The sequence below is a fragment of the Erinaceus europaeus genome, chromosome 8 (genome assembly GCF_950295315.1).
Source record: "Erinaceus europaeus chromosome 8, mEriEur2.1, whole genome shotgun sequence".
In the NCBI taxonomy this organism is placed as follows: Eukaryota; Metazoa; Chordata; class Mammalia; order Eulipotyphla; family Erinaceidae; genus Erinaceus; species Erinaceus europaeus.
The window spans coordinates 88,801,966-88,946,144 of NC_080169.1; positions in this window are offsets into that span (position 1 = coordinate 88,801,966).

The following is a 144,179-nucleotide window of genomic DNA, read 5'->3' on the forward strand; positions in this document are numbered from 1 at the left end:
GAAAGTTAATGTCTGCCTGCTAGAATTAAGTTTGTCAGGTACCATAGAGGAATCAGAAAATTGCGAGAAAGAATTTGAAGGTTTCTTAGAGTAATTTTTTTTCCTCAGCACAAGTGGTGAAGGTTTTACTGTATTATTCTATTTTTTTAAAATTTTTTTTCCTCCAGGGTTATTGCTGGCCTCTGTGCCAGCACCATGAATCCACCACTCCTGGAGGCCATTTTTCCCCCTTTTGTTGCCCTTGTTGTTGTAGCCTCGTTGTGATTATTATCATTGCCATTGTTGATGTTGTTCATTGTTGGATAGGACAGAGAGAAATGGAGAGAGGAGAGGAAGACAGAGAGGGGGAGAGAAAGACACCTGCAGACTTGCTTCACCGCCTGTGAAGCGACTCCCCTGCAGGTGGGGAGGCAGGGGCTCCAACAGGATCCTTTGGCCGGTCCTTGCACGCTTAACCCCCGCCCGACCACCTATTTTTTAAATTTTATTTTATGTTTTTTTCATATTTATTTATTCCCTTTTTGTTGCCCTTGTTGTTTTATTGTTGTAGTTATTGACGTCATTGTTGGATAAGACAGAGAGAAATGGAGAGAGGAGGGGAAGACAGAGGCAGGAGATAAAGATAGACACCAGCATACCTTCTTCACCACCCGTGAAGTGACTTCCCTGCAGGTGGGGATCCAGGGGCTCAAACCAGGATCCTTTGAGCCACATGTGCTTAACCCGCTGTGCTACCGCCCGATTCCCTAGTTTATGTTTTTATACTTGCTCAGAGTCTGGCAACATAAACTGGTATGCTGTTTTCAGGGGGTAATAGAATTATTCTCTTCTCACAATAGCTGCCAACCATTGTTCTGTCTCAAGAGTATTGTCTGTTGGTTCATTCCATCTGGAGGTCTCCCATACACTAGTAAACTTCCTTGATCTTATACGGCTATCATTACCCAGTGATAAATGAGTATCCGAGATGACCAATGTCTTCTTACTGGGTGATGAGTTTCCTAAGGTTCAGTACTCACTGTTTGGAAGTCAATATTCAAGAAAACAAATATTGATGAAAGGAAAGTATGCTTATTCATTTCCTAACAATCACAGAAGATAGCAGCCTCATGCCTTCATAAACCATCGTTCTTTTCATTTTTAAATTATATGTATTTATTTACTTATTGGATAGAGACAGCCAAAAATTGAGAGGAAAGGAGATGATAGAAAGAAAAGCAGAGGGAAACCTGTATTACCACTCCCAAAGCTTTCCCTATGCAGGTTGGGACCAGAGGCTTGGACACAGGTCCTTGCATGTGGTAACATGTGCGCTCAACCAGATGCAACACCCCCTGGCCCCAAACCATCTCAAAAGAAGCAATCAACAAAATGTTGTTCGGCCTTACAGTGCTCTGAATGGTTCTGGTGGGGCTTGGTTTCTAAGCAGAGGCATCTCTGGCTTTCTCAGAAAAACCTCTTAAATTCTTAAAACAAGGTTCTACTAGACAGGAGAAGCCTTAGGGGAAACTTCAGTTTAACTAGTAGGAGCTGCTACAGTAGAATGGCTTGCATAACCTCAGGGCCAGTCTGTCCCACACTAATGTTCCACAATAAATCAGTTAATTTTTCAAGGTTAGCTCCTGGAATTTTTAAACAAGCAAGATTTTCCCTGAAGGTAAAACTTTATCTGGTCACTGGTTACAAGCCAGTATTATATTATAAAGTTTAAAGCTCTGCTACAAAACTGGAATCCCCCCCAATACCCACACACTCACTAATAGCATCTTCATGTATTATTCTCTAAATAAATGAGAATAAGCTTGTGCTTGTTTTGTCTTTTTTTTTCTTTTCTAAGTTAGCAAGGACCAAAGATAAGTTTGGGGAAAGGGAAAATAATTTTATAAAAATTATGTTAGCTAATGTTGTGTGTACACTGTGTTCAGAATCATACAATACACACACACACACACACACACACACACACACAGAGCCTACTTTGTCGTTCAAAGACAAATGTGAGCATTGGGATTTGTGCTTAGTAACAAAGAAAAGAAAATCAGGCCAGGTGGTGTCACACCTGGTTGAGCACACATGTTACAATGTTCAAGGACCCAGGTTCCAGCCCCACTCCTCACCTGCAGGGGTAAAGCTTCACAGATGGTGAAGCAGTGCTGCAGGTGTCCTGTCTCTCACCCTCTCTATCCCTCTCTTCCCTCTTGACTTCTGATTGTTTCTATCCAATAAATAAATAGATAATTAAAAAATTAAAAAGTAAACAAACAAAAAAGAGAATCACCGTGTTCACAGCTGCTTTTTCATGAAAAGAAATCCTGATTTATGGCCCTTAAGGTCACAATGAAAGATGCTTAAATCAACATCTTTTTGCTTTAGAAACTATTTATATAGGTAGAAATGTTGAGGGGGAATTCAGGACATAGAGGATGCTGGAGAGAACATTTTGTTTTCACTAGGTTTACACACATGGAACTCAGATGCACATTAGCATATTTTGTTTTCACTGAGTTTGCACAGGTGCAACAGAAATTCACTTGGTGAAGGGTTTCTCCTTTTCCTTTTTGAACTATCTGAAGGGGGAGTAGTTTTTTCCATTGAGGCAATGGAAAGTGGGCACCAGAATGATATAAGAAGAGTTATAAGAGGGAGGACGTCTTGGACAAAGGGGGGTCTTGGACTTGGTCATTGACCTGTGGTATTTAGCCTGAGTTTTTTTTTTAATCCAAAGACCCTCTGAAAATCAACCCCCCAGGTCGTTCTCTTAAATTTACTTTGCACATCTAATAACGAATTTACAAACCATACACCTAATCGCATGTCCTTTGAAATTATTTTCATCTGAACAACAACGAACCCAAAGGGAGCTTTCTTGACCCCGTCATTCCCTCCAACAGAAAAGTTGGCAGAAAACCAAAAGGTTGAGTTCTGGGCAAACAAGCTGAGGTTTTGAAGTAATCTAGTCATTCCATCTCATGGACCAAGGTCTTCTGAATCTAAATGGGCTTTGGGTGAATTTCATACAAATAAGAAAAAAAAGTTCTTAACAGGTTTCATTTTTTAAAAAAATTTATTATTTCATTGTTCTAAATATCAGGAAAAGAAATAAGAGGGTAGGGGTGTAAGCTACTGAGAGATTCCTTTTTTTCTCCCCAAATTTAGTTTAACATAGTAACTATATCTTACAATAAAGTTCCTGAGAGTGATTATCTTTGTCTCACCCAGTCTATCAAATCCAGGTCACCTCCTCCCTCTAGGGTCTTCTCAGACAGCTCAGTCAGTCTCATTAGGACCACAGTTTCTAATGTACTTCAAAGCAAAACAGATTCATCAGTGTTACAATCTTCTGCAGATAGTACTTCACCTGAATTACCTTCTTTAATAATTCAGTTAATATCACTACAGAAGTGAGATTTGCTGAGGTCGATTCTCCAACAACAAGTTTTGTTTTGCTGAGCTTTTGTCTTTCTTTTAACCCTTCGTATCTGGAGCTTTTGCTTATTTTTACTATCTTTAAATGCAATATGCTTTTCCGTTTTTGTTTTTTTTTTGTCTTTGTGGAATGGTAAGAAAAACTAGAATGATTAGCTTATTAGGACTGCTCACTAGTTATCTGCAACATAGAAGGCTATGTTTGGAATCTCATTTCACATTCACATTAAGCAAATAAATATCAATCTATAATCCTCCCAGTATCTTATTTGTACAGGATCATAATGAATATTCATTCCCTGTTTTGACATCTATGGAGGAAATGGAGCAAACATTTTTAACTGCCCATTGTAAATTGTATATGCAATGTAAATCTAAAATATACAAGGAAAGACAAAATTATATTAGTGTGACTATCTGATTAAAAAAAAAGATTGTAACTTTTTACTCACCCACGCCCACACACAAGCACACACTCCTCCACCCCCACCCCAGCCCAGTAACATTAAAGTAACATTCTGGGCCTAACAAAAGCACAACCTGGCCAGAGGCTTATTGTTTGGAAGGTGTGACAACCCCTCTCTTGGAGCAGGCATATTGCTCCATTCTTTAGTCTTTGGCCCAAGGCAGAGCCTTCTTGAAAGAATCTGGGATCCTGAGTTGAGTTTAACTGGTCAGTAGATGTTGTGTAATAGAGCCTTTCAATATATGTCCCTGTTAAAATGTTTCTGCTATTATAACAATGAAGGAATAAAGAAGTAGGTGCTTTACTGCTGATATCAGTGAATGAGATTTGTAATTTAGCTGCTAAACTCAGAAATATGATTCTCATCTTTGATTCCTTTAGTTTCCTTAGATTTCACTCCATATTAGCTGAGATGCCTGTCTTGCATTTCTTCACTTTTCCAAAGCAAACTCTTCTGTTTTCCCCTCCCTGTTGATTATGGTGTCAGATCCCTCTAATTGTTCTGAAAAACGAGATGAGCTCTTACAGCTTTCAATTTGTCTTTGTAAGTTTCAGTTCCACTAAAGAAACAAACTTTTCTGAGAAATTGGAGTATCTCTGAGAGAATAGCTATATTAGACTAATATTTTCAAGGTGTTAGATAGTAAAATTAGGTTGTCAGAAAAGTCATCATGCATAGAAAAACAAAATATGTCATGTCTTTTCCAACAGCCCAATAATAGTGGGTATTAGGCACCATTAATATTATATTTATTCTAAGATTTAAAAAATCTTCTGCCCCAAAACAAAGGAAACTGTTTGAAGTGGGGATAAGGATATTGAATGACCACGAGATATTTAAAGATGCCATACCTGATTTAAAAATAAACCATGTTATGGCTGTCTGTCTCATCTCAGTACCCCTTCAGTTATGATTCGTATGTAAAATGTTTAGATGTTTTAGGGGATTAGAAAGATATCTCCAATAATATCTTGTTTTCTAAATATACATCACTCCCTCTGCTAGCTTGGTCATATTTAGTCTTATAGTGTGGTATGCAGCTTATAAATTAGTCTGTTTTCTGCCTGTGTAACAGAAATTTAGCTCTGTTTATGATGACGGCCCTTCAGAAATTGGGAATAGAAGAAAAATTCCTCCATGTAATAGAGGTCATATATGACAAACCCTACAGCTAACATCACTCTCAATGGGAAAAAACTGAAAGCTTAGCCCCTAAAATCTGGAACTAGACAAGGCTATCACTTCTATTGTTCTACATAGTTCTGGGCATTATTGGCATTCCAATCAGGCTAGAAAAGTACACTGAGTGAATACATATCAGAAAGGAAAAATATCAAATGATCACTATTTCTTAATAATATGATAACATACATATAGAACTTCAAAGATTACACACAAAAAACTGTTGTAAATAATTTAGTAAAGTAGCTGTATACATAATCAATATACAAAAATCTTTGACATTTTTATATACAAATGAGGAGTCAGAGGAAAAAGAATCAAAAGGCTCAGTCATATTTACAAAAAAAACAAAACAAACAACAAAAAAAAACTCCTTTGGGTGAATCTTCCAAAGGAGGTGAAAGACTGTTGGTAATGTGTGACTTGTCAGAGTCAATCAACAAAGAGGAAGGAGGGACCAAGTGGATGTGACCAGTAGTTATCATCTTAGCACAGGTTATAACAACTTGAGAAGTGAAGTGAGAACAGGGGATTTAAGTGAATGTTTAGTGGAAACCTGCTTTCTTGCTCCCTCAGCTCTATACTCCTTTGCCTCCTTCTCCTGGTATCTACACATTTTTTTGGAAGATGATGGCTTTTGGAAGATGAATGCACTTATGGCAGAAAGTTCATGCCTGCTTATGTTTTACCTCTTTCACCTACATCCAGTGTACCTGACAGTTAATTCTTTACTGTGGTTTCCATAATCTAATAAAACTTCTGGTTTTAAATACCCACAAACACCAAGAGCCTCTTCTCTCTTTTTTCTATAAAGAACATTTACAGAGTATCGCGAGCAAGGAATTAGAACAAGGACTCACTCGGAGAGTGTTTTGGGGGTAAGCAATAATTCTTTACTTATTTTAGATGCCAGAGAAGGGTCACACAATTCACACAACACACAGTCAACCTTGATACCTCTCTTTACTAGTAGCTGTTCGCAGGTAAGGCTCATGACATAGTCACTAGCCTCCGTGTTGCAAGAATGGAGGTCCTTCGTCTGTTGGTGCTATCAGATGAGTGAGGGTCTCTAGAAGCTGGGGAAGTGGTTACTTGGCCTAGCCTCATGTGCTTAAGTCTTTAGCAGCAACGGTGAAGGTGCTTCATGCAGCTAGTTTTTGAGCCTCTACTTATTATACTAGATTGCCTCTGGTTTCAAAGTTACATCTCCATTGGCCAATCAGGTTCAGGTTGACATCTTATCCTATGTATACATATGTCTCTGTCTTTATCACACTATGCAGGCACACTATGGTCGCTATAGTTACTAGGGTTACATGTTCACTACACAGAGAAAACCATAGGGCATTGCTAAAAGAAATAGAGAGCAGCGCAAAGAAATGGAAGAACAAAGACCCTTGAAGTGGAAGAATTAATATTATCAAAATGAACTTCCTATCAAAACCAATTTAACTCTCAATTGGCTAATTCCTAAGGGGCCAAAGGGAAGTATGTGAAATAGTTTAAACTCCCATCAAAAATCTAAAACAGGTGTGAAGGCATGAGATTTAATTAGGAATCTTTAGAGAAGAGAAAGAACCACAGAGATAGATATAGTAAATGTCGAGGCTCTAAGAAATTGAGACCTAAGGAGTCGGGTGGTAGTGCAGCAGGTTAAGCTCATATGGCACAAAGTGCAAGGACTAGCTCAAGGATCCTGGTTCGAGACCCTGGCTCCCCACCTGCAGGAGGGGTCACTTCACAAGCGGTGAAGCAGGTCTGCAGGTGTCTTTCTCCCTCTCTGTCTTCCCCTCCTCTCTCCATTTCTCTGTGTCCTATCTAACAACGATGACATCACTAACAACAACAATAACTACAACAACAAAAAACAACATGGACAACAAAAGGGAAATAAATAAATATACACATATACATATATATATACACAAATTGAGACCTATAATGATAGGTAGCTGGACTGGTATTATATTCTTGATTTGAACATGAGTAAGTAATTATGTTAAATTTGTGTAAATTAGCAGTGATACTACAATTAAGACTGAAAAAATACTATACCAAATTAGAGTATATCAAGCCAATATTTCTTTTCAATCTAAAGTAAAAATAATAGCAATGGTTTACAAAGAATAGACTTTAGCTTTACATTTTTATATCTTTAAAAAGGAATAGAGGGTTGGGTGGTAGCGCAGTGGGTTTAAGCACACCTGCAGGGGGCCTCACTTCACAAGCTGTGAAGCAGGTCTGCAGGTGTTTATCTTTCTCTCCCCCTCTCTGTTTTTCTTTCCTCTCTTCATTTCTCTCTGTCCTATCCAACAATGATGACATGAATAACAACAATAATAATAACCACAACAAAGATAAAATAACAAGGGCAACAAAAGGAAAGAAAAGTGCCTCCACTTTTTTTTTATATGTAGTCATATAAATCACTAGTTAATTAATACGAGAGGGGGAAAATTAATTGTATGTCTCGAAGTTTTTCAAAATACAAACTGAATCTTTTCAATATATAGGCTGTGTAATTGAGATGCAGACTCTCTCAAAAGCCTAGACCAAGTAGATCAGAAGCAACCAATAGCACAGCTATATACAAGATACTGGTTACTGTACAGCAAACCCTAACAAAAGGACTTTTCAAAGTTAACCCAATTACCAAACAATGTGATGATAACATTAACTATCGATTGTCTTTTTGAACCCTAAGACAGCAGGAACCTCACATCTCCACTATAGAGCCTCTACTTCCCCCAGTCCTGGAACCCTTGGATAAGGCCCACTTTCCCATATGCCTCTCCCAATCCATATCAAATAATATTGCATCTGCCAATCACAACCTAATCAACACAACGATTGCCACCTCAACATGCTTCACTTCAGACTGTGTCCAGAGACTTCACGTGTGGAATGACAACCCTTCAACTTCATTACTCGGGTGAGACCTTTCCTTTCATAGTATACTCTAATTCCATCTCAGGTGGTTCACTTTCTAACAAAGTCCCAAAACCTAGATATACACCAGTTTCTGTGAGAGAGAGCATATGTTCACAAGTATCCGTAAACTACTGCAAAATATATGCTGGAAAGCAGAAGTGCACTAGAGTTTGCAGTGAGTACCCCCCTAACATTTCCTCTCCACTATTCCAAGCTTTGGGTCCATGATTGCTCAACAATTTGTTTGGCTTCGTATGTTAACTCTCTTTTCAGTTACCAGGTTCCAGATGTCACCAGGATGCCGGCCAGGCTTCCCTGGACTGAAGACCCCACCAATGTGTCCTGGAGCTCAGCTTCCCCAGAGACCCACCCTACTAGGGAAAGAGAGAGGCAGACTGGGAGTGTGGACCGACCAGTCAATGCCCATTTTCAGCGGGGAAGCAATTACAGAAGCCAGACCTTCTACCTTCTGCAACCCACAATGACCCTGGGTCCATGCTCCCAGAGGGATAGAGAATGGGAAACCTATCAGGAGAGGGGGTGGGAAATGGAGATTGGGTGGTGGGAATTGTATGGAATTGTACCCCTCCTACCCTATGGTTTTGTTAATTAATCCTTTCTTAAATTAAAAAAAAAAAAAAGTGCCTCCAGGAGCAGTGGATTTGTGGTGCCAGCACTGAGACCCAACAATAACCTGGGAGGCAAAAAAGGAAAAAGAAAGAAAGAAAAAGAAAGAAAGGAATGAAGGAAGGGAGGAAGGAAGGAAGGAAGGAAGGAAGAAAGAAAGAAAGAAAGAAAGAAAGAAAGAAAGAAAGAAAGAAAGAAAAGAAGAAAGAAAGAAGAACAGTAATGATAGAACTCTTAGTTTACTTTTAGAGTATGGGAAGAATATCACTGTTGGTGTTTACATAAACAGGTCATAAACACAAAATATTGGAACTTTGGATTAGCTTGCAAGAAAGCAAGTTATTGTCACATAAATTTTTCAGGAGTGGGGTAGATAATTAACTAAAGAAGTGCTACTGGTATATTGACTAAACTTAAGATAGTCACTACATTATTTTATTCCTATTTGTTTTAACAGAAATAGCAAAATTATTATTGGTAATTTCTGTTACCATAACCAACTGAGGATTCTCCTTTAACAGATATGATGATGTAGAATTCTAGGATAAATTACTCTAGTTAAGACACTATGTTGTTTATATATTTATTTATATGTATTAAATATTAATTACTAGTACATTAACTATATAAGCTATATTAATTTGGCACTTATTATATATACATTAAATGCTATTTTATCATCATCATCATACATATTATTCATTGCATTCTACTTGAAATTTCATTGACACATTTCTTAAATGAAATTAAAGAGTTTGATCTTAGTACCTGGTGGAAAATATTCTCTCCGTTCCACTGAAGAGAATAAGGAATCATGCTTCTTCAAACACCTCATCAAGCACAAGGACCCAGGTTCAAGTTCCTGCTCCCCATCTGCAGGGCAGAAGCTTTAAAAGTTTTGAAACAGCTCAGCAGGTGTGTCTCTCTTCCTCCCTCTCAATTTCTTTCTGTCCTGTCAAATAAATAAGTGATAAAATTAAAACAAAAAAGGAAAGTGTCTAGGTTTTTATGACACTGTTGGATTGCTGAATTAATCAAATATTAACTTTCTGAATCTCCCCAGAAAACCTTTTGATATGTGGTAGATTATGTTCCAACATATTAAAGACAGTCAGATATTGTGGTAGTTGCACATAACCGGTACTGAGACCAAAATTTAAGTACAAGATTTGCCTCTCACAATTCTCATGATCTCAGGAAAATAATTATTTCTATATGAAACTTAGTTTACTCAACTGTAAGATTATTTCATTGGTCTATTAACATACAAAGTAATGTGATGCTTCCTGTATACTTAATGATCAAATTTTACTGTAAAACTATCAAGTGTGACAAATCATTAACAATCTGAATGTGTAAGAGCTTTTGGTGAACCACTTAAGCAATTTATTACATAACATACACTTGATTCTATTTGCAGACTCAAATGTATTATTATTTCCTTATAGTACCTCATATTTCTAATGATGGAGACACTATTCTGAAATGACATGATTTTAGTTATGTTAGATATTTCTTTTTGATTGAAGCAGCTGTGAATTAAGAGACCATTATACTCAAATACAAATAAATATTTCTGCTAAAGCCCCACTTTAGTATTCAAAGTAGTTAATGAGCTTGCTGGGCAAAAAAATTGTTACAAAGTCATATTTTTCTTTGTTTTCAGATATCAAAGAATAGATTGCATAGTGACTCCCTGGTAAAATAAAAATCTGAGTAGGTATGTATTATACCTGCCTCTTTTTGCCTTCTGAAGTATTTGTTCTCAATAGGTAGAGAATGCTGTCTACAAACATAATGCCATTTGATTATATTGGTTATTTGATCACCTGCCCCGATATTTCTAAACTAAGTAGAAATCTCATAGAGGATTTATATGTGAGTTTATTTAATATTGAATACATTTCAAAAATAAAAGGGAAATAATCAACCTGCCTATTTTCATCTTTTTTAATCTTATAGAAACAGCCTCTTTTTTCCACATTTGCCAGCTTTTCATCTTAGCTTTGCAAAGACTATAAAACAGTGTGTGTTAACATGTGTTTCTCTTATCAAAGATACTAAGATATATCAACTTCTGAAGACTAAATATTCATATTAAAATTTATTCAAAAGTGCTAAAGTTATAGAATGTATACATTAGCTAAAAAAGAGATATCTCACTTGACATAATTTCTTTAAGCTCCATCCAAAATCATGTAAAGATCAAATCATAATTGTTAATAACTGAGTAGTAATATTATATATATATATATATATATATATATATATATATATATATATATATATGTCATAACTTTCTCAGCCACTCACTTGCTGTTGGACACTTTATTTGCTTCCTGATTTTGGCTACTACAATCGTGCTGTTGTGAACATAGATAAACACAAATCTTTTTAATTCCTTAAGCTATATCCTTAGAAGAGAAGCTGCAGGGTCATGGTATAAGTCCATTTCTAGCCTTCTTAGACTTCTCCAGATTGTTTTCCACAGGAGTTGGACCACTTTACATTTTTACCAGCAGTGCAGGAGGGTTCCTTTGCCCATAACCTTTCTAACATTTGTTAATTTACATCAAATCAAAAGATGCTGGGGTTGGGGAATTTTCAGGTCCTGGAGCACAATGGTATAGGAGGACCTTGCCTGGGAGTTAATGTTTTACAGAAAACTTTTTTGCAGAAATTTTACACATGTACCAGCAACTTTATTTACTGTTGGCTGTAAACCATTAACTTGTCTCCAAAACTACAATTCAATCAAAACCAATGGAGGAAAAAAAAAGATACTTAATATTCATGAGGACAATATGCATATAAAGTCTCTGTACCCCATAATGATCCTGAGTCCATACTCCTAGAGAGATAAAGAATAGGAAAGCTTTCAATGGAGGGGATGGTAAATGGAGAATTGTGTGGAATTACACCCTTCTTATCCTATGGTCTTGTCACTATTTCCATTTTATAAATAATTTTAAAAAATCTGTTTTTTATGTGCTCAGAGGAGGAACAAATAAAATGGTCTGTCATTGATTTCAGGAGCATCACAACTGATTAAATTAGCAAATAGTTATTTTATGCCATGTAATTGATATTAATTAGTAGCAGCAATAAGTAAATGTTTTTACATTTGAAGTAGAAAACTAGTTATAAGACACTCTTTAACAAAATATACCCCTTACGATTTCTTAGTCACTGTAGAAGGGCTATTATAAAATTAAATGAAATATTGACTTCCTTTTTAAAAAATATTTATTCCTTTCTGTTGCTCTTGTTTTTTTATTGTTGTAGTTATTGTTGTTATTAATGTCGTCATTGTTGGATAGGACAGAGAGAAATGGAGAGAGGAGGGGAAGACAGAGAGAGGGAGAGAAAGATAGACACCTGCAGACCTGCTTCACCGCCTGTGAAGTGACTCCCCTGCTGGTGGGGAGCCAGGGGCTCTAACCGGGATCCTTATGCGGTTCCTTGCACTTTACGCCACATGCGCTTAACGTGCTGCGCTACCGCCTGACTCCTGAAATATTGACTTCTAATACTTCAGTCTTGCTTAAATAATGTTCTACTCTTCTTTTGTCATTGTTTTGATAACCGTGTCTCCACTAAAGCCCAACTTTTCCGTAATGTATAAACACATAACATTATCAGGAAATGCTTTATATATCTTCTCTCTGTGTCGATTTTTCACAATTTTTTAACTATCTTTACTATCCAAGGAAATATTTTGATTCTCTTTCAATATTTAAAATTATTGTAATTCTTAAGTAAACATTTAATTTAAATTTCTGTGTATATCCATGTCACATAAATACATTGAAAATTAAAGAGTATATTTGATTTATGATTAAGTCATCTGAATTTTTTTAAATTTCTGTATTGGGGGATTAATGTTTTACAGTGGACAGTAAAATGAAATAGTTTGTACGTGAGTAACATTTCTCAACTTTCCGTATAAAAGTCAGCTCCCAGTAGATCCTCCTCTGCCATCATGTTCCAGGACCACCCTAGCCCAGAATCCTTTACTGGCAATCTACCAACTTCAGTGCAAGTTAGCTTAGTGTTTTCATTTTTGGTCTTGTTTTTTTTATCTCTCTATGAGTGAGATCATCCCACATTCATCCTTTTATTTCTGAATTATCTCATTTAACATGATTCCTTCAAGCTCCATCCAAGAAGGGATGAAAAAGGTGAATTCACAATTTTTAATAGATGAGTAGTATTCCATTGTGTATATATACCACAACATACTCAGCTATCCATCTGAAACTTTTAAAAATAAGCATTTGAACATATTTAAAAAATAAGCATTTGAACATATTTATAACAATAAATTAATTATTCAGAAACTTATACTGATCTAACTTGTTGGAACGTTTATTTTTATTGTCTGGAAATATTTCACTACTTAAGTTGTATTACAGAAAAATAACTCAACATATCTAGTATCTGATTTGACAGAACTGTATGAAATTCTAGAAAACATGTCTTTCTTGAACCAGAAATTAACTGACCTGGCATGGCACATGCCTTTCCAACTGTGTGACTCAGGTTCAAACTCTGGCACCACAAATAAGTGCAACAGCAATAGGGAATTTTGGTCCTATTGTGTCTTTGTCTCTCTATCTATGCTTCTGGCTGCAAATAAAATAATGTAATATTTCATAATGTCTATGGCATAGATATTTCCATCATTTTCCATTTCAAGCTATCAGGATGAACTCCTTGAAAATGAACTTAGGGAGTCGGGCTGTAGTGCAGTGGGCTAAGCGCAGGTGGCACAAAGCACAAGGACCGGCATAAGGATCCTGGTTCGAACCCCGGCTCCCCACCTGCAGGGGAGTCGCTTAACAGGCGGTGAAGCAGGTCTGCAGGTGTCTGTCTTTCTCTCCTCCTCTCTGTCTTCCCCTCCTCTCTCCATTTCTCTCTGTCCTATCCAACAACAACAACAACAATAATAACTACAACAATAAAAAAACAACAAGGGCAACAAAAAGGGAATAAATAAATAAATAAAAATTAAAAAAAAAAGAAAATGAACTTGGGCTGAGGCATGTGCAGGAACTCTTGAGAATCTTAAGTGACAAGAAATGAATAATTTGCAGTTGTATGCAAATCTCATACTACCCCACAGTAGTTCTTGCTCTTGTTACTTTCTTAATTTCTATATTGCCATTATCACTGAGGAGCAAGGATAGCTTTGACAAATGCAAATCGTATGTGGCAAACCATGTAAATAAAATGAAATATTAAAATTATATGATCATATTAATAGGTAGAAGTGGTTTAAGTGATTTAAATGGAGTAAATGGTAAAACCTCTCAGTTACAAAATTTTAAAAAATCATGTACAGCATATTGGATATTCTTAATAATTTCATATTACATATTTTGAAAGTCACTAGGAGAAAAGGTCTTAAAAAGTTTTTTTTTTTTCCTCCAGGGTTATTGCTGGGGCTTGGTGCCTGCACTACGAATCCACTGCTCCTGTGGCCATTTTTTTTTCTTGTACAGGAAAGAGAGAGGGGGAGAGAGAAGATAGACAGCTGTAGACCTGCTTCACCGCTTTTGAAGTGACCCTCCTGCAGTTGGGGAGCCAGAGCCTCTAACCAGGATCCTTGCTCTTTGCAGTATGTGTGTTTTAACCCGGTGCACTACTGCCTGACCCCCAGTCTTAAAATCTTCATCACTTGCTTCTGTAATTGCTTCTCCCCTGAACATAGTAGTTGGCAGGTCGATCCATACTTAATCCTATCACTATCTTTCTCTAGTGGGGCAGGGCTCATGAGAGGTGGGGGTTCAGGGTACATTGGCAAGGTTCTCTGTCTGGGGAAGTCAGGTTGGCATCATGGTAGCATCTGCAATTTGGTGGCTAGAAAAGCATTAAGATATAAAGCAGAACAAATTGTTCAGTAGTCAGGAACCTAAAGGCAAGAATATAGCAGATTAGTTCTGTTACCTCCATTTTGGAAAAAGTTAGCAGGTTTATTTTAGGTATATTCCAGGGGGTCCATGACTTTACTAATTTTTGCCTGAATATGCAGCTAATATACAGGTGGACCAGAGGCATTTTCTGGGAGAGATGACATCAGCAATGGAAACAGAAATAAAAATAAAGCTGGATGAGGGCAGGGGACAGGTACCAAACACAGGAAAGGTATATAAATACCATTTTATGGTCTTTATTTTTTTCAAGTCTTTCTACTTGCCTGATGTTTTGGGTCACTGCAAATTATTGTACACTTCTGCTTAAAGGTCTATATTTCCCCCTAACTTATGAGTACATGTTCACATGTGTTCTATATCATGGACCCTGGTCTATATCTAGGTTCTGTGGCTTTGTTAGGAGGTGCACCACCTGATATGGAATCGAGGAGTCCTATGAGCTAGGAACAGTTTCACCAGAGAGCTGGAACTGAAGGGTTGACTCCATGCCCAGTGTTTCTAGACACAATCAAAGCGAAATATGTAGAGATGGTAATGGCTGCATTGATTTGGCAGAGCTCAGCCGCTACAGTATCAAATAGTATGGAACGAGTGAAGCATGCAAGAAGATAAGCCAAGTCCCAGAGTTTCCAAGACTGGGACAAATATGGGTTTTATAGAGAATGGAGAGGGTTACCACTGTCTTGGAGTTTGAGAAGCTAATAGATAGTTACTAGGGAATTTGGTTTACTTGTCCATGTTCCCAGGGAGATAAAGAATAGGAAAGCTTTCAGGGGAGGGAAGAGTAAATGGAGTTCTGGTGGGGAATTGTGTGTTATTATACCCCTTCTATCCTATGGTCTTTCTACTTTCTTGCTGTTTTGGGTCACTGAAAATTATTGTACACTTTTGCTTAAAGGCATATATTTTTATTTTATAAATACATTAATAAAAATAATAATACATAAAATGAATAATAAAATTATAATAGTGAATAAAATAATAAATTAATACAAAAATCTGCATGACAATAAATACATTTGCAACCATAAGGTGGATGTTAATGAAGTTATAAGCAGAATGAAGAGAATCTCTTTTATAAAAAATTCTATGAAAATTGGATAATCACATATAAAAAGTATTAAACACTATGATTCAAATAACCTTGAACTTCCTGGGCACCTATAAGAAGTATATTACATAGTACAATTTGACATTGTACAGAACAATTTATATCTTACTTATTGAAATAAAGAAAAAAAGCCTATCAGGGGACTTTGGTTTTGATTTACTCTGACTTTTGCCATATAAATCTTATTATAAATGAAACACTCTTCACAAAGTCACTGTTTAATCCTCAGTTACTGGAAACATTCCTCATTGCTAATTATTTAAAGACTATATGTATTGCATATTTATATATTTTGACTTCTAAATACAATACCGTCTTTGATCGTTCAAGTAACAATGAATCATTGATTTTTGATGCTTCATGTAACAAAATATATTTGTTTTATAGATTATTCTTCATATATCATTGACTTTTTAGAAAATAATAAACTTCATTATGTGATATTCAAGCTAATGAAGAGTAGATACATTAAACAATTCAAATATAGGCTCATTCTTTTCTCCAAGTTAAGCAAAGAATGCCATTTAGTTGAAGTTCTATTTTTAATCATTTTGAGGACATAATTAATTTTCTTGACTCTATCCCTTAAGAAGATAAATAGCCTCAATCACAAATATTGTTCTTTTCAAATCACACCTATTTCATTCATGCACATATGTAGATAATATAGGTTCTCTCAAAGTCATTCGCACATACATTAATCAAGTTCTGTATGAGTTACAGAGCATTACAAAGTAATGAGCTTGTTGCATCTCTTATCAAAACAATGGTTTGCTTATGCATATTTGAATGAAAAGCTTGTTTACCACTTAAGTTCCCTCTGTTTAAAATGTAACTTAAGAGAAAAAATTTAAAATGTTTAATAAACAAATCAAGACTTCTAAAGTTCATTGCATATTAAGAATTGAAATTGGGATCCTGGTGTATCTCCTATATGTCAGTCATGAGAAAATGAGAGGCTGTGCCTATCTGTTAAAAACTATACTGTAAATCATTAACCCTAAAAGAAATAAAATTTAATTTAAATGTATTATATATGGTACACTCTCTTACAAAACACATAGTATTTTTATAGCTTCAATCACTAATAGTCTCTTTTACTTCATTAAAACATTGCAAGTATAAAAATAATTTAGGAAAAGTAAATAATCTGATACAATAGTGCATATCAGTAAACAATGAGGGTACCACTCCACTTCACTAATTTAGATGTCATCTCCCTTTTTCCATCATTACTGAAATTAACATATTTTGATAGGTGGTTAGAATTGTCTTGTGAAATCAAGCATTTCAATCATGTACTGGATCAATAGTCCACATATACTAATGTTACTTATCTGTGAAGGGAACATTGGTTGCTTTCACTTTATATTTCCAAAAGTTCAAGCTGTAAAGATATATTGATTTATCAAATATTACAATGTCAATATAGTCAGCTATGAGATTAAAATTTAGACTCATTACCCCTAATCTATATGTAACTCAGAATAGTGATATAGTTCCTGTTTTAAAATAAAGTTCATTAGTAAGTAAAACAACACTGTAGGAATTATCCATTCTATTTATATTTAATTGACACTATTTCAGTTGGGTATCTATACAAATGAAAAAGAGTGTGTATACAGAAATATATATTTTCAACTTCTTATCTTTTTTTCTCATTAAAGATTTATCCTAGAGCCACACCCATAAGCAGTTTTTAACATGTATCTAATTCCCCTACACCCTCACTCAGTCAGCCTTACTGCTCTGGCTTCAACTTTGCAGATTTATTTCCTTTACATGATGAATAATAGGTATAAATACAATCTTTCTCTTTAGATAATAACTATTTTCACACTGGACCTCCAACAACATGAGCAGTTAAAGAATCTCATGAGTATGAAAATGTTTCATTAATAGGAAAGCAACAAACTTCTTCAGTCTTAACATAGAGGGGCCAGACAGTGGTGCACACGTTAAGCAAGAACATGACCATTCCCAATAATCTGGGTTGGAGTCCCTGCTCCCCATCTTCAGGGGAAAAGCTTCAAGACGGGTGAAGCAAGTACTGCAGGTGTCTCTGTATCTCTTCCAACCTACCCCCTTTTCTCAATTTCCTCTTGTCTTATCAAATAATACCAAAAAAAAAAAAAAGGAAAAATTTATCACTGGTAGTGGTGGATTCCTCTTGCAGGTACCAAACTCTAATCATGACTCTGGTAGCAGTAAACAAACAGCAAAATAAACAAACAAAAATGGAGTCAAAATACATACCAGCAACCCCTATTACTGTATAAAAATTACCTTCTAAGCTTTATCTTAATATGTTAACTCCACCTTTAATGAACGAATGGCTAAGAAAATTGTGGTATAGATGCATAATGGAATGCTATACAGGTGTTAGAAATGATGAAGTCTTTTTTTTTTTTCTCCTCATCTTGGCTGGAACTTGAATAAATAATGCTAAGTGAGATAAGCCAAAATGTCAGTGATGAATACAAGATGCTCTGAATTATAGAAAGAACTTAAGAAACAAAGATAGAGAAAACACAAAGTGAAACGTGGATTCCATTGAGTTTATTGTACAAAGCAAAGGAATCAGAAAGGTTCCCAGATAAGGAGCTGTGGTGGATATGGAGTTGAGGTGCCTGATGGTGAAAAAGAACTTAATTTGCAGGTGAAAGTGTATTGTGAGGTGAGAAATTGTAATTATATGTCAACAACCATACTATAAACCATTAATGCCCTCCCAATAAAACGATAAAAAAAAAACTACAGAAAAAAGGGGATCTAATTTCATAGTTCCATCACACAATCACATTGGTTCACACAAAATCAAGAATGCTATCATCTAGCCTCCTTCCCTGAAACCCCTAGTAATCTCTTTATTCTGCTAGTTCTAGTCTTTTCATAATACCACAGTTTTCTTCCCTCAATCATGAATCTATCTTCAACATATGTATTTAAAAATATTTTTATTTTTTTATTATCAGATAGAGACAGAAAGAAATTGGGAGGGGAGGAGAAGATAGGCAAAGAAACAGAAAGACACCTGCAGTCCTCCTTCACCACTCATGAAGTTTTCTTCCTGCAGGTGGAGACCAGGGCCTTGCTTACTGTAATATATGTGATTAACCATGTGTGCACCCACCTGGTCTCTTTACACTTTATTTTTTAAAGACTTTATTTATATTCATGAAGAAGACAGGAGAGAGAGAGAGAGAGAGAGAGAGAGAGAGAGAGAGAGAGAGAGAGAAGGAACCAGACATCACACTGGCACATGTGCTGCCAGGGATTGTGCTCAGGACCTCACACTTGAGAGTCCAGTGCTTTATCCACTGTGCCAGCACTCAAACCACATATTTACAACTCAATGGGAAAATATTATTAGCATATTTTATGTGCAGAATTCTATACCAAATATTTCATTGCTTGAGTTTTGATTCAGGCTTAGAGCCTAGTCACTTTGACAAATATGTCAGCACTAATCAGTTTTGTTAAGTAAGAAATCAGTCAATATAATTCAGTTAAGCTTCACCGAAATGAAAGAAAATGACTTCATCATTCTTAGAACAATAGTTTTCTTAGCCACTCATATTTGATACCTAAGTTGCTCCCAAGTTTGAGATATTATAAATTGTGCTGTGTTGACATAGGTATATACAAATCTCTGTGGATGAATGTATTTGTTTCATCAGAATATACCACTAGGATTAGGATGTATCAATAGAATACGGTTCCCCACAAGTAGTTTTGAATATAAACATTATTTTTATTACCTATATAGAAATCAACATTAGGAATATTTTTCATAAATAGAAAAATAACTTCATTAATTCATCTACTCCTAGATTTATTCAAATATAACATAGAAAAACATTTCAGGCAAAATTTGAGTTATTTTTTTCCATCAAGAAAGCTAATAGAATGTGCCTAGCATAACCATTTTATTATATTTATATGGTTACATATATTTTAGTAGAATTATAAAGCAATCATAACTTTCTTTTATAAAAAGAAAACTGTAAACAAATGCTCCTACTCCAGGCAAGAAATGAATATCTAAGTGTGTGTCTGAGTGTAGGTGCAGATTGTTTAAAGTAAGGAAGCAGGGATGTACAACCAGTATAGCAATGATTACAAAAAAGTAGCTGATTTGCAATTTTCAGAGATCAAGTCAAGAAGAAATGATAAAAAAGTATAATTATTATAAATAAAATAGAAACATTTGATATGGTCTGTTTATGAAAGTGAGGAAACAAGCTATCAAAATATTTGGAATTTTAAAAGCAAGCAGCATACTTATTATTGGAATTTATAATTATGATAGTTCATAAGAAAGCAAGACATAGCTATTTGGAGTTGATTCTTAAACACCAAAAATAAAAAACAGTTCCTGAATAAAATAAGTTTAATGTCACAGAGACGCTGTTTCATCTCAAACTCAAAGATGGTTAAAGAGGTTAAGATTTCTATTATAAATATGATCATTATTAAAATTCACCTTGATTATAATCTTCAAGGAGAAATGCCATTATAAATATACTCTGTTAAACTCTGCAATATATAGTTTTCAGGAAATAGAAATTTAATACAGCTTGAATACTAGTGCCTTTTATGTCATCAAATACAAAGAATTTAAATATAAGAAGAAGCTAATTATTGAAAGAGCTAAAACATAAACAGAAATATGAATAAAATGAGATTAGCAACAATTCTTTCACTTAGAGTAGAAGGGGTTACAGAAAGAAATGATCACCATGTAGGAAGAAGAGTTTGAAGGGGTCCGGGAAATCACAGAATTGATTTGATTCAACAGGTAGCTGTCTATGCTCAGACTTCTCATACACATGGCAAAAATGACTGGTAGGTGACTAAATAATGTTATATATGGTTGTAACATATGTGGATATTATAAACTAATGCAATAGTCATGTGCTGAGAGAATACAGATTAATTATTTCATGGTGGAATTAATATTCAAGTATAAAATTAACACAGTGTGTAGAAATACACGTTTTTAATTTTCCATTGAGAAAACATTTTAGTCAACTGAATCTAACTGGTTTGGATTTTAAAATGCACCATTTTGAATTTGCATTTCAGTTTCACAACGTCAGTTTAACAATGTGAGTAGTAGCTTCAATCTTACATCAAATTCAGCAAGGAAAATAATTTCAGAAAACTTCCTCTCTGACCATATAATCCCCCCAACTTTCTGAGGTTTACTTTTGCTTTTACATTTTCACATTTGATAGTCTTTTCAAGTTTAGCCTTACTTTTATCTGAAAATTTGAAAAAAGCTCAATTGTAGATTAAAAATACAGCATCAACCATTTTTCATGATGAAATGTATTATCTAAGCTTAAATATTTTTGAATAATTTTATTGGAGAAGTAATGGAATATACTAGAGTTGTTGATACAGAGTATAAATTTCTTATCTCCCTATGATCAGTACCTGCACAGAAATCTTACTACAATTCAAGCTTCTCTTCCCCCTCATGTCAATTTATGTTTGTACATTATCATTCATTTAAACATTTATTGCTTCATTTGTCACCACGTTTGTTTATATTTTGAATGTTGACATAGAAGAAAGGAGAGGTTGTTTAGAAAGACAAAGAATTTGTATTGTGAAGCAGGTATTCATATGTTTGATTGATTTTATTCAGGACAATCAAATTATCTTGTTTTGCCTTTTGAGAACTACTGCATTTTCTTTTAAGAGGAGAGAATGAGGAGTACTTTATTTTCCCTTTATTAGATCTTTATCAGAGGATTGCCCATTTCAGAGTTCAAACAGCTTCTAAGTTTTCCTCACATTACATAATTACTTCTTCAAATAAGCAATGCCAGTTAATTTTCTTCAGGACTGAACTTGTTCACTTGACATTCACTGTACCTGGAAAGTAAATTTTTTGTGTGTCTTGACATCCATTTCACTTGTAAATTCTGATGGGGAATGTAGACAACCTTTGCCAAGAGCTAGTAACTTGCTCAAATTTCTCCAACTGGCAATATCACTTTTTAATGAAATGGAATGTGTTTTTCCCAATATTTACTTGTCTTATAAATTACTACACTAACCTTTGCTGAGCACTTTGGTTTAATCAATCCCTTTATAATAGTAGTGTGCACTTAAATTTTTTCTCCATTTTTTTCTGTAAACTTTCCCTGCCCCTATTGTTTGTGTGATGTTATTTCTAGAATTTCTCAGGGTTTTGGAAATGTAAAGGTAAAAAAAAAAAAGACTATACATGTTTATAAATGCAAACTAGGAATAATAGTAGCCCCTCTAGTAAAAATAAAATATAACATTAATGTTAACTAAGAAATGCTGTTATTAAATTTTGTCTGCTTTTTATATTTTTAACCTTGAGAGGAGAGGGAAAATTTAGGTTTGAGGTTATGAAAATACTCAGTATTAGAACACATGACATTCAAGCCCATGGTTCCAGAGCTTACTGACTCAGTCACTGAACCTACCATATGCCAGATCTGAACTGAGTGGTATATTGATCTCCCTCTCATTCCCTCTGAAAAATAAATAGATAAATTTTAAAAAGTAGCTATTAAAGAAATATTTACTTTAATGTTGTGAATAAACACAATTCTAATTTCTCATATTGATTTCCTAATTTGTCGTACTAGTTTTTAAAGGTGTGAAAGCTAGCACTGGAAATTAGCATAAAGATTTACATGGCAAACTTTCTTGGCTAAGAATTGGAAATCCCAGGGTCAATACCCAGAACCATAAATCAGAGCTAAGCTTTGCTTTAGAAAAAGAAGAGGAAAGGAGAGGAAAGGAGAGAAGAACAGGAGGGGAGGGGAGGAAAAAATAAGAAATACAGAACACGTGAAAGATAAAATATTTAAGGTCATCTCTGAACATTTTTTATAGTTTGTCAGCCATCTAGATCCTCTTTTCAATGAAGACTTTGTCCATGTTCCCACCCTCCACTCAGTTATTTCTCAGCTTCTGTCTATATGTGATCATACCACATTCATTCTTTCTTTACGGTTCATCTCATTTAATATGATTTCTTCAAGCTCTATCCAAGATGAGGTGAAGGATGTGAATTCATCATTTAAAAAAATTTATTTATAAAAAGGAAATATTGACAAAACCATAGGATAAGAGGGTCACAACTTTGCACAATTCCCACCACCAGAACTCCATATCCCAGCCCCTCCCTTGACAGCTTTCCTATTCTTTAACCCTCTGGGAGTTATGAACCGAAGATCATTGTGGGATGCAGAAGGTGGAAGGTCTGGCTTCTGTAATTGCTTCCCCACTGAACATGGGTATTCACAGGTCGATCCATATTCCCAGACTCTCTCTCTCTTTCCCTAGTGGGGAAGGGATCTCGGGAAGCGGAACTCCAAGACACATTGGGGGGTTGTTTGTCCAGGGAAGTCTGGTTGCATCCTGCTAGCATCAAGAACCTGGTGGCTGAAAAGAGAGTTAATATATAAAGCAAAACAAATTGTTGAAAAATCATGGGCCTAAAGTCTGGAATAGTGCAGATGAAGTGTTGGGGGGCCTCCATTTTGTAGATAGCTAGTAGGCATATTTTAGTTATATTTTAAAGGGCCTGTAGCTATACAATTTTTGTTTTTTGCCTGAGCCTGAAATCTGATATGCAGGTATATTCTAATTATTGTCTGGGGAGATGATGTCATGGCTGGGAAAAGGACCAGAAAGCTAGATCAGGGAAGAGAGTAGCTCCCTAATATGAGGAAGGGTTATAAATATTATTGACTGTAAACTCCATCAATTTGATGTGGTCTGGGGCCCATAATTAGCTTAGGAGCCTGTGTGACCTCTATATCCCTCTAGATCTGAGCTCACATTCTGTGGTCATGAGTAAGAACATTCCATCCTGCCCCAGTATTGACCCATCTTCCTCAGGTGTAGCATAGAGTATGTTGTCCATCCTTCCTTCAGAGGATGTAATATTCTCTACCATTGTTGATCCAAGTTGTGGGCAACATCCTATAGGAGGCCCATAAAGGGGTCTATTTTGTTGTTCCTGATAGAAATGACCGGTAACAATGGAGAGAAGGATTTGAGTTCCAGGCCCAGAAAGTCTGTTTGGGGATCTCAGGACTCTCCAATTAGGGCCTCAACTGGTGGAATGGCCTGATAGTGACTAAAGAGTCATCATTAAAGTATGCCAATCTCCTACCCTTATTCAGCTTTTACAGTCCTTGCTTTGATAAGGTTAGCTTTGGAGTGAGTGAGAGAGCTGTAAAAAGAAGTAGGTGAGGAGGGTCTCTAAGTCTAAGTGAACACTATTTCATTATGGACTTGATATTGACTCACTACAGACTATTGAGTATTTTTGCTTTCAGGTATATATTTTGCCCTAATTTATGGATACTTGTGAATATATGCTTTATCTTATGGGATCTGGCTTATATCCAGGTTTTGGGACTTTGTTAGGAAGTGAACCTCCTAGAATGGAATTAGAGAATCCTATGAAAGGAAAGGTCTCACCTGAGTGATGAGGGTGAAGGGTTGGCAATTCATGCCTGAAGTCTCTGTACACAGTCTGAGGTAAAGCATGCTGAGATGTTACTTATGGCATTGATTAGGTTGGAATTGGCAGATGCATTATCATTTGGCCTGACTTGAGAGAAGCATGCAGGGAAGTGAGCCCCACCCCAAGAGGTTTCAAGATTGGGAGAAACATAGGCTCTATAGAGGAAGCTGGAGATTCCTGTTGTCTTAAGGTTTAAGAAGACAATAGACAGTTATTGCAATAATCACATTGTTTGGCAGTTGGGTTAACTTTGAAAAATCCTTTTGTTAGGATTTGCTGTATCATACACACCATCACCATATTTTATGTCCATTGACATTATTTGCCTATAGCTATGCTATAGGTTGCTTTTGTTCTCCCTTGACTAAGCTTTTAAGAGAGTCAACATATCAAAGACTCAACCTATACATTAAAAAGACTCAGTCCGTGCTTTAAAAAGTTTGAGGCATTGAATCAATTATTCCCCTCTCATATTAATTAGTTTTTTTTAAATGACTACAAATTGATAGGAGTATACATAAACACCATTAATCATTCTTAATAGATGAGTAGTATTTTATTGTGTATATATAACCCAGATTTTTTTAGCTACTCATCTTTTGTTATCTGTAGTTGGAAATTTGGGTTGCTTCTACATTTTGCCTTTTATAGAGTGTGCTGCTATGAACACAGGCATTCACAGATAACTGTGGATGGGTGTGTTTGGTTCCTTAGAATATATCTCCAGAAGTGGAATTCTCATGCCATAGGTTAAGTCCATTTCTAGTCTTCTGAGAGTTCTCTAGACTGCTCTCCACAAGGGTTTGACCAATTTAAATTCCTACAAGCAGTGTAGGAGAGTTTCTTTTCTCTCTAAACCTCTCCAGCATTTCCTGTTACTATCTTTTCTGATGTATAACATTCTCACAGGGGTGATGTGGCATCTTACTGTTTCCATGTTGTCTTTATTTACACATCTCTGACAATCAATGACTTGGATCATTATTTTTCATATCTATTGGCCTTTTGAATCTCTTTGGTAGCATTTTCTAGGAAAAAAAAGAAATTAATATGTAACTCTGGATTTCATATTCTAAAAATAATCTTCTTGATGCTTATTTTAAAGATTGAATCCAATAATACAAATACTTTTTATAAACATATTCATGCCAATAAAAGCAATAGTAATCATACTGCACAACTTTTGTCCTTGAGCCAAGTCCTCCTTGAAACAAAGATTCGTATAAAATGAGACATGCTAGGAAAAAAAAAGACCAATAATGAAGTGTTTAGAATTTCATTATATTTTCAAGAGGTCAGAAAAAAATCAAAAGTGAACTAATACATCCTAATACACTATATATGTATGATTTTATATATATATATATATATATATATAATTTCAATGTTAATAAATAAATTTTTGAGAATACAAAGTGTACTTTAAAATATATTCCAAAGGAATACTTTTCAGGATGCATTTACAAATACTGTCATTGACTTATAATTGTTGTTAATTTGATGATTAGTTTAATTAAAAATACAATGTATAACTCCTTAAAGAATATATGCAGATGGGAAAAAAAGCATATGAAAAGATGATTCATAATATTGCATGTCATTAGAGATTTGAAAATTGAAACAAAAATGGATATTACTAAACAAATTCTGGTGGCCAATTTTCTCCCCCCCCCCGCCCTGTCCCAGAGAGATGAACATTTATTAGACCAAATTGAGGACAGAAAAGAAAAGAAGAAAGTACAAGCTGTATAGGCATGCAGACACCCAAGAAAGAGAGAGATGAGGCCATGACCCAGACCCAAATTCTTTTTTTTCTCATTTTTAAATGTTTTTTTTTTTATTAGAGGATTTATGATTTACAGTTGTTGATACATGTGTTGAGTTTCTCAGTTTTCTGCAAAACACTAGCCTCCTGCCTAGGTCTTCCTCCACCATTATGCACTAGGATCTTAATGCCCCCACTCCCAACCCTTCACGCCGAGGCCTTTATTTTGGTGTAATAAACCAGATCCAGTCCAAGTTCTACTTCGTGTTTCCCTTTCTGTTCTTATTTCTCTACTTCTGACAAATACTCTCCAAGCAATATATCCTCTACCACTGAGTGAACACCATGGCTCTCTGGGGATATATCCTAAGGGATCACACACACCCATCAAAAAAGATCTGTGAATTATTCATTTTTTAAAAGATGCATCTATTATTTGAGAGAGAATGAAAGAGGAGAGAGAAAGAGAGAGAGAACCAAGGTGAAGCCATCAATTGAACATGGGTCTCAGGGATGTTAATGCTCTAATAATCTGATATATTTACTTAACCGTGTGTGTGTGTGTGTGTGTGTGTGTGTGTGTGTGTCCCAGATACTTTTTTTAATTTTAATATGTATTCCCTTTTGTTTCCCTTGTTGTTTTATTGTTGTTGTTAGATTGGACAGAGAGAAATGGAGCAAGGAAGGGAAGACAGTGAGGGGGAGATAAAAATAGAGGCCTTCAGACCTGCTTCACCTCGTGTGAAGCGACTCCCCTGTGGGTGGGGAGCCAGGGTTTCAAACCGGGATCTTTATGCTGGTCCTTATGCTATGTGCCACGTGGGCTTAACCCCCTGTGCTACCGCCTGACTCCCTGTGACCCAAATTCTAAATGACACCATAAACTTCTTCAAAAGCGTAAGAAAGAGGAACTTTCTTTTTTTCTTCTTTCTTTCTTTCTTTCTCTCTTTCTTTTCTAATTTATTTAAAGTGGAACTTTCAATTACTGTTGGTAATTTGGCAGTAAGTGGAAAGATTTCATGAAAGTATGATATTGTCATACACTTCTTAGTATTTACCTGAATTGAAATTTAAATACACATAAAAGCCTTCATACAGGTGTTAATATCAGATTTATATATAATTAACAAACTTTAAAACATCCAATTCAATAATAAAAACGAAGGACCAGGCAAGGTGGTGCTGCACCTGGGCGTCTAGTTAAGCACTGGCTTTATAACAAGGACCCAGGTTCAAGCTCCTGGTCTCCACCTGCAGGGGGAAAGTGCTGCAGCTCTCTCTCCATCTCTCTCTCTCTCTCTCTCTCTCTCTCTCTCTCTCTCTCTTTCCCTCCCTCCCTTCCTATCTCCTCTCAATTTCTCTCTGTCTCTATTTAATAATAAATGAATGAATTTTTGAAATGAAGGAGATACCCAGCTATGAAGCGATCTGGAAGAAACTTAAATGAGTACTGTTCAATCTAAAAACCTTTTATACAGTATGATTTCAACTACATGGAATTCTGGAAAAAATAGAAGCTACTAGAGCAGAAAAATCACTCTGTATAATACCTCAATGGCTAATAAATGCCTTTATATATTTGTCCAAAACCTTAGAATGTACAGCATCTAGGCTGAACCTTAATGTGAACAATGAATTTTAGAAGATAATGATGTGTTAGTATAGGTTCATTAATTGCAAGAGTCAGGAGGGACGGTGACTGCAGGAAATGTTTTACATGGAAAAAGATATTATGTATGTGAGTTTTCTGTACAAATTTCAATTTCTCTGTACATCTAAAACTAGTCATAAATTTGTTAGTAATACTTAAACTCCATGCTGCAGTGCTACCTTTTTGCCAGTGGCCTGGTTGTTCTTTTTAAGGGTCATATATAGCAGATAGCCTCCAGGTTCTGTGCAAACATGTTGGATATAACCAAAAATTGCAATCATTATCTAGTTTTCCTGCTGATTTGTTACTATATTGACCATTTCTGTAAAGCAGTTCTTTTGGAGTTTAAAATGTCTTATGACTTTCATCCAGATGATCTTTCTGAATTGACAGATCTTTTCATATCAAATAACTTTGGCTGCTAAATATAGTCTTTCTCCAGATCACAGAAAAATTTTGTTTCCTGAATTGAATCATAAAGATAATGGACCCCTCTGTGATAAATTTTACTTATACCAGATAGTAGAGACCTTGTATAATACAGTCGGGACTTTGCTAAATTTAAAGTTCTTCAGCTGTAACACAGATCTTTATGTGCACAGTATCATACCCCCCACACACACAGGACTTGGAAGTAAAAGGAGATTAATGAAAAACTGAAGCTGTGTGACTTGCTGTTATATGAGTAGTGAGTGATCTAGTTAATTCCATTCAGACTGTTGTTATTTTACCTGACTGAACCTATCAATGCGTGGAGAGCTGATCTTCAAGAAATTGCTTGAAAATTAAAAATTGCTTGACAACAATATCTGCAAGCATCTCCTTTGTGCCCTCACAGCAATACACATAGGGACAAACCCATACACACACAAACATCAATGTGAAAATTCCATATGTCCCTACAAATGGTTTCATTTGAAAACTGTCAATGGCATGTTTGCACAATAATACTGGTATATATTTATAATAAACAACCTTAGCTTATTTGATTCTTTGTATGTCATGAGAAGTTAAATAGTTAATTTTATGACTAAGAATCCTGAAAATAATTTTAAATAATTTTATTATAATGTTAAATGCTTATCAAATTCTCAGTTACAGAATTGAAACAGTAATAAAAACTAAATATCTTGTGTATCTGCTTATTACTATCTAGAGTAAGTAAATGGAATTTATTTTTTTAGTTAAAGGTAGGAAGACTGGTCCAGTTGGTAGAGAACACAATTTGTCCTGCATGATGGTGGAACTGGTTTGGGTGAGTCTTCATGAATGGTGGATTGATACTGTGTTCTCTCTCTTTTTTTATTTTTCTCTCTCTCTGTGTGTTGCTCATTAAAAATTAAAAGAGCAAAAAAGATTCTTCCTAGAGCTATGGAACCCTGTCATTAAAAAATTATATATATATATATATATATATATATATATATATATATATATATATATATGTCAGTAAGACACACTGGCACAGGCATACACACACACACACATACACACACACACAGGAGACAACTATTTTGTAGTACATTTAACATGATTCCCAAATGTTGGTAAATGTGAAGATCATGATTGCAGTATCTGGTGCAATTAAGTAGATAACCAAATTCAAGTGTTATTATAATACAATAATTTCAATAGAACAGAAATATGATAATTGACTTCTTTGGAAAATGGTTATTTCTTAAATATCAAACTGTAAAAATAGCCACAGTGATTCTGATGGTGATTTTCTCTTTTCTTTGCCACCAGGTTTTGGATCTACATGATTACACTGTTCCAGGAGGCTTTTTTCTTTTTCTTCTTTTCCTTTTCTTTTCTTTTCTTTTCTTTTCTTTTCTTTTCTTTTCTTTTCTTTTCTTTCCTTTCCTTTCCTTTCCTTTCCTTTCCTTTTCTTTTCTTTTCTTTTCTTATTATTAGAAGTTAAAAGGCAGGGAGGAAGGAGGAGAAAGAGAACTAAGGAGGAGAAGGAGGAGAAGGAGGAGCAAGAGGGGGAGAATAGAGAGTAGGAGGAGAGAAGTAAGAGAAGAAAAGCCATAGCACTATTTGTGAAGGTTCCCTCTTTTGTGCTGCTCGCATGAGGTGGCCAGGAGCTTGAAATATTATGAAAGAGTGTTAACACTATTGAACGAATTATCTCTTGTCCCTATAATGGCTAACTTCATATCCTTATTTGACCAGAGGAAGAGATGCCTAGATTTCACAGTACAATATTCATTTTTAAAAAATATATTTATTGAGGAATTAATGGTTTACAGTAAACAGTAAAATATAATACAATAGCTTGTAAGTATGTAACAGGTAAAATATTCTTTGGGTGTTTAAGTATATATCTGAGAAGAACTGGAATTTGAAACTATAGACTGAGTAAAAAGTGACTTTATCAATGCTAGTGCTAAAGCTAATATTTAGATCTGAATGGAAAAAATATTAAAATGAGTATTAATTTGTTTTCACTTGATATAAAAGGCATATTCATATGTTCCTGCCTTGGGACAGAGAATTTCTTGGCTCTTAAACCTTTTGACTTATACTAAAACTTACTCCATAAGCTACTTAATGTTCAGATATTTGGACTCAAAGTGAATTTACAACTAGCATTCCTGTTTGTTTGTTTTTCACATTACAGAGGGCAGATAATGGACTTTAAAAAATTATTGATAAAATGAACACTGGGAAGTCCATAGGATAAGAGGGGTACAACTCCACACAATTTCCACCACCAGAACTCCATATCCCATACCCTCCCCTGATAGCTTTCCTATTCTTTAACCCTCCTGGAGTATTGACTCAGGGATATTATGGGGTGCAGAAGTGTTGGGAAATTGTGCAGATGCGGTCACATCCACCATGTTGTCCCCTCAGGGTATTGTCAATTCCTGTGATGTTGGGTAGTATGCCACCTCCCCCTGGCTTCTGCTTAACCATATGCCTATATAGGGATTTACTGATCCAAAGCTTTGGTCTATTTACATAAATCACTTTTACATAAAGCACTCCAGGGCATTGGTGGTTCAGTGATAGGATTCTCGCCTGTTCCACCCCCTCTTGTCACACTCTGATTTTCACCAGTCACTTTTCTCTCCACCCTCTCTATATCACATCCTGTTTCCACCCTACTTGGAGAGTATAAAAGCGGCTGCTCTTCTGATTAAAGACACCTGAAAATTGCTTTCCGGCTCCGAGAGTTCCAGAGTGTATCTCCTGCGGAAGTTAGTGCGGCACGAGTTCCTGATCCCTCTCCCACGCAGCAGCCTAGATCGGCTCCAGTTGAGTTCTCTCCAAGCCAGAGAGCACTAGCTCGGGAAGAAGTACCCTCAGGCTATCCCGGCACTGTGAGAGTTGAAATTTATTCCAGAGTGCCTTGTTCCACCATGTTATCCCCTCAGGGTAATCAATTCCTGTGAGAAACTCTATTCCCAGAGTGCCTAGCCAATCCTGTCCTGACTTGTCACTTCCAGAATTTCTCCCACAAAAGCCTTTCTGCTTCTGCCCCTCTCTCTCTTTTTGCCCCTTTTCACCTCAGTTACTGGATGTAGAGAAGGGTGGTTGTGTGTAGCAAGAGGCAGACATTTTGCTAGCTCCACGTGGCCCGAACCACTGCGCTTTCACCCAACTCTGAAGTGCCTGAGTGAATAAAGATTTGTGTTCCCTCTCTGCTCCAATCCCTTCTCTCTCCCCTGAGACGCAGCCCAACACAGAAGATGGAAGGTCTGGCTTTTGTAATTGCTTCCCCGCTGAACATAGACATTGACAGGTTGATCCATATGCCTAGCCTGTCTCTCTTTCTCTAGTGGGGCAGAGCTCTGGGAAAGTGGGGCTCCAGGAGACATTGGTGGGGTCATCTGCCCAGGAAGTCTGTTTGGCATCATGTTAGCATCTGGAACCTGGTGGCTGAAAAAAGAGTTCACATATATAAGTCAAACAAATTGTTGATTAATCATGAACCTAAAGCCAAGAATATTGTAGATGAATATTTGGGGTCTCCCTTTTAGAAATAGCTAGTGGTTCTATTTTAGTTATATTCCAAATGACCCATGACTTTATTAGTTTTTGCCTGAGCCTGACATTTGATTTGCAGGTGGACCCAGGTTATTGTCTGGGGAGATGATGTCATGGCTGGAAAAGGGCTAGATCTGGATCAGGGAAGAGAGTAGCTCCCAAATATGGGAAAGGTGTATAAATATTATGCACTGTAAACTCCATGGATTTGTTCTGGGGCTCATATTCAGCATATGACCCTATGTAACCTCTGTATCCCTACAGGCCCAAATTCGCATTCTGTGGTCATGAATAGGAACATTCCAAGCTGCTCCAATTCAGGATCCATCTTTCACAGGTGGTATAAAGATTATGTTATCCAATCCCCCTTCAGAGGATGAAACATTCTCTACTATTGTTGATTCACTTTGAAGGCAAGTTCCTATGGAGGCCTACAAAGCAGTTCATTATGTTGCTCCTGATGGAGATGACCCATGATAATGGAGACAGAGATTTACTCAAGGTGTAAACAGATGACCAGGGACTCACAGCTGAGTGGTACGCAGATCAGTCTTTATTCGTGTGGAACACAGCACAATCTAAGTTAAGCTATCTAAACTATCCATAATCTCAATCCTGTCCATATATATATATATACTCACCAAGTATGGTGGAAACAGGATGTGATGTAGAGAGGGTGGAGCGAAAAAGAACTGGTGGAGATCAGGGTGTACTAGGAGAGGGGGCGGAGCAAAAAGACATTTTGAACCAGTGGGGATTAAACCAATGCCCTGAAGGGAAGGTGGTGCTTAGTTAACAATGGTTTATGTAAAAATACCGCAGCTTTAAGTGGCATCAAACCAATGCCCTGCAGGCATGCCAGTGCTTAGTTAAGCGGGATTAGAGACAGAAGCTTTAAGCCAGGGGAGCTGGCATACTACCCAACAGGAGTTGACTGAGTTTGGAGTAGAGCACCAAAGTAAAATTATCTGGGTGGAGGGTGAGAGTAGGTATTCAGCTTCACTGTGTGTGTGTGTGGGGGGCACAATTCTGTGGTGGCACTGGAAATTTTCAATCCCAATAATTGTGTTTTACATTACTGTATAGACAAACACAGAGAGATATATCTTGAGAACTATGACTAGTACAATGTTGGTATTAAAAAGTATCTTTTAGTTTACTTTTGCTTATTATAATATATTTCTACATTTTGGGGCTGGGTAGTGGCACACCTGGTTGAGCAAACATGTTGCAATTAATTTCTACATTTTTCCATTACAAAATAAGATATAAGTTCAAGTCTCATCCTTTCATCCTTTTTCTGAGAAATTTATCATATTTTGTAAACATTTACAGGATCATATAGATATTTTCAAAGTTTTGTTTAGGTTCATTTCTAATATTAGTTATGAATAACCTATGTCATATTTATTTCATTTTTCACATTGGTAATTGAGTGCTAATAAAACCCAGTTTCTTTACTAAATACCTCTGTAGAAAATACATGATATCAATAATAAATCTTAAATAAACATAAATTGACAAAAACTTAAAGTATCTTCACACAAATGTTAAACATTGAAGAATGACAACTCATCTATTTTCTTTAGCAATAAACACCTAGAATGCAGTTTATGCACATCAATCTGCTATTAATTTTGTAAAAACAGTGTTATTGACATAAGTGAGCAAACATAGCAAGAATAATAGCATTAGTGCTAGCAAAATACCTTTTATCCTACTTAATATCTGACTGTTGAAAATCTTCTCAATAAATTTTACAAAAGACATTGATGTTATTTCTTTAATTAAATTGAATAACTGAAAGATATTGAGCCTAATGCAATCAACTATCTCAAATATAATCATATTTTATTTATCTAATTCTATTTTCCTTGAAGTTTTATTTGGGAAAGCATGTGTTTTGAAAATAAGCAAAAGATCTATGAGTGATTAAAATTTAGAAATAATTTAAACATATAAAATAGGTGGTGATTATTATCTACTTAATTTTATTTATTTAATTATATTAATGAGAGAAAGAGACAGAAACAAAAACAGAGACAAAGAGGGAAAGATACATGCACACACATACACACACACACACAGAAAAAGAGAGAGAGAGAATCCCAAACACTACTCAGCTCTGGGTTATGTTGGTGCTGGGAATTGAACCTGGGACCTCAGAACCTCAGACATAAATGTCATTTGCATAATTATTATTCTATCTTCCCAGTCCTCTACCTGGTTTTTATAATAACTATTATCCCATGATTTCAAATATATCAATTTCTGCATTGGTTATAGCCTTCCAGACCCATACCCACTGGGACTCTACCTGGTTTTTATAATTATTATCCCATGATTTCATATTAGTCAATTTTCAAAGACATAAAATCCTCAATGTCAGAAGATAGATAGATAGAATGCTTACACTGATATTTATGGGTGCTCAGAGTCCAGCACAAAAACATAACTAATCTTACCTTTGTCTAACTAATAGGATGTTACTGTGCCATAAAATGAATGGTTTCTTAAAAAAAGTCAAATATATCAATTTCTGCATTGGTTATAGCCTTCCAGACCAATACCCACTGGGATTCTTTAGAGAATTCTCTGTCTCTTCTCCAATATAAATCCAGTCCGTCACTTATTTAAGTATCATGGTCATTTTTATATGTTCAAATAATTTAAACACTTTTTAAAATTGAAAGGAGTAGATACTTTGATGACAGGGCTTAAACTCATATTTTAAAAAAGATTCATTTACTCATTGAAGAAAGAGAGAGACTATTTGATATTATCCTTTTTTGGAATTGTCTTTTTATTAGTGATTAAATACTGATTTAAAAAATTGTAAATTAACAGAGGTATAATTCCATACAGTTCCCACCAGAGTTGTGTATCCCATCCCCTCTACTGGAGACTGCAGTAGTTCTCCCAAGGTCACTGATATTAACTGATTCTATATCTATCTTTTCCCTTCTTTTTTCGGCAGTTCTGCCTTCATTCCCTTTCTGGTTCACCTCTACACTATTACTACTTCCAGGTTTTTTTCCTTTTTTCCCCCCCTCTCTTTTATATAAGTGAAATCATGCCTGACTTCCTCTGGTGTTTTCCAGATTTGTTCCCCTTTTATTGGTGAATATATATTCCTAGTTAAAACTGGTTCAGGTACTGGCGGAAAGGTGGTACAGAGCCCTCTGGTTTATTTCCTCTATAATTTACCCATCTGAGAGGATGAACAACAAAAATTCTATTTGGGTTGCAGAAGATGAAAATTCTTGTTTCTGTAACTACTTCTCTATTGGACATGGGTGTTGACAGGTTGATTCATACCCACAAACTGTCTCTATCTTTCCCTAGTCAGATAGGAGTCTGGAGAGGTGAGGTTGTAGGATGCATTGTAAGGTCGTCTCCCCAGGGAAGTTAAGACACAATCATAGTAGTACCTGCAACTTGGTGGCTGAAAGGCAGTAAAATAGAAAATAGGACAAAATGTTTAATAAACAGGAACCTTAAAGTAAGAAAAGAACAGATGAAAGTTGGGACCACAGGATATAACACAACTGAGAATTCTATTTTATGAATGTCTCTAGGATCCTATGTTTTTGTAATATTTGCTTGAGCTTAATAGGTAACATGAGAATGGGATAGAAATACTGTCTGAGAAGATTGTGTCAGAGTTGAGAGTAGAAATAAGAAGCAGGATTAGGGTAGAGAGTTGTTCACAAACTTGGAAAAGATATACAAAGATAACTAAGTGTACTTTATACATCCGTCTAACCTAGGAACCATATTTATTCATATTTAACATAGGAGCCTGTAAAATCTAAGAGTCCTTGTCAGATTGAGCTCATGGTCTATAAACATAGTTGAGAACATTCTAGGCTGAACTCATTTAAGAATCAGTTTTCCTTGAGTGACAGAGTAGGATGACCCAACCTCCCTTTGGAGAGTGAGGCAGTCCCTTCTGTTGCTAGTTCATAGTGAGGGTATGGTCCTAAAGAAACTTCTAAAATGGATTATGATGATGTTCCCAATGGATTTGACCAGTGATGCTAGAGAGTGATCTATTAGAAGTGTAGGCCCTTATTATCTATGAAGAAATCCAAAGATTTCCTGTCTAGGACTTTAGGTAAAAGGATGGTCTGATTGTGACCAGAAAGGCTATTGTTTACTGAACAAGTCTCTTGCCCTTATCCAGGTTTTGTAGTCACTTTATCTGATGAGGTTGGATTTTCTTCAGTTGTGAAAACACTGAGGTCATTTTTTGTATCAAAATCAGTATTAGTTTTATGAAATCTGGCCTCATGTTAGGGAGGAAATAAACCTAGGATTATAATAGGGTCTTATTTAGTCTCAAGTTTTTCTGCATTAACTTATTTTATGAACCGAAGTTGTCATAGAAACTACTCAACCCCCATTTTATTAGATAGGACAGAGAAATTGAGAGGAGTGGAGAAATAGAGTGAGAGAAAGATAGACATCTGCAGACCTGATACACCACTTGTGAAGCTTCCCCCTAAAGTTGGTGATCCAGGGGCCTGAACCCAAATCCTTGTGTGGGTCCTTGCACTTAGTACTATTGGCACTTACCAAGGTATGTCACTTCCCAGTCTTCTTTAGATATCACTTTTAAATGCAGTGCCATAGATTTAACTTAGAACTTTGTACTTAAACATTCTACATTCTTCTGATGCACCATCACTCTGGCTTCCTGAGTTTAATTTCTACTTTTTTTGTTCATTTAAATTTTGGTTAGGAACAGAGAAGCATAGAAAGTATGAGAATATATTCATTCTGAATACATTTTCCAGGACTAGAATAGTATAGGTTCAAGGACTCACTGAGCTAATAAAAAGACTTTAGTCAAAAGTCTACCTTGATTTCCTGGAAATAGGCTTTCTTTCTCTTTTATGTCTCTTATTTTTATATTTATTTAATTTCCCTTTTGTTGCCCTTGTTTTTCATTGTTTTGTAGTAGTTATTGTTGGTTTGATGTCATTGTTGGATAGGACAGAGAGAAATTGAGAGAAGAGAGGAAGACAGAGGGGGAGAAAAAGATAGACAAGTGCAGACCTGCTTCACTGCCTGTGAAGTGACTTTATTTCTATAAATCCCTACTCTACGTGTTGGATAACAATAATATTTTGGTTTTCCAAGAATTTTGAGTCAGTACAAAATAGATTTCAGTAATGATCCAAAATGTTATGTGCAATGTCCCTGGCAAATGGCCACGGGTGCCTCTGAGGAAGATTGGCAAAAAAGATTAAAAATATTTTGGCTTTATAGCAGAATAGACAATCAAGGGAATCCAGTTTATGTTTTATTCAATAGGTTCTGTGTATGAAAATTGACCTAGGTCTAGGGATTGGTGGAAGGTTATGAAAATTCTGTAACTTTGTTATGAAATTCAAGTCAGACCTCTGTTCAACTGACAAGAAGTTACTTGCTTATACAGATCAAATATTAAATTAATGATCTTCCCATTTCCTTTATGTTTAGAAACACCATGATCAAATAGCCAAGGACACAGTTTTCTTTGATTCAGTTTCAGTTCTATTGCTTATTTTGGTAAAAATGACACACATTTGTTTGCCCTTTGCTATTTAAGTACCTTCACTCAGCTCTTGTTAGTTTATCATTTTGTCATCCAGTTTTATATTTGCATAGTTCACTTTTATAGAAATTCTCCCTGTAATTTCTTATTTACAAAACTGAGAAAATAAATATAATACCTTTCAAGAATGCTGTGGTTCATATCATTGCTGTGGTAGAAGTTGTGCCCTGTATTTCCTATTCCATGGATGCACAGTTAATATTTGATAAGTTTTAACAGTCCAGCCTGTCTGGGTCTTATGATGCATGATACATCCTACAGTTTGGGTACATGAAAAAGTTGATGTGCCTTTTCTTGGTCCTCTGTAATAAATATATTAAATTGAATTGCCATGTTAACTGAGAAATTAGAAAGGCTCACCTATTTTTTAAATTTTTATTTATAAAAAGAAAACACTGACAAAAACCATAGAACAAGAGGGGTACAACTCACACAATTCCCACCAGCAGCATTCCATATCCCATGCCCTCCCCTGATAGCTTTCCTTTTCTTTATTCCTCTGGGAGTACGGACAAGGGACATTATGGACTTCAGAAAGTGAATGGTCCTGCTTCTGTAATTGCCTGCCGGTTGAGTGTGGGCATTGGCAGGTTGATCATACTCCCAACCAGTCTCTTTCTTTCTCTAGTGAGGCTGGGCTCTGGGGAAGCATGGCTCCAGGAGACATTGGTAAGGTCATTTGCCCAGGTAAGTCTGGTTGACATCACAATAGCATCTGGAACCTGGTGACTAAAAGAAGAGTCAACAGTTCAAGCCAAACAAATTGTTGCCTAATCATAAACATAAAGGCTGGTATAGTGCAGATGAGGATTTGAGGGGTCTCCGTCTTGTATATAACTATTTTATTTGTAGGCCTATTTTAGTTATATTCCAAAGGGCCCATGACTATACTAGTTTTTGTTGTTGTTATTATTTATTTTGTGTGTGTGTGTGTGTGTGTTTCTGAGCTTAACTTCTGATATGCAGGTAGATCCAAGTTATTGTCTGGGGAGATGATGTCATGTCTGGAAAAAAGACCAGAAAGCTGTATCAGGGAAGAGAGTAGCTCCCAAATATGGGAAAAGTGTATAAATATTGTTGACTGTAAACCCCATCAATTTGATCTGTTCTAGGACTCATATTCAGCTTAGGAGCCATGTGACCTGGAGATGTGCATCCCTGGAGATCTGAGCTCACATTCTGTGTTCATAAGGAGAAACATTTCAAGCTACCCCATTTTCAGAACCCAGGATGAAACATTCTCTACCATTGTTGATCCAAGTTGAGAGCTAGGTCCTATGGGGGGCCCACAAAGGGGTCTATTTTGTTGTTCCTGATAGAGATGACCAGTAACAGTGGAGAGAGGGATTTATTTGAGGTCTAGTCCCATCATGTCTGTTTGGGAATCTCAGGATTCCCCGAATAGGGCCCCAGCTGATGGGGTGGCCTGATAGTGACTAGAGAGTCATCATTAAAGTACGCCAGTCTCTTGCCCTTATTCAGATTTTATAGTCCTTATTTTGATAAGGTTAGCTTTAGAGTGACTGAGGGAAGTGTAATAGGAAGTAAGTGGGGAGGGTATCTAATTCTAAGTAGAAACTATTTCATTGGGAACTTTAAGGTGTCTATTTAGGTCTTTCTATTTGCTTACTGCATATAATAACTCACTGCAGACTATTGTGCACCTTTGCTTTCAGGTATATATTTTGCCCTAATTTATGGATATATGTGAACATATGCCCTATCTCCTGGGACCTGGTCTATACCTAGGTTTTTCAACTTTGTTAGAAAGTGAACCAGCTGAAATGGAATTAAAGAATCCTATGAGAAAGGAAAGGTCTCACCTGAGTAATGAGGCTGAAGGGTTGACATTCCACACCTGATGTCTCTGTATACAGTCTGAAGTGAAGCATGCTGAGGTGGTACTCCTTGTGTTGATTAGGTTGAGGTCAGCAGATGCAATATCATTTGGTATAAATTGAGAAATTCATGTAAGAAAGTGAGACCCACGGTAGAGGTTCCAGGACTGGGGTGGGGGTTGGTGGTAAAGGCTCTATAGAGGAAGCAGGAGGTTCCTGCTGTCTTAGAGTTTAAGAAGGCAGTAGATAGTTATTGCTATAATCAAATTATTTGTCTTGAGTTAAATTTGAAAACTTATTGTTTGGGTTTACTGTATCATATACAACATCACCATAATTTATGTGCTTTGGCAATATTTATATATAGTTTTGTCTTATAGAATAACACCACCAGTTGCTTCTGTTCTCCCTGGTCTAAGCTTTTAGGAGAGTCAGCATTTTAAAGACTTAGCCTATGACTTGTGCATTCAAAAGCTTGAGGAATTCAAGCAATTTTTCCCCTCTCATATTAATTAAATACTGGCTTATATAACTAGAAGTTAATAGGAGTGTACCTAAACACCATTCCCACCACTAAAAGACTGTGTCCCATCCCATACTTACCCCCCCACATTGATGCTGACTATCCACCCTCCCCCTCCCCCCCAGAGATTTTCACTTAGGTGCCTTACTCCTAACTCAGTAAGATCCTGTTTTGAGTTTCCCTTTCTGTTCTTTTTCATAAGAATCACTTCTGTGCAATCAGGCAGGAGCAAGGAATTAAAGGCATACAGATTGGAAGAGAAGAAGTCAAAGTCTCCTTATTTGCAGATGACATGATAGTGTACATGGAAAAGCCTAAGGAATCCAGCAAGAAGCTTATGGAAATCATCAGGCAATACAGTAATGTGTCAGGCTATAAAATTAACATTCAAAAGTCAGTGGCATTCCTCTATGCAAATACTAAGTTAGAAGAAATTGAAATCCAGAAATCAGTTCCTTTTTCTATAGCAACAAAAACAATAAAATATCTAGGAGTAAACCTAACCAAAGAAGTGAAAGACTTGTATACTGAAAATTATGAGTCACTACTCAAAGAAATTGAAAATGACACAAAGAAGTGGAAAGATATTCCATGTTCATGGGTTGGAAGAATTAACATCATAAAAATGAATATATTACCCAGAGCCATCTACAAATTTAATGCTATCCCCATCAAGATCCCAAGAAAATTTTTTAGGAGAATAGAAAAAATGCTACAAATGTTTATCTGGAACCAGAAAAGACCTAGAATTGCCAAAACAATCTTGAGAAAAAAGAACAGAACCGGAGGCATCACACTCCCAGATCTCAAACTGTATGATAGGGCCATTGTCATCAAAACTGCTTGGCACTGGAACATGAACAGAGACACTGCCAGTGGAATAGAATTGAGAGCCCAGAAATGAGGTCCCACACGTATGGACATCTAATCTTTGACAAAGGGGCCCAGACTATTACATGGGGAAAGCAGAGTCTCTTCAACAAATGGTGTTGGAAACAATGGGTTGAAACATGTAGAAGAATGAAACTGAACCACTGTATTTAACCAAATACAAAAGCAAATTCCAAGTGGATCAAGGACTTGGATGTTAGACCAGAAACTATCAGATACTTAGAGGAAAATATTGGCAGAACTTTTTTCCGCATAAATTTTAAAGACATTTTCAATGAAACGAATCCAATTACAAGGAAGACTAAGGCAAGTATAAACCTATGGGACTACATCAAATTAAAAAGCTTCTTCACAGCAAAAGAAACCACTACCCAAACCAAGAGACCCCTCACAGAATGGGAGAAGATCTTTACATGACATACATCAGATAAGAGTTTAATAACCAACATATATAAAGAGCTTGCCAGACTCAACAACAAGACAACAAATAACCCCATCCAAAAATGGGGGGAGGACTTGGACAGAATATTCACCACAGAAGAGATCCAAAAGGCCGAGAAACACATGAAAAAATGCTCCAAGTCTCTGATTGTCAGAGAAATGCGAATAAAGACAACAATGAGATATCACTTCACTCCTGTGAGAATGTCATACATCAGAAAAGGTAACAGCAGAAAATGCTGGAGAGGGTGTGGGGTCGAAGGAACCCTCCTGCACTGCTGGTGGGAATGTCAATTGGTCCAACCTCTGTGGAAAACAGTCTGGAGAACTCTCCGAAGGCTAGAAATGGACCTACCCTATGATCCTGCAATTCCCCTCCTGGGGATATATCCTAAGGAACCCAACACATCCATCCAAAAAGATCTGTGTACACATATGTTCTTGGCAGCACAATTTGTAATAGCCAAAACCTGGAAGCAACCCAGGTGTCCAACAACAGATGAGTGGCTGAGCAAGTTGTGGTATATATACACAATGGAATACTACTCAGCTATAAAAAATGTTGACTTCACCGTTTTCAGCCGATCTTGGATGGACCTTGAAAAAATCATGTTGAGTGAAATAAGTCAGAAACAGAAGGATGAATATGGGATGATCTCACTCTCAGGCCGAAGTTGAAAAGCAAGATTTGAAAAGAAAACACAAGTCGAACCTGAAATGGAATTGGAGTATTACACCAAAGTAAAAGACTCTGGGGTGGGTGGGTGGGTGGGGAGAATACAGGTCCATGAAAGATGATGAATGACATAGTGGGGGTTGTATTGTTAAATGGGAATCTGGGGAATGTTATGCATGTACAAACTTGTATTTACTGTTGAATGTAAAACATTAATTCCCCAATAAAGAAATAAATTATTAAAAAAAAAACAGAATCACTTCTGTTTATGAGTGGGATCATACCATACTCATCTTTGTCTTTCTGACTTATCTCACTTAACATAATTCTTTCTAGCTCCATCCAAGATGGATCGTAGAAGGTGTATTCATTGTTCTTAATAGCTTCAAAGTATTCCATTGTGTATATGTATACCACAGCTTTCTCAGCCACTCATCTGTTGTTGGGCACCTGATATGCCTTTTCTTGGTTCACTGTAACAAATTGATTAAATTGAATTGCCATATTAACTGAGTAATTAGAAAGGCTCATGTATTTTTTAAAGATTTTTGTTAACTTTATTTAAAAATACTCATTTATTTTATTTCAGAAGATGAAGAAGAATTGAGAGGGAAGGAGAAAATAGGAAAGCAGCACTGCTTGACATTTGTGAAGCTTCCCCTCTGCAAGTGGAGAACAGGGACTTGAACCTGAGTTTATAGTAACATGTGGGATCAACTGGGTACTCCACTGTCTGCTCCCAAAGAGTTTAATTTTTGTTCATATAGTTTTATTTTTAATTTTTTATACTTATTTTCCCTTTTGTTCCCCTTCTTTTTATTATTGTTGTAGTTATTATTGTTTTTATTACTTATGTCATTGTTGTTGGATAGGACAGAGAGAAATGGAGAGAGGAGGGGAAGACAGAGGGAGAGAGAAAGGCAGATACCTGTAGACCTGCTTAACCGCCTGTGAAGTGACTCCCCTGCAGGTGAGGGGCCAGGGGTTCTAACTTGGATCCTTACTCAGGTCCTTGTGCTTTGCACCACCTGCGCTTAACCTGCTGCGTTACCACCCAACTCCCCATATAGTTCTTTATGCTGACAGTGACTTACTTTCCCTCTCTGTATAATTTTCATTGGTTCTTTGACCTGATACTAGGGTGATTTGAACTTGGATGACATATGGCAAACCTAGTATTCCATCTAAGTGATCTATTTCACTGGTCCAATCTACTTTTCAAGAGAAATAAAATAATTGACATTTGATTTTCTTTTTTAATCTCTAATCTATGCTATTTCCTTCTGAGAAATATTCGACACACAAAATAATGTTGTCATTGGGAATACTCAGCACTGTCATTCTCTGGGGCACATCAAGATGACTCACTATATAGATGACCAATTATTAATTGGATGTAAAGAACAGAGTCAGCTAGATAAATTTCAACTATCTAAAAGATTTTGAAAATCATACTTAGAGTCCCATTACTGTCTAGGGACTTTACAGATGAGTAAACAGTTTTTTTTAACCAGTAAAAATTTTCCTCTTCTGGGATAATCTCTAACATCGCATCTCATTGTAAAGTATTAGGCATAGCAACATAGATTTCCTAATATATGATTTATACACAGTAACTGTTGTATGGATATATTATGGTTGTATCACAGACCACTATTTGGAACACTTGTTTCACAATTTATTAAATGTCTCAAGAATTCAAAATTATTAGTGCAACTTAGTATGAGAGGGGCTGCAAGGCGAGTAGTACATATTCAAATCTGTTATTTGTACCATACAACAATAAAAGATTTGATTCTAGAGTAACCTCAAATGAATAAGAGCTTTGTGTGTAAGCTCTAATAAGTCCTACAAAGAAATTTTTAGCACAAACTCTTAGAGCTTTGTAATAAAGTTGTACCGGGAGTCAGACAGTAGTGCAGTGGGTTAAGCACAGGTGGCACAAAGTGCAAGAACCTGAGTAAAGATCCTGGTTCCAGCCCCCAGCTCCCCACCTGCAGGGGAGTCGCTTCACAGGTGGTGAAGCAGGTCTGCAGGTGCCTGTCTTTCTGTCCCCCTCTGTCTTCCCCTCCTCGCTCCATTTCTCTCTGTCCTATCCAACAACAACAACATTAATAACAACAGCAACAATAAAAACAATAAAAGTAACAAAAGGGAAAATAAATAAATATAATAAAATAAAAAAGTTAAAAAAAAAGTTGTACCATCCATAGTTGAGAATATCTCACCATTAGACAAGGACACAACACTTTCAAAAACTCGAACACACACATATATATATATATAATTATTTAAGAAAATAGATGCTGATAAATTTTCAGAATTATACTTTTATAAATATAACAAAATCAAAATCATAATATGTATTCTAAAATTATTAATTCTGTCACGTACAGTTGGTGTCCTTCTGTTTGTCATTCTAGTGAAATACAACATGCTATGTTGAATATAATAAATTTTATAACAAAATGATGAGTCACTATTCAAGGAAAATAATAAGACACGAAGGAGTGGAAAGATATTCCATGTTTAAGGGTTGGGAGAATGAACATCGTTAAAATGAATATTCTACCCAGAACCATGTACAAATTTAATGCCACCCCATCAAGATCCCAACCACATTTTTATGGAGAATAGAACAAAAGCTACAAATGTTTATGTGGAACCAGAAAAGACCTAGAATTTCCAAAGCAACTTGAGAAGAAAGAACAGAACTGGAGGCATCACACTACTAGATCTCAAATTGTATTATAGAGCCACTGTAATCAAACTGCCTTTTACTGGAACATGAATAGATACACTGACCAGTAGAGTAGAATTGAGAGTACAGAAGTAAGCCCCCATCCCTATGAACATCTTATCTTTGACAAAGGTGCCTAGACTATTAAATGGGGAAATTGACAGGAGTCTCTTCAACAAATGATGTTGGAAAAACTGGGTTGAAACATGAAGAAGAATGAAACTGAACCACTATATTTCATCAAACACAAAAGTAAATTCAAAGTGGATCATGGACTTGGATGTTAGACCAGAAACTATCAGATACTTAGAAGAAAATTTTGGAAGAACTCTTCCATATAAATTTTAAAGACATCTTCAATGAAATGAATCCAATGGCAAAGGAGATTAAAACAAAAATAAACCAATGATACTACATCAAATAAAAAGCTTCTGAGTAGAAAAAAAAACACTGCTCAAACCAAGAGACCCCTCACAGAGTGGGAGAAAATCTTTACATGCCATACATCACACAATAGGCTAATAACCAAAATATATAAAGAACTTGTCAAACTCAGTAACAAGAAAACAAATGAAGCCATCCAAAAATGAGGAAAGGACATGGACAGAATATTCACCACAGAAGGGACTGGAAGGTTGAGAAACATATGAATAAATGTTCCGAGTCACTGATTGTCAGAGAAATGCAAATAAAGACAACAGTGAGATACCAACCACTTTACTCTTGTCAGAACGTCTTACACCAGAAAAGATAGCAGCAACAAATGCTGAAGAAGTTGTGGGGACAAAGGAACTCTCCTGCACTGCTGGGGGAATGTCAATTGGTACAGCCTCTGTGGAGGGCAGTTTGGAGAACTCTCAGAAGGCTAGAAATGGACCTACTATGTGAACCTGAAATTCCTCTTCTGGGGTTATATCCTAAGGAACTAAACACACCCATCCAAAAAGATCTGTATACACCTATGGTCATAGCAGCTCAATTTGTAAGAGTTAAAACCTGGAAGCAACCCAGGTGTCCAACAATGGATAAGTAGCTGAGGAAGTTGTGGTATATATACACAATGGAATACTACTCACCTATTAAGAATTGTGATTTCACCATTTTCAACCCATGTTGTTTGGAGCTTGAGGAAATCATGTTAAGTGAAATAAGTCAGAAAGATGAATATGAGATGATCTCACTTATAGGCAGAAGTTGAAAAATAGATCAGAAGAGAAAACACTAAACAGAACTTGGACTGGAGTGGTGTATTACACCAAAGTAAAAGAGTCTGGAGTAGGTAGGTGGAAGTTCCAGTCCTGAAACATTATGGCAAATGACCTAGTGGGAATTGTGTAGAAAACTGAGAAATTTTATGCATGTACAAACTATTATATTTACTGTCAACTTTAAAACATTATTATCTCAATAAATAAATAAATTATGTAAATGCTGAAAGTGGAAGCAACCTTCCCAGCATGCCTTCTTCCTCGCTCCACCCCCTTTCCCCGGCCAATCCTCTCCCGACTTGCCACTTCCGGAATTTCTCCCATAAAATCCCTCCTGCTTCTGCTTTCTCCTCTTGCTCCCCTTTTCTCCCCTGCCACCTGACCCAGAGAAGGGCTGCTGAGCATAGCAGTCGGTGGCCATTTTGCTAGATCCATGTGGCCCAAGCCATTGTGCTCTCACCCAACTCTGAGGCAGACACCTGAATAAAGATTTGTGTTCCCAAACCACCACAAAGTCCTGGTCTTGTGACACAACCTGACATATATTGGCTGATCAAAAAAACTGTAGCTTGATGGGGGTCCAGAGATAGTGCAATGCAGCAGGTTTTGTTCACATGGCACAAAAGGCAGGACCAGAGTAAGGATTTCAGTTAGAGCCCCTACCCCCAGGCTCCCTACCTGTAGTGGGGTCATTTCACAAGCAGGGAAGAAAGTATGCAGGCCTGCAGGTGTCAATCTTTCTCTCCTCTTCTCTGTCTTCCCTTCTTCTCTTGATTTCTCTCTGTCCTATCCAACAACAATAGAAATAACAATAATAACAACAAGGGTAATGGAAATGGGAAAAATGGCCTCCAGGAGCAGTGGATTTGTAGTACAGGCACTGAGCCCGAGAAATAACTCTAGAGGCATAATAATAATAATAATAATAACAATAATGATGATGATGATAATGATGATGTAGCTTGCTTAAATTTCAGTGTTTGTGTCCTAAGAAACACGTATTTAAGGGATTCAGGCTGCAGCTGAGGGTTAAGCACATGTGGCTCAAAGCACAAGGACCAGCATAAGGATACCAGGTTGAGTACCTGGCTCCCCACCTGCATGGGAGTCGCTTCACAAGCGGTTAAGCAGGTCTGTAGGTGTCTATCTTTGTCTCTCCCTCTCTATCTTCCCCTCCTCTCTCCATTTTTCCCTATCCTATCCAACAAAAATTACATCAATAACAATACCTACTACAACAATAGAACAAGGACAACAAAAGGGAATTAATATTTTTAAAGAGAGCACAAACAGAACTATTCCTATTGAAGATGTGTGGTATGATAAAGGTATAACATATCTATATTTTTCCATTTTGATATACCTGTATAAGATAATCTTGAATAATATACCATAGACCGAGAAGGCATTATTTAAATGTTTATTAAATTATAGTTTTTAAAATCACTAGATTTAGCAGTCTGATCATATTCATTTTTTCAGTAAGACACATTTTCTCTATTCTGTGTTAACCCCACAATATTTTGTAGTCAGAAATACTAAGATGTGAGGGGTTTGGTCAGTAGCAGCAGTGGGTTAAGCGCACAGGGCACAAAAAAGTAAGGACCAGCTAAGGATCCCTGTTTAAGCCTCTGGCTCCCCACCTGCATGGGAGATGATTCACAGGCTGTGAAGCAGCTTTGCAGGTGCCTGTCTTTCTCTCCTCTTCTCAGTTTCCCCTTCTCTCTCCATTTCTCTCTGTCTTATCCAAAAAAAAATGATAATAATAATAATAACCACACCAATAAAACAACAACAAAGGAAAAAAAGGGGGGGGGGAAGTGTCCAGGAGCAGTGGATTGTGGTGCAGGCACCAAGACCCAGAAATAACCCTGGAGGCCCAAAACAAACAAGCAAAAAAGACTAAATTGGGGATAACAAGTATATTACTTTGTTTCTGGAAAGAATAATTAATCTACTTATAGGAATACTATATCTTAAAAAAACTGTAATATCTATAATATTTACCTAAACACCAAAAGTAACTAAGGGTAGTGGTGGTGAATTCTTCACAATTAATGGATATTGTCGTCAGAGTTCGGGGAGCCAGTATGCCGGGCTACCTTTGTGGGCAGGAGACAGAGACCAGAAACTCATGGCTGAGCTAGGAACGCAGTTTAATCTTTATTCAACAGTGGGCAAACAGTCCAACAACCTAATCACCACACAATGTGCTCCTCCATCTTTCTCCTTGGGCAGCCACATCAGGAACTCAGGAGGTACTTAGGGTAGGGGGCAGGAAGAAGGAAGAAGCAGGAAACTAGCAAGGGCTAAACCAAATCTCCCAGAAGTGGGGGGAGTGAGACCAAACCAATGTAACAGAAAAGACCATGTAAATAGATCACAATGTCAAGCAATGAAACAGAAGCAGAACTAGATCCCAGAAGCAGAACTAGAAGCATACCAACAGGATATGACCAATTCAAAGGACATATGTATCTAAAAAACATATCAGGAAGATATTTTTTGAATAATAAAGTTTCAATTATTTGGGTTTATTGATGGAGATCCTAGTAGAATGTGCATGCAACTGTGATTCATGACATGAGTTCAGATCCTCATTCTTCACCTGCAGAGGAAAAGCTTCATAAACAACAATTTTTTTCCCTTTCTGTCACTCTTTCCAGTTTACTCTGTCTTTCAATCTCTATCAATAGAAGAAAGACAACGTAAAAACTAAATAACATAACATAAAATAAACAATGGCCACCAGTGGTAGTGGTGGTGTGCAGACACTGAGCTCTAATAATAACTCTGGTGACAGAAAAAAATAAATCACTGTATATGAAAATTAATACTGGTCTATGATTCATAATATCTCCAGTTACAATGTTTGGGAAGCACTAGTAGGAAGTAAGATTTTTTTTTCAAATGCTATTAATAGAATATTACAAGATTGTAAGAATATAATACATATGTTTACACCACAACCACCATCAATGTTCTATCCCTACCCTCTCACCTCCTAAAGATAATCACCATCACAAGTCTTAGAAATGATTTTCTTGGGAAGATGGCAGACTGAGAAGCTGCTAGTGGCTTGAACTCTGATCACATCTTCTGGAGACAGTAGGATTTTCTGCCTTTAGCAGGCCAGTCAATAAGGGGTCCTAGCAGTGACACCAGGGAAGTGACTATAACTTAATTTGGGTTAAGAATTAGAGTAGAGGTGGTGCAGACTAGCGGGCAGGCTGCTCCAGACTTCCCAGGCGGCGGCAGGCAAGGCGGGTGCGCCGGGCACTTTCCTCCGCCAGGGAAGGCGGCTCCTCTGCCGGTTGCAGAGCACTGCTAGACAGCTGGCAGAGGACCGGGAGGGAGCACTGTAGCTCGGGGGCTTTCTCTTGGGAGTCTCCGGGGACCACCACGACCCTGAGGACAGATCCGAGGACATCTTTGAGTACAGCTCTCATTGGATCAAAAGGACTTGGAGCTAGCTTTCATTTTTTAGAAATCCTTTAAAAAAGATTCGGGGGGGTGGTTTCCCAGAAGATGGCGGACTGAGAAGCAGCTAGTGGCTGAGCTCTGACCACATCTCCTGGAAACGGTAGGATTTTCTGCCTTTAGCAGGCCAGCCAATAAGGGATCCTAGCGGTAACACCAAGGAGGTGACTATAACTTAATTTGGGTTAAGAATTAGAGTAGGGTAAAAAGGGGAAAAAATTTTTTTTCTTCCTTTTAATTTTCAAGCATACCTCCTTCCCACCCCCCGCCCCCCCATAACCCCATAACCAGTCCCTGGTTACCAGCTCCTAGCAGGGGAGGGGAGCTCCTTTTCTTTACCAAATTCCTGTCCCACCAGGGAGTATCATTAATTCTATGTCTATACCCTTCTGAAACCTCTGGCCTTTTTTCTTTCTAAGTAGCCAAACCCCCCCACCTCACCATGCATAGCTAATTTAATTAAAAATAAATACAAAAAATAAAAACCTTTCCTTTCACTGCCCTTTTATGACTGTTCTTTTTCTTATCTTTTATTTTCTCTCTCTCTCTCTCTCTCTCTCTCTCTCTCTCTCTCTCTTTTTCTTTTTCTCATTCTTGTCATCCCTTCTTCCTTAATCCAACAGCTTCCAAAGTCACAACCCCCAGGCCCCACACCACAGTGTGCTTTTTTGAATTCACTGATACACATTTGGGAATTTCCTTTCACTGCTCTTAAATTACAACTCTTTTTCTTATCTTTTCCCTTTTCTCTCTCTCATCTCTTTCTTCTTTTTTTTTTAATCTTGTCATACACTTCTTCCTTCTTCTTTGCCTTTCTGAATTTGTGAATTATTTTGGGGAAGAAATCTGACTCAGAGTGGACTCTCTATGTGTGTATCTCTGCTCTAGTTCCCTTTCCTCTCTTGTTACCCCTAGAATATACAGTGGATAGTAGATTTGAATAACTGTCTATTCTTGCTATCCTCTCTTTCTTTTCTCTTTCTTCACTGGGATTTGGTTACTATATTTTCACGGATTGGAAAAATTGTTTGGCTAACTGGTAACGATTAAACTACTTCAATACTTGCTTCAGATGCTACTGTAATTCCTGAGGTTGGTGAGTGCAGTTGTCATAAAGGTATTTAGTACAGTGTTACTTGTACTCAAGACACAACAACTGAGGAACAACAGGGCATAAAAAAAAGAAGAAAGAAACACATAAATAAAAAAAATTGTAGATCAAAAACAAATAAAACTGCTACTCCAATGAATCCCAGACAAGATCCCAGAAGAAACTATAAATCAGCCACAAGTAACCATAGATAAGAAAAGTATGCTAGCAATAATAAACTTATTAATCACAGAAATGAAAACAACATTGGAGGAAAGGAATGGCAGTATTAGGGGAACAACAGTTGAGACCCCCAAGGAAAATACTGATTATCTTGAGTCAATTAGAGAACTGAAAGCTGAAATAGCTGTAATGACGAAAGAAGCTGAGGCAAGGGAAATCTGACTAACAGAAGCAAAAAGCAGAATTAGTAAGACAGAGGATGAGTTAGAACAAACTAAGAAAGAGGTGAAAGAGCTTTAAAAAAAGATTGAGAAACAGTGAAAACAACAACAGAGACATATGGGATGATCTCAAAAGAAGTAACATTCGTGTAATTGGCTTGCCAGAGGAAGAAAGAGAGGAAGGGGAGGCAAACATTCTAGAGGAAATAATAGAAGAAAACAGCCCAGACTTGAATAACAGAAAGGACCTCAAGATTCAAAAGGCCCAGAGAGTACCAAACAGAATCAACCCAGACCTGAAGACACCAAGACACATCATAGTCACAATGAGAAGAAGTAAGGATAAAGAAAGGATCCTAAGGGCTGCAAGAGAGAAACAAAAAGTCACATACAAGGGAAAACCCATAAGATTATCTGCAGACTTCTCCACTCAAACTCTAAAAGCCAGAAGGGAGTGGCAAGATATCTATCGCACCCTGAATGAAAAAGGGTTTCAATCAAGGATAATATATCCTGATAGACTTTCATTCAAACTAGACTGAGGGATCAAAACCTTCTTAAATAAACAACAGTTAAAGGAGACAACCATCACCAAGCCGGCCCTGAAAGAGGTTCTGAAAGACCTCTTATAAACAAGAACATCACTATAATACTTGCAATATATCATTGCAAACAAAATTTTTTTTGAACAATGGCACTACAATACATTAAATCCATAATATCAATAAATGTCAATGGCTTAAACTCATGCATCAAAAGGCACAGGGTGGAGGAATGGATCAGAAAACATAACCCAACCATATGCTGCTTGCAAGAATCCCATCTGTCACAACAAGATAAACACAGACTTAAAGAGAAAGGATGGAAAACTATCATACAAGCTAACGGTCCACAAGCCATTTTTCATCTCAGACAAGATAGATTTTAAATTAAATAAAGTAATAAAAGATAGGCAAGGACATTACATAATGATTAGAGGATCAATAAGCCAATAAGACTTGACAATTATTAACATCTATGTACCCAATGAGGGACCATCTAAATACATTAAGAACATACTGAAAGAATTTCAAAAATACATCAATAGTAGTACAATAATAGTTGGAGACTTCAATACCCCACTCTCACACTTAGACAGATCAACAAAGCAGAGAACCAATAAAGATACAAGAGAATTGAATGAAGAGATCGACAGAGTAGAAATCTTGGACATTTTAAGACTACTCCACCCCAAAAAACTGGAATACACCTTCTTTTCAAATCCACATTACACATACTCAAGGATAGACCACATGTTAGGCCACAAATACAGTATCAATAAATTCAAGAGCATTGAAATCATCCCAAGTATCTTCTCAGACCACAGTGGAGTAAAACTAACATTAAACAACAAACAGAAAATTATTAAAAGTCACAGAATTTGGAAACTAAAAAACATCCTCCTTAAGAACCACTGGGTCAGAGATTCACTCAAGCAGGAAATTCAAATGATCCTGGAAACTGTGAAAATGAAGACACAACCTATCAATATATCTGGGACACAGCTAAAGCAGTACTGAGAGGGAAACTTATAGCCATACAATCACATATTAAACACCAAGAGGAAACAAAAAATGAACGAGCTTACTACACACCTCAAGGACTTAGAGGAAGAGGAACAAAGGGACCCTAATGCTACCAGAAGGACAGAAATCACTAAAATTAGAGCAGAAATAAACAACATCGAAAATAAAAGAACCATACAAAAGATCAATGAAGCCAAATGTTGGTTCTTTGAAAGATTAAACAAAATTGACAAACCCCTAGCCAGACAAACCAAACAAAAAAGAGAGAAGATTCAAATTAATAGAATTGTAAACGATGGAGGAGATATCACAACTGACACCACAGAAATCCAGAGAATCCTGAGAAACTTCTATAAAGAACTATATGCCACCATGCTAGAGAATCTGGAAGAAATGGAACAATTCCTAGAAGCATATGCCCTTCCAAAACTGAACCAAGAAGAACTACAAAATCTAAATGCACCAATCACAGACAAAGATATTGAAACTGTTATTAAGAATCTTCCCAACAACAAAAGTCCTGGACCAGATGGCTTCACAAATGAATTCTACAAAACTTTCAGGAAGCAGTACCGTTACTTCTTAAGCTTTTCCATAAGATTGAAGAAACAGAAATACTCCCTTCCACCTTCTATGAAGCCAACATCACCCTGATACCAAAAGCTGATAGGAACAGAACAAAAAAGGAAAACTACAGACCAACATAGATGCCAAAATATTAAACAAGATCTTGGCCAACCCGATACAGCAACATATCAAAAAGATTGTTCATCATGACCAAGTGGGATTCATCCAGGAATGCAAGGTTGGTTCAACATCCATAAGTCAGTAAATGTCATTCACCACATCAATAAAATCAAAGCCAAAAATGACATGATTATCTCAATAGATGCAGAGAAAGCCTTTGACAAAATCCTATACCCATTCATGCTCAAAACTCTACAAAAAATGGGAATAGATGGGAAATTCCTCAAGATAGTGGAGTCTATATATAGCAAACCTACAGCCAACATCATACTCAATGGACAGAAGTTGAAAGTATTCCCCCTCAGATCAGGGACTAGACAGGGCTGTCCACTGTCACTGTTACTCTTCAACATAGTATTGGAAGTTCTTGCCATAGCAATCAGGCAAGAGAAAAAAATCAAAGGAATACAGATTGGAAGGGAGGAAGTCAAGATCTCACTATTTGCAGATGATGTGATAGTATACATAGAAAGACGTAAAGATTCCAGCAGAAAATTACTGGAAGTTATAAGGCAATATACCAAGGTATCAGGCTACAAAATGAATGTACAAAAATCAGTTGCATTTCTTTATGCAAACACTAAATCTGAAGAAGAAGACATCCAGAAATCACTCCCATTTACTGTTTCAGCAAAATCAATCAAATACCTAGGAATAAAGTTGACCAAAGAAGTGAAAGACTTGTATGCTGAAAACTATGAGTCGCTACTCTAGGAAATAGAAACTGATACCAAGAAATGGAAAGATATCCCATGCTCATGGGTTGGAAGAATAAATATCATCAAAATGAATATTCTTCCTGGAGCCATATACAAGTTTAATGCAATACCCATCAAAGTTCCACCAAGCTTCTTTAAGAGAATAGAACAAACACTACACTCATTTATCTAGAACCTGAAAACACCTACAATTGCCAAAACCATTTTGAGGAAAAGAAACAGAAATGGAGGCATCACACTCCCAGACCTTAACCTATATTATAAAGCCATCATCATCAAAACAGCATGGTACTGGAACAAAAATAGGCACACAGACCAGTGGAACAGAATCGAAAGTCCAGAAATAAATCCCCACTCCTATGGGCATCTAATATTTGATAAGGGGGCACAAAGGATTAAATGGAAAAACGAGTCTCTCTTCAATAAATGGTGCTGGGAAAACTGTTTTGTAACATGCAGAAGAATGAAATTGAACCACTTTATCTCACCATAAACAAAAATCAACTCCAAATGGATCAAAAACCTAGATGTCAGACCAGAAACAATCAAATACTTAGAGGAAACCATTAGTAAAACACTTTCCCACCTACACCTCAAGGACATCTTTGATGAAACAAACCCAATTGCAAGGAAGACTAAAGCAGAAACAAACCAATGGGACTACATCAAATTGAAAAGCTTCTGCACATCCAAAGAAACTATTAAACAAACAGAGAGACCCCTCACAGAATGGGAGAAGATCTTCACATGCCAGACATCAGACAAGAAACTAATCACCAAAATATATAAAGAGCTCAGCAAACTTAGCACCAAAAAAGCAAATGACCCCATCCAAAAATGGGCAGAGGATATGAACAAAACATTCACTACAGAGGAGATCCAAAAGGCTAACAAGCATATGAAAAACTGCTCTAGGTCACTGATTGTCAGAGATATGCAAATTAAGACAACACTAAGATACCACCTCACTCCTGTAAGAATGGCATACATCAAAAAGGACAGCAGCAACAAATGCTGGAGAGGATATGGGGACAGAGGAATCCTTTTACATTGCTGGTGGGAATGTAAATTGGTACAGCCTCTGTGGAGAGCAGTCTGGAAAACTCTCAGAAGGCTAGACATGGACCTTCCATATGATCCAGTAATTCCTCTCCTGGGGTTATACCCCAAGGACTCCATAACACCCAGTCAAAAAGAGGTATGTACTCCTATGTTCATAGCAGCACAATTCATAATAGCTAAAACCTGGAAGCAACCCAGGTGCCCAACAACAGATGAGTGGCTGAGAAAGCTGTGGTATATATACACAATGGAATACTATTCAGCAATCAAGAACAATGAACCCACCTTCTCTGACCCATCTTGGACAGAGCTAGAAGGAATTATGTTAAGTGAACTAAGTCAGAAAGATAAAGATGAGTATGGGATGATCCCATTCATCAACAGAAGTTGAGTAAGAAGATCTGAAAGGGAAACTAAAAGCAGGACCTGACCAAATTGTAAGTAGGGCAGCAAAGTAAAAACCCAGTGGTGATGGGTAGACATGTAGCTTCCTGGGCCAGTGGGGGGTGGGAGTGGGTGGGAGCAATGGGTCACAGTCTTTTGGTGGTGTGAATGGTGTTTATGTACATTCCTAGCAAAATGTAGACATATAAATCACCATTTGATTAATATGAGAGGGGGAAAATCAATTGTATGTCTCAAAGTTTTTCAAAACACAAACTGAATCTTTTTAATATATAGGCTGTGTATTTGATATGCGGGCTCTCTCAAAAGCCTAGACCAAGTAGATTAGAAGCATCCAATAGCACAGCTATATACAAGATACTGGATACTGTACAGCAAACCATAACAAAAGGACTTTTCAAAGTTAACCCAATTACCAGATAATGTGATGATAACATTAACTATCTATTGTCTTTTTGAACCCTAAGACAGCAGAAACCTCACATCTCCACTATAGAGGCCCTACTTCCCCCAGTACTGGAACCCTTGGATAGGGCCCACTTTCCTGTATGCCTCTCCCAATCCATACCAAATAATATTGCATCCGCAGATCACAACCTAAGCATAGCAACGATTGCCACCTCAACATGTGGCACCTCAGACTGTGTCCAGAGACTTCACGAGTGGAGTGACAACCCTTCAGCTTCATTACTCGGGTGAGACCTTTCCTTTTATAGTACACTCAAATTTAATCTCAGGTGGTTCACTTTCTAACAAAGTCCCATAACCTAGATATACACCAGTTTCTGTGAGAGAGAGCTTATGGTCACACGTATCCATAAACTACTGCAAAATATATACCTGAAAGCAGAAGTACACTAGAGTTTGCAGTGAGTACCCCCCTAACACTTCCTCTCCACTATTCCAAGCTTTGGGTCCATGATTGCTCAACAATTTGTTTGGCTTCGTATGTTAACTCTCTTTTCAATCACCAGGTTCCAGATGCCACTAGGATGCTGGCTAGGCTTCCCTGTATTGAAGACCCCACCAATGTGTCCTGGAGCTCAGCTTCCCCAGAGACACACCCTACTAGGGAAAGAGAGAGGTAGACTGGGAGTATGGACCGACCAGTCAACGCCCATGTTCAGCGGGGAAGCAATTACAGAAGCCAGACCTTCTACCTTCTGTAACTCTCAATGACCCTGAGTCCATACTCCCAGAGGGATAGAGAATGGGAAAGCTATCAGGGGAGGGGCTGGGATATGGAGATTGGGTAGTGGGAATTGTGTGGAGTTGTACCCCTCCTACCTTATGGTTTTGTTAATTAATCCTTTCTTAAATAAAAAATAAATAAATAATTAAATAAAAAGAAATGATTTTCTTGCTTTGATTTTTTTTTTTGGTTAGTTTTTGTGAATCAGTTCTCTAGATTCCAGGTACAAGTGAAACCATCTGGTCATTCTCCTTCATCTCTTTATGTATTTTGCTAAGCATCATCATCTCCAGTTCCATTAATTTTTCCCAAAAGACACAATATCACCTTTTTTTGATTGCAGAGTAGTAGAAATTTTTAATGCAAATTTTATTGAAGTATGGTAAGGTATATTTGGACAAATAGTCTTTAAATAAATTTGAAAACTCAATTTGGTCTTTATCTATTTCTCCATCTTCAAACTTTATTTTTCTTCTTCCCCCATTGGACATAGTCTATCAACATTATGATTGATATCTCTTTGCTTGAATAACTTTTATATGTATTTTGAGTTTTACTGAAGAATCAGTTTCTTAGAAGGAGTCAATCTAAACCCATAGGCAAAATTATTATGCTGATAGGAATTGTAATAGCATTTTATAATTTCCCATACCCAGCCATAAAAGGTAATTTTTCTTATAGCACTCTATTTTGCAGTAATTTTTTATAATATCTTGTCAACATATTCTTATAAGAAGTAAATTTATAACAACTATTCCTTTTTCATATGAAAAAGGTCATTTATATGTAATAAACAACTATTCACTTTGACACTTGTCACATAGACTCAAACTACAGTATCAGAATATTTTATTTAGAAGAACACTCTGAAGAAGGGTTCATTCTTCTAAATCCATGTATTTTATGTCATAATAATTATAATGTTCCCTATGATTTTCTAGACTCAGTTCTATTTATAAGTAATTTGCATCATTTTATATTGCATTTATTTAAATTATGTCCCAATTATTTTCTAAAGTTTTATAGTGTCAGTAATTTAAAAAAAGAACTAAGCTGAAGACTTGTTATGTTTTACCATTTCTAATATAATAGATTATAATTACATCTATTATTAATGCTTATGAGGGGATGTTTTTTAGGCATGAAAGTGAATGTTACTAATTGAGAGGACCTGTTGATTTATTTTTTTAAATAATTCATTCTTCATCAAATTCTATTCCTGTGAATCTGCATCTGAATTGCAAAGCTCAGAATTTGTTAATAAGTATATACCATGATGTAGCATAGATTCAAGGTGACTTATTAAATTTTAGAGATTCCTGGACCCTAAAAAAAAAAAGATGAAATGAAGTGCAGAATGTCTAGTGCTATAGGCACACATGCTTATAATTTTGTGTGGTTGTTTTTCTTGAGCTCTCATATTTTTCATGTTCTCTAATGTTTATGTTACTATAAATTTGACTTCCACCTGTACATTGTTAGCCCAGCAGTTTTGCTACAATTAGAAACAGAATAGTCAATTAAAAATTAGCTTTCCAGGACTGGGGGAAGTAGGGGCTCTATAGTGAAGATGTGAGGTTCCTGCTGTCTTAGGGTTCCCTCTGTCCTGGAACCCTTGGATAGGGCCCACTTTCCCGTATGCATCTCCCAATCCAAACCAAATAATATTGCATCCGCCGATCACAACCTAACCAAAGCAACGATTGCCACCTCAACATGCTTCACCTCAGACTGTATCCAGAGACTTCACGTGTGGAATGACAACCCTTCAACTTCATTACTCGGGTGAGACCTTTCCTTTTACAGTACACTCTAATTTCATCTCAGGTAGTTCACTTTCTAACAAAGTCCCATAATCTAGATATACACCAGTTTCTGTGAGAGAGAGCTTATGTGCACACGTATCCATAAACTAGTGCAAAATATATACCTGAAAGCAGAAGTACACTGCAAACTAGAGTTTGCAGTGAGTACCTCCCTAACACTTCCTCTCCACTATTCCAAGCTTGGGATCCATGATTGCTCAACAAATTGTTTGGCTTCATATGTTAACTCTCTTTTCAATCACCAGGTTCCAGATGCCACCAGGATGCTGGCTAGGCTCCCCTGGATTGAAGACCCCACCAATGTGTCCTGGAGCTCAGCTTCCCCAGAGACACACCTTACTATGGAAAGAGAGAGGCAGACTGGGAGTATGGACCGACCAGTCAAAGCCCATGTTCAGCGGGGAAGCAATTACAGAAGCCAGACCTTCTACCTTTTGCAACCCTCAACGACCCTGGGTCCATGCTCCCAGAGGGCTAGAGAATGGGAAAGCTACCATGGGAGGGGGTGGGTTATGGGGATTGGGTGGTGGGAATTGTGTGGAGTTGTACCCCTCCTACCTTATGTTTTTGTTCACTAATCCTTTCTTAAATAAAAAATTTAAAAAAAAAAAAAGAAAAGAAAATAACACACCCATCTTACAAAATAAGTATACTTTAAAAAAAAATTGTGCTGTGATATAAGGAGAGCTGTCAGAGTGCACTTGACCCCACCCACTTTGCTATCAAAATAGAAAAGGCAGTCACCAACAGCCCAAGGAAACTTCTCATTAGAAAATAACAACATCAGCACCCTGATCTATAGAAACATCTAGTTTCTATAGAGTTGTTCAAAAAATAAAATGTACATACTGGAAAGTGGGCTCTACCCTAAGGTCCCAGGACTGAGGGAAGTTTAGGCTGTATAGTGGAAAAGTGAGGTTCCTGATGTCTTAGGGTTCAAGAGATAATGGATAGTTACTGTTATCATCACATTATTTGGTAATTGGGTAGGGCCCACTTTCCTTTATGCTTCTCCCAATTCTTATCAAATAATATTGCATCCGCTGATTGTAACCTAATCAATGCAACAAGTTCCACCCAAGCATGCTTCACAGGTATGGAACAACAACCCTTCAGCTTCATCACTCAGGTGAGACCTTTCCTTTCATAGTATTCTCTAATTCCATCCCAGGCGGTTCCTTTCATAGTATTCTCTAATTCCATCCCAGGCGGTTCACTTCCAAAACCTAGATATAGACCAGGTTCCAGGAGATAGAGGATATGTTCACAGGTATCGATAAACTAGGGCAAATATATACCTGAAAGTAGTAGTACAGTAGAGTTTGCAGTGAGTACCCCCCAATACTTCCTCTCCACTATTCCAACATTTGGGTTCATGATTCTTGAACAATTTGTTTGGCTTTGTATGTTAACTCTCTTTTCAGCCACCAGGTTCCAGATGCCATGAGGATGCCGGCCAGGCTTCCCTGGACTGAAGACCCCACCAATGCGTCCAGGAGCTCTGCTTCCCCAGAGACTCACCCTACTAGGGAAAGAGAGAGGCAGACTGGGAGTATGGACCAACCAGTCAACGCCCATGTTCAGCGGGGAAGCAATTACAGAAGCCAGACCTTCTACCTTCTGCAACCCACAATGACCCTGGGTCCATGCTCCCAGAGGGATAGAGAATGGGAAAGCTATTGGGGAGGGGATGGGATATGGAGATTGGGTGGCGGGAATTGTGTGGAGTTGTACCCCCCTATCCTATGATTTTTTTAATGTCTCCTTTCTTAAATAAAATAATAATGATAATAAAATGTGTCTTTTTAAAATCAAAAACAAAAAACAAAAAAAAATTAGCTTTCCCTTAAGACCTGGAATTAGAATTTAGTTCTTCTAGTACTGGGTTATATGTCAATTTCAAGAACAGTTTTTCTCTTTTTCTATTTAAATTACTTAAGCTTAATTTAACTATGTTCACTCACACATAAATTCATAAATAGTAAATATTTAGTGCTTCTTTCCAAGTTTCCTTAAGTTTTCTGCATCTCAGATGTGAGGGTGATCTGGCTGTGACATGTATCACCCCATTGATTTCCAGGGTTGATTAGGCTGATCTGGCTGGCTAGGGGGTGTCCCCTTACTGCCTCACTGCTCCATGTGAGTCCCTCTGGAAGCTGCATGCTTGGTCAAAGAGGATGGCCTTCCCTGAATAGAGATGGTTGAGGGTACACAAGTAGCTGCGCTCCCCTGCTAGAACCTCCAAACAAGCTCTCAAGATTTCTGCATCTCAAAGTTCTCTAAAACACAGTTAATAGTTTGTTAATTCTGAAAAATACATAAGTAAAAAAAAAAAAAAAGCAGTGTGAATCCCCTAACAACTAGAACAGTTTGAATAAATTATTCAGTAATTTACATAGGAGAGAAGAGACCCTCACTCCCCAAGCACACATAAAGTGATACCGGATGTAGGAATCTGTTCTTCTCATTCTACCCTATCCTTGACCTCTTCTTCAGGGCAAATAGATGATAAAAATTGATAGATGACAGAAGATAGCTAGATGATAGATAAATAGATAGATAGATGTTGGAGAATAGGGTCCACTGTCCCAGGAAGTCCAGGCCATTGTTTCAATGAGGTTCAAGTGGTTTAACCCCCACCTCTCCCTTTAGGTCCAGAGAAGGCCAGGTTCCCCTGAACTCTTGAACTAATGCTGGATGGCTTCTCCGGAATAAGGGCTACCTTTCTGCACATGCCTCTCCTCTCCCCTTAAAACAATGTACATTCTACCTGGTCTAGAGTTATGAGAGAGTCAACATATCAAAGACTCAGCCTATGTATTAAGAAGACTTAGTCTGTGTTTTAAAAAGTTCCAGATATATTATCAATTTCCCTCCTCTAATATTAGTTAAATAGTGGTTTATGTGACTACACTTTAATAGGAGTGTACATAAACACTATTCCCACCACCAAAAGACTGTGGCCCATTCCACCACCACCCCCCCAGCTGCCCCGGGGAAGCTGAATGTCCACTCTCTCCCTCACCACAGGGTTTTTACTTTGGTACCCTACTCTCGATTTAATCAGATCCTGTTTTTACTTTCCCTTTCTGTTCTTCTTTTTCAACTTCTGTTTATAAGTGGGATCATCCCATACTCATCTTTGTCTTTCTGACTTAGCTCATTTAACATAATTCCTTCTAGCTCTGGCAAAGATGGGTCAGATAAGGTGGGTTCACCGTTCTTAATAGCTGTGTAGTATTCTATTGTGTATATATACCACAGCTTTCTTAGCCATTCATCTGTTGTTGGGCTCCTGGGTTCCTTCCAGGTTTTAGCTATTTGAATTGTGCTGCTATGAACATAGGTGTACACATATCTTTTTGATCGGGTATTATGGAATCCTTGGGGTATATCCCCAGGAGAGGAATTACTGGGTCATATGGAAGGTCTATGTCTAGCCTTGTGAGAGTTTTCCAGACAGCTCTCCACAATGCAAAAGGGTTCCTCTGTCCCCACAGCTTCTCCAGCATTTGTTGCTGCTCTCCTTTTTGATGTATGCCATGCTCACAGGAGTGAGGTGGTATTTCATTGTTGTCTTAATTTGCATTTCTCTGACAATCATCGACCTGGAACAGTTTTTCATATGTTCATTAGCCTTTTGGATATCCTCTGAAGTGAATGTTTTGTTCACATCCTCTGCCCACTTTTGGATGGGGTCATTTGCTTTTTTGTTGCTAAGTTTGCTGAGCTTTTTATTTTATTTTATTATTATTATTTTTATTTATTATTATTTTATTTTATATTTATTTTTTTATTTTATTATTTTATTTTTTTATTTTATATTTTGCTGAATAGTCTCTTGTATGATGTATGGCATGTGAAGATCTTCTCCCATTCTGTGAGGGGTCTCTTTGTTTGTTTAATAGTTTCTTTGGCTGTGCAGAAGCTTTTCAATTTGCTGTAGTCCCATTGGTTTGTTTCTGCTTTAGTTTTCCTTGCCTGGACTGATGACCCCACCAATGTGTCCTGGAGCCCCGCTTCCCCAGAGACCCACCCTACTAGGGAAAGAGAGAGGCAGGCTGGGAGTATGGATCTACCAGTCAATGTCCATGTTCAGTGGGGAAGCAGTTACAGAAGCCATACCTTCCACCTTCTGCAACCCACAACTCCCAGAGGGCTAGAGAATGGGAAATACCTGGGCAATGTGTATATGTACTTGTTTTCTCTCCCAAATAAACAAATTGCCCTCTGAGGCTTTTCTCAGGGCTGACTGTCTCCCTGTGCATGTTGCCCTCAACACACTGAGCTGCTCTGGGACTCACGGGGGCCACTCTTCACCTCTGTCTCCCAAAGGATCCAGGGAAATGGGCAGAACCAGGGGGAGGCCTGCAGAGAGATAGGTAGGTAGATAGATAGATAGATAGATAGATAGATAGATAGATAGATAGATAATGATAGATAGGTTGATAGATGATAGATAATAGATAATAGATTGATGATAGATAGATGATAGATAGATTTATGATAAATAGATGATAGATAGATAGACAGATAAAGATTTACCACAACTTCATAGCTTCTTTCAAAGTTGTTAAGGATGGATTTGAACCTTGAACCTGGGTTGCACCCATGGTAAAGTAATACACTACAATGCAGCAATTTCACAGATCAAGAAATAATCTCTTTTACAAGTAGTGAAAACTTATTTTTTCACTGAGCCCACAATGACTACATGGGAGCTGTAAAATGGATTAGGATCCTGAGGAGTCAGCTAAAAACACTTGGCAAGTCAACATCTGCTCATCAATTCTTTCTCACAGGCCTTCAACAAAAGTCTAAGATTAATACATCTAAAGCTGGGGCAGGGCAAGAGAGTTGAGATAAATCTTTACAAAGACCTCCAGGTCTTTACTAAATACCCTAAAAGGACCCTTCAAAAGTAGGTGATAGGGCAAAAGAACTATGAAAAATCTCTGCAAAATACCCCCAAATTTTCACAAGCACAGAGCAGTGAATAATAAATCCCGAGGCCAGGGCAGGTTTGAGAAATTCCTCTATGGCATGGCAGTCAGCTAGCCTATTACAGATGTCCTACCAAAGAAAATATCTCTCTGAAGATGCTTGAGGGAGTACTAAAATGCACAGACAATTCTGGACTAGTCTCCTAAGAGTTTAGCAATGAAAAATAATGCAAATGAATTTGTTCCATGGATTATAGTACTGGTGCTTATAGCTGGAAAAAATAAATCCTGGAACTTTTGAGGGTTTAGATGTAAATTCTATTTGTCTATGTATTTGACAGCACTGAAAAAACAAATCCAACTAAATTGGTAGCAAAATATACTTCACTACATATCAGATTAATATAACATTGTTCTCTGTCATTAATATTCTGACAATAGTTGCTATGTACTAAATATCTGTGCCCTGAAAGAAATTCATAGGTGGAAGTAATTAATCTATGGAATGATGGAGATTAGCCTCCTCTTATAAAGAGAAGCTAGAGATTGCTGATTTACTAACCCCCTAACCCCACCATATACACAGGCACTAAAGAAAGACAATAAGGACATAACAAGAAAGTCACCAAAAAGTTATTCATTTAAATCTTGATTTATATCCATTTAGATTTTAATTAACCTTCTGAACTATGCCTTATATTCAAGAGAAAAACAGTTCTAGGAACCAGAAGCTACTCTAGTATTAAAGTGCATGCCTTGAGCATGTGTACTCCCAGCTTAGAATTTGGGTAATGTATAAAAACAAGAAAGACAAAATAAAAATATTATCATAAATAAGACTTATCTTTGTGTATGTATCAATACATACAACTATATATCTACATTAAATGAATAGAATAAAATTCAGTTCTTCAGATTCTCAGTCCATGATATTTTGTTATAGTCCAAGCTGACTAATATAGAAAGAATTGTTTTCCTCTATGGTAAAAAATTAAGATGGTAACACAGAGAATATGAAAGCAAAAGGAAAGAGAAAACTAGAGACAAATCATACAATTCTGAACATTTTAGAAGTAGGCTTGGCTAGTGGCACTTTTTTTTTTGTCTCTTTTCATAAGGGCTTACATCCCCAAAGGGTTCCCTTTCCTTTTCATTTGAGTCAATTTTTTCTTTCACTTCAATGTACGTTTATGTTTTTCTCGAGATGCCTATGAATAGACTTGCTTTATATTGCCTAGTTTCCCCCCCACACATATATGCTACTTTTTCTTCCAATTTGTTTTCTGTGTAGAAAGTTCAGATCTCATCAATATTTACAAGCTCAATTCTTTAAAGTAATAAGCTGTCTGCACTTAAGTCTTTCACAAAAGAAATACCAAAGTTTATGTATGTGAGAATCTCTCATTTATATACACAAGTAGACTAACATCAATAACCTGGTACTCCAATCTCATGGCTAGATTGAATTTTGTAATGTCTCTCCTCTCTCTCACTCTCTAAAAAGGGGAAACATGAAAAGAGAGAGAAAATTCAATCATAAAAAGAAATTCACATCACTTGTAGCAAACTTGTTAAAAATACTAGAAAGGGGTGATGGAGATAGCATAATGGCTATGCAAAGAGACTCTCATGCCTGAGGCTCCAAAGTCCCAAGTTCACACCACAGCACCACTATGAGCCAGAGCTGAACAGTGCTCTGGTAAAAAGGAAAAAAAAAAAAAAAAAACTAAAAAGTTATAGTTGGGGAGGTAGATATCTATACAAATTGTCATAAACAAAAGACACATTTACTGATAAATAATACACATTCATATTAATTATTGGAAGAGGATTACATGGCAACACTATCATATGCAACTGACTCTACTTCCTCTGTAGAGGGGAAGTTTTGTTAGTATGTTTGTATTATTCTTCTGGTAAAATTTGACTGGCTTAGTTATCTCACAAAACCAAATTTCAGAGTGTGATCTTTCCAGGATATAATCACAATCTCATATCAATCACATAAAGTACTGTCTTCTCTAGTCTATTATCTTGCTTTCTGCGAATCTTTAAATTTAGTCAACACTTTATATGTTGACTAAATTTACATATTCAATCCATCTTCTTTCTACTATTTTATTTAAAAATGAGTAAACGAATGAGCATGTAGTTGGCAGTACACTATAGAATTAAACATTTGTAATGTTACATTGTGGATTTTAGTGTGTATCACTCACAAAAAGGGGGCATAGAGAAAATTGGTTATAAAGAGACAGAAAAAAAAACGGATGACGAATTGAGATGGAAAGAAATAGAGATTAAAGTTGACTATATGTCTTTAGTGAAAAATAAAATTTAGCATATTATTTCACGCTTCTGTTTGTACTAACAGAGGACCTGGTAATATTAATAACATAACATTTTGCTATATTTCCAGATATATGATACCTCAGGTCTCTCTGCCTTCATTAGTCAGCTTAATTTAAATTGTTTTCTTGCATCAAAAAACCTGAGTTAAAAAAGAAACTGTGTTTCCAATTTTGTTTAAGATTAATTTGTTGGGAGTCGGGCTGTAGCGCAGCGGGTTAAGTGCAGGTGGTGCAAAGCACAAGGACCGGCATAAGGATCCTGGTTCAAACCCCGGCTCCCCACCTGCAGGGGAGTCGCTTCACAGGCGGTGAAGCAAGTCTGCAGGTGTCTATCTTTTTCTCCTCCTCTCTGTCTTCCCCTCCTCTCTCCATTTCTCTCTGTCCTATACAACAATGACAACAACAATAATAACTACAACAATAAAAAAACAACAAGGACAACAAAAGGGAATAAATAAATAAAATGAATATTTTAAAAAAAGAAGTAAAAAAAAAAGATTAATTTGTTTATTTGTCTATCATATTCATGAAAGAAAGATACCAGGTATCTAACTTGGGATTTCATGCCTTGAGGTTTCAGCATTTCTTCACTGCATCACCAATGAGGCTATAAGTATACAGTCATACCAATGAGTACATGGTGCTTGATCTATATTTTCAAATGGTGGTGGTAAGGGGAAGGAAGGGTCAAGAGGAGAGGTTTAGCCAGACACAACACAGCACTTAAGTTCCCCTCTGTGTCAAGGCAATGGAGGCTAAAACCCACAAACTATCTTTCTAGCTCTATCATCACATTAAAAAAAATTTAAGTCAAATGTTATATTTCAAATTTCTTGATAATTTTTACAAGATTTTTTTATTCATCCTAAAATTATTTTACCTTCATTTTCAAGGAAATATGATAAAGAGAATATTCTAAACCAAATTTTTTATCTCTCATTCTCCTTTCCAAAAGTCATGCATTTTTTCTGTTGTTGTTGTTGTTGTTACATTTTTGTAAATGAAAATAGTGGGACTGGGAAAACTTGATTTTTATTTTACATGAAGTGAAATACATCTGTGTGTCCAAATGCATTCTGGAGCCTTTAATATTTATATCTTATTCTAGCCAAACATTTAAAAAATAATTCAAGGCATGATTGTAGAAGGAAGATTAAGATGAAATGTAATTTCAATTAAATTGAACCCTTTAATAGAATCAGACATATTGCTTTTACTAAAAATATTTAATAATCATGTATGCAATCTATGATCCTATGTGTACTGTCATGGACATAGTCTATCAAATAGAAGTTTTAACGTGAATTTTCACTCATCTATATGATGTTTTAAGTATCTGAAAAATGTATACATAAAATATTTGGTGCAAAAGAAACACTTTTGAAAGAATATTAATATACCATTGCACTTCCAAAGAAGCAACTATGTCATAAAAGTTGTAAATTGAAAGTGAGATGACAAACTCAAGTTTCAGAAAATTGTATTTACTTACACTTAGTACTTCCATTCTAAAATGTGCATTTTTGTAGTTATGTTCTTAAAATTTACTATTTTAAATGGATAAGTCAATGACTTTGACAAATCTCCACATCCCTATAACTATTACCCCAATCCAATTTAAAGCATTTCTGTTTTCTTAGGGTGTTCCCTTGGGCCTCTACTAAGTCAATAACCTTTATTCATTCACAGCAAACTTCAGGCCACAGATAACCTTATTTTTTAAATTTATTTTTTATTTAAGAAAGGATAATTAACAAATTCATAGGGTAGGATGGGTACAACTCCACACAATTCCCACCACCAAATCTCCATTTCCCATCCCCTCCCCTGACAGCTTTCCCATTCTCTATACCTCTGGGACCATGGACCCAGGATCATTGTGGGTTGCAGAATGTGGAAGGTCTGGCTTCTGTAATTGCTTCCCCACTGAACATGGACATTGACTGGTTGATCCATACTCCCACTATGCCTCTCTCTTTCCCTAGTAGGGTGGGTCTCTGGGGAAGCGGAGCTCCAGGACATATTGATGGGGTCTTCAGACCAGGGAAGCCTGGTTGGCATCCTGATGGCATCTGGAACCTGGTGGCTGAAAAGAGAGTTAACATACAAAGCCAAACAAATTGTTGAGCAATCATGGACCCAAAGGTTGGAATAGTGGAGAGGAAGTGTTGGGGGATACTAATGGCAAACTCTAGTGTACTTCTGCTTTCAGGTATATATTTTGCACTTGTTTATGGATACGTGTGAATATAGGCTCTCTCACAGAACCTGGTGTATATCTAGGTTTTGGGACTTTGTTAGAAAGTGATCTACCTGGGATGGAATTAGAGAATACTGTGAAAGGAAAGGTCTCACCTGAGTAATGAAGCTGAAGGGTTGTCATTACACACCTGAAGTTTCGACACAGTCTGAGTTGAAGCATGTTGAGGTGGCAATCCTTCTGATGATTAGTTTGTGATCGGCTTATGCAATATCATTTGATACGGATTGGGAGAGGCATGCAGGAAAGTGGGCCCTATCCTAAGGTTCCAGGACTGGGGGAAATATAGGCTCTATAGTGGAGATGTGAGGTTCCTGCTGTCTTAGGGTTCAAAAAGACAATGGATAGTTAATGCTATCATCTCATTATTTGATAATTGGGTTAACTTTGAAAAGCCCTTTTGTTAGAGTTTGCTGTATAGTACCCAGTATCTTGTAAATAGCTGTGCCACTGGTTGCTTCTGATCTACTTGATCTAGGCTTTTGAGAGAGATAACCTTATTTTTATCATTACTGTGTAGCTAGTTGTGTTCTTATATTATAACTAAATAAAGGCAGGTAAAATATACCATGTTGGTTCTATTTTGATATTTTCTTTGAAAACTTTTGTATCATTTATATAGTTTTCTCTATGATATTTGTCCTTTTATTTCTGCATAGTGTTGATTTTTATAATTGTAGCATTATTTGATTTATCTTTCTTGGTAATGGACATGTCCATAGTTTTCAATTTGGAGACATTATCAGTTTTAAATGTGGTTTTAAAACACTGATAGGGAACACTCCTATGGCAATATAATCTCATCTCATTCTGGGTCACATGATAAAGTTAACCTTTGATTTGATAAGATTTCCAAATGGTATTTACAAAGTGGTTGCATTCTTAACCCTGATACTAACTATTCTGAATAGTAACTAGAACATACATATTGTTAAGTTCTCACATTTTAACTATTGTTCAGTTTTAGTTTTTTTTTTTCAAAAGACTAGTGATACTGAAAATACCTAAAATAAACATATCACTTTAGAATAATTTCATCCTAACAGAACTTGTGAAGATAGTATTACAGAGTTCCATAATATATATCTAGCAATTACATCTGTCATTTTTTTCTAATAAAAGAGACTTTTTAAAATTAACAAATATGTACTGGACATTTGTTAATTATTATTAAATTGACACATTATTTTTATATTTTTAATTTATGCCTGGCATGCTTTTTCTGTTCTAGTAGCTTAACCAAGATACTATATTATGTTTAGTTGTTATATCTCAGTCTTTCTTTATCACTGATAATCTTTATTGCAAAGATTTCTTTGTGTGAACTTGATGTAAGTACTACAGCATCTTAATTTTTATTTTATTTTACATATATATGTATATATATTTAAACTAGAACAGAGATAAATTGGGAGGGGATGTGAGACAGAGAGGGAGAGAGAAAGACAGAGATCTCCATACTTGCTTCAACACTAATGAAGTGTACCTCCTGTAGGTAGGGCAGAGGGGCTTGAACTAGGGTCCTTGAACATGGTGATAAGTGGCTTAACAGGGTGTGCCACCACCTGGCACCCAGGTAAACCATGTTTTAATGTGAATATTTATGTTAGTATGATTAGGAAAACTTATTTCATTCTATTTTGTTATTCTTTTTTGTTGGCAGTGTCACCAGGATTTCACTACTCCAGGCAGATGCTTCAAATAGGAGAGAGCTGGAGAGAGGATCCCACATCAAGATCCCAACTTCTTCCATGTGATGAGAGGAGGTTGGACACTGGATTGTTCAAGACAGAACAGAAGTGCTAATCGTGTGAGTTATTCTATCAATAAATGAAAAATTAATTTATAAGTATAGCCTGGGTCGTGAATGCCTTTCCACAATATACTGTCATTATTATATTGAAGCTCTGTTGATATGATGATAACATAGGAATGGAGGGAAAATAGTATTCTGTAATTTATTTATTTATTTTAGTTTTTTATCTTTATTTATTTGATAAAGACAACCAGAACTCGAGAGGAAAGGGGGAGATAGAAAGGGAGAAAGACAGAGAAACTGCATCACCACCCGCTCTACATTCTGTAACTTTATGACCAAACTTGCTCATTTGTTCTTTGGATCATTACTTGGGCTTCACTACTCCAGGTTAACTTTTTCTCAAGTAGACAGAGTCAGATATATATATATATATATATATATATATAGAGAGAGAGAGAGAGAGAGAGAGAGAGAGAGAGAGGGAGAAAGAGAGAGGGAGAGAGAGAGAGAGAGGGAGAAAAGGATACCTTAGCACCAAAATTTCCTTCAGTGCTGTGGGTACTAGTCCTGAACCTTAGTGATATCTAGGACAAAACCAGACTATATAAGTGATCTATCTTGCTGACACCTAAGCCTTAAGCTTTTAATGGATCTGAATCCATTCTCTATGATATCTAATAGTCTATCCAGGATTTTTTCGCTTTTTACATGAGGAAGGCAGGAAGCGGTTGAGTTGAATAATTTCTAATCTGTCATGTTAGATTAGGATGTGGTACAGGCTTTTCAAGTCCTCTGAAAATTTTATTATGAAGAATGCTTGGGATATAAAGTACTTAATTTAAGCCTCCCTGTTACAAAAACAACAATAAAAAAATCTTTTACTTTTCTTTTCAACATAAGATTCTGTTGTATTTTCCAAGTTGTACTTTTTCTATGAAATAGACCTCTGAAAGACATCTATACTTTCAAAGCATGGACTCTATAGTAGCTGACCAATTACCATATATTTATGACTCTAGAGGTTGTAAAGAAGTAGATTTTCGGAGGTTCCCAGAAGATGGAGGACTGAGAAGCTGCTAGTAGCTTGAGCTCTGACCACATCTCCTGGAAATGGTAGGAATTTCTGCCTTTAGTAGGCCAGTCAATAAGGAGTCCTAGAGGTGACACTAAGGAGGAGACTATAACTTAATTTGGGTTAAGAATTAGAGTAGGAAAAAAGGGAAAAAAATTTTCCCTTTAATTTTTAAGCATACGTCCTCCCCCTTGTTCCCCCCCCCCCCAGAAACCAGTCCCTGGAGACCAGCTCCTAGCAGGCTCCCCTGCTGAGCTTCTGTATTTACAAAATTCCTAACCCACCAGGGAGTATCATTCATTCTAAGTCTATACCCTTCTGAAACCTCTGGCCTTATTTCTTTCTAAGTAGTTAACCCCCCCACCTCACCCCTCATACCTAATTAAAAAATTAAGAATAAATAAATTTTAAAAAACCTTTCCTTTCACTGCTCTTTTATGACTGTTCTTTTTCTTATCTTTTTCTTTTTTTTCTCTCTCTTTTTTTCTCTTTTTCTCATTCTTGTCATCCTTTCTTCCTTAATCCTACAGCTTCCAAAGCCAAAGCCCCCAGCCCCCACACCACCAAACAGTGTGCTTCTTTTAATACACTGATACACATTTGGGAATTATTTTGGGGAAGAATTCTGACTCAGTGTGGACTCTCACTGCAAGTGTCTCTGCTCAACTTTCCTTCACCCTTTAGCCACCCCTAGAATATACAGTGGATAGCAGATTTTCATAACTGTCTATTTCAGCTATCCTTGTCTAGTCCTGAGGTTTTTTTCTTTTGTTTTTGTTTCTCATTATTAACAATCAGCTGCCTCTGATCACAAGGTTTGAGGTAATCTTGGACAGGGTTTTTATTTAATTTTTTTTTACCCTGCTCTATTTTACTATTAATATTATATAAAGGCATATATCTTCCCCCCTTAGGTTGATCAGAATTAACTCTTAGCATATATTTCAGTGCTAGGGTAGTGGGCATCTTATCTATTGTGGGAGGAACTTGTCTCCTTAATCCTACCTCCTTTACCCTCCCTCCCCATCCTAGCTAATGAAAAAAACTAAATTATATTAAATTAAATTAAAAATAAAGTAATAAAAAAACCTTTCCTTTCACTGCTCTTTAATTACAGCTCTTTTTCTTATCTTTTCCCTTTTCTCTCTCTTGTCTCTTCTTTCTTTTTCTTTTTTCTTTTCTTTTTTAATCTTGTCATACACTTCTTCCTTCCTTCTTCTTTGCCTTTATGAATTACTGAATTATTTTGGGGAAGAAATCTGACTCAGAGTGGACTCCCTATGTGTGTATCTCTGCTCTAGTTCCCTTTCCCCTCTTGTTACCCCTAGAATATACAGTGGATAGTAGATTTGCATAATTGTCTATGCTTGCTATCCCTTCTTTCTATTCTCTTTCTTATTCACTGGGATTTGGTTACTATTCTTTCACGGACTGGAGAAATTGTTTGGCTAACTGGTAACGATTAAACTGCTTCAATACTTGCTTAAGTTGTCATAAAGTGCAGTTGTCATAAAGGTATTTAGTACAGTGTTACTTGTACTCAAGATACAACAACTGAGGAACAACAGAGCATATAAAAAAAAAGAAACACATAAAACAAAAAAATGGGTAGATCAAAAACAAATAAAACTGCTACTCCAATGAATGAAGACAAGAGCCCTGAAGAAACTACAAGTCAGACAGAAGTAACCATAGATAAGAAAAGTATGCAAGCAATAATAAACTTATTAACCACAGAAATGAAAACAACATTGGAGGAAAGGAATGACAGTATTAGGGAAACAACAGTTGCGACCCCTAAGGAAAATACTGATTATCTTGAGGCAATTAGAGAACTGAAAGCTGAAATAGCTGTAATGAAGAAAGAAGCTGAGGCAAGGGAAAGTTGACTAACAGAAGTAGAAAACAGAATTAGTCAGACAGAGAATGAGTTAGAGAAAACTAAGAAAGAGGTGAAAGAGCTTAAAAAGAGATTGAGAGACACTGAAAACAACAACAGAGACATATGGGATGATCTCAAAAGAAGTAACATTCGTATAATTGGCCTGCCAGAGGAAGAAAGAGAGTCAGGGGGAGAAAACATTCTAGAGGAAATAATAGAAGAACACAGCCCAGACCTGAATAACAGAAAGGACATCAATATTCAAGAGGCCCAGAGAGTACCAAACAGAATCAACCCAGACGTGAAGACACCAAACACATCATAGTCACAATGAAAAGAAGTAAGGATAAAGAAGGGATCCTAAAGGTTGCAAGAGATAAACAAAAGTCGCATACAAGGGAAAACCCATAAGATTATCTGCAGACTTCTCCAACAAACTCTAAAAGCCAGAGGGGAATGGCAAGATATCTATCGAACCCTGAATGAAAAAGGGGTTCAAAAAAGGATAATATATCCTGCTAGACTTTCATTCAAACTAGATGGAGGGATCAAAACCTTCTTAGACAAACAACAGTTAAAGGAAGCAACCATCACCAAGCCGGCCCTGAAAGAGGTTCTAAAAGACCTCTTATAAACAAGAACATCACTATAATACTTGCAATATATCAGAGCAAACAATTTTTTTAGAACAATGGCACTACAATACGATAAATCCATAATATCAATAAATGTCAATGGCTTAAACTCACCCATCAAAAGGCACAGGGTGGGGGATGGATCAGAAAACATAACCCAAACATATGCTGCTTGCAAGAATCCCATCTGTCAAAACAAGATAAACACAGACTTAAAGTGAAAGGATGGAAAACTATCATACAGGTTAATGGTCCACAAAAAAGGGCAGGAACAGCCATTCTCATCTCAGACACGATAGATTTTAAATTAAATTAAAAGATAGGAAAGGACATTACATAATGATTACAGGATCAATCAACCAAGAAGACTTAGCAATTATTAACATCTATGCACCCAATGAGGGACCATCTAAATACATTAAGAACATACTGAAAGAATTTCAAAAATACATCAATAGTAATACAATAATAGTGGGAGACTTCAATACCCCACTCTCACACTTAGACAGATCAACAAAGTAGAGATCCAATAAAGATACAAAAGAATTGAATGAAGAGATTGACAGACTAGACCTCTTGGACATTTTCAGACTCCTCCATCCCAAAAAACTGGAATACACTTTCTTTTCAAATCCACATAACACATACTCAAGGATAGAACACATGTTAGGTCACAAAGACAGCATCAATAAATTCAAGAGCATTGAAATCATCTCAAGTATCTTCCAGATCACAGTGGAGTAAAACTAACATTTAACAACAAACAGACAATTATTAAAAGTCACAGAATTTGGAAACTAAACAACATACTCATTAAGAACCACTGGTTCAGAGATTCACTCAAGCAGGAAAGTCAAATGTTCCTGGAAACAAATGAAAATGAAGACACAACCTATCAAAATATTTGGGACACAGTTAAAGCAGTACTGAGAGGGAAACTTATAGCCATACAATCACATATTAAACAAGAAGAAGAAGCTCAAATGAACTACCTTACTGCACACGTCAAGGACTTAGAGGAAGAGGAACAAAGGAACCCTAAAGCAATCAGGAGGATAGAAATCACTAAAGTTAGAGCAGAAATAAACAACATCTAAAATAAAAGAACCATACAAAAGATCAATGAAGCCAAATGTTGGTTCTTTGAAAAATTAAACAAAATTGACTAGCCAGACTCACCAAACAAAAAAGAGAGGACTCAAATTAATAGAATTGTAAAAGATGGAGGAGATATCACAACTGACACCACAGAAATCCAGAGAATCATGCGAAACTTCTATAAAGAACTATATGTGACCAAGCTAGAGAATCTGGAAGAAATGCAACAATTCCTAGAAGCATATGCCCTTCCAAAACTGAACCAAGAAGAACTACAAAATCTAAATGCACCAATCACAAACAATGAAATTGAAACCGTTATTAAGAACCTCCCCAACAACAGAAGTCCTGGACCAGATGGCTTCACAAATGAATTCTACAAAACATTCAGGAAACAATACCGTTACTTCTGAAGCTTTTCCATAAGATTGAAGAAACATGAATACTCCCTTTCACCTTCTATGAAGCAAACATCACCCTGATACCAAAATCTGATAGGGACAGAACAAAAAAGGAAAACGAGAGACCAATATCGCTGATGAACATAGATGCAAAAATATCAAACAAGATCTTGGCCAATGAGATACAGCTACATATCAAAAAGTTTGTTCATCATGACCAAGTGGAATTTATCCCAGGAATGCAAGGCTGGTTCAACATCCATAAGCCAATGTCATTCACCACATCAATAAAAGCAAAGCCAAAAATGACATGATTATCTCAATAGATGCAGAGAAAGCCTTTGACAAAATCCAACACCCATTCATGCTCAAAACTCTACAAAAAATGGGAATAGATGGGAAATTCCTCAAGATAGTGGAGTCTATATTTAGCAAACCTACTGCCAACATCATATTCAATGGACAGAAGTTGAAAGCATTCCCCCTCAGATCGGGGACTAGACAGGCCTGTCCACTGTCACCATTACTCTTCAACATAGTATTGGAAGTTCTTCCATAGCTATCAGGCAAGAGAAAGAAATCATAGGAATACAGATTGGAAGGGAAGAAGTCAAGCTCTCACTATTTGCAGATGATATGATAGTCTACATAGAAAAAGAATCCAGCAGAAAACTACTAGAAGTTATTAGGCAATATAGCAAGGTATCAGGCTACAAAATAAATGTACAAAAATCAGTGGCATTTCTTTATGCAAACACTAAATCTGAAGAAGAAGACATCCAGAAATCACTCCCATTTACTGTTTCAGCAAAATCAATCAAATACCTAGGAATAAAGTTGACCAAAGAAGTGAAAGACTTGTATACTGAAAACTATGAGTCGCTACTCTAGGAAATAGAAACTGACACCAAGAAATGGAAAGATATCCCATGCTTATGATTGGAAGAATAAATATCATCAAAATGAATATTCTCCCCAGAGCCATATACAAATTTAATGCAATACCCATCAAAGTTCCACCAAGCTTCTTTAAGAGAATAGAAAAAACACTACAATCATTTATCTGGAACCTGAAAACAACTAGAATTGCCAAAACTGTCTTGAGGAAAAAAAACAGAAATGGAGGCATCACACTCACAGACATTAAACTATATTATAAATACATCATCATCAAAACAGCATGGTACTGGAACAAAAATAGGCACACAGACCAGTGGAACAGAATTGAAAGCCCAGAAATAAATCCCCACACCTATGGACATCTATTCTTTGATAAGGGAGCCCAAAGGATTAAATGGAAAAACGAGTCTCTCTTCAATAAATGGTGCTGGGAAAACTGTTTTGTAACATGCAGAAGAATGAAATTGAACCACTTTATCTGACCAGAAAGAAAAATCAACTCCAAATGGATCAAAAACCTAGATGTCATATCAGAAACAATCAAATACTTAGAGGAAAACATTGGTAAAACACTTTCCCACCTACACCTCAAGGATATCTTTGATGAATCAAACCCAATTGCAAGGAAGACTAAAGCAGAAACAAACCAATGGAACTACATCAAATTGAAAAGCTTCTGCACATCCAAAGAAACTATTAAACAAACAGAGAGACCCCTCACAGAATGGGAGAAGATCTTCACATGCCATACGTCAGACAAGAAACTAATCACCAAAATATATAAAGAGCTCAGCAAACTTAGCACCAAAAAAGCAAATGACCCCATCCAAAAATGGGCAGAGGATATGAACAAAACATTCACTACAGAGGAGATCCAAAAGGCTAACAAGCATATGAAAAACTGCACTAGGTCACTGATTGTCAGAGAAATGCAAATTAAGAAAACACTAAAATACCACCTCACTCCTGTTAGAATGGCATAAATCAAAAAGGACAGCAGCAACAAATGCTGGAGAGGATATGGGGACAGAGGAATCCTTTTACATTGCTGGTGGGAATGTAAATTGGTACAGCCTCTGTGGAGAGCAGTCTGGAAAATTATCAAAAGGCTAGACATGGACATTCCATATGATCCAGTAATTCCTCTCCTGGGGTTATACCCCAAGGACTCCATAACACCCAACCAAAAAGAGGTGTGTACTCCTATATTCATAGCAGCATAATTCATAGTAGCTAAAACCTGGAAGCAGCCCAGGTGCCCAACAACAGATGAGTGGCTGAGAAAGCTTTGGTATATATACACAATGGAATACTATTCAGCTATCAAGCACAATGAACCCACCTTCTCTGACCCATCTTGGATAGAGCTAGAAGGAATTATGTTAAGTGAACTAAGTCAGAAAGATAAAGATGAGTATGGGATGATTCCACTCATCATCAGAAATTCAGGAAGAAGATCTGAAAAAGAAACTAAAATCAGGACCTGACCAAATTTTAAGTAGGGCAGCAAAGTAAAAACCCTGTGGTGAGGGGTAGACATGTAGCTTCCTGGGCCAGTGGTCGGGTGGAGTGAGTGGGAGGTATGGGTCACAGTCTTTTGGTGGTGGGAATGGTGTTTATGTACACTCCTAGCAAAATGTAGACATATAAATCACTAGTTGATTAATATGAGAGGGGGAAAATCAATTGTATGTTTCAAAGTTTTTCAAAACACAAACTGAATCTTTTTAATATATAGGCTGTGTATTTGATATGCGGGCTCTCTCAAAAGCCTAGACCAAGTATATTAGAAGCATCCAATAGCAAAGCTATATACAAGATACTGGGTACTGTACAGCAAACCATAACAAAAGGACTTTTCAAAGTTAACCCAATTACCAAATAATGTGATGATAACATTAATTATTGATTGCCTTTTTGAACCCTAAGACAGCAGGAACCTCACATCTCCACTAGAGATCCCCTACTTCCCCCAGTACTGGAACCCTTGGATACAGCCCACTTTCCCCTATGCCTCTCCCAATCCATATCAAATAATATTGCATCCGCTGATCACAACCTAAGCATTGCAACGATTGCCACCTCAACACGCTTCACTTCAGACTGTGTCCAGAGACTTCACATGTGGAATGACAACCCTTAGCTTCATTACTTGGGTGAGACCTTTCCTTTCATAGTATACTCTAATTTCATCTCAGGTTGTTCACTTTCTATCAAAGTCCCAAAACCTAGATATACACCAGTTTCTGTGAGAGAGAGCATATGTTTATATCCATAAACTACTGCAAAATATATACCTGAAAGCAGAAGTACACTAGAGTTTGCAGTTAGTATCCCCCTAACACTTCCTCTCCACTATTCCAAGCTTTGGGTCCATGATTGCTCAACAATTTTTTTGGCTTTGTATGTTAATTCTCTTTTCAGTCACCAGGTTCCAGATGCCATCAGGATGCTGGCCAGGCTTCCCTGGATTTAAGACCCCACCAATGTGTCCTGGAGCTCAGCTCCCCAGAGACCCACCCTACTAGGGAAAGAGAGAGGCAGACTGGGAATATGGAGCAACCAGTCAAAGCCCATGTTCATCGGGGAAGCAATTACAGAAGCCAGACCTTCTACCTTCTGCAACCTACAATGACCCTGGGTCCATGCTCCCAGAGGGATAGAGAATGGGAAAGCTATCAGGGGTGGGGCTGGGATATGGAGATTGGGTGGTGGGAATTGTGTGGAGTTGTACCTCCCCTACCCTATGGGTTTGTTAATTAATCCTTTCTTAAATAAAAAAATAAAAAAATAAAGAAAAAAAAGAAATTTAAAAGTTAAAAAAAAAAGTAGATTTTCCCTGTACTCACTTATCCTTCTACACTGGATTTAAAGTGAGGAGATATAATAGAAGAGTTAGGATCCAAACTATTTACAGAGAATGGTGATATATAATATGGACATGTTTTTATGAACTTATGTTTATTCCCACATCTTATTTTATGTCCATCTGACATTACTGACTATGAAATATTTTACATGATTTATGGTCTTTGTAATTTTCATCTGTGCTTTTAAATCCTTCCTTTTAAGGACTATGTGTGAAAATTAAAGAACTTTCTCCATTCTCTATAAAATTCATATTTCTCCCAGTCCTGGAATCTTTAGGACTTTGCTTATATTTCTTGATGCCTCTCCTCTCAGTCCCTTTCCTCATTACACTGCCTCTGCTTACCTCAACTATATCAGTGCACCCAGTGCCACCATGCCACATTATATTACCACTATTGTTTTGCTTTGGATTGTATGCAGAGATGCCTAGGTGATGTCAACCTTCCAACTTCATTAATCTGGTGAGCCCTTTCCTAACACATGGGGCTACCTAGTTCTATTTCATATGATGTACTCTCTATCAAAGTTATAAACCCTTAATATAAACTGGGGCCTAGGGGGCTGGAAACATGTATACACATATCCATAAGTCACAGTAAACTATATACCCCAAAGTAAATGTGCTTAATAATTGGCTAGGATTGCAATTATAACCAATAACTTGGCCACCCTACAGAAAGGTGTAAAGAAGGCACCATAAATGGTCTAATCTAATATTCATTATTTAGGCCTACAAACTCTCCTCTCCTTCCTAATCCTTCACTTCCCTCAATCACTCTACCTACTCAACTAACAACATAAAAAATAGTAAGATATATGCCTTATTCTCTTTTGACACCATTATTATTGTCACCTACCTCTTGATGTTCTTTAGAAGAAAAACTGTATACAATTGAACAAGAGATACATTGGAAAAAAAAATAGTAACAACTATAGGCAACCATTGTCCCTATGACAACCTTTATTAGAGTAATCAAACAAGGGAATGCAATAAAACTCAAGTTTAACTTAGGCCCCACTAAAATCATAGGTGTATTTTCTCCCTAACTTGAGGTCAAACCCCATAAATGTAATATTGGATACAACAAATGACACTCAGTATTTTAACAACTGGGGGAAAGTCAAAAAGGAAGATGGTGCAAGAGTGGTGAATAACATTATAAAGCTGAATCAGGGCATAGAGTAGCTCCCAAATATGTGGGAAGTATATAAATACTACTAACTTTAAATTCCACTGATCTTCCCTAGGGCCTATGCCTATTAATATTTAACACAGGACCCTGTGTAACCTCTGAATCCCTGTCTGAGCTTGCATTCCATGGTCATCACTAGGAACATTCTAGGCTGCACTCATTTCAGAACCTGCCTTCCTCAAGTGGCAGATTATGTTGACCCAGACTTTCTTTGGAGAGTGGGGAAGTTTCTACCATTGTTGTTCCACATTGAAGGCCAAGGTCCTACAGAGTTCTGTAAGAGAGTTTATGATGTTTTCTCCTGATAGAGATGACTAGTGACAGTGGAGAGAAGGATCTGTTAATCATATCTATGTGGGAATTCCAGTATTCTTTGAGTAGGGCCCCAAATGATGGGGTTTGTCCTGCTTTTTGTCTTACCATCTTTTATCTCCAACTTGAAGATGCTGCTATGATTTTATCCTGAAATCCTTGAGCAGACAACTTCATCATTGTTTCCTGGAACTTCAATTCTCCAAAGCCCTATCCCACTAGGAAAAGATAGAAACAGGCTGGGGTATGGGTTGACCTTATAGAAGCCAGAACTTCCACCTTCTGCACCCCATAAAGAATTTTGGTCCATAATCCCAGAGGGGTAAATGTTAGCAGAAATTAATCAAAGTACTTTGAATTCTATTCCATTGGGATATAAATATAGTTAGATAGTTATAAACATAATAGGCAACCCATGTTTGTGATCTTGGAAAAACTTCTGCAATTTCTGGTATAGGGAATGAAGACACAGAAAACTGGTGGTAGGAATGGTGTAAAATAATAGTAACTGATTAATATAATCTTAAAGGTTCAACAACTGATATAATAGTGTATATCTTCTAGATTATGAATATTAAAATTTACCATAACAAATATAATACATCTGTTAATAGTTTGAATTTAATCTTATTTTCTTAGCTAGAGATCCAAGAATATGAAACTGTATCTTTTTATTAGCTACCTTTTTCAATTACTAATATAACTTTGTTCTTTGCAAGCTATATTTACATATCTTAATTCAACTATTATTATTAATGCACCCATGTATATAATACCTATTTTAATGCATATACCTAAAGTGTTAAATCTCATGTATAATACTTGACTAATGCATATGTCTAGAACATATATTCCTGTCATGGTATGGAATGCATTAATTGCCTTGAAAATTTCCATATATCATTTTATCCTAGAGTCTTTCTTAGCTCTGGCATATGGTGGGGCTAGTGGTAGAATGTGGAAACTCAGAACAAGAGACATGGCTTTCATTTACACAACCATTATACCATTTCCCTACCCCTGAAAAATCTTTATTCAACTCTAGACTACTCTGGAAATCCAATACTCTGCTTCTCTTTTTAATATCACATTTAATATCAAATGGTTTAATATCTAAACCATCACATAAATTTTAAAATATGTATTCTAATAATTTAAAAAAAATATTCAAAGTATTTAGGTGCCTTGACCTTCCTTATAATAATGTTAAATTATTCTTAATATGTTTCATAGTAATTTAGTAGTTTATGGTTAATAAGTTAGTTCAAACAGTAGAGTCCATTATTGTTGGTAATTGTTCCATTAAATATTACAATATATTGTTATAAAGCTCTCATGACAAGTGTTTAATATGAAAACTTCAAATAGAGCAAAAGATGATCAAATTTTCTATAGAAGTCTTATTTTATCCTTCTGCAGTTGGGGGCAGAATAATACAACAAAATTGTCTGTATTTATAGTCTAGAATCAAAAATCATCAGCAGATTCTCTCTTTTCCTCACCAACAAATGTGCTATATTTCTGGTATAATAGTTTGAATTCTATAAAATACAGAAAATCTTATGAATCAAAAAGTGTATGCCAAACTGCTACTGAATCAATGTCTTATATCACTGGTGTCTCTGTTTTCTTACTAAGACTTTTATGCTATTGCCATCTATATTTTTTAGGGTATTATATAACTGATTTTCCATTCATGCTTTAAATCTTCCTCAAAAGACTATTTGAAATTAATGGACAGTTTTATATTTCCCAATATATTCACAAGTTGTTTTTGACTTGAATTGTGCTTTTTGTCTTAAACAGAAGTTCATAGCTATTCCATTCACATGATATCAGTATCTAGAATACTAACCTATTTTGCTAATGACATAGTTTTCAGGCTATGTCTGTCCTTCATTTATTGATGATTTGACACTGTCTTCTAGATATCACTTTCTATTCAACTATTTTGGCATTACCATTCTCTTTATATTCATTGATCACGTCTGTGATTTGTCCAAAGAAGCAGTCTCTTTTTTAATCTATCCATTCTGTTATCATTCTGTTTCCCTAAGACATATTAACACTAAAAGTACAACCCCACTGAGCTGTAAAACTATGCATTTCCAAATATGAAATTGCCTATTGGCCTTCATTCTTCTCACAACTTACTTATTCACAATGTTCTTATTTTAAGTTACCATTTTAATACAACTTCTTTTTATTTGGTAGCTCTATTGTATATTTCTTTACTACTCAACCTTCCTTTCCATGTTATGGTATTTAAATCACTATATTCTCAATAAATCTGTCTTTCAATATCAACTCTGTTTAATCCAAATGCCTGTAGTACTGTAGTAAGATCTGCATTACTAAACTTTATAATAAGAGTCAACACTTCTAGTTTGTGCCACTAAAGATCCATAATATTCAAAGGAAACTAATATCTGGTGATTGTCAGGCAGGAATTTTTCACTGTCATTAACATTCTTCAATGTATTCAACTTCTAACAAATCATTTGTATTCTTATATTGAGACTGGATCTTGTTTTTATTTTAATGAAATAAATGGGAGTTTTCAAATGGAAAATTCCTTTCCACATCAATATCACCAAAATATCTATCTAAACTCTTTTGGGGCATAGATTGTTGCTTTGTTATTTGTTTGAAAGCAGTGGAATCACACATAAGCAGGGACTTTGTGTTGCAAAAACTGAAGAAAACAATGTTGGTGAGCATATAGAGAAAAAGGAGTCACTATGTGCTATTGAAGGAAAAGTAGGTTAGTTGCTGTCAATTTAACTTGATAGTATGGACATTGGTCAAAAAATACCATGCATTTAACCCAATAATTTTATTTGGGGGTACTTATGAAAATAATAATGCAAAGCCTTATTATACATTCCTATGTTTTTACAACACTATTTATAATAGTTAAAATATGGAAATGACAGACATATGCATAATGAGATGATTGAATAAAATTGTGAAGACTATATAAGTTATTTGAGACAACTTCATTGTACCTGAAAGGGATTATGCTAGGTAACATATGTCAGAAATAGATTTGAGTGTCAGGTGGTAGTAGCCAGTTAAGCGCATGTGACAAAGTGAAAGGACTGGCATAAGGTTCTGGGTTCCAGCCACTGGCTCTCCACCTGCAGGGTAGTCACTTCACAGGTGGTGAAGCAGGTCTGCAGGTGTCTATTCTTTCCTCCTCCTCTCTGTTTTCCCCTTCTCTCTCCATTACTCTCTGTCCTATCCAACGATGACATCAATAACAACAGCAATAATAATATTTACAATAATAATGACACAAGAGCAACAAAAGTGCTGGGAAATTCTGCAAACCCAGTCACATCTACCATGTTGTCCCCTTTCCCCGCTGCCCCCGGAGACATGTGTTTGGTTTCTCCTGCAGCGGCTTCTGCTTCCATTACCCCTCCCCCCTCTGATACCTCATCATTAAGAGACCTTGTGGCTGAAATACAAGAGTTAAAGGATATTTTTTCAGCGTTTAGAGACCTTAAACCTTTTGCAGTCTGCCCCGAGAGCTCCGTCCCCTTAGATACGTGTTCACTATCCCCTGCAGCCACTATGGCAGCTTCCACTTCTGTGACTCTGCTGCATCATCAAACCAAGTCCACACCTTCCTGGTAAATGTGGCCCCCAATAGAAAAAAGCCTCAGGTGTGGCATTCATACTCCTCCAAAGATTTCAGAGGACTCAGGCAGGCAGTGAAGGAGGACGGGTTTCATGTCACAGGGACCAAGTCCATTTTAAGAAACTTTTTCCAGCACCTTAACACCCCCCAAGACTGGAAAGATTTAGCTTGTGCTGCACTCCCAGACCCCCTCTACCTGAAATGGAAGGCATGCTTTCATGATGAATGCTCTAGACAATCCCAGGAAAATAGTCACAAACAGATAGAATGGAATTTTGATGCATTGTTTGGAGCAGAAGAGTTTGAAACTGGAACTCAGCCGGTAGAAGCCAAGTTTCCAACAGGTTCTTTTGAACAGGTATGCATCTGCGCAACACAAGCATGGGAAAGGTTAACCCCATCCACAGTAGAGGCCTCCATCCCTATTAACTTTCTTCTTAGCCAAAACACTGATGAATCCTTAGCGAACTTCATCTCCAGGGTGCGGTCAACCTTAGACAGAAAGATTTATAATCCTGAAGTCTGCTCTCTCCTGCATTCTATTGTCTGGGTTGGCATGATTCCACAATTCCGTCAGGCATGCCTTAGTCTTAAACACCTACACCCAGATAGTTGTATTTTAGAGACACAGGAACTTACATCAGGCTCTTATGAGGCACCCATTACAACATGGGTTTATGCAGTTACCCCACGTAATAAAAACGGGGCCTGCTTTCAGTGTGGCTGCCAAGGGCATTGACGTAACCAATGTCCAGATAAGCTCCAGTCAGGGCAACCACACCTCCAGTCAGGGCAACCACGCCTCCAGTCAGGGCAAACCCGCATTCAGTCAGGGAGCCAGAAGCCACAAACACTTTGCCCTAGATGTCGGAAAGCTTTCATTGGAAGAGAGATTGTTGGTACAAATTTCATAAAGATGGCATGCCCCTGAGTGGTACAAATTTGGGGCCTGAGATTTTGTGGACCACTCCTGTTTTAGAACGAGGTCACCCTACTATGACAGTAATGATTGGCAATATTCCTTTTAAATTTTTGATTGAGACGGGGGCAGAAAAGACGACTTTAAGGCAAGCAGAGGTTCCCCAAAATTGGGAACTCCTCCTGTGACCCCATATACACGGAGTTGGACAGGTGACCCAATCCTATCTCACACAAGATTTGCTCATGTGGGATGACCTGGAAAGTTCTACTGGACACTTCCACCCATTGGTAGCAGATATTAGCACCAACCTAATGGGCAGGGATCTTCTAGAATGTCTTGATGTTAGGATATCCACAGATGCCTCTGCAGAGCATAACACCAGCTCCTGCGAGACCAGATCTAATCAGCACCCCCAATACTAACTGCCACTGTTCGTAACCAAACTCCCTTCTTAGACTGGCTTTCTAAGGAGCCTGTCTGGGTGGAACAGTGGCCTTTGCCTAGGGAGAAATTAGAAATTTTAAAAGAGCTTGCCCGAGAGCAGTTGTCCTTGGGACACATTCATCATTGCCAGAGCCCATGGAATACTCCTGCCTTTGTAATTAAAAAGCACTCAGGAAAATGGGGCCTCCTCCAAGATCTTCATGTGGTTAATAAAACCATGCAGGTATGGGGCTCCCCCCAAAGCGGTTTGCCTCTCACTTCTGCAATTCCCATGGGAATTCCAAACATAGCTATTGATATACAGGATTATTTTTTCTCTATTCCCTTGCACCCACAAGATTGTAAGTGTTTTGCCTTCTCTGTTCGTTCTATTAATAATGCCAGCCCTGCCGATAGATTTTAATGGGTAGTACTGCCCCAGGGCATGGCCAATAGTTACAATTTGTCAAGAGGCTGTTAAATCTGCCCTTTTTCCATATATTCATAAGGGCCTTAATGTTTTTCACTACATGGATGATGTATTAATATGGGGAAAATTAGATACAGATCTCTGTGCCCTATGTGATTCTCTCATTCCTGCATTAAAGAAAAGTAGCCTTAATGTAGCTCCTGAGAAGATACAGCTAATTCCTCCAATATCTTTCTTAGGTTCAGAGATTTCTCTAACACAAATTCATCCCTTAAAACCTAGTGTTACTTTTCATTCTAACCTTACTCTTGATTCTTTACAAAGTTTTCTTGGAAATTGAAATTGGCTTAGGCAGTATCTCTATCTGCCTACAAGCTGCCTCCTACCACTGTTTGACCTGTTAAAAGGAAACAAACAGCCCTCCTCAAAAGGTAGGTTAACTCCTGAGGCCTCCTTGGCACTGGAAAGCCTTAACCAGGCCCTCCAGGACATGCATCTTGTTCAACCCTCCCCCTCCTCTCTGGTAAACCTTCTAATCTTTAACTCCACCCCCACGGAAGTAGGGCCATTGTGGCAGAACCATGGAGTTCTCAAGTGGCTTCACACACTAGTAGGCAGAGCTCCAAGACTCCTCACTGAGATAGATGCAATAGCATTCATGGTTCTCCATGGAAGAAATAGGTCTGTGCAGGTCTTAGGGAAAGAACTGGATTTAATTATTCTTCCCTTTTCTCTCACAGATACAGAGTGGCTCATATGCCATCATTCCCGCTTTGCCATAAGCTTCATGGGATTTTCAGACAAATAGATAACCATTTTTCTTCTTATAAATTGATAGCTTCTTACCTCTTTTTCCTCTACTAGTACCTAAACTTTTCTCTCAGGATCACATTCCCTCTGCTCCTACAGTCTTCACTGATGGTGGAAAAAAGGGAGCTGCTGCCCTTATATATTACCCAGACAAACAATCCCCTAAACCTCTCTTTACTGAGCTTCCTGGTAATTCCCCTCAGTACAAAGAACTTTATGCTGTTTACCTTGCATTAAAAGCTGTAGCAGAATCCTTACCATTTTTTTCTGACAGTGTGTATACTTCCATGGCTTGCTCGTTCTTACGTGAGAATTGATGACAACCCACTTTCCCCTCTCTTGATTCAAATCGCCTCTATGCTCTATTCTTGAACCCAACCACTGTATATTCAACACCTTCTTTCCCACAGCCCTCTTCCTGGTTCCCTGTCTGAAGGGAATGCTGCAGCTGACCGCCTTGCCTCCACAGGAACTCTCCTAGTCTCTGTCTCTGATCCTGCTGACTTTCATTCCCTAACCCATGTTAATCTTAAAGGCCTTCAAGCTCTATTTCCTGATGTTCCTTTACCACAGTTGAAACATCCTTGCTACATGCTCTTCCTGTGCAAGTTTCATAAAAACACCTGCTATTCAAATTCTTGGGGTTAACCCCCAAGGCTTAAAAGCTAATGCTCTTTGGCAAATCTATGTCACCCACATACCAAACTTTGGCAAAAAAAAATGTCTTTGTCTCAATTGATACCTTTTCTAAATTTATGTGGGCAACAGCTCAGACGGGAGAAAGCTCTAAAAAGCTTATAAGCCATATGCTTTCCTGTTTTGCTGTGATGGGCTTACATCTTCAACTGAAAACTGACAATGGGTCTGTGTTTACCAGCAAACAATTTAAAGACTTTTGTTCCCTCTGGAACATTACTCATACCACAGGCATTCCCTATAATCCACAGGGACAAGGCATTGTCGAGAGGGCCCATCAAACCCTTAAGGCTCAATTAAATAAAGATAAAGGAGGAATGTACCCACCCAAAATCCAGCTAGCAAAAGCCTTAACTATATTAAATCTCTTTAATATTTACAATAACTCTGACTTACCTACTATTAATCTTCACTGGAAAACACCATCTACTCTTCCAGCTATTAAGGTCAAGAGGAAAGACCCACTCGATAAAATTTGGAAAGGGCCTGACCCTCTATTGACCATGGTAAGGGGTTTTGCATTCGTTTTCCCACATAATCACTCTAAACCTGTCGGGGTTCCTGCCCGCCATGTCCGACAATACCCTCATGATGGCACTGCTATCCCTGAAGAACAAGAAATACAACAAGAAGACTAGATGCAGGATACATCTCAGGATCCATAATATGACATGGCAGAATCTGGAAAATCTTGCTCACAGAGCCCTTTCTCCTACCCCTTGGATGTCTTATATTATGACTGGCCAGTTGTGTTTTGTGAGTGTGTTGAATGACCAAAAATTTTTGTATGACCAATATACTCAGAGTACTGTAAATGTTAAAAACATTGTCACTAACATGTGTTAACTCTCTAAGTAACCTGAGTCTGTTTATAGTCCAAAGTAAAAATAGTTAAAAAACAAAAATATATATTTTAACCAAAATTGGTCTGAAGATCCTGCTGTAGAGACTGATCCAAGAGGTAACATTAGATGACCTTCAAACAAAATCATAAAGATATTTAAACCAATTATAATCACCGAGGTATCAATTATAGTAAACCTCTAACTTGTTACAAGTTTTATTTTTTTTCACAAGTAAGTGATTACAGCTATCAAGCCTTCATATGAAGAATCATCTGTTCCTTTGGTAAGGTATTAAACTGTTAGAAGTTCCTCCGTATTCAACCTATGTGAATTAACAATATTCACATATTCTTGTACACTTAACTGGTGTATCTAGTCTTGTCACCATAGGCCTGCCTTTGTCAGCCAACAATTTAAAGATGTTTCCCTTTATAACACCACCCATGCCACAGGCATCCTTTAATACTCCCAAAGACAAATGGCTGTTCCCCTGGACATCACATCCACTGACTGCTTCCTTTAGACTTGAGATATGATCCCACCTCTTCATACCAATGGATACATTCCCCCTTCCTTACCTGGCTACCCTTAGTTGTGGGGCCCTTGCTTATTTTACTTCTTCTGCTCGCAGTAGGTCCTGTAATTCTTAACAAGCTCATGGCCTTTTTGCAACAACAGATAGATGCCATAAAGATGCAACCTATACAAGCTCACTATCATAGGCTGGACATGGCAGAATATGGAGTTGCTGCAGAGGATTTGCCCCCCTCCATCAGAACATCCACCAAGTAGAGGGCTGGCTAGCCAATGACGGGTAAAGGGGAAACTAGTGCTATCCAGTCAACCTAAGACAGGGCACCTGGTACTACTGGGCAAAAATGATCAGGTGTTCCAATGACGGGTAAGACGGAAGGCTGATCTCCAACCTAAGACAGGCACAGTCCACCCTGCCACAAAACAAAGTCCACCAAACATTAAAACATGCATATATATATGTATATGTATATGTATATGTATATGTATATGTATATGTATATGTATATGTATATGTATATGTATATGTATATGTATATGTATATGTATATGTATATGTATATGTATATGTATGTATATATGAAAGGGGGACATGTGGGGAACCACATGTGCCCTCAAGGTTGCTATTGGCATGGCCATAGAGTCTTTGTTAAAAGATAAGTTCCTGGGAGTCGGGCGGTAGCACGGCAGGTTAAGCACACATGGTGCAAAGTGTAAGGACTGGCATAAAGATCCCAGTTCAGGTCCCTGGCTCCCCACCTGCAGGGGGTTTCTTCACAATCAGTGAAACAGGTCTGCAGGTGTCTCTCTTTCTCTCCTCCTCTCTGTCTTCCCCTCCTCTCTCCATTTCTCTCTGTCCTATCCAACAATGACAACAACAATAATAACTACAACAATAAAACAACAAGGGCAACAAAAGGGAATAAATAAATAAAATAAATATTTAAAAAAAAAAGATACATGAATAAAAGATAAGTTCTTTCCCCCATGAATCACCCAGGACCTTCCAGATAACAGCTGATTACCATGACAAATAATAATAATAAATAAATAGGAAAGATACATCCCCCAATACTCAGTTGGCTAAGGCACCAAACCTCTTTTTCTATAAAAAATTCAAATCAGATGTCCTGCTAACCACGAGAAGCAGATCGTTTGTGTTTCTTCCACAGGAATCCCGGAAAAAAACATCTGGACCCCTGCAAACCCCGATATCACCCACTAGATGGCACGACTACAGTGGCACACCCTCCCTAGATGTCACCTGATGCAATCTGAAGAACCTGGTCCAGACACTCCAAGGACAGAACTTTTTTACTGCCTGTCTGCCTTTTCTGCTTCTGCTTTGTCTGTCATATTTTGGTGGTTCCAGCTCACTCTCTACAGAAAAGCAGAATTCCAGAGGCTGACCTTCCTCATGCAGCATTTCATCCCCTGCCATTTCTCCCCCTAGTCGCCTACTTTGGACTGAGACTTCTATCAGACTTGCTGGTATACCCTTTGGACACTTTAGACAATTTTACAGCAGCTTCCTTCCCTTCACTTTGCTGGTTTTTCATAGACTGACCCTGAGTAGTTCATAGACTTTACACACTGTTGCCCTGGGCATTAGATAAAAGGAAAGGTGGAGAAGCTGGGAAATTGTGCAGATGCAGTCACATCTGCCATGTTGTCCCCTCGGGCTATTGATAGTTCCCACAAGAGGTGGGACATTCTCAGAGTGCCTGTTCCACCATGTTGTGCCCTCAGGACATTGTCTATTTCCCCGCCATAGTTGAAGTGCTTTGGTTACTCCTCTCCCTTCCCATTCTCACGGGAGTTATTATCCTATCCTGGAGTGCTATGGTTACTCCTCCCCCTTCCCATTCTCACGAAAGCTACTCCTATAAAACCCCTTCTCCTTCCACACCTCTCTCTCTTGCCGGCTCTTCACTTTGGTGTTTAGACACAGGAAAGTTTACTGCGTGAGGCGGCCATTTTCACTACCTCCACGTGGCCCAACCTGTTTCTCTCTCACCCAACTCTGAGGTACCAGCACAAATAAAGATTTGTGTTTTCTCTTTGCTCTGAATCTCCTCTCTCTCTTCTCTGTGGTGCAGCCCAACACAAGAGGGAAAAAATCAATTAAAAAAAGAAATAGAAAATACCTTGTATTTTTTCATGCATTTGTATTATATGATATCACAAAACAAGCACTAACAGAAAGAAAAAACCCCAGAGACTCCAATCACAGAACCTTACTATTCAAAAGAGAAGAAATGAATCGGACTTAGGATCAGATGGGATACGTTTATTCTTAGTGCCTATCGCCATTGGTAGTGGGCGTGGCAAATTATATAATTGTTGAGGTGAGAACTGTACACCTGAAACATACATGATGTTGTAAAATGCTACATAAATAACAGCTGAACAGTATCACATTGTGCACAACTTTCTTAAATATCCATCTACTCTTCAACATTCTGAGTTTTTTCCAGGTTTGACTAATAAAAAACTGTTCCTCTATGTACATAGGTTTACATAGATCTCTTTGGATAAGATTTTTTGTCTTCTTTACATATACCCCTACGGGTGGAAATGATGGATCATAGATGAGTACATTTCTAATGTTCTGAGCATCCTCCAGACTATTTGCCACAGTGCTTGAACCCATTTACATTTCTACTAAACCATGTGTATGTGTTCTCTCTGCATCCTTTCCAGCACTTTTTTCTGTCTTTTCTAATGTATGACATTTGCACTGGTGTAAGTATCTCACTGTCTTCATGTCCATTTCTCTAATAATCTGTGACTTTGAGCATTTTTTCATATTTGTGTTGGCCATCTGGATCTTTTCATCTGTAAAAATTCTATTCATGTACCCTTTCTATTTTTAATCGGGTTGTTTGCTGTTATTGTTGATATCTTTTGTGAGTTCTTTATGGTTTTGATTATTAACTCCTTATTCAATGCATGATATAAAAAGAACTTCTTCGTTTCTGTTTTGGTGATGGTATCTTCAGCTGTACTGAAGCAACACTTTGACCCAGCTACTCTTCTAGGGATTTATAACACACACACATACAGACACAGACACGCGCGCGTGCACACACTCACACACACACACACACACACACACACACACACACACACACACACACACACACATCACCTATCTGAAGAGATACACTTCTATGTTATAGCAACACTATTTGAAGTAGCTCAGACTCAGAAACAACCCAAACATTCAATGATAGATAAGCAGCTAAGAGAGTTCTGGAGACATTTTGGCATTGCATTATTTCTAAGTTTGAAATGTTGTGAAAATCACAAAAATATAAGAGAGATATGAAGTGAATACACAGTTTTGGAAAAATAATATTAACAGATTTGATGGATTGCCACTAACTTCCAATGTATAAATTATGCACTAGCTTTAAAAAATAATAAAATTAATTACAATAAAATGAGCTGTAACTGTATTCATAATTAGAAAAATTTCAGGAGATAGTAGTGGTGTGTTGTTATCAATGCACTTAGAATTTTAAAAACAGGATGTAATGCATAAAAACTGAAAGAATATGTGTTTAATGATTGAGTAAGCATATCCAAAGAAAGATAACAATATAATATAGTATTAACATAAAGATATGCTGTGTAACAACATCTAATTATTTACTGGAATTTTAATGTCTTTCTCTTCCATATGCTTCCCAAGACAGTTTTACATGTTTATAGTCAACTAAAAATATAGAACACTTATCCTTGTGCATTAGCTTATCACTTATATAAATTATTACTAATATTTGCTCTGTATTACATTTCTCCTAGATAGCCTTGACACTTTTAATCAAGTATATATGAAAATTATTTTCTGTAACCATGTCATGTATGCCCTCAAGCCAGGATACAATTGCTTTTTTCAAGAGCACAACTTTTCTTCAAATGAATTGCAGATAAAAGTACTAATATTTTATCTGGTTTAAATATTACATATTCAATAGGAAAATGATTTTCTAGTAAGTATAAAATTATATCATTCATAGAGTCAATGGTATGTATAATAAATCACTGTTATTTATTACAGTATTACAATAAAATATATTTATTTTCTGGATGGCAATAGAGGGATTCTCCCACCCCCAGCCCAGGAAATGAGTTTCTTCAGATAATTAACTGAACAACTATAAACCTCATTTAAAAATTTTTTTTTTATATTTTATATCACAGAATTACATGTTCATGGGGGTTTGAATCCACACCACTCCCACCATCAGACTTCTGAATCTTCACCCTCCCAACTGCAATACACCACTGTTCCCCTAAAGTTTTAGATATGGGCCAACCATCTTCTCTACAACTACCTATCCACATTTATGCATAGTTGGGGCACCATCTTTTTCTGATTCGTTCCTCTCTTTCCTTCTAAGCCATTCATGACATCATAACTACCTCCATGTGTCCCTCTCCTTTTCCTTCTCTCTCTCTGGGTGTTGATGGAGCTGGAGTGCAGAGTCCTCTTATCTTCATCCTATCACTTCTCCACTGGTAGTATAAATCAAGCAGAAGGTAGGAGTTCTGGCTTCTGTAGCTGCTTCTCTGCTGAGCATGGGGATTGACAGGTCAATTCATATTAAGCATGTTCCTGGAGGCATATAACAGTAGTAGTTTTGCTTGAGTTTGGTACCTAGTGTGAGGTTAGATGAGAATATTTTGTGAGAGAATGGTGTCAGAGTGGAGAAAGGGGATACAAAGTTGGATTAGGGAAGGGAGTAGCTCCCATTTTTATAAAAAGAATTTTGTGGCTAACATTAACTATTTACTTCCATCCACCTGCTCCAGGGCCCATATGTAAATGCATATTTATATTTAGTGCCAGAGAATGTGTAACCTCTAAGTCCTTATAGGTTTGAGCTTATAGCTCATGGTCACATCTGAGGAACATTGCAGACTGCACTCATTTCAGAACCAATTTTTTTTCAAATGGCAGGGTAGGAAACCTCCAGCCTCCTTTTTGAGGCTGGGGCTATTCCTACCACCATTGCTTTATGGTAGAACTAAGGTCCTGAGAGGACCCACAAGACATTGTTCCTTATGGAAGTGACAAGTGGTAATGGAGAAAGGGACCCTTTGGAGGTCAAGGCCCATCATATGTTTATAGGAATCCAAGGATTCCTTAACTAGGAACCCAAATGATCAGATGGAGTGATACTGACCAAACAGTTCATTATTAAGTGGGCCAGTCTCTTGCTCTTTGTTATTATTATTATATTTATGAAAAGGAAACACTGACAAAACCATAGGATAAGAGGGGTACAGCTCCACACAGTTCCCACCACCAGAACTCCATATCCTATCCCCTCCCTGTCGGGCTGTGCCACAGAGGAGAGATAGAGGAGATCCAGGGTGAAGAGGGAACACAAATATTTATTTGTGCTGGCACTTCAGAGTTGGGTGAGAGTGCAGTGGTTTGGGCCATGTGGATCTACCAAAATGGCCACCTCTCGCTATGCACAGCAACCCTCCTCTGCATCCACAGGTGAAAGGGCTAAGAGAGCAAGGGACAGAAGAAGTAGGCTCTCTGGAATTATATTATCAACTATCGTGGGAAATTGACAGTGCCCTGAGGGGACAACATGGTGGATGTGACCTCATCTGCATAATTTCCCAGCATCTCCCCCTTTCGTTTTATCTAATGGCCACAGTATAGAAAATTTAGAGTGGAGCAGACTTAAATGCTTTTAAGGAATGCCATGCTCTGGTGGGAAGATGTAGGATGTTTTGTGGGGGAAGGAAGACTTACATGGCCACCAACCTTGTGAGATTTATGTGTCCCCCCTGTTCTCAACCCCTCTGTAGAAAGAGAGACTTACCTGGAGGGACTCATCTCATACGTTAAGCTCTGCCAGGCTCCACCATCTCCTCACAATTTTTATACATCTTTTCCTATCTTTCTATCTAGTCATCGCATTAAGGTGGGTCAATGTCTGTAAAAGACTCCATCTGTGACAGAGGAATAGTAGTATAGGGGTGAGCAGAAACCTTTTGGGCATAAACTTGAATGTTATAAGTAAACAGGAAGGGACAAGTAGGGGAGCAGTAAGAGCCAGTTTGGTGCCAAGGGAAGGCTGTTGGGTGAGGGAGTGTTTCATGTCTTTGGGGGCAGGGCCTACTAATGAGGGGCGGGCATTTCATACCTCAAATGACAGGACCTGCAGGCGGGATGGCATGGCCTGCCATGCAGAGGGGCTATTTGGTGTTGTATAGTCCTCAAGGCAACAGGCTGCAAAGTCTATGAACTACTGTGGGTCAGTCTTTGAAAAACCAGTGGCATGAGGGGAAGGAAGCTGCTGTAAAAATGTGTAAAGTGTCCAAAGGGTGTACCAGCAAGTCCAATAAAAGTCTCAGTCCAAAGTAGGCGACTAGGGGAAGAAATGCCAGGGGATGAAATGCTGCACATCTCTCTCCATGTGGAACGTCAGCCACTGGAATTTTGCTTTTCTGTAGAGAATGAGCTGGAACCACCAAAACATGACAGGCAAAACAAAAGCAGGAAAGGCAGACAGGCAGTAAGAAAGTTCTGTCCTTGGAGTCTGTGAATCAGGTTCTTCAGATCATGTCATGTCATATGATGGGCTTCAGGGGGTGTGTCATTGTAGTCATGCCATCTAGTGAACGATGTCAGAGTGTGCAGGGGTCCAGAGGTTTTTTCCAGGGATTCCTGTGAAAGAAACACAAACAATCTGCTTCACATGGTTAGCAGGGCATCTGATTCTAATTTTTTAAAGATAAAGAGGTTTTGTGCCTTAGCCAACTGAGTATTGGGGGGATGTATGTCCCCTATTTCTTTCTTTATGTAATTGGGCCTAGGCGTTTGATGGGCATTCTCAACAATCATTTGTCTTTGGGGGTAGTAAGGGATGTATGTGGCACTGGTGATGTTATAAAGGAAAATCTTTAAATTGTTGGCTGACAAAGGCAGGCCTATAGTGGCAAAATGAGATACACCAGTTAAGTGTAGAAAAATATGTGAATGTTGTTAATTCACATAAGTTGTATATGGAGAAACTTCTTATAGTTTAATATCTTACCATATGAGCAGATGCTTCTTCATGTGAAGGCTTTGACATAGTTGTAGTCAATAACTTGTGAAAAAAAAAAAAAACTTTTAAAAAGTCAGAAGTTTACTATAATTGATAACTCAATGATTATAATTGGTTTAAGTATCTTTATAATTTTGTTTAGAGGTCATCTAATGTGACCTCCTGTAGCAGTCTCTACATCAGGATGTTCAGACCAATTTTAGTTAAAATATATATTGATTTGTTAACTATTTTTACTTTGGACTATAAACAGACTCAGGTTACTTAGAGAGTTAATGCATGTTAGTGACAATGGTTTTAACATTTACAGAGTCAGATTGATGCTAGATCTATTGTGGATTAATTTCCACAAGATTATCTTACAGGGCACTTTTGGAGGCCCTCCAAAAATGTCCTGTATAGAGAATTTGTATTTTGGTTTTAGAGATGTATTGCCATGTTAAATATTTAGTCTTTTACCTTAAGTAGTTAGTTTTGGTAAATTAATTTTACCTTGCCTGGCAATAATGTAGCTTCAAGGTTACACTTTTTTTTTTTTAATTTTTTTTTATTTTTTTATATTTATTTTATTTATTCATTCCCTTTTTGTTGCCCTTGTTGCTTTATTGCAGTTATTATTGTTGTTGTTGTTGGATAGGACAGAGAGAAATGGAGAGAGGAGGGGAAGACAGAGAGGAGGAGAGAAAGATAGACACCTGCAGACCTGCTTCACCGCCTGGGAAGCGACTCCCCTGCAGGTGGGGAGCCGGGGTTCGAACCGGGATCCTTATGCCGGTCCTTGTGCTTTGCGCCACCTGCGCTTAACCCGCTGTGCTACAGCCCAACTCCCCAAGGTTACACTTTTATCCATTAAGGTAATGTTTACCAAACTTGAAACATACACATAAATATTTAGTTATAACACACAGGAGGAGAAAAACTTTTGTTATGAAAACATATCATTGTAAAAACAAATTTAGATCTGTCTTTACTCACACAGTTTAAGACAAAGCAGTTTACATTTATACCAATACTTATATATAAAAAAAATAAAAAGAGAAAAAAATTTTCATTGGACTATTTCTGGACGTCTTCAGAAACATGGCTGAGTCCAGCATTTTTATATAAAGTCAATTAAGTTTCAGAGTACTCTGAGCAAAAAGGGTCATACAAAAAGTTTTGTATAAGATAAGAGAGAGGGCTCTGAGAACCAGATTTTAGAGATTCTATAATGTTGTATTACGGATCCTGGTTTGCATCCTGCATCCAGTCATCTTGCAGTATTTCTTGTTCCTCAGGGATAGCAGCGCCATCAAGCAGGTATTGCCGGACATGGCAGGCAGGAAGACAGACAGGTTTTGTGTAATTCTGCGGAAAAACACATGCAAAACCCCTACAAATGGTCAATAGGGGGGCAGGCCCTTTCCAAATTTTATCGAGTGGGTCTTTCCATTTGACCTTAATAGCTGGGAGGGTGGATGGTGTTTGCCAAAGAAGGACAATAGGAGATATGTCCGAGTTTTTGTAAATATTAAAGAGATTTAATGTAGTTAAGGCTTTTGCTAGCTGGAAATTGGGAGGAGTACATTCCACCTTTATCTTTATTTAATTGAGCATTAAGGGTTTGATGGGCCCTCTCAACAATGCCTTGTCCCTGTGGATTATAGGGAATGCCTGTGGTATGAATAATGTTCCAGAGGGAACAAAAATCTTTAAATTGTTTGCTGGTAAACACAGACCCATTGTCATTTTTCAGTTGAAGATGTATGCCCATTACAACAAAACAGGAGGGCATATGGCTTATAAGCTTTTTAGAGCTTTCTCCCTTCTAAGCTGTTGCCCACATAAATTTAGAAAGGGTATCATTGAGACAAACACATATTTTTGTTTGCCAAAGTTTGGTATGTGAGTGACATCAATTTGCCAAAGAGCATTGGCTTTTAAGCCTCAGAGATTCACACCAAGAGTTTTAATAGCAGATGTTTTGATTAGACCTTCACAAAAAGAACATGTAGCAAACATGCGTTACAACTGTGCCAAAGGAACATCAGGAAATCGAGCTCGAAGGCCTTTAAGGTTAACATGGGTTAGGGAATGAAAGTCAGCAGGATTAGAGACAGAGGCTAGGAGAATTCCTGTGAAAGTGAGGTGGTCAGCTGAAGCATTACCTTCGGACAGGGGCCCAGGAAGAGGACTGTGGGACTGAAGGTGTTGAATGTACAGTGGTTGGGTTCGACAACAGATCATAGAGGCAATTTGACATAAAAGAGGAGAAACTGGGTTGTCATCAATTCTCACATAAGAATGACCAAGCCATGGAAGTAAGTTAACAGTATACACACTGTAGGAAAAAAGGTTGAAAGATTCTGGTACAGCTTTAATGCAAGGAAAACAGCATAAAATTCTTTTTACAACAAATTTTATTTGCTCTGATATATTGCAAGTATTATAGTGATGTTCTTGTTTATAAGAGGTCTTTTAGAACTTTTTTCAGGGCTGGTTTGGTGATGGTTGCCTCCTTTAACTGTTGTTTGTCTAAGAAGGTTTTGATCCCTCCATTTAGTTTGAATGAAAGTCTAGCAGGATATACTATCCTTAGTTGAAACTCTTTTTCAATCAGGGCTCGATAGATATCTTGCCATTCTCTTCTGGCTTTTAGAGTTTGAGTGGAGCAGTCTTCTGATAGTCTTATGGTTTTTCCCCTGTATGTGACTTTTTGTTTCTCTCTTGCAGCCTTTAGGATCCTTTCTTTATCCTTACTTCTTCTCATTGTGACTATGATGTGTCTTGGTGTCTTCAGGTCTGGGTTGATTCTGTTTGGAACTCTCTGGGTCTCTTAAATCTTGATGTCCTTCCTGTTATTCAGATCTGGGAAGTTTTCTTCTATAATTACCTCTACAATGTTTCCTTTCCCTTCCACTCTTTCTTCCTCTGACAGGCCAATTACACGAATGTTACTTCTTTTGAGATCATCCCATATGTCTCTGTTGTTGTTTTCAGTGTCTCTCAATCTCCTTTTGAGCTCTTTCACCTCTTTCTTAGTTTTCTCTAACTCATCCTCTGTCTGACTAATTCTGTTTTCTGCTTCTGTTACTCTGCTTTCCCTTGCCTCAGCTTCTTTCCTCAGTTCAGCTATTTCAGCTTTCAGTTCTCTAATTGCCTCAAGATAATCAGTATTTTCCTTGGGGGTCTCAACTGTTGTTTCCCTAATACTGCCATTCCTTTACTCTAGTGTTGTTTTCATTTCTGTGATTAATAAGTCTATTATTGCTTGCATATTTTTCTTAACTATGGTTATTTCTGGTTGATTTATAGTTTCTTCTGGGCTCTTGTCTTCATTCATTGGAGTAGCAGTTTTATTTGTTTTGACCTACCCATTTTTTTTTATTTATGTGTTTCTCATTTTTATGTTCTGTTGTTCCTCAGTTGTTGTGTTTTGAGTACAAGCAACACTGTACTAAATATCTTTATGACAAATGCAATCGCCAATCTCAGGACTTACAATAGCAACTGAAGCAAGGATTGAAGCAGTTTAATCGTTACCAGTTAGACAAACAATATCTCCAGTCTGTGAAACAATAGCAACCAAGTCCAAGTGAAGAAGAAAGAGAAAGGAAGGAAGGGATAGCAAGAATAGGCAATTATGGAAATTTACTATCCACTGTATATTCTAGGGGTAGCAAGAGGAGAAAGGGAAGTAGAGCAGAGATACACACATAGAGAGTCCACTCTGAGTCGGATTTCTTCCCCTAAATAATTCACAAATGAATATCAGTGAATTCAGAAAGACAAAGAAGGAAGGAGGAAATGGAAGGCAAGATAAAAAAAAGTGAGAAAAGAAAAAAATAAGAAAAAGAGCTGTAATAAAAGAACAGTGAAAGGAAAGTTTTTTAATTGATTAATTTATTTTTTATTTTATTTTATTTTATTTTTAATTAGCTAGGAGGAGGTATAAGGGGAGAGTGAGTAGAGGAGGTAGGAGTAGTGAAACAAGTTCCTCTCACAATGGATAAGACACCCTGTACCCTAGCAATGAAAGATACCCTAAGAGTTAATTCTGGTTAACCTAAAGGAGGGGGGAAGAGATATACCTTTATATAATATTAATAATAAAATGGATTAGGGTAAAAAACATGTCCCAGATTGCCTCAAGCCTCCTGTGCAGAGGCTGATGATTTTAAGAAAGTAAAATAAACAAACAACAACAAAAATGAAACAACCAGAAAAAAAAACCTCATGAATAGACAAGAATAGCAGGAATTGACAGTTATGCAAATCTACTATACACTGTATATTCTAGGGGTAGCTAGAGGAGAAAGGGAAGTAGAGCAGAGATACACTCAGAGAGAGTCCACTCTGAGTCATATTTCTTCCCCAAAATAATTCCCAAGCGTGTATCAGTGAATTCAGAAAGCTGAAGGAGGAAGGAAGGAAGGATGACAAGAATGAGAAAAAGAAGAAAAAGGAGAGAGAGAGAAAAGAAAAAGATAAGATAAAGAACAGTAATAAAAGAGGAGTGAAATGAAAGAGTTTTTAAAAATTTATTTATTATTATTTAATTATCTATGTTGGGGGAGGAGGGAGAGAATGGGTATGGGTAGTAGGAAGAGTGAAACAAGTTACTTTAGCAGTGAATAAGACACTCAGTACCCTAGAAATTGAAAATACATGAAGAGTTAATTCTGGTCAACCTGAAGGAGAGGGGGACAGGGATACATGTTTATATTGTATTGATAATAAAATAGAACGCAGTAAAATACCTGTCCTATCTTCAGCTTGGACGGCTCCAGATTTCCTCAGGACCCCTGAGGAGAGGCAGCTGATTGTTGAGAAAATAAAGCAAAAAAAAAAAAAGAATCCCATCTGACACAACAAGATAAACACAGACACATAAGTGAAAGCATGGAAAACTATCATACAGGCTAACGGACAACAAAAAAGGGCAGGAAAAGACATTCTCATTTCAGACACAATAGATTTTAAATTAAATAAAGTAATAAAAGATAGGCAAGGCCATTACATTAATTATTACAGGATCAATCAACCAAGAAGAATTAACAATTATTAACATCTATGCACCCAATGAGGGACCACCTAAATACATCAAGTACCTACTGAAAAACTTCAAAAATACATCAATAGTCATACAAAAATAGTGGGAGACTTTAATACCCCACTCTCACACTTAGACAGATCAACAAAGCAGAGAACCAATAAAGATACAAGAGAATTGAATGAAGAGATTGACAGACTAGACCCCTTGGAAATTTTCAGAGTCCTTCACCCCAAAAAACTGAAATACACATTCTTTTCAAATCCACATAACACATACTCAAGGAAAGACCACATGTTAGGCCACAAAGACAGCATCAATAAATTCAGGAGCATCGAAATCATCCCAAGTATCTTCTCAGACCACAGTGGAGTAAAACTAACATTTAAAAACAAACAAAAAATTATTAAAAGTCACAGAATTTGGAAACTAAACAACATATTCCTTAAGAACGACTGGGTCAGAGAGTCACTCAAGCAGGAAATTCAAATGTTCCTGGAAACAAATGAAAATGAAGACACAACCTATCAAAATATTTGGGACACAGCAAAAGCAGTATTGAGAGGGAAACTTATAGCCATACAATCACATATTAAAGGACAGAAAAAGCTCTAATGAATGACCTTACTGCACAACTCAAGGACTTAGAGGAAGAGGAACAAAGGAACCCTAAAGCAATCAGAAGGATAGAAATGATTAAAATTAGAGCAGAAATAAACAACATCGAAAATAAGAGAACCATACAAAAGATCAATGAAGCCAAATGTTGGTTCTTTTAAAGATTAAACAAAATTGACAATTCCTAGTTGGACTCACCAAACAAAAAAGAAAGAAGACTCGAATTAATAGAATTGTAAATGATGGAAGAGATACCACAAGTGACACCACAGAAATCCAGAAAATCATGTAAAACTTCTATGAAGAACTAAAGCCACCAAGCTAGAGAATCTGGAAGAAATGGAACAATTCCTAGAAACATATGACCTTCCAAAACTGAACCAAGAAGAACTACAAAACCTGAATGCACCAATCACAGACAAAGAAATTGAAAGTCATTAAGAATGTCCCCAACAAAATTAATTGTATATCTCTAAGTTTTTCAAAACACAAACTGAGTCTTTTCAATATATAGGCTGTATAATTGATATGAAGACTCTCTCAAAATCCTGGACCAAGTAGATCAGAAGCAACCAATAGCACAGCTATATATAAGATACTGGGTACTGTACAGCAAACCCTAACAAAAGGACTTTTCAAAGTTAACCCAATTACCAAATAATGTGATGATAACATTAACTATCGATTGTCTTTTTGAACCCTAAGACAGCAGGAACCTCACATCTCCACTATAGACCCTCTACTTCCCCCATTCCTGGAACCCTTGGAAAGGGCCCACTGTCCCGTATGCCTCTCCCAATCCATATCAAATAATATCGCATCTGCCGATCACAACCTAACCAACAGAATGATTGCCACCTCAACATGCTTCACTTTAGACTGTGTCCAGAGACTTCACGTGTGGAATGAAAACCCTTCAACTTCATTACTCGGGTGAGACCTTTCCTTTCATAGTATACCCTAATTTCATCTCAGGTGGTTCACTTTCTAACAATGTCCCAAAAGCTAGATATACACCAGTTTCTGTGAGAGAGAGCATATGTTCACACGTATCCATACACTCCTGCAAAATATATGCCTGAAAGCAGAAGTGCACTAAAGTTTGCAGTGAGTACCCCCCTAGCACTTCCTCTCCACTATTTCAAGCTTTGGGTACATGATTTCTCAACAATTTGTTCATCTTCGTATGTTAACTCTCTTTTCAGTCACCAGGTTCCAGATGTCATCAGGTGCCAGCCAGGCTTCCTTAGACTGAAGACCCCACCAACGTGTCCTGAAGCTCTGCTTCCCCAGACACCCACCCTACTAGGGATAGAGAGATGCAGAGTGGGAGTATGGACCGACCAGTCAATGCCCATGTTCAGCGGGGAAGCAATTACAGACCTTCTACCTTCTGCAACCTACAATGACCCTGGGTCCATGCTCCCAGAAGTATAGAGAATGGGAAAGCTGTCAGGGGAGGGGGTGTGAAATGGAGATTGGGTGGTGGGAATTGTGTGGAATTGTACCCCTCCTACCCTATGGTTCTGTTAATTAATCCTTTCTTAAATAAAAAAATATAAAAATAATAATAATCTCCCCAACAACAAAAGTCCTGGGCCAGATGGCCTCACAAATGAATTCTTCAAAACTTTCAGGAAACAGTTAGTACCCATACTTCTTAAGCTATTCCATAAGATTGAAGAAACAGGAATAGTCCCTTCCACCTTCTATGAAGCCAACATCACCCTGATACCAAAAGCTGATAGGGGCAGAACAAAAAGGAAAACTACAGACCAATATGTCTGATGAACATAGATGCCAAAATATTAAACAAGAACTTGGCCAACCGGATACAGCAACATATCAAAAAGATTGTTCATCACAACCAAGTGGGATTCATCCCAGGAATGCAAGGCTGGTTCAACATCCATAAGTCAATCAATGTCATTCACCACATAAATAAAAGCAAATCCAAAAACCATATGATTATCTCAAAAGATGCAGAGAAAGCCTTTGACAAAATCCAGCACCCATTCATGTTCAAAACGCTACAGAAAATGGGAATAGATGGAACATTCCTCAAGATAGTGGAATCTATATATAGCAAACCTACAGCCAACGTCTTACTTAATGGACAAAAGCTGAAAGCATTCCCTTTCAGATCAGGGACTAGACAGGACTGTCCACTGTCACCATTACTCTACAACATAGTATTGGAAGTTCTTGCCATGGCAATCAGGCAAAAGAAAGAAATCAAAGGAATCCAGATTGGAAGGGAAGAAGTCAAGCTCTCACTATTTGCAGATGATATGATAGTATACATAGAAAAGGCTAAAGAATCCAGCAGAAAACTACTGGAAGTTATTAGGGAATATAGCAAGGTATCAGGCTACAAAATCAATGTACAAAAATCAGTGGCATTTCTTTATGCAAACACTAAATCTGAAGAAGAAGACATCCAGAAATCACTCCCATTTACTGTTTCAGCAAAATCCATAAAATACCTAGGAATAAAGTTGACCAAAGAAGTGAAACACTTGTATACTCAAAACAATGAGTCACTACTCAAGAAAATAGAAACTGATACCAAGAAATGGAAAGACATCTCATGCTCATGGATTGGAAGAATGAATATCATCTGAATGCATATTCTCCCCAGAGAAATATATAAATTTAATGCAATACCAATCAAAATATCAGCAAGCTTCTTTAAGATAACAGAACAAATACAACAAACATTTATCTGGAACCTGAAAACTCCTAGATTTGCCAAAATCATCTTGAGTAAAAGAAATACAAATGGAGGCATCACACTTTCAGGTCTCAAATTATATTATAAATCCATCATCATCAAAACAGCATGGTACTGGAACAAAAATAGGCACACAGACCAGTGGAAGAGAATTGAAAGCCCAGAAATTAATCTCCACACCTAAGGACATCTAATCTTTGATAAGGGGGCCAAAAGCACTAAATGGAAGAAGAAGGCTCTCTTCAATAAATGGTGCTGGGAAAACTGGGTTGTAACATGCAGAACTGTTGGATAATATGCCAGCTCCCTCTGGAAATAGTTAAAAAGAAAGGGGGAGATGTTGGATAGTATGCCAGCTCCCCCTGGCTTAAACACCAGTATGTCTGTATGAGACTAGTTTGATTCCATTCAAAGCTGCAGTCTATTTACATAAATCACTTTTACATTTATATAAAGCACCACTTTCCCATCCAGGGCATTGGTGGTTCAATGGTAGAATTCTCACCTGCTCCGCCCCCTCTCCTTGTCACACCCTGATCTTCCACCAGTCACTTTTCGCTCCACTCTCTCTATGTCACATCCTGTTTCCACCCTACTTGGAGAGTATAAATACAGCTGCTCTTCTCATTAAAGACAGTTGGAAATTGCTTTCCGGCTCTGAGAGTTCCAGAGTGTATCTCCTGCAAAATTAGTGCTGCATGAGTTCCTGATCCCTCTCCCACGCAGCAGCCTAGATCAGCTCCAGTTGAGTTCTCTCCAACCCAGAGAGCACCAGATCAGGAAGAAGTACCCTCAGGCTATCCTGGCACAGAAGGATGAAATTTAACCACTTTATCTCGTCAGAAAGAAAAATCAGATCATAATGGATCAAAGACTTGGATGTGAAACTAGAAACAATCAAATACTTAGAGGAAAACATTGATGGAAAACACTTTCCCACCTACACCTCAAGAACATCTTTGATGAAATAAACCCAATTGCAAGAAAGACTAAAGAAGAAACAAACCAATGGGACTACATCAAATTGAAAAGCTTCTGCACATCCAAAGAAACTATTAAACAACGAAGAGACCCCACACAGAATGGGAGAAGATCTTCCATGCCATACATCAGACAAGAAACTAATCACCAAAATATATAAAGAGCTCAGCAAACTTAGCCGCAAAAAAGCAAATGACCCCATCCAAAAATAGGCAGAGGATAGGAACAAAATATTCACGACGGAGGAGATCCGAAAGGCTAACAAACATATAAAAAACTGCTCTAGGTCACTGATTGTCAGAGAAATGCAAATAAAGGCAACATTGAGATACCACCTCACTCCTGTGAGAATGGCATACATCAAAATGTACAGCAGCAACAAATGCTGGTGAGGCTGTGGGGACAGAAGGATACTTTTCCGTTGCTGGTGGGAATGTAAATTGGTCCACCCTCTGTGGAGAGAAGCCTGGAGAACTCTCAGAAGGCTAGACATGGACCTTTCATATGATCTAGGAATTCCTTTGCTGGGATTATACCCCAAGGACTCTATAATACCCAACCAAAAAGAGGTGTGTATTCCTATATTCATAGCAGCACAATTCATAATAGCTAAAACCTGGAAGCAACCCAGGTGCCCAACAACAGATGAGTGGCTGAGAAAACTGTGGTATATATACACAATGGAATACTATGCAGCTATCAAGAACAATGAACCCACCTTCTCTGACCCATCTTGGACAGAGCTAGAAGGAATTATGTTAGGTGAGCTAAGTCAGAAAGGTAAAGATGAGTATGGGATGATCCCACTCATCAACAGAAGCTTAGAAATAAGATCTGAAAGGGAAACTAAATCAGGATCTGACTAAATTGAAAGTAGGTCAGCAAAGTAAAATACCTGTGGTGAGGAGTAGACATGCGGCTTCCTGGCCCAGTGGGGGGTGGGTATGGGTGGGTGGGATGGGACACAGTCTTTTGGTGGTGGGAATGGTGTTTATGTACACTCCTAGTAAAGTGTAGTCATACAAATCACTAGTTAATTAATATGAGAGGGGGAAATTAAATGTATGTCTCGAAGTCTTTAAAACACAGAGTGAGTCTTCTTAATATACAGGCTGTGTATTTGATATGTGGACTCTCTCAAAAGCCTAGACCAAGTAGATCAGAGACAACCAGTTGCACAGCTATTTACAAGATACTGGGTACTATACAGCAAATCTTGACAAAAAGACTTTTCAAAGTTAACCCAATTACCAAATAATGTGATAACATTAACTATCCATTGTCTTTTTGAACCTTAAGACAGCAGGAACCTCACATTTCTACTATAGAGCTTCTATTTCTCCCAGTCCTGGAACCTTATGATAGGGCCCACTTTCCTGCATGCCTCTCCCAATTCATATCAAATAATACTGAATCTGCTGCTCACAACATAATCAACGCAAGGATTGCCACCTCAACATGCTTCAGCTCCGACTGTATCCAGAGAATTTAGGTGTGGAATGACAACCCTTCAGTTTTATTACTTGGGTGAGACCTTTCCTTTCATAGCATTCTCTAATTCCATCCCAGGTGGATCACTTTCTAACAAAGTCCCAAAACCTAGATATACACCAGGTTCTGTGAAAGAGAGCATATGTTCACATGTATCCATAAACAAGTGCAAAATATATACCTGAAAGCCAAAGTACAGTAAAGTTTGCCATGAGTACCCCCCCCAACACTTCCTCTCCACTATTCCAACCTTTGGGTACATGATTGCTCAACAATTTGGCTTTGTATGTTAACTCTCTTTTCAGCCCCCAGGTTCCAGATGCCATCAGGATGTCGGCCAGGATTCCCTGGACTGAAGACCCCACCAATGTGTCCTGGAGCTCTGATTCCCCAGAGACCCACGCTACTAGAGAAAGAGAAAGGCAGACTGGGAGTATGGACATACCAGTCAACATCCATTTTCAGTGGGGAAGCAATTACAGAAGCCAGACCTCCCACCTTCTGCAGCCCACAATGTCCCTGGCTCCATGTTCCCAGAGGTATAGAGAGTGGGAAAGCTATCAGGGGAGGGGATGGGATATGGAGATTGGGTGGTGGGAATTGTGTGGAGTTGTACCCCTTCTACCTATGGTTTTGTTAATTTATCCTTTCTTAAATACAAAATAAATTTTAAAAAGTTCTTTGTGCTGAGGGGAATTACTAGTAAGCTCAGTAAAGAGAGGTTTAGGGTATTGCTTGTCTGGATAATATATAAGGGCAACAGCTCCCATTTTTCCACCATCAGTGAAGACTGTAGGAACAGAGGGGATGGGATATCAAGAGAAAAGTTTAGGTACTAGTGGAGGCAAAAGACGTAAAAAGCTATCAGTTTATTAGAAGAAAAAATGGTTATCCATCCTGGAAACCCCACTAAACTTATGGAAAAACGAGAATGGTGGTGTATGAGCCACTCTGTATCTGTGATAGAAAAGGGAAGAATAATTGAATCTGGTTCCTTTCCTAAAACCTGCACCCATCTATTTATTCCTTGGTAAACCATGAATGCTAATGTGTCTATCTTGGTAAGGAGTCTTGGAGCTCCACCAACTGGCATATGAATCCACTCAAGAACCCCATAGTTCTGCCACAGGGCCCCCACTACTGTTGGGGTACAGTTAAAGATTAGAAAGTTTACTGGAGAGGAGGGGGAGAATCGAATGAGGTGCATGTCTTGGAGGGCCTGGTTAACCCTTTCCAGTGCCAAGGAGGCTTCGGAAATTAACATACATTTTGAGGAGGGCTGTTTGTTTCCTTTTAACAGGTCAAACAACTGTTGGAGGCAGCTAGAAGGCAGATAAAGATACTCCCTAAGCATATTTAAATTTCCAAGAAAACTTTGTAAAGAAGCAAGAGTGAGATTAGAAGGAAATGTAACACAAGGGTTTAAGGGATGAATCTGCATCAGGGAAATCTCTGAACCTAAGAAAGATATTGGAGGAATTATCTGTACCTTCTCAGGAGCTACATTAAGACCACTTTTTTTTTTTAAGGCAGGAATAGGAAAATCATGTAGGCACAGAGATCTGTATCTAATTCTCCCTATATTAAGATGTCATCCATATAATTAAGAATCTTAAGGCCCTTATGAATATATGGCAAAAGGGCAGATTTAACAGCCTCTTGACAAATTGTAACTATTGGCCATGCCCTGGGGCAGTACTACCCATTAAAATCTATCAGCAGGGCTGGCATTATTAATAGAAGGAACAGAGAAGGCAAAACACTTACAGTCTTGTGGGTGCAAGGGAATAGAGAAAAAATAATCCTGTATATCAATAGCTATGATTGGAATTCCCATGGGAATTGCAGAAGTGAGAGGCAAACCGCTTTGGGGGGAGCCCCATACCTGCATGGTTTTATTAACCACACGGAGATCTTGGAGGAGGCCCCATTTTCCTGAGTGCTTTTTAATTACAAAGGCAGGAGTATTCCATGGGCTCTGGCAATGATGAATGTGTCCCAAGGACAAATGCTCTCGGGCGAGCCCTTTTAAAATTTCTATCTTCTCCCTAGGCAAAGGCCACTGTTCCACCCAGACAGGCTCCTTAGAAAGCCAGTCTAAGCAGTTAGTATTGGGGGTGCTGGTTAGATCTAGAAGTCCTTCAGGAGTGGGCATGGTGCCCAGCAGAGGTGTCTGAGGATATTACAACATCTAGAGATTCCAGCACATCTCTGCCCAGTAAGTTGGTACTAATATCAGGTACCAAAGGATGAAAGTGTCCAGTAGTCCCTTCCGGGTCTTCCCACATAATCGAATCTCGTGTGAGAAAGGCTTGGGTCAACCCTCCAACACCATGTAAATGGGGTCCTGGGAGTAATTCCAAACTCTGGGGGAACCTCTGCTTGCTTTAAAATTGTCTTATCTGCCCCTGTGTCAATCAGACAGTTAAAAGGATTATTACCAATCTGTACTGTCATAGTAGGATGACCTCATTCTAAAACAGGAGTGGTCCACAAAATCTCAGGCTCTGAATTCACAACATTTGATTGCTCCAGCCCATCTTTACATGGGGAGTTTCCACATGCCCCAGGCTCCTCCTGCTCCTCCACTCACCCTCTGCTATGGTTACATGGCTTGGTGGGTAGAGTGATGGGTTGGGTCCTAGGCTGGGCCTTTGTTTATGGAAAAAAGGTGCAGCGCCAAGTGGGCCATATTTCCCTCTTGGGGGCTGGGCTAAGGGATTCCCCACACCTGGTCTAAATCCCTGTTTAAATCTACATTCTACAGGGGCGTGCCATTTTTATGAAACTTGGACCAACAGTCTCTCCTCCAATGAAAACCTTTCTAGCATCTAAGACAAGGTGTTCATGGCCTCAGGATCCCTAGCTGGAAGCTAGGTAGTGATTTATTTTCTGGACATTGGTTACGCCAGTGTCCTTGACAACCACACTAAAAGCAAGCCCCCTTTTGCTTACATGGGGTAACTGCATAGGCCTGTGTCATAGTTGGTGACTCATAAGAGCTTGGCCTAAGTTCCTGTGTAGCTAAAATCCATGTATCTGGGTGTTCATGTTTAAGACTGAGGCATGCCTGATGGAATTCTGGAATCATGCCATCCCAGACAATAGAATGCAGGAGGAGAAGATGGGTGTCAGCATTATAAATCTTTCTCTCTAAGGTTGACTGGACTCTGGTAATGAATTTAGCTAGGGATTCATTGGGTTCTTGGTGAAGGGAGAAATGGGGGCTGAGGCCACTCCCATGGGTGGTGTTAACATCTCCCATGCTTATGATGCACAGATGTGTACCTGTTTAAAATAACCAGCTGAAAACTTGGCTTCTGCCTGCTGAATTCTGGTTTCAAAATCACCCATTCCAAACAGTGCATCTAAATTCCACTCCAGCTGATTCTGACTATTTCTCCAGGATTGCTGTAAGCATTCATCATGAAAAAATGCCTCCCATTGCAGAAGAGAGGGCCTGGGAGCATAGCACGAGCTACGTCCCTCCAATCTTGGGGGGGTATTAAGGTTCTGGAGAAAGCCTCATAAAATGGACTTGGTCCATGGAGCATGAACTACATCTTCCTTAACTACCTGGTGAAGTTTTTAAAGATCTTTGGAGGAGTACAGATGCCATGCCTGAGGGTTTTGTCTATTGGGGGCCACATTTACTGGGAAGGTGTGTATTTGCTTTGATAGTGGGGTAGCAGTGGGGGGAGGGGTCAAGGAAGTGGAAGCCACCCAAGGAGTGGCAACAGAAGCCAGAGAAGTCTAACAGGTGTCTGCTATAATGGAATTCTTGGGGCAAAATGCAGAGAGCTTAGGGTGGGTAAGTGCCAAGACAATACTCCTTAACTGTTGGATCTCAGCCTCAAGGTCCCTTAACTTTTGGGGAGGGTGCTCTATATGTACCCAGAAAGCTGCAACCATGGCCAAGAGGATACACGGTGCGGCCCCGAGTAAAACATCTCCGAGATAGAAAACCTGTCTCATGAGAAAAGAGTAGACAGTTTGGGAAGCCTCTTCATAAAAAGGTAGTTTTCCCATGGTGGAGAGGAACATGAGGCTGCAGAAAGTCAAGTGGCTGTATACTTATCTGCTTCTGGGTGGGTCAGATCCATGTTCAGGCACCAGATTTCGGGCTGCACCACGGAGGAGAGATAGAGGAGATCCAGGGCAAAGAGGGAACACAAATCTTTATTTGCGTGGACACCTCAGAGTTGTGTGAGTGCACAGTGGTTTGGGCCACGTGGAGCTACCAAAATGGCTGCCTCCCGCTAAACTCAGCAACCCTCCTCCACATCCACAGGTGAATGGGGCTAAGAGAGCGAGGGGCAGAAGAAGTAGGGCTTTTATGGGAGAAAGTTGGGACGTGATTGGCTAGGAAAGAAGGCGCTCTGGGGTAGGATCACAGCTCTCATGGGAAGGGGAGGAGTAAACAAGGCACTCCTTGATAGGATAACAGCTCTCATGGGAATGGGAAAGGAGAGGAGTAAACAAGGCACTCTGGGATTATATTATCAACTATTGTGGGGAATTGACAGTGCCCTGAGGGGACAACACGGTGGATGTGACCTCATCTGCAAAATTTCTCAGCACCTCCTCCAATAGCTTTCCTATTCTTTAACCCTCTGGGAGTATTGACCCATCGTCATTGTGGGATGCAGAAGGTGGAAGGTCTGGCTTCTGTAATTGCTTCCTGATGAACATGGGTATTGAGAGGTTGTTCCACACTCCCAGCCTATCTCTCTCATTCCCTAGTGGAGCAGGATTCTGGGGAATCAGAGCCCCAGGACATATTGGTGGCATTGTCTGTCCAGGAAAGTCTGGTTGGCATTATGGTAGCATGTGGAACCTGGTGGCTGAAAAGAGAGTTAACATTTAAAGCCAAACATTTTGTTGAATAATAATGAACCTAAAGGCTGAAGTAGTGCAAATAAAAAGTTGAGGAAGGGGGGTCTCCATTTTGTAGATAGCTAGTATAAATATTTTAGTTATTTTATCCAACTTTTGTAGACCTTTCTCTTCTGATGTTCTTAGATTTTTCTCTCAGTTGTTTAGGCATTGACATCATTTGTTGAGCCCAACAAGAGTTAGGTTTTGGAGATCTGTCTTCTTTGGACCATTCTGCTAGGCTGTTCTGCTAATTTTGTCTAAATCAAATCAATTACAGAATTTATGATGCCTTCTTTAGGCACTTCAACCATTATTAAGCACTTTGACTTTGGGTTATATGTTTGTACCTTGTTTATGGATACATATACTTCTGTAGCCAGTACCCTAAACCCTAGCCTAATCTAGTATAAAAATTGTTTAAGCCCCCTGCCCCTCACCTGCAGGGGAGTTGCTTCACATGCAGTGAAGCAAGTCTGCAGGTGTCTATCTTTCTCTCCCCCTCTCTGTCTTCCCCTACTCTCTCCATTTCTCTCTGTCCTATCCAACAATGATGACATAAATAATATCTACAACAATAAAACAACAAGGGCAGCAAAAGGGAAACTAAATAAAATATTAAAAAGTTTAAAAAACTGTTTTCTAATTAGAAAGGATATTAAAATATTTAAATCAGGGGGCTAGGCAATGACATAGCTAATTGAATGCATACATTATCATGTAGGAGGACTTGGGTTCAAGCCTCTGGTCTCTACTTTCAGAGGGAAGTTTCAAGAGTGGTGAACCAATGCTGCAGATATCTCACTTTCTCTCTCCCTATCTTTCCCTCCCACAAAACAAAAGAACAAAAAATGAGTGTTTGTTGAGAACTTTGAATTGTTATGCAGACACAGAACTCCCGTGGTAAATCTGGTGGCAATTAACACACACACACACACACACACACACACACACACACACACACACACACACATATATATATATATATATATATATATATATATATATATATATATGAATAGAGAGACAGTTCATCAGTTAAGGTAAATGCTTTCTCATGCAGATGGTCAAGGTTTAAATTTTGACTCAAATGCATGGTACTACAGCACAGGAGGAATTACTAGTGTTGCGACCTCTGTCTGAATGAGAAAGGTTGAACCATGAACAGTGAAATCACATATACTTGTAGTAGTGCGAATGTGAAATAAATAAACAAATACATTTTTCAACTGGAACACTTTGTTTTACTTAGGAAATTCAGGTTCTTTTTAGTGCCAGTGAAGAATTAATTTAAATACAACACTGGGCAACAAATAAGACCCTTTTTAAACATTGAAAGCATTATTAAACATAAGTACTCAGGCTAGAAGAACTATCACATGGTAGAACATCTTCTCTACCATATGGAGTCTTGGCACCACATGGGAGTACCATTGCACCTGGGGAAGTTCAATAGATGGTGAAACTGTGGTAGGATGACTCTTGCTTTATATGAAATAAATATTAAATAATGAAAATGGTGGTCTATTTGGTGGTGCAATCATGCACTTATAGTGCCCTAAAATATATGTAACTGATACTTAATATTCTTTTATAATAAATCTCAACTCACAAATTCTGTTCATAACAATAAACAGGCTAGACTGAACAATGTCTTGCAGTGGCAATTTTGACACTAAGAAATAATCATACATATGAGTCATAAATCATTTTCAAAAACTAATGCATACAGACACACAGAAAACATGACAAGAAAGTCTAAACTTAAACTAACCACACTGTCAATATTTCTCCCCACATGATGTTCCTATACATATGCATGTGAATATATGCCTCAGGAAATACAGCAAGACCATTAAGTACTCTAATGAACACAGCAAGCTAGCATTTCTGCTCAGTCTTAGCTGTTCTTCAGCTTCAGGAATAAATTGAGCATTTTTGTGAGCTTGGAAAATAAAACTTAACAGTAGTTCCACTAAGTGAATACAAATCACACATCTTATTTTTCTAAGAAAGAAAACTATACATATATTAATCCTTTTAATATAATAGTAAATATTATATATAATTTCCTATACTCAGATTATGTTTAAATAGCAATACAAAGGGCTTTATGTTATCTATTATCTAGTAGTCTAGTATAACAACCTTGGGGTCAGCAGTGTCATACCTAGTAGCTAGCATAATTTATCATGTACTAGGACTGAAGTTCCCATCTGCAGGTATGAAACTTCACAAGAAATGAAACAGTGCTGTAGATCTCTATTTCTTTCACCCTCTCTATTAATCTCTGTCTTTATTCAGAAAAGATATCTTTTAAGAAAGAAAATGGCCACCAGAACTGTAAAGTCATCATGCAGGTATCAAATGCATGGAGGCAAAATATGTAACATATAAGTAGTATGTATATGTATATAGAGAGATATTACCTTATTAGAATTTTCAGTTTGCTTTTGTATGATATCAGATAAACTTAATCACTTATTGTTTTTTAATCTTTCTAAATAATTGCAATTAATTATTACAGATACTCTACTTGGATCAATGTAGTGTTTAATAACCATGGTAGTTAAAATATAAGTTATACATGTATTTTTTTTCTTTTTCACTGTCCTAATATTACGTCAGTAATGAAAATGTGTAATAAAATGAAAAGCACAATTGTTGACATGAAAGGAAATGCAAAAGTGTAATGAGAAATTCTACTTTAGGAATCAGAGCAATGCTTTACTTTTGCTTACTCAGTTGAGGAACCTCAGAATGATCTCATAAATCTAAATATCCAGAAATACAGTCTAATAGACATGACCTGTCTATTCTGTATTTATATTAAGCAAAATGTGGAGAACCATCTAAATATACAGAGACATTATTCAAAATGTGGAGAACCATCTAAATATACAGAGACATGATTCAAAAAGGGCATAAAAAGTAAAAACAGTGTTCTAAATCTAGTATCATTTCTGACTGTGTGTCACAAGTGCTTATGTTTTATTTCTAATCATGAAATCAATTTATGCTGATCATATTTATAGTCAGTCAAGCAAAGACCTTTGGAATTGCCATTTCAAGTGTTGATCAGTCTCTCTTGGTCACTTAAGATTTGCCATTCATAAATTATGCCTGTAATTCAACCATGAGACTTCCATAGCCATGGTTATGGAGTAACAGCAGCTGCATGACTGATCAAGAAGTATACAATTCAAATGAATACAACATGAGACAATTTACATTGTGATATTTTGCACAAATTAGAGATAAAGACATGAAAGAAAATATAGGGGGCAGGGATAGACAGCATAATGATTATGCAAAGAAATTCTCATGCCTGAGGCTCCCAGGTTCAATGCCCCAAAACACAATAAGGCAGAGCTGAACAGGGCTCTGGTAAAAAAAAAAAAAGAAGAAGAAAAGAAAAAGAAGAAAAGTTAAATATAAAATCTCTAAGTGATAAATGAGAATATGAGGAATGTGAATATAATGAAAAATGAGCAAAGGTTCAGTTTTGCATACTCTAACATATATGAATATTTATTTTTAATGGAATAATAAATGATTTTTTAAATATTATAGTGGATTCTGTGATGCCAGCAGGTATTTTGAATAGCAAAGTTCTAGTTTGTTGGGGGCTATGTGTAAGCTGGATAGAGCTTAGGGAGAACTCCCCCATCCTTGCATGGAGGTCTGAGAAGATACCCTCTTGTCACTCTCTCTCAACTGAGGTGAGCAAAGGGGAGAAATCGTCTCTCAGACTAAGTTCTTCCCTTCTTGACTCTCAAGCCCACAGAAACCTCAATAATTCTCTCCATTAACTGCAGGCCATGTGGCCACCTACTTTAAGATTCACTTACTCAAAGTTCACCTCACCTTCTGATCACAGAGGAGAACACACCTTATCACACACTCCTAGCAGTGCCCTTTGATGTCCTCAATTTGCATCAAACCTTGCTCATCTTTTCTCTATCTTGCCTTAACTGGTTCAACCCCTGTTCTCCCCTCAAACGGATTTGGGTAATTAAATGCCTGCATCTGGAGACTAATTATCTTGACCTTTATGTATCTGCATCAATTCTTGTCATACCAGCCCCCTACCATAGGGGCAAGCTTTAAGAAACCTGTAATTTCTGACATATTTGAATAATGTTCTTTGTTTGGTTTTCTATTTAAACTTTTGCCCACCTGCTAATAAACAAGCTATGAGCATGCTGCAATCTCCCCGGTGTCTTTACTTCATGTCATCCCTTGCGTGAGTGAGAAATAACTGGTCCGTTACCTTTCTCCTGGAGATCACCCCTCCAGAAAGCCGACACTAGTTCACCAAGCCACCACGTTAAGTTGATTTTGGTAATCGTGATTAATTGCTATTCTATTTGTGTATTTGTGTGATTGTGTACTAACAGTATCATTGATACTACTGAGCAATTCCCTTGGTTCAAAATTTTAATAATTTAGAGACAACATAGATAAGAGAGACACTCTCCAAACCTCCACCATCTAGAGTTTCTCTGGTATAGTTTTTGGTGTAGCCATGTAGAGTTGGAATCTTGTGTGTGATATGGCTTGAAACTCTACTGGGTGAGCTGTCTTTGAATCCAAGAAACAATTTACTGTTAAAGTAGCATCTACTTCTGATATCTAGGTGGTGGTTCACACTGTAGAGTGTACATTTTACCTTTGTGCAAGCACTTCGGTTAAAGTCGTCAATGTGCCTTTGTAAATGGAAAGTTTCATGAGAGTAGGAACAATGTTGCAGTTGTCTTCTCTGCTTTCTGTCTGCCCCTACATCTGTCTGCCCCTATTCTGTCTCTGTCTCACCTTCTATCATTTTTTCTGTAGGGAAGGGGGTGGTAGGGCAGGGGGTTAAGTTTACATGGCATGAAACTCAAGGACCAACATAAGAATCCTGATTGGTGACCCCGGATAGGTTCTGGTTCCCCACCTGCAGGGGCATTGCTTCATGGAAGGTGGAAGCAGGTCTACAGGTGTCAATCTTTCTCTCCCCTTCTGTCTTTCCCTCCTAGATTTCTCTCTCTGACAGAAATAACAAAAACAATGATAAACAACAAGGGCAACAAAAGGGGAAAAATATCCTTGAGGTGCAGTAGATTCACAGTGCAGGCACTGAGCCCCAGCAGTAACCCTGAAGGCAACAAACAAACAAACAAATAATAAAATTAAATTAAAAAATAAAATTGACAGCCAAGAATGGAGCAAGCATTGTGCAGGCACAAAGCCCCAGTAATAATCCTGGTAGCAAAAGTAGTTATGCCTTATGGTATATTGAACTTGGGATTTCAGAGCTTCAGGCAAGAAAGTCATTTGCATAACCACTATCCTATACCCTCAGCCCTTTGAGTACATTTCTGAAATATTCAAACATGAAAGTCACCTTCACAGAAGCACAACATGAATACATGGATATAGACATATTTCATGAACTATCTGCCTTTGAATTAATCCATAAACTCAAAATTGCATTTTAAGCAATGCCTGACTTATTTTTATAGGCACGATATTTAAAAATCATCAGTATCTATATCTAAAACATAGTTGCCATTCCTAAAATGTTCCCAAATCTTTAGTTTCTCCTTCCCTAACCCTGAACAACCACTAATCTAAATATTCTCCCTATAAATTTATTATTGACACTTCATGAGTATTCATATAAATGTACTCATATAGTATATGATCTGCAGGAGAATCCAGACACATGTCTGCCAAAACAGGGGTGGCCAAAGAAGTGGCTGTGGAGGCCACAAGAGAATCCGGACACATGTCTGCCAAAACGAGAGCCTGGGGCAAGATGCAGAGGGCTTAGTGTGGGTCAGGATTGGGACAGACTTTGATTCTTCTTGTAAGCATTTATGGTGCTGGGTAAGTGCAATGACCATTTCCCTTAAGTCTTGGACCTCAGCCTCAAGGTCCCTTAGCCTTTTGGGAGGTTTCCCTATATATCCCCTAAAATCTGAGACCATGGTCAAAAGGATCCAAGGTATATCCCCAAGCAAAATGTCCCAGAGATATAAAAACTGTATAAAGAAAAAGGAGTACAGGGTTTGGAAAACATCTTCATAAAGAGGAAGATCTCCCATGGCAGAGAGGTCTCAGGTAAATAATAAAAAATAAAAGGAAAAAAAAAAAGAATCACAGTGCAGAGAGCCAAGTGGCATTTACTTATCTGGAGGCGCCTTCGCAGGTCTGCTGCTTGTGTGTGAAGCGGAGGGGTAGTCCCTGTTTGGGCGCCAGATGCCGGGATAGCCTGAGGGTGCTTCTTCCTGAGCACATGCTCTCTGTGTTGGAGAGAACTCCACTGGAGCCAACCTAGGCTGCTGCCTGGGAGAGGGATCAGGAACTCCTGTCAGGCTAGGGTGGCAGGAGAGAGACTCTGGGACTTGTGGTGCCAGAAGGTAATCCAATATGAATTTAATCAGAAAAGAAGATTCTTTTATACATCCCAAGAAGGAAGTGGTAGGGTGTGACTAGGACAGGAGGCGGAGCGAAAGAGTGTGAACCAGTGGGATTAAACCAATGCCCTGCAGGCAGGGCAGGTCTCAGGTAAAACAGTGATTATGTAAATAGACCATAGCATTAAGCAGTGGAGCAGGGGGGAGCTGGTGTACTTCCCAACAGAGAAGGGAAGACCCCCTTGCACAAAAATTTAATTTGGTGCCACACTGCTTCCATGTGATGTATCAGGAGGATCAGACACAAGCCAAACACATGACAAAGCAGGCACCTTCCCAGATGAGTTCCCCTGCCACTACCTTCTCTTAGTGAGCTAAATTTAAATATTTATTATATTTTACTTGTGATAAATCTTAGATTAATTTGTAAAGTAGATAGTAAAATGAGCAATTACAATAATATGTTTTACATTGGGTATTACATTATTCCGTTTGATTTACCATTTATCAAAAAAGATTGTATGAGACATGTCTCTGATACTCCATACTTTTGATTACTTTATAGGTAATCAGGATACTATTTTTTCTTGAAAAAGGATAGCAGATGTCTTTAGAGCTCACTGCTGCTTGTAGAGATCACTTTAAATAATATTTTATTAAATATCACTAAAGTTGGAATTAATTTTTGGCACTGTACTTCATAAACCCAATTTAAGTTTGCATTTTATATTTAGTTCTAGATTATGGAATGCATTAAAATACTCAGCACCAACCACTATAAATCAAATCTGAGCAATTCTCTGGTCTCTTTTTCTCTGTATCTTACTCATTAAAGTAAATGAAATATAAAAACATATTGAATGCAAACTTCCATGAATCATCTTAGAAGCTGTGAGATAACCTAATGTATCCTACTCACACACTAATTAGTCTGCTAACACAATTTTATGCACTCCTATTGACTGAAGACATTATATCTCTAGGTCAGATATCTCAGACCATTCATATTCACATAAAATAGCAGAGAACACATTCTTAGTACTACATTACTATACTCTAAATACCACAAGGAGACTCAAGTAAATATAGTATGCTGATTAACTACGACTCCAAATTTTAGGAGATTCTCAGCTTTTATAGACTCCTGAACATATGCTCACTCTGCTTGAGGGAATAAGATATATTACTCACTAAGCAAACTTCCTCTTATGGGGGTAGATATTCATCTTTTGTTTTGCTATTTTTGCATAAAAATATCAGTCTCTCCAAAAGAGATAAAGAATTTTTTTATGTTTCCAAACCTCTTCAGAGGCACATAATTTGACAGAGATATTCTAAATGATCCTTCCTATTTAAATACTTCCTTTTACTTCAAAGACCAGGATCAGCTAGTAAAACTAAATTATTCAAGGTGAGTTATCGTCAACAGATTCAATCCTGGTTGCACTAGACATTTTACTGGGATGCTGTCTCCAAGGTTATGTTTGAATGTAATTGGTCATTAAAGTTATAACCTTCAATAATATATACACATAACCCACTTCTCACAGACAATTCTCTCCTAGATTTCTTGGTTATGTTCTTTTTGTGCCTGAATGTAGTCTTAGTGCATTATTTCATGTGGTACAACTTTACATTTTATCAACAAGTCCCTATTCTCAGCAAAACTTTTTGTGTCTAGATGATTCAGGCAAAAAAAAAAAAAAGCAAAACCACCATTAAAAAAAAAAAAATAGAACCCATACTAAATAGGAATCTCTGTAGACTATCTTGGTCCAGGATCTTATCCAGATATATCCAGCATGCCTTCATTGGACATGGCTAAATAAATGCATAAAATGGAGTGCTCAGGAAGGAATCTTCAAATTATAATGGTGGTCCACTTAACTATTATAATTTCCCAACTACTTGTCTTAGTCATTAGTCTTTAAGAAACTTAAATTAAACTTTTTTCTTTTTTTTATTATTTCAATGCATTTATTCATAAAATGGAAATACTGACAAGACCATAGGATAAGAGGGGTACAATTCCAACCATTAGAGCTCTGCATCTCATCACCTCCCCTGACAGTTTTACTATAACCCCACCAATGTGTCCTGGAGCTCTGATTCCTCAGAGCCCTGCCCCTCTAGGGAAAGAGAGAGACAGGCTGGGAGTATGGATCCACCTGTCAACACCCATGTTCAGCAGGGAAGCAATTACAGAAGCCAGACCTCCCACCTTCTGCATCACACAATGACCCTGGGTCCATACTCCCAGAAGGCAAAAGAATAGGAAAGCTATCAGGGGAGGGGATGGGATATGGAGTTCTGATGATGGGTAAGGCTCTGAGGAAGCAGAGCTCTAGGACACATTGGTGGGGTTATTTACTCAGGAAAGTCTGGTTGGCATCATGGTAGCATCTGGAACCTGGTGGCTGAAAAAGAGTTAAGATGTAAAGCCATACAAGTCATTGATGAATCATGAAAATAAAGGCTAGAATATTGCAGATGAAGATTTGGGGTCTTTGTTCTGGAAAGAGCTAGTAGGTCTATTTTAGGTATAGTCCAAAAGGCCCATGACTTCATTAGTTTTTGCCTGATCCTAACACCTGATATGCAGGTGGACCCAGGTTATTGTCTGGGAAGATGATGTCATGGCTGGAAAAAGGCTAGAAAGCTGGGTCAGGACAGAAAGTAGTTCTCAAAATGGGAAGAGTGTATAAATATTGTTGACTGTAAACACCATCAATTTGATCTGGGGCCCATATTTAGCATAAGAGACCATGTAACCTCTACATCCCTGAAGATATGAACTTGCATTCTGTGATCATCCACAGTAGGAGCATTCTGAGTTGCACGAATTTCAGGACCCATCTTCTTCAGGTGTTAGATAGAATATGTTATCCAACCCCCCTTCAGAAGATGGAACATTCTCTACCATTGTTGATCCACATTGAGGGCAAGGTCCTATGGGGATGACAAGTGTTAATAGAGAGAGGGATCTATTCGAGGTCTAAACCCAGCATGTCTGTTTGGGAGTCTCAGAACACCCTGACTAGGACCGTAGCTGACGGGGTGGCCTGATAGTGACTAAAGAGTCATCATTAAAGTATGCCAGTGTCTTACCCTTATTCATCTTTTGTAGCCCTTACTTTGATAAGGTTAGCAGTGGAGTGACCGACGGAAGTGTAATCAGAAGTAAGTGAGGAGTTTATCTAGGTCTAAGTAGTTTATCTAGGTTTATTTCATTAGTTACTTTATGGTGTATTTTTAGGTCTTTCTACTTGCTTGCTTTACTTATTGACTCACTGCAAACTATTGTGCACTCTATTGTACAAATTATTTTGCCCTAATTTATGGATACATGTGTACATATGCCATATCTCATGGGACTTGGTCTATATCTAGGTTTTGAGACTTTGTTAGGAAGTGAGCCACCTAAATGAATTAATGAGTCCTATGAGAAAGGAAAGTTCTCACCAAGTAATGAGGCTGAAGGGCTCACATTCCACACCTGAAGTCTCTGGACACATTCCCAAGTGAAGCATGCTGAGGTGGTACTCATTGCACTGAATAGACTGGGATCAGAAGATGCAGTATCAGTTGATATGAATTGAGAGAAGCATGCTAGCAAGTGAACCCCACCCTAGAGGTTCCAGGACAGGGGGAAATTTGGGCTTTATAGAGGAAGGGGGAGGTTCCTACTGTCTTAGGGTTTAAGAAGGCAATTGATAGTTATTGCTATAATCAAACTATCTGGCAATTGGGTTGACTTTGAAAATCCCATTGTTAGAATTTGCTGTCTCATATATGACTTCACCATAATTTATGTCCTTTGATGATATATATATATATATATATATATATATATATGTGTGTGTGTGTGTGTGTGTGTGTGTGTGTGTGTGTGTGTGTGTGTGTGTGTGTGTGTGTTTGATAAACTAATGCCTCTGGTTTCTTTTGCTCTCCTGGTCTAAGCTTTTAGGAGAGTTGATATTTCAAAAACTTAGCCTATGGTTGTGCTTTAAAAAGTTTGAGATATTAAATCAATTTTCCCTGCTCATATTAATTAAATAGTTTTATATGACTACAATAGGAATGTACATAAACATCATTCACACCACCAAAAGACTGTGTCTCATCCTATCTGCCTAGTGAAGCTGAGCATCCACCTTCACCCTCCACCCAGAGATTTTTACTTTAGTGACCTACTCCTAACTCAGTCAGATTCTGCTTTGAGTTTCCCTTTCTGTTCTTTTTTCTTAATTTCTGTTTATGAGTGGGATCATCCCATACTCATCTTTGTCTTTCTGACTTAGATAACTTAACATAATTCCTTGTAGTTCCATCCAATATGGAAGAGATAATCCCTTTTATGAAATGTCACCATTCAATAACTAGGTTAATATATTTGGGTAGATATCCCTTGAGAAGGTAACAAAAGTATTTCAGGTCACCACTCCACTGCTGAGAAGTGTTCTAAAGCAATGTAAATTGTCTTTAGAAGTGAGCATATAGCAAGAATTTTATTCAGTTTTTTTATTCAGTTATATGGGTAGAAGAATTTAATAATTAAACTTAAAAAAAAACAATAGTGGTAAAACACCATAGAACATCAACATAAAAATGGACAGAGAGAGGCATGCTGGGAGTATGGATCAACCTGTAAAAGCCCAAGTTAAGTGGGGAAGCAATTACAGAAGCCACACCTTCCACCTTCTGCATCCCACAATGACCTTGGGTCCATACTCCCAGAAGGTTAAAGAAAAGGAAAGCTATCAGGTGAGGGAATGGGATACAGAGTTCTGGTGATTGGAATTGTGTGGAGTTGTACCTCTTTTATCCTATGGTTTGGGCAGTTTCCTTCTTATAAATAAAATTATAAATAAGAAAGAAATTGTACTCTCATGTCAATCTTAGAGTGAGCATAAAATTGCATCCCATGTGTAGTATCTTTGTTAAGAGAACAATAGTTTTTTTTTTTTTTTTAATTGCATGCAGCTATATCCTTTAAACAGAGCCCTTTCTTTTTTCTGTTGTGGTCATCCTATAGTGGTGGGTGTGTGCTGCCCTGTCCAATACAATGATAAATACATAGAAATATTGTGGCAATTTGGATACTACTGCCTTAATTTCACTCTCTCTCATCAGAAAATGGATCCTTATCCTAGCAGTCTACATGAACACATGAGTAGTTTGACCAGCAACTATAATCTGTCAACACAGCTCATGGTCTTAAATTTGATATCTTTAGTCTTTAATCTTCATCACTCTACATTTTATTTTCCACATTGAATGCAACAACCATGACCTGTTTCATTTTTGCACATCTGTTGGTGTTCAGACTTAATAGTCAAAACAGACATCATTAGTTTTCTGTATAACTGAACCATCTGTAAATCAGACCTAGGCATTTAGGGGAAAATCTGTGAACCTGAGATCCCCCTCCCCCAAATTCAATATAGATAACAAAACAGGGGTTTAAAGAAAAAATTTTTTTCTTCATAGACAGAGTTGTTTCTTTCTCACTTAAAGCCATCATAGGGCAGGCTAGCATTCTACACTGTTATATTTACGTGAAAAGGGAGAGACTTCCTAAACTCATCACACTGTGTCTTTTTTGACAATGCAAGTACATAAGGCCCAATATATATATATTTTGCACTGAAAACTCTTTAGAGTTGTGTGAATCAGGCATTATGTTTCAGTAAATACCCAGTGACAGGCTAATTACTTCTTTTAAATACAAATAATATATCATGTATGCAATACTCAGGCAAAAAAGTCCCAAGTTCAAAATTCCAAAGAGGTATTTTCTGGTGGAGATAAGTTCCCCTGGGTTGCTGTCTCCATTCTTTATAGGCATTAAAAGGAAAATAATTACTCTTTTCCATTTTGCTCTGTTCCCAGTCACCAAAAAGTCCAACAAAATGAGAGGCAATGATAGTGAATTCTGAGTCACTCACTGGGGAAAAATGGGGCATCATTTCAGGGAAATCATTTTCTATTTGTTCTTCCCTGATCCCTAGTGAGAGTAGTGACTGCCTCTGGCACTTATAAAAGGGAACCATAGGTTATATTATACATATTGACATATACATATAATCATAAAATAGTCAAAGAGTACTCCACAAAATCATTTTTGCTTTATTTTCTTCACTATAAATTGAATCTCTTTATTCTGCTGTGTACTTTTCAGTATTTAAGAAATACTGGAATCTTGCTTAATTTTAACTGTGGTGTTAGGGAATGAGTACTGGGCCTTGCACTTTAGCCACACTGTTGAGTTACTTCCTTGTTCCAGTGTCTCTGTTTAGACATTGAAAAATGCCCTTCTGTAAATTAATCAATTTATTTAATGCTGTCCATAGTGCTCCCATATAATTCCATGGGCAGAATTCAGGACCACACACATGGTAGGACAAGCACTTTAGCCTATTAATCCATCTGCCTGCATCTCTATATTCTTTATATTTTTATTTCTTTATACCTCTTTGTGTAATACCATAAAATACAATCTCATAAGTATTTTAAAATATACATTAACATACACACTTTCTCTTTAAGGTTTTATCACACATACTATGAAAGTGGAAGGCATAAAGTGGCAGGACTTCCAATACATATGATTTGTTGACCTATCTCAAGAATAAAAACTGCACTTATGGTCTCAGGTAGCGAGTGGTCTACTCAGAAAAATTCACATAATACTATGAAAGGATCTGGGTTCAAGCCCCTGGTTCCCAACTGCAAGGGCAAAGCTTCATGAGTGATAAAGAAGTACTGCAGTTATATCTATTTCTACCTTCCCTACCTCACTTTATCTCTACCTTCACTGTCAATTTATCTCTGTTTATATCCACAAGAGAGAAAGAAAGAAGAGTTAATGTTATCATCACATTATTTGGTAATTGGGTTAACTTTGAAAAGTCCTTTTGTTAGGGTTTGCTGTATAGTACCCAGTATCTTGTATATAGCTGTGCCATTGGTTGCTTCTGATCTACTTGGTCTAGGCTTTTGAGAGAGTCCGCATATCAAATACACAGCCTATATATTAAAAAGACTTAGTCTGTGTTTTAAAAACTTCGAGACATACAATTAATTTTCCACCTCTCATATTAATTAACTAGTGATTTATATGACTACAGTTTATTAGGAGTGTACATAAACACCATTCCCACCACCAAAAGACTGTGTCCCATCCCACCCACCCACTCCTCACCCTCCACTGGCCCAGGAATCCACATGTCCACCCTCCCCCTCACCACAGGGTCTTTACTTTGGTGCCCTACTTTCAATTTAGTCAGAGCCTGATTTTAGTTTCCCTTTCAGATCTTCTTTCTCAACTTCTGTTGATGAGAGGGATCATCCCATACTCATCTTTATCTTTCTGACTTAGCTCACTTAACATAATTTCTTCTAGCTCTGTCCAAGATGGGTCAGAGAAGGTGGGTTCATTGTTCTTGATAGCTGCATAGTATTCCATTGTGTATATATACCACAGCTTTCTCAGCCACTCATATGTTCTTGGGCACCTGGGTTGCTTCCAGGTTTTAGCTATTATGAATTGTGCTGCTATGAACATAGGAGTACACACCTCTTTTTGGTTGGATGTTAATGGAGTCCTTGGGGTATAACCCCAGGAGACAAATTACTGGATCATGTGTCTTTTTGAACCCTAAGACAGCAAGAACCTCACACCTCCACTATAGAGCCTATATTTCCCCCAGTCCTAGAACCTTAGGATAGGGCCCACTTTCCCGCATGCCTCTCCCAATCCGTATCAAATAATATTGCATCTGCCGATCGCAACCTAATCAACACAAGGATTGCCACCTCAACATGCTTCAGCTCAGACTGTGTCCAGAGACTTCACGTGTGGAATGATAACCCTTCAGCTTCATTACTCAGGTGAGACATTTCCTTTCATAGCATTCTCTAATTCCATCCCAGGTGGTTCACTTTCTAACAAAGTCACAAAACTTAGATATAGAACAAGTTCTGTGAGAGAGAGCATATGTTCACACGTATCCATAAACTAGTGCAAAATATATACCTGAAAGCAGAACTACACTAGAGTTTGCAGTGAGTACCCCCCAACACTTCCTCTCCACTATTCCAACTTTTGGGTCCATGATTGATCAACAATTTATTTGGCTTTCTATGTTAACTCTCTTTTCAGTCACCAGGTTCCAGATGTCATCAGGATGCCGGCCAGGCTTCCCTGGACTGAAGACCCCACCAGTGTGTCCTGGAGCTCAGCTTCCCCAGAGACCCACTCTACTAGGGAAACAGAGGCAGACTGGGAGTATGGACTGACCAATCAATGTCCATGTTCAGCGGGGAAGCAATTACAGAAGTCAGACCTTCCACCTTCTGCAACCCACAAGGACCCTGGGTCCATGCTCCCAGAGGGATAGAGAATGGGTAAGCTATTAGGGGAGAGGATGGGATATGGAAACTGGGTGGTGGGAAGTGTGTGGAGTTGTACCCCTCCTACTCTATGGTTTTGTTAATTTATCCTTTCTTAAATAAAAACAAAAGAAAGAAAGAAGAAGAGGAAGAGAGGGAAGAAGAAGAAAAAGAGGAGGAAGAAAAAAGGAAGGGAAGAAGAAGAGGAAGGATGTAGAAGGGAAGGGGAAGAAGGAAGAAGAAGAGAAAAAGGCTGGGAAACGAGGAGGAGAAGCAGAAGCAGGAGGAGAAGCAGAAGGAGGAGGAGGAGGAAGAGAAGAAGAAGAAGAAGAAGAAGAAGAAGAAGAAGAAGAAGAAGAAGAAGAAGAAGAAGAAGAAAAAGAGAAGGAGGAGGAAGAGGAGGAGAAAAAGAAGAAGAAGAAGAAGAGGAGGAGGAAGAGGAGGGAGAGGAAGAAGGAGGAGGGCTCTAGTTGTAGTGGGCTCATCACACAATCACTGAGTCATAGCAATAACCTTAGTGGTAATAAACCAAACCATCTCTATAGAATATCTATGTTCTGTCTTGATTCATAAATATTTAAAAGCCATAAATTGCCCTATTCATATAAGTTAAACAAAGTCAACAAAACAATAAACATAAAATTATCTATGAACACAATGTTTTACTGTCATTTGTTCTTTAGATAATTTCACTAAATCAAAAGCAAGAAGTGATGTGTCAGTGTAATTCCTTAGTACTGTCAATTATTCCAAGATCCTGAATCCATTCCACCAATAAGACTATTTATAGCATCCAAAGGAACTCTAATTTGGGGTATTTTCCCTTTATGAAGTTTCTTTTAGGTTTGAAAAATTAGAGTTTTATTTTATTTTTAATTTACTAATTTTATTTATTTATTATTGGATAGAGGCAGAGAGAAATTGAGAGGGGGAAGGAACAGTAGAGAGGGAGAAACAGAGAGACACCCTGCTTCATCTCTCTTGAAGCTTCCCCCCACAGGTGGGGACCAGGAGCTTTTGCATTGTAGTGTGTGTTCAACCAGGTGTGCCACCACCAGGCCCCTTACTTTTTTAATTTAAAAATTATTGGGAGGATTAATGGTTTACAGTAAATACAGTTATTGGTGCATGTGTAAATTTTCTCAGTTTTCTGCAAAACACACACCCCAAGGCTAAGTCCTCCTCTACCATCATGCACCAGCATCTGAAACAACCCCACCCCTTGCAGTCCCAGAATCCTTTACTTTGGTGCAATACACCAAACCCAGTCCAAGTTCTACTTTGTGTTTCCCCTTTCTGTTCTTATTTCACAACATCTGTCCATGAGTGAGATCCTTTTTATTGATGAGGAGAGCTTGATTATACACTAACCTGAAAGCAGCTGAGATTAGTGTAGACATAAAATAAGAAATTACAAGGAGGCTAAGAATATTTTCTTACATTAGTAAATAAACATACTTACTCTCAGGTTTAAACACAGAAACAGCGGTCGTTGAACTAGCCTACAATATTTTTAGTTTGTTTGAAACTTATAGGTCATATTTTCACCTGCTTTGAGGAATGAGAAGAAACCAAACACATTATTTGGACTTCTTGTGACCAAATCAACCTTTATATTCCCCTCAACTTGACTAAACCCTATACAGTTTCTCTTTGACTAGAGACTCCTAAACTCTGCTGAATTGGACCATTTGCTTTGGAAACTTAGAATTGCAAATTACGTCTCTGTTATTTAAATATTTTTCCTGAACCTTACCAGTTTCCTATAGTATAGATGGCACAATGATTATGCAAAAGCTCTTTCAAGCCTGTGATATTAAGGTCACAGGTTTGATCCACAGCACCACCACAAGCCAGAGCTTAGCAGTGTTCTGATCTTTCTCTCTGTGCTTATATTTCTCTTTGTAGGTCTCTTTCATCAATGTAAATGAATGATAATAATAATAATAAAAACATTTGAAAAAAGTGCATTTGCCAAGGTATCAGGTCCCCCTATGCCCAGTTTCTAGGAGAGAGTAGTGTATTGAGGGAAGTTCAGCCAAGATTGCTCCCTGCATGGCTATAGATTTGCCATACAAAAACTCAACAAAGAATTGAGGAGAAAGCATGATTTTCAGTAATATTAACGTTTATTCAAGAAAACTGAGAACACAGATGATAGAATACATGTAGGTAATTGGAGAGAGAGAGAGAGAGAGAGAGAGAGAGAGAGAGAGAGAGAGAGACTCACATGTTTATGTTTCCAACTGGGCAGAGAGAAAGAACAACTATGTCCTTAACATCAGTTTCTTTTTGAACTTGCAAGGCCCTACCTTCACTTCCTTTCTATGCCTCACTAACACCTGTTACCAATTCCATTTCCTGTACATTTACTTCTCTTCCCCACTGGCATGAAGAACATTTGTTCCTGGAAACATGTGTTCTAGAATAGTGAGGCAGTGTTCATGTTCCAGGTGCTTTCCAGGCCTGGCCCTCTCCTGTCTGTTCCTAAGTAACACTGACCCCATTGGAGCAGACTAATTTCAACAAGTGCCGTTTTGCAAGGGCAAATGGCCTTTAACATTGATTAATGTCCACACTATGAGTTTCAGTAAATTTTTAAATATTTATGTATTTATAAAATGGAAATATTGACAAGACTATAGGATCAGAGGGGTACATTTCCACACATCGCCCACTCCCAGAGCTCCATACCCAATCCCCTTCCTTGATAGCTTCCATATTCTTTATCCTTCTGGGAGTATGGAACCAGAATCATTATGGGGTGCAGAAAGTGGAAGGTCTGGCTTCTGTAATTGCTTCTCCACTGAACATAGGTTTGGCAAATTGATTTATACTCTCAGCCTGTTTCCTTCTTTCCCTAGTGGGGCAGGGATCTGGGGAGGTGGAGCTCCAAGACACATGGGAGGGTTGTCTGCCCAGGGAAGTCAGGTTGGAATCATGGTATCATCTGGAACCTGGGGCTGAAAAAAAGTTAAGATATAATGCAGAAAAAAAATGTTGACTAATTATGAATCTAAAGGCAAGAATACTGCAGATGAAGATTTGGGGTATCTGTTTTGGAAAAAAGCTAGTAGGTTTATTTTAGCTATATTTCAAAGAGCCCATGACTTTACTAGTTTTTGCCTGTGCCTGACATCTAATATGCAGGTGAACCCAGTTTCAGTCATTTCTAACACATATGAGAACTTCAAATACATTATTTTTCTCTTTGACTAAAACTTGAATGGACTTTGAATGAATCATATTAAGTAAAATAGTTAGGAGTGATACAAGATGATCTCACTTATACATGGGGCTTAAGAAACAAAGAAAAGAACATACAGAATGAAAGTTTCTTATTACTTAGCTATGGTCTATTGCAATAGATATAAAAAGTCTAAGGGGAAGAAAGCAGCAGTACTGATCTTTATCCTTATGTTCCAACTATAAGTGAGATAACTGTGTATTTTTTCTCTTTCTAGTTTGTCTTACTCAACATACTATATTCAAGTTTTTAGAATACCTTCAAGATATTTCAAAGGAGATGACCTTGTCATTTTTAACAGCTGCATAGTATTGCATTGCGTATATAGCCCACAAATTTCTTAGCCATTTATCTGTTCTTCAGGTGGCTTCTAAGTTTGAATTATTACAAACTTGCTGCTATAAACACAGGTGTGGAAAGGACTTTGTAGATAGGTCTTTAGATTGACTATACCTTGTCTCCACTTGTATCCTTGTATGAATCTGATAACTATCATCTTCTTGTTATACATCTGTTATGTCAAGATATCTTATACGTGCTTTGTGATACTTAGTAGTGACCATGTTTTCTCACTGTTGTTTTTAATGTTATTCCAGATATGTCTCCATAATTAATGATCAAGAAGCTATTATTTTAACAGTACTAGGTATCACAACAATAAAATGATTTTTCTGTTTTTGGGATTTTTTTTGTTTCTTTTTTTTTTAACTGTGATGTTTAGCTGTTGCTTTAATTTTGTTCAGGCAATTGTAGAACCTAGAAAAGCTCTTGGTGCTGACACATAACATATTTGTATTTTAATATAAATATATATATATATGAAATAGAGTAATAAAATATGTGAATATATTTAAACAAGGATCCTATCAGGCAGAATAAATATATCACTTCAGTTTACATAAGGAAATATATATTACTATTCTGCAAATGCTGTTTCTACTTTCTTTCTAAGCTCCTAATAACATTTATATGACCTTTTAAAAAAGTATGACAATCTTTGCATTGTTGGGTGTCCCCTAAATAAGCCTGCTGTTTTTATAGACAAATAAAGACATTTCTACTCTAATGTAAAATCCTACTGAAGTTTGGAACATGCTTTTTCTCAAAGCATTTACTACATTAAGCTTATCTCATGCATATACAAATGAGATTGTAGCTTATCTTCTCAACTTTGTAAAATGCAATTTCTAAACTGTTTACTGAGCTTTAAAGTGAGATAGGCAATAACCTACAAACCAGATCTACTGTTAGATCCCACAGATCATTTATCTATATCTCCAGCAGTTGACTGCTTTAAAGTCACATTTAACACAAATGCTCTGGTTGACATTATTATAAATATGAACACAGGATGAGTCAAAATTATTAAATGTCACATATAGCTAAATAACGAACAATAAGTGCTGGGTTGGCTTTGCGGGTGGGAGACAGACGACCAGGGACTCATGGCTGAGCTGTACACAGTATCTCTTTATTCATGTGGAACACAGCACAATCTAAACTAAGCTATCTCTAATCATAATCCTGACCTTATATATACTTGCCAAGTAGGGTGGAAATAGGATGTGACTGGTGGAAATCAGGGTGACTAAGAGAGGGGGCAGAGCAAAAAGACATTGTGAACCAATGGGGATTAAACCAATGCCCTGCAGGCAGGCAGTGCTTAGTTAAGAGTGATTATGTAAATAGAATATAGTGTTAAGCAGGGGGAATTAAACCAATGAAACAGAAGGGGTCTTAGAAGCATACGAACAAATAAGAAACAAAGGAAAAACAAACCATCTATACATAAAACAGTTGAAAATTACAATGTGCATAATACCAAGTTTTATTTTAAAAGGAATATATACATATTATGAAATATATATATATATATATATGCATACACACACATATATATATATTTATCAATGTGGATTTTAACAAAAAATGAAAATTAAAATGTTTAACTTCCAATAGCATTACAGTTATTTTCTTAGAATGCAGGGGAGAACACCACTAAATGAATTGTCTTATATGTCACCTGATATGTAAGTTAATAAGAATTGCAGCCAGAAAATAAATCATCCAGTTTAGTACCCAATTTACCATATGTGAAAATCCAAGTTCCACCTCCCAGCCACCACATAGGAATACCATAAAAAAAAGTGGGCAGGGGTAGATAGCATAATGGTTATGCAAACAGACTCTCATGCCTGAGGCTCCAAAGTACCAGGTTCAATCCCCTGCACCACCATAAGCCAGAGCAGATCAGTGCTCTGGTAAGAAGGGGAAAAAATCACAAACAGCAAAGCAGTGTTATAGTATCCCCCTTAATTTTTTCAGTCTGTCTTTCTTTCTCTCTGCATTTCATCTTCTATCAGAAAAAAAAGAAGATTGTCCAACAGGAGCAGTGAAATCCTGTATGCATGAAGCTCTGACATATTATAAGATATATATACCATCCCTTGAAGACAAACTATTACTCTGGTGAAACCCCGTACCTCCGGAAACAATTCAGTGTTCTAAACAGATTTCATTTACTATTCTATCTTACTTATAATAGGTTCTTATACATATAATACTGAATATTATTTTGTGGGTTTTTTTGTCATCATTGAGTTCACATCACTCCTGGATAATTTATTTCAGAGAAAGAGAAAGAGAGAGAGAGAGAGAGAGAGAGAGAGAGAGAGAGATAGACTACAGTACCGGAGTTTTCTCTGATGCAATGGAAAATGGAAGTCATTCTCAAACCTCGGTCATGTTTGAACCCAGGCCATGCATAGGGCACAAGAGTCTTTCCCCCTCTCTGCCTTCCACTCCTCTCTGTTTCTCTCTGCCCTATCTAAAAATGATGACATCAAAAATAACTACAAAAATAACAACAAAACAGCAACAAAAGGGAAAATAAATATAAAAAATTACTATATCTAGAAGAATTTACTATAAAATGTAAAAACAAATATAGTTCTATTGAAGGTAATACATTTCAATCTATAGTAAAAATACCTTGTAAGAAGGAGCCACATATTTCAAAAGAATTAATACAATTAAAAGTATTTCTTTGATAGGAAAAGAAATATTGAGAAGAGAGAGGGAAACAGTGTGAGAAGGGAAGAAAAAATACTTGCAGCATTGTATCACTGTCCATGAAGCTTCCCCTAGAGGGGAGACCAGTGATGTGAACCAGGTCTTTGTACATGGCAGTACTTGTGCTCTACCAGATATGTTGCCACAGGACCCACATAAATTAATACACTTTTAATGTTAATCTAGTTTCCATTTTCTAAGAAAGTGAATTTATTAGGAAAGTTAGGGATTCAGACTACTAGGGTTGGGGCATGACTCATCAAGCAAAATAAAGTGCACAATTTGCCATGCATGAGAAGCAGGATTTGAACACTCACTCCTCCCTGAAAACCCATCAAAGCACCTTCACAAGGGAATTGTTATAATTGGTGGAGGTGTGTTGTGGTATCCAACCAACCTTAGTTTTCTGCTTTTTTTTCTTCTTCCCTCTCTGTTTATCATTCTCTACCTAAAGAACAAAACTGATTTTCCTGTTTCCTGGCAGTAAAGAATAATTCAAACATATAGACTCCATGATAAACCTGGCAGAAAAAGAAGGGAAGAGGAAAATAAAAAAAAATGGGAGGAATGGAAAGAGGAAGGCAAAAGGGGAAGGAAAGAAAGAAAGGGTATATCCTTCATTAAAAGAAAGAAAAGAGAAATTTAACCATTTAGTGAATTTCTGTTCTGTGAAACAAGAAATACATGGTCTCTAGAGCTTTAAAGCAGCATTTGGTTAGGTTCTATTAGTTTTCCTTTATAAAATACAATAGCAAACATTAAATTTGAATGTAAGGCTGTTATTAATGACATTCTTTAACTTATTTGATTGTAATTCACATTAACTTATTTTTATTTATTTACTTTTCTTTTTATTGATTTAATAATGATGGACATAATTATGGGATAAGAGGGGTGCCATTCCACACAATTCCCACCAGCAGATTTGACATCCCATCCCCTCCACTGGAAGCTTCCCTAGTCTCTATCCCTCTGGGAGCATGGGACCAGGATCATTATGGGGTGTAGAAAGTGGAAGGTCTGGCTTCTGGAATTGCATCTCCACTGGACATGGGTGTTGGCAGGTCATCCATACTCACAGTCCATTTCTATATTTCCTTACTAGGTCAGGGCCATGAGAGGTGGGGTTCCAGGACACATTGATGAAGTCATCTGCCCAGGGAAGTCAGCTTGGTGTCATGGTAGTATCTGCAACTTGGTAGCTGTAAAGCATTAAGATATAAAGCAGAACACACTGTTTAATGATCAGGAACCTAAAGGCAAAAATATAGCAGATGAGATTTGGGGTCTCCATTTTGGAAAAAGCTAGTAGGTCTATTTGAGGTATATTCTAAGAGGCCCATGACTTTATATATTTTTGCCTGAGACTGAGAGCTAACATGAAGGTAGGCTAAAAGTATTTCCTGGGGAAATGGTGTCATATTTGGACATAGGTAATAGAAAGCTAGATCAGGAAAGAGAGTAGCTCCCAAATATGGGAAAAGTATATAAATACCATCAACTATAAACCCTATTGATCTGATCTTGGACCCATATTCAGCGCAGTAGCCTGTGTACTTTGAATCCCTGTAAGTCCGAGTTTGCATTCCATGATCATAACTAGGAACATTCTAGGATACACTTATTTTGAGTCCTGTCTTCATTAACCTACTGAGTATGTTGACTCAGTCTTCCTTTGGAGAGTGGGGGCAGTCCCTACTATTGTTGTTCCACATTGAGGGCAAGGTCCTGAAGGTCCCACAAGAGGTTCCAGTATGCTGTTCCTGATGGAGATGACCATTGATGGTGGATACAGGGGTCTATTAGAGATCTAGCTCCATAGTATATTTGTGAGAATCCCAGGATTCCCTGACAAGGGCTATAATTTATGGGGTAGTCTGATAGTGATTAAAAGAGCCATCGTTAAAAGTATACTAGCCTCTTGCTCTTATCCAACTTTTTTTTTTCTCTTATCCAACTTTTATAGCCCTTATTTTATCTGACTGGACAAGGCTTAGAGTGACTGAATGAAGTGAAATAGGATGTAGGCGAGGGGGATATCTAGGTCTAGTTAGAAACTATGTGATTGAGTACTTCATGTTGTCTCTTTTTTTTTTTTAGGTTTTTCTACTTGATTGCTGCACTTATTGAATCACTGAAAACTTGTGCACTTTTACTTTAAAGTGTATATTTCCCCCTAACTTATGAATACATAATAACATTTGCACTATCTCATAGGTCCTAGTCTATATTTAGGTTCTGTAGCTATGTTAGGAAGTGTGTCCCTTGAAATGGAATTAAGGAGTCCTATGAGCTAGGAAAGGTCTCATCAGTGTATTAGAGCTGAAGGGTTGACATCTCATGCCTGGCATCTCTGCACACTGTCTAAAGTGAAACATATTGAGGTGGCACTGGTTGCATTGAAATGGCTGATAGCAGCATATGAATTATCAATATTTACAGATCAAGAGAAGGATGAAGGAAAATGATCCATGGCCCAGAGACTCTGGGACTGGAAGATATATGGGTTTTTATAGAGAATGGGGAATATACTTGCTGTCTCAGGGTTTAAGGAGGTAATAATAATTACTGTTAAAAGCAAGTTATTTGGAAATTTGTCTTACTTTGAAAAACCCATGATTAGGATTTACTGTACCATATAAGGCCTCACTCTGATTTCTTTCATTTAATGCTGTTTACAAATAACTCTATCTTATATACTGATAAGATCAGTTGCTTCTGCTCTCACTGGTCTACGATTATTGGTGACTTAATAGTTTTTTAAATTCATTATTAGAAATTCATTAACAATTAAGCCCACTGTTATAATTTAATCAGGCTATAAACCTGAAACCTTAAGTGATTATATTGAAGGAGTATATACTCAGAACTGGGAAGTATGCATCAAGATTTTGAGACATGGATTCCTGTCAGGTTGCATCACAGGGGAGAGAACTCAACTGGAGCCAACCTGGGTTGCTGCTTACTCAGTGACACTGGAGAGGAACCAGGCACTCGTGGCTTAGTGGGAATGCAATGCAATAATGCCTATATTGCTCAGAAAAACTTCCTTTATATATTCTGAAACAGAAGTGGCAGGTCAGAAAAGGAAATGGCTAGGAGAGGGGGTGGAGAGAGAAAAAAATAGTGCAAAGGTAGCAAGATTCCATCTAACCGGTGGGGATTAAACCAATGTCCTGTAGGCAGAGCAGGTTTCAGGGAAAACAATGATTATGTAAATAGACCACAGCATCAAGCAATGCAGCATGGAGCAGGGGGGAGCTGGCATAATGCCCCACATCTCCCCCTTTATTTTTTATCTAATGGCCATAATATCAGGAATGTGGTGCACTTTGTGTGGCAGGAAGTCTAACAGAAGGAGGCACACCTTTGGGGTACTACTGCCCCTCCTTGCTCAACCTCTCAATAGAGAGAGAGACTAACAGGATTGACACACCCCCTCAGGTTCAAGCCCTGCCAAGTTCAACCACATCCTCACAATTTCCCATCTCCCTCTTTCTAAATGGCCATATTTAAATAGGTTAATGTCTATAAAAGACTTCATTTCTGTCAGGGGAATAGCAGTGTAGGGGTGAACAGAAACCTGTTGGGAAGAAACCTGAATGATACCATGTAGGTGTTTTCAAAAGAACTGGCACAAGAGAGGAAGGGATAAGTAAGAGTATCAAGGGACAGAGTGAGACTGAAGAGAGGCCTGGTAGGTGGATAGGGGGGCTGCATGATGGGTGTAAGGGAAAACTGCCTGATAGGTGGAGGAGTGGGGGCCTGATAGGCCGAGGGGCATTGCAAAGTCCCAAGAGAGCTGGATGCAAGCTCCATGGACTGCTACAGTCAGTCCTCGACAAGCCCAGCAGTGTAAAGGGAGTGTCCAAAGGTATATCAGTAAGTCTGATAGAAGTGTCAGTCCTCTGCCAATGACCAGGGGAAGAAATGCTGCACGTCTATCTCGATGGGTGAGGACTGCCACTGGAACTTTGCTTCTCTGTAGAAAGGAGCTGGAACTGCCAAAATGTGACAGGTGAAGCAGAAGCAGGAAAAGCAGACAGTGATGGGTAAAAGAAAGGCCATAAGAAATTTCTGTCCTTGGAGTCTGTGAATCAGGTTCTTCAGATCATGCCAGGTCAAATCATGGGTTTCAGGGGGTACACTGTAGTTATGCTATCTTGTGGGCGATGTCAGAAGACAGGGGTCCAAATGAATTTCTAGGGATTCCATATGAGCAGATGCTTCCTCGTGTGAAGACTTTACATAGTTATAGTCAATTAGTTGTGAAGAAAAAAAAACTTTTAACAAGTTAGAAGCTTAGTATAATTGATAACTTGACAATTATAATTGGTTTAAGTATCTTTATAATTTTGTTTAAAGGTCATCTTATGTGACCTCATGTAGCAGTATCTATACAGCAGGATCTTCAGACCAAATTTAGGTAAAATATATATTGATATTTAACTATTTTTTACTTTGGACTTTAAACAAACTCAGGTTACTTAGAGAGTTAAGACATGTTAGTGACAATTTTTTTTGAACATTTACAATATCAGATTGATGCCAGATTTATTGTGGATTAGTTTTCACAAGATTAGTTTACAGGGCATTTTTGGGGGCTTTTCAAAAGTGTCCTGTATAGACAAATTGTATTTTAATTTTGGAGATGATTAATTGTCACATTGAATATTTAGACTTTTACCTTAAACACTCACTTTAGCAAATTAATTTTACCTTTATAAGAATTGTGTTGAAAACTCCTTAATTTAACTCTGCCTGGTAATAATGTAGCTTCAAAGTTACACTTTTAACTGCTAAGTTAATATTTACCAAACTTGAAACACACACATAAACATGTAGTTTATAACACACAGGAGGAGAAAAACTTTTGTTATGAAGACATATCATTTTAAAGACAAAGTTAGATCTGTACTGTCCTAGCTGAACCATTTTTACTCACACAGTTTAAGACTAAGTGCTTCACATTTATACCAAGACTTTAAGAAAAAATCAAAAAAAGAAAAACAAATTTCCGGAATGTTTATGGATGTCTCCAGAAACCATGGCTACACCCAGCATTTTTATATAAAGTCAATTAAGTTTCAGAGTACTCTCATCAAAATGGGTTGTACAAAAAATTTTGGTCATTCAACACACTCACTCACAAAACACAACTGGCCAGTCACAGCATAAGATATTCAGAGAAGGGGGGGAGAGGGCTCTGTGAACCAGACTTTTCAGATTCTGTCATGTCGTATTATGGGTCCTGGGTGTGTTCTGCAGCCAGTCCTCTTGCAGTGTTTCTTGTTCCTTAGGGATAGCAGGGCCATCATGTGGGTATTGCCGGGCATGGTGGGCAGGAAGCCAGACAGGTTTTGAGCAATTCTGCAGAAAAAAATGCATGCAAAACCCCTCCGCATAGCCAATAGGGGTTCAGCCCTTTCCAAATTTTATCAAGTGGGTCTTTCCATTTGACCTTAATAGCTGGGAGGGTGGATGATGTTTGCCAATGAAGAATAATAGGAGATAGGTACGAGTTTTTGTAAATATTAAAGAGATTTAATGTAGTTAAGGCTTTTGGCAGCTGGATATTGGGGGGGGTATATTCCCCCTTTTTCTTTATTTAATTGTGCCTTAAGGGTTTGGTGGGCCCTCTCAACAATGCCTTGTCCCTGTGGATTATAGGGAATGCCTGTAGTATGAGTAATGTTCCAGAGGGAACAAAAATCTTTAAATTTTTTGTTGGTAAAAGCAGGTCCATTGTCAATTTTAAGTTGAACATGTATGCCCATTACAACAAAACAAGGGAGCATATGGCTTATAAGCTTTTTTGAGCTTTCTCCCATCTGAGCTGTAGCCCACATAAACCTAGAGAAGGTATCAATTGAGACAAACACATATTTTTGTTTGCCAAAGTTGGGTAAGTGGGTGATATCAATTTGCCAAAGAGCATTGGCTTTTAAGCCTCGGGGGTTAGCCCCAAGAGTCTGAACAGCAGATTTCTTGATTGGACCTTCACAGGAGGAGCATGTAGCAAGAATACATTTCAACTGCACCAGAGGAATATCAGGAAATCGAGCTCGAAGGCCTTTAAGGTTAACATGGGTTAGGGAATGAAAGTCAGCAGGATTAGAGACAGAGGTTAGGAGAATTCCTGTGAAGGCGAGGTGGTCAGCTGCAGCATTCCCTTCAGAGAGGGGACCAGAAAGAGGGCTGTGGGAACGAAGATGTTGAACATACAGTGGTTGGGTTCGAGAACAGAGCATAGAGGCAATTTGAATTAAGAGAGGAGAAAGTGGGTTGTCATCAAGTCTCACATAAAAATGAGCAAGCCATGGAAGTAAGTTAACAGTATACACACTGTCAGAAAAAAGGTTGAAGGATTTCTGGTACAGCTTTTAATGCAAGGGAAACAGCATAAAGTTCATTATACTGAGGGGAATTATTAGGAAGCTCAGTAAAGAGAGATTTGGGGTTTTGCTTGTCTGGATAATATATAAGGGCAGCAGCTTCCTTTTTTCCACCATCAGTGAAGATTGTAGGAGCAGAGGGAATGGGATCTCAAGAGAAAAGTTTAGGTACTAGTAGAGGCAAAAGACATAAAGAAGCTATCAATTTATTAGAAGGAAAATGATTATTTAATTGTCCTGGAAAACCCATTAAACTTATGGCAAAATGAGAATGGTGGCATATGAGGCACTCTGTATCTGTGAGAGAAAAAGGAAGAATAATTTAATCCGGTTCCCTTCCTAAGACCTGTATTGATCTGTTTCTTCCTTAGTGAATCATAAATGCTAAGGCATCAATCTTGGTAAGAAGTCACATGTTTGATTTCATATGGATCAAATTTTCATTCAGCTAAAGAGATAGAAAGAAAATGAGAGCAAGCCAGAAGAAAGGAAGGATACTACAGCATGAGAGCTTCCTACATATCATAAGCCCTCTATGTGATACTGTGTCTTGCGCTTGGATCATGTGCATGGCAAGGTGAGTGTCATGTCCATTGAAGTACTTTTTTTAGCCAATAATACAGATATTTTAAAAATAAGTTGTTAAAAGTCATAACAAGATGATGGCAGAACTCAGCATTAAATAGTATTTAAACAATAATGTATGGAATTGAAAAAATGAAGTACCAATAATGCTTTGAGAAATATATATATATATATATATATATATATATAAATTTTGTCTTATGTGTGAACAGTAGAAATATCAAATTTTTGATATGTTTAAACCACCAAAATTTCATCTATGCAGTAGTTCTTATTTCTTGTGAACCCTCTGGGAACATGGACCCAGGGTCATTATGTGTTGTAGAAATTGGAAGGTTCAGTAATTTCTTCCTCGCTGAACATGGGTGTTGACAGGTTGATCCATACTCCTAGCCTCTATCTCTTTCACTAATGGGGTAGGGCTCTGGGGAAGCTGGGCTCCAGGACACATTGGTGGGATCCTCTGCCCTGGGAAGTCTGCTTGGCATCATGTTAGCATCTAGTACCCGGTGGCTGAAAAAAAGGTTAAGATATAAAGCAGTGGTGGGGGTGTGTGTGTCAGGCAGTAGTGTCAGCAGGTTAGGCGCACACAGCTAAAAGCGCAAAGACTGGGGTAAGGATTTTGGCGGGAGCCCTGGCTTCCCATCTGCAGGGGGATTGCTTCACAAGCAATGAAGCAGGTCTGCAGGTGTCTATCTTTCTCACCCCCTCTCTGTCTTCCCCTCCTCTTTCCATTTCTCTCTGTCCTATCCAATGAAATCTATAACAACTATAATAAGAACTACAAGAAAGATAAACATCAAGGGCAATAAAAGGAAAAAAAGTAGTCTCCAGAGCAGTGGATTTGTGGTGCAGGCACTGAGACCTAGCAATAACCCTGAAGGCAAAATAAATAAATAAATAAATAAATAAATAAATAAATAAATAAATAAATAAATAAAGCAGAACAAATTGTTGACTAACCATGAACCTAAAGGCTGGAATAGTGCGAATGAAGATTTGGGGACTCTTATTTTGGAAAAACAACTAGTAGGTCTATTTTTGGTATATTCCCAGGGGTGCATAACCCTACCAGGTTTTGCCTGAGCCTGATATCTAATACTAGGTCCTTTTCTACTGTCACCCACCAAGCCCTCAATGCTTTCTCTACTCTCAATTTTTCCTGTTTTCTCATGGTCATTTGATTTGATGAACACCCAAAGTTTAACTTATCTCAAAAATGACTTAATAGAGAAAAAATGATCTTACAATATTTCAGCATAATAATTTCAGATAACTTAAGATGAAATTAGATAATAAAGTGAGATCCTGATAAAATGACACAAAATCTCATCAAAGAAATTCCAATATCCAAATTCCCTTTATTTCTTCTGAAGACAAAATTAAAATATTGTTTGTGTATTCCAGTAGGTATGATGATTATATCTTTTTACACAGATTAATTTTTAATGATTATTTTTATATTTTATTTTATTTATGAAAAGGAAACACTGACAAAATCATGGGATAAGAGGGGTATAACTCCACACAATTCCCACCACCAGAACTCCTTATCTCATCCCCACCTCAATCCCCCTTAATAGCTTTCCTATTCTTTAACCCTCTGGGAGTATGGACCCAAGGTCATGTGGGATTCAGAAGGTGGAAGGTCTCTCTTCTGTAATTGCTTCCCCACTGAACATGGGTATTGACAGGTCAATCCATACTCCCAGCCTGTCTCTTTCCCAAGTGGGGAGGAAGGGTTTTGGAGAATCAGAGCTCTAGGACACATTGGTGGGATTGTCTGTCCAGGGAATTCTGGCTGGTATCATGCTAGCATCTGGAACGTGGGGGCTGAAAAAAAGAGTTAAAATATAAAGCCAAGCTAATTGTTGAATAATCATGAAACTAAAGGCTGCAGAAGTTCAAATGAAAAGGTGGGGTCTCTGTTTTGTAGATAGTGAGTAGGCATATTTTAGTTATATTCCAAAGGGCCTATGGCTATACTAGGTTTTTTTTGTTTTTTTTTCCTCCGTGAGCCTGAAATCTGACATGCAGGTGGATCTAAGTTATTGTCTGGGAAGATGATGCCATGGCTGAAAAAGGACCAGAAATCTGGATCAGGGAAGAGAGTAGCTCCCAAATATGGGAAAGGTGTATAAATATTGTTGATTGTAAACCCCATAAATTTGATGTGATATGGGGGCCATATTCAGTTTAGGAGCCTATGTGACCTCTGCATCCCTATAGATCTGAGATCACATTCTGTGGTCATGTTTAGGAATGTTCCAAGCTGCCCCAATATTGACACATCTTCCTCAGCCTCCCTTCAGTGGATGGAACATTCCCTACCATTGTTGATCCAAGTTGAGGGCAAGGTCCCATGGGGGCTCACAAAGGGGTCTGTTTTATTGTTCTTGATAGAGATTACCTGCAAAAATTGAGAGAGGGATTTATTTGAGGTTTAGACCCATCATGTATGTTTGGGAATCTCAGGAATCCCCAACTAAGACCCCAGCTGAAGGGGTGGCATGATAGTGACTAAAGAGTCATCATTAAAGTATGCCATTCTCTTTCCTTATTCAACATTTGCAGTCCTTGCTTTGATAAGGATAGCTTTGGAGTGAGTGAGGGAAGTATAATAGGAAATAGGTGAGGAGGGTATCTAAGTCTAAGGAGACACTATTTCATTATGAACTTTATGCTGATTCACTGCAGACTATTGTGTACTTTTGCTTTCAGGTATATATTCTGCCCTAATTTATAGATACATGTGAACATATGCCCTATTTCACGGGACCTGGTCTGTATCTAGGTTTTGGAACATTGTTAGGAAGTGAACTGCCTGGAATGGAATTCGAGAATACTATGAAAGGAAAGGTCTCACCCGAGTAATGAGGCTGAAGTGTTGACATTCCGTGACTGACATCTCTGGACACAGTCTGAAGTGAAGCATACTGAGGTGGTACACATTGCATTGATTAGGTTGGGATCAGGGGATCAATACAATTTGGTATGATTTGAGAGAAACATGCAGTAAAGTGAGCCCCAACCTAGAGATTCCAGGACTGGGGAAATATAGGCTCTATAGAGAAAGTGGGACGTTCCTGCTGTCTTAGGGTTTAAGAAAGCAATAGATAGTTATTGTTATAATCACATTATTTGGCAATTGGGTTAACTTTGAAATATCCCTTTGTTAGTATTTGCTGTATCATATACAACATCACCATAATTTATGTTCTTTGACATTATTTGTATATATCTGTGCCACTGGTTGCTTCTGTTCTCCCTGGTCTAAGTTTTTTTTTATCCGATTCCAACCCTCCCCCCCATGAAGCTAAACAGTCACCCTCACCCTCAACCCAGGGTTTTTACTTTGGTGTCCTACTCCAAATTAAGTCAAATCCTGCTTTGATTTTCCCTCTCTTTTCTTCTTTCTCAACTTCTATTTATCAGTGAGATCATCCCATACTTGCCTTTATCTTTCTGACTTAGCTCAATTAACATTATTCCTTCTTGCTCCATCCAAGATGGGTCAGAGAAGGTGAATTCATTGTTCTTAATAGTTTCATAGTATCTCATTGTGTATATATACCATAGTCTTCTAATAATTATGTAATGGCCTTGCCTGTCTTATATTACTTTAATTAATTTAAAGTCTATGGCATCAGAGATGAAAATGGCTGTCCCTGCCCTTCTTTGTGTGGTCCATTAGCCTGTATGACAGTTTTCTATCCTTTCACTTTAAGTCTGTGTTCATCTTCTTGGGTCAGCTACCTTGAGGTAGCTATTATTTTCCTTGAGGGTCTCATCTGTTGTTTCCCTAATTCTGTTAGCCCTTTCCTTCATAGTTGTCTTCATTTATGTGTTTACTAGGTTTATTATTGCTTGCATACTTTTGTTATCTATGGTTACTTCTGACTGATTAGGAGTTTCTTCTGAGCTCTTTTCCTGATTCATTGTGGTACCAGTTTTATTTGCTCTTGACTTAATCTTTTTTTTGTTGTTGTTATTGATGTGGTTCTTCTTTTTCTGTTCTGTTGTTCTTTAGTTATTGTGTTTTAAGTACAAGCATGCTAAAGCCCTTTCATAAATGCAGTCACCAACCTCATAAATTACAACAATAGCAACTGAAGTGCAGTTCAACCAATACCAGTTAGCCAAACAGCACTACCAGTCCTAAAAAATAGCAACCAAAACTAAAAAAAAAAAAAAAGAGAGAGAGAGACAGGAAAATAGGGAAAGCAAGAATAGACAATTATGCAAATCTACTGTCCACTGTAGATTCTACAGATAGCAAGAGGAGAAAGGGAAGTAGAGAAGAGGGACACACACAGAGAGTCCACTCTGACACAGTTTCTTCCACAAAATAATTCCTAATGAGTACCAGTAAATTTAGAAAGCAAAAGAAGGAAGGAGAAAAAAGAGCAGTGAAAAGAGTTTCTTTTTTTAATTAGCTAGGTGGAGAGAAAAAGGAAAGTGGAGGGACAAGAGAGAGAGAAACAAGTTCTTCTCACAATGAATAGGACACCCAGTCACCTATCAATTGAAAAAAAACAGCAACAGTTAATTTTGGTCAACCTGAAGAAAAAGGAGGGAAAAGGGACATGTGTATATAATAATAGTAATAATAATAAAATAAAATAGAGTTAAAAACCCTAATAGTCAGTCTGATGCTTGGACTGCTCTGGATTGGCTGCGGGCAGCCTGAGCAAAGACAGCCAATTATAAGAAGTATTCAAAAACAAACAAACAAACAAAAAAAAAAAAAAACCTAGACTTTCCCAGACAGGGCTGAGGCTCTGATTGCTCAGGTATTTTTTCACTCAAATAGAGATCCAGCCTAAAAGAAAAGAGAAGGAAAACAAAAAGGAAAAAGACTTGGAATGACACCCCTGGTGAGCCAGGAATCTTGGCAAAGAAAATCTCTCTGCAGGAAGCCTGCTAGGAGCAGGAGCAGGAGCAGCTGCCCAGCCCCTGGGGGATGCTTCCATGGTGGGAGGGAAGGGTGAGTTCAGAAATAATCAAGCCAAAAAGATTTTCCTTTCTTAGTCCTTTTGCCCTCTGTTTGCCAGCCTAAGCATGGGTTATAGGACTCTTTTTTTGGTGTTACCCTGACCACTCCTTGTTCACCCTTCTACAGACGGTCCAGTATCCTACCTTATCCAGAGAATCCCAGGTTGTAAGTTGCTTCTGTTTGGAGATCATGCCAGCTGTTGTTTCCAAGTTGCCATCTTGGCTCCACCCCTAAGTTTTTAATTATTTTAAGATATAAT